The following is a 122198-nucleotide window of genomic DNA, read 5'->3' as shown; positions in this document are numbered from 1 at the left end:
GCCAATTTGCAAGGCCACTTAATATTTGACAAAAAAAAATCCGAACAAATCCTTTTAATAATAAAATTCGTTATATAATAAACAAATACACCTTAATACGTATTATATTGATATAACCCTTGTGACATTATATTTTTTGTTACAAGCAAAATTAAGAGGGCGAGAATCAAAATACTTCCTTCATAAGGACCTTCAAAACGACAGCTAAGAAACATTTATTTGGTCTACCTGCACCTTAGAACCGACCTATGTATCTACTTTTGTAAATATATGTATATAATAAAAAGATAAATATTATATATAAATATAGGCTTTACCGAAATAACGCAAACTTGTATCATAATTTAGGTATCTTTGGAATTATAAAAAATATCGTAGGAACCGGAATAAGTGTCTGCCATTAATTTTTTCTAATATATTCTAAGAAATCAAAACGGCAGACATGCTGCGATCACGTTTTTAAAATTAATTTTTATGGCTTTCGACTCCTTGGCAAACGGTTCAAAGGAACCCTCGATGGGAATAATGAACCTCAGTTTCCCCAACAGCAGGTGAAGCAATATACCTGGTAGTAATATGGAGTTTGCGGTATAGTAGCCGCAAGTATGCCGATCATTGGCTCTCAGTCTATATTATGTATATCCAAAATTAATAAATCTGATGTACTTTATCCGCTATAATAAATAAGTAAATTTCAGTCATCGACTATAATATATAGTTTGTAAGAGAATATAAATTCAATTAATTTTCTTTTTCGTCTAAAATATAAGTCTCGTTCCCTCCATTAGTCATTGGTCCTTCGACATACGTGACCAGTCCACATCAAGCAGCTAATTTTAAAAGCTATGTCGGTGACTTCAGTTCTTCCCCGGATACTCTTATTCTCGCTCGCTCTATAGCAAGCTGGGCATTCTTTCATGTCAGTAGTACAATATAACCATTTTTTAAATATTGACCTGCTCGTCAAAAAGTCAATTAATGTCTTCATCGATGTATCTTGTGATTTGAAATATCGAAAATGCAACAGAAATGGCTAACTCAGGTGTGATTTTGGATTTAATAAAAAAATTACTAATCTGCGACGTGTTTTTATATGTGCCAATAAATGAATGCAATACTTTAGTAGATACCTATGAAAAGTTATTTTAATGACATATTATGCTTCAAACATCAACCAATAACTTTGTTTAATTTTGGGATAAAAAAGAAAAGATAAAGAAATTATATTTTATGGTATTAAAAAGTATATAAACAGTATCATTTTACAGAACAAAATATTTATTATCAGGCAACTTCAACATTTGTCGATGTCAAAAGTAAGCAATCAAAGTCAAACAGACGTCAGAATCATATGTTTACAAAATAAAGCTAAAACATTGTTTCGGATAAATAGAATATGGATAATAACGTTAATTTAGTTGCGTAAGTAAAGTCTATTATTTGCTAAAGATATTATTTTCAATCATGTTTTAACCATGTAAAAAAAAAACAAGTTTTTTCGTTTATATTTAATACATTCTCCTTTTCTAATACATGAAAACAATTGCAAATATTTTGCTCACTATTTGTTAATTATTCAATGTTTGTGGTTAAGTTTACGGGTTAGAGGTTTTCTTCATGAAATTATTTACAAAAAATCATGACACTGAATTTCAGGTCAAGAAAAAAGAAAAATAAACGTAAAAGAAAAAATGCTTTTGCTATGAGACGTCCACAGCCACAACCACCCGCCACAGATCCCGCTGCAACTCTTCGGGGTCTGAAGACTATCGCTAATTTACTTCATATACATCAACAATTAGCTCTAACTGGACCCAGACCCAATTATGTTTCTGACAATCCAAGACCACTAATGTCTGGACCTAGAGTTTCAAAACCAATGTTTTCAGGACATAGAATGCCTGGTTTTTTGAAACCAGGAATGACGACAAACACATTTTCATCTACTGATTCACAAAGTACAGACATAGAAATAAATAAGTATACACCTGATATAGATGACAATAAATTTATTAATTCTCCATCACAAAAAGATACATCTGTGGATATTCAAACCCAATTCTCAAATCCACATGAATCTCAATTTCAAAATGCAACTATGAATGCCAATAACCCAGCATTCAAATCAGATTTAAAAAACACAGGATATAATGAATCACAAAATTTAGAGGCTACTGAAAAACAAAATTCTAAAAATGCTGCTAATGATAAATCTCGTGATTTAAAAAAAGAACAGTCAAAGAATTATTCAAGAACGCAAGATAATCAATTTGATGACTTTGAAATATATAACAATCCATCATTTATGAGTTTTGAAACAACAGATGAAGTGGTTGATTTAAATGATGATGGACTTATTGTAAATCGCACAACTAATGACTCAAAACAAAATGAGAATCAAAACAAAAAGTAAGTATTGGATATCTATTTGAACATCATTGAGATTTTTGCCAATATATTTTTTTAGAATCAAATATTTTGTTTACAATGTCTTATTTTGGAATATTGCACCAAACCTGTAAATATAATAATTCTATTATGTTGGCAAAACTAATTTTGACATTAAGATTTATTGCAAATATATATATCAGTTGTAGGTCTTCAGTAAGTTATGTTTTCTATTTATTAAAAAGGAAAAGTTCATTACTATTTCTTTATTTAAACAATTACCTTTTATATCTACCTTACTAAATTATTCCAAAAATTTTCAGTAATAGTCTCCAGCAAAATGTGAAATCAAATTTTCAAATAAAATTGCAAGAGCAATATGCTAAAAAACTAGAAATGAGAAACCAATCTGAGCCGAGAACTGGTCCAGAACTCGAAAGCCCAATAACAAACAATCCTTTACAGCTACAAGGTAAACATAAACAAATTATATCATAGATAATTGTAATAACAACAGGCTTTATTTAACAGTCTTACACGAAAATAATATTTATTTTAATTATCTGGTATTGTTACACTGGTATGTGAATGTTATCTTGCTTTCCTGCAGAGGCCTCCCTACTGTCTGGTTCGGTACTTGTCTTCTCCAAGTTATACCTGCTATTCTTCTAATGTCACTTTGTCATGTACATAATAATACATACATGTATCATAAAAAAACATCATAGATGGGCCAACTGACGTTAAGTGGTTACCACGGCCCAATAAACATTCTCACCTCACAGAGGTGCCACTAATCTTGGATGGTAATATGTTATGTTGTTTCACTGGCTCACGCGCCCTTCAAACTGGAACACAACAATGCTAGTATTGCTGTTTGACAGTTAAATATCTAAAGAATAAGTAATCTAAAGAATGGTATCTATCAGAGGTCTTGTCTTACCCCACAAAGAAAATAATTTCGATGAATTAATATAATTATTAATATAAAAAAAATCATAACATACATGACTGTATAGTATGACATGTACCAAAATATAGTTATGACGAGAGATAAAGACAAATGGAAGAGTAGAACACAGTACCCCAATAACAAATAAGAATTAAAAATGGAATGAAATAATGTATGTTTTGTGTGGTAAGTGTGTAGAACAGATTTTGATGTGGGGGGAGGGCAAACTCGAACACTTCTGTTTCCTCACTCCGATGGTATCGAAACCCCTTATCACTGGAAAACAATTCGACAAGACTAACGCTGTCGGCGGGTTGGAAGCAGATCCAGACCCGCCGGCAGCCGTATACACTAGCTGACTGATGTTCTTATCAAAAATTTCAAGCCATATAATTGTTCTAAATTTAAAGTTAAAAATATTACCTAGCATATATTACCTAATAGAAACATTTGTACTTATTATAGATGTAGCAAAGAAGAAAGCAAACAAAGAACTACTTGAAGGCCTGTCTTCTGATATTAAGAGAGTTGTGCAAGATAATATAAAGACAAACTTGCAATGGCACATTTTTGGCACAAATCCTACCGCTCCACCAGGTACTAAATATTAATATTGACAATATAAATTTTCACTTTAAATTTAGTTTTTTGTTTTTTTTTTTTTTTTTTTATATTTAGCAACAAAGCAGAATGCCTTACGGTAAATGACATCACCAATAGGGCACAATTAGATAAAGACTATACCCAATATGTGTGTCTGTAAATTAGCACGCAAAATAAAAATGCTTTAATTAGTTGATTATTACAAATTATTTTAGCTTAGTTGGCCTGCACATGTTATAATTTTTTTTTTTTTCATTTATTTCAGTGTCAAAACGATTTCCAGCAGGTAATTCAACTGAATATATTTAACCTATTGCCACACAAATATGAGATAATTATGTAATTTATTTAATTATTAAAAAGTTATAAAAAACTAGATATTTACTCTACTGATTCAAATTAATTTGAGTTCTCAGTTAGGAACTAATACAAAAGTCATAACTGATCCCGTAATTAAACAAGTAAACAACTATTCTAAATATTTCTTCTCTGTTTGGATACATAAGATTGAAAAGATTTCACCTAAATGTTCAATGGTCGTTTGATGTAGATGTTTTTACTTTGATTTTTTTTTTTTTATGACATTGGTTGGCGGACGAGCATATGGGCCACCTGATGGTAAGTGGTCACCACCGCCCATAGGCGCCGTAACAAATATTAACCATTCCTTACATCACCTATGCGCCACCAACCTTGGGACCTAATATGTAATGTCCCTTGTGCCTGTGATTACACTGGCTCACTCACCCTTCCAACCGGAACACAACAATACAGAGTACTGTTATTTGGCGGTAGAATATCTGTTGAGTGGGTAGTACCTACCCAGACGGGCTCGCACAAAGCCCTACCATCAAGTAAATTGATTATCAACTTACCATTACGTTTAAGGTTTCTATAGAGAATAATTGAATTTGAATATAAAACGCAACTAATATTTTAATATATAATATTATGCATTAGTTGCATTTTATATGTAATACATTTTTTTATTTTATTATACGAACAATTTTTTCCCTTTTTTTATTGCAAATAAAATGTAGACTGTAAGATGAGAACGAATATATTTATGGATATAATATTTCTGATAACTCAGCGTTTTAATTTTGTTTTTTTTTTTTGTATCGTAGGTATTCCAAAATCATTTTTACAGCTGGATAAGTATTCAGAGCCACAGCAACAAACTTGTAAGTACTTATAATACAAACTACTTAACTACTTTCAGTTGTCCCAGAAAACTGAGGAGTCTCACCCATAATCGATACAATTGACCTTGAAATACATTGAAGAAATATAAAAAAATGAACATTTTAATTATAGAATTTGTTATGTTAATTTTAATAACTACATTTGACAGATTCCGAAGACCCTAGTACGTCAAATACTCCAAAAGTCGATTGGGTGCCAAATACGAGTTTACATGACCCACAAATGTTGGGTCAAACTGTAAGCCAAACTGTAAGCCAACCTCAAGTATATTCGCCTACCGATATCTATCAGGAAACTAGGAGTCAGGAAGGTATGTGAAATGTCTGAAATGATAGACATTTTATAGAGATAGCAGGAATAATATGACTTTCTACCAGTGAAAAAAATTGTAAAGAATTGGATCATTAGTTCTGAAGATTACACCCTAAGTAGAAACGAATAAATTTTACCTCTTTGTGATATTAGTATACATAATTAAATTTAATTTAATAGCGTTACAACGCTACCGCCGTTTCTGAATGTCAATTGTACTAAAAATAATTCAATTCTTGTTTATCTACACATTAAATCTCGTATAAAAATGCAAGATTGCAACCGAACAAACATAGTTACATACATTTTGAGTTTAATAAAACTTAACGAGAAAACTACTTAAGCTTTAAATCTTGTATTACGTGTATTACAAAAGAAACGTGTATTAAAACATGTGAAAATTTAATTTCCAGATTCTCAAGATGGTTCAGAATCATCTGATGTATTGGATGCAGGTAGTAAACGTGTGAGCGCTTTCCAAAGATTAGGGCCTTTGACTCAACCGAAGAAACAGAAACTAACGATAAACCTATGTTTGAATAAGGAACAAGCTGTCAGGTAATATTTTTATGATTGTTTTTTAAATGTGTGATCATTTAAACACATAAAAGAAAAATAATATTGTATCAAAAATAAAACGAAATTTCAGCTTAGTACACTTTGATATGATTTAATCGATTGTCATGAACGTAAACACTTATGTATTTTTTCTTGGAGAAGGTTTTTATAGTATCCACTTTTATGTTAATTACGTTTAGTAAATTGGTATAAACTCATACAGGACGTCTTCCGTATTTTGCTGGGAATATGTACATAATTTATAGTTCTGTTTGAAGCATTAATGCCCTTCTAGTATTTTGATATATATATATGATTTCCAATGTTATGTTATTTACACAAATTATTAAGATTTCGAATATAAATTTATTTTTTTAAACGCAAAATTATCAAAATTCATGTTTTCGTCTTACGCAGAGAAGTGATAGATGAGACACACAAGGACATCCGCGAACAAGAATACATCACAAATAGTACAGACGATATCGTTTTAAAGTATCTTCCATACTGGCCGTGGAACAAACCTATAGCTATAAAGAAGAGCGTCACTGTGAGACGCTCTAAGGTATGTTTTGATGACAAGCAATATGAATGAAGGAATAAAGAAAAAGGAATATTTCGTAATTGTTGGACGTCGCTCTATATAAATGCATCTCTATTTACGAAAAAGTGTTGAAATTATTTCAAGACGTTGGTAAATTCAAGTGGCACATGCAAATGTCATGTAATATTTGCTTTCATCCTCGAGCACGAAATTTCCGAACGCTCTTTGTAACGTTGGCGAATGTTTACTCAAAATTTCTACTTGTGTAAAAGGTATTACTTTTCTTCAAGGAAAATTATGAGATGAACTGTTAAATTAATTACAGAACTTCTCCAAGAAACTCCCTGTATTTGCCTCAAATCCTTAACTTGGTATATCCATAAATATGTATATCCCTAATTCTAAACTTGGTAAACATCTCTTAATTTCAGACGGTAATGATGATGGAGAAAGAACAAATGGAAGAAATATATGATAAGGATAACTCCTTAATCATGCTATCGGTAGGTAATATATAACTACACAAAGAACTTAACATATAATTTACACAAACACATACAAATCTATAGCCTATTCCAACCACAAGAGGAATAAATAAGAAGAAATCTTTCACGTAGAATTGGCATATTGGTCGAAATAAAGGCGTTATGTATGTCGGCGTGTATCGGATATTTGGAAATAAACTAACGTGGTTATATTGTAGTTAAGTGGAATAGTACATTATTAATATATATATACCAAGAACTGTTTGAAGTGTATAGTATAGAAGACCTATTAGCAAATCGTTTGATTGACTTTTGTTTCTTCGGTTGGAATAGGCAAAGCAATATTAGCATTCTTGCAAACACATTGATTTTTATTACCATATTCATTTTCATTGTGATCTTGTACATATTTCATTTATTTTTTTATCTAACTACCTCGTAGGCTTCAGATCCCAAGATCCTGGGTTGAGACCCCGCATAAACATTGGTTATACTCCTTTTCCTCAAAAAGTTGTGCACTATGATATCCACGATTGATTTTTCAATTGAAAATGTAGAGTCGTAATTTTAAACCTGATGAAACATAAATGCTACACAACAAAGAGTCAGACAAACTAAAATATTAATAAGTTTTATTTTTTTGAATATTGCTTCACTTAATATAGTTTGTTAAATGACGATTCAAAAGTGCTTGTAAAAGCTTACTTGAATAAAGTATTTTTTGATTTCGACCATGTGTGAATTGTACAAACACATTTTTTTTGTTTATGTTATCAACCAATATATAATAATAGCAGTATTTAACAAACTATAGTAATACAGTTATCATTAATATATTTGATATTTCAGGTAACGGGATATCCGCCGTCTTGGACGAAAGAGGACTTATTGGATGTGCTCTTAGATAATTTAAACGAGAAAACTTTCATACCAACTTTTATTGAGGTATTTATTTTGTTGCTTATTTTTTATAAAAAAGTTTACAGTTTACAGAATTTATTTTAAAAAAAACCGTACTTATTTAAAAACAGATATCATCAGTGGAAAGCAAGAAGGGCATAACCGCCAAAATGCTACTTTTTGGAACTGAGTTTTAATGTTAAGTTAGTAAATCTCATTTCCCAAAACTTACATTTGAACTGATTTTTGAAGTAACATTTGAGTTTGACACGAAGTTCCTCTTACTAACAACAATCTTCAACATAACTATCTTGTATTTTCGTTAATACGTCAATAAGAATAAGTTATTAACGTCGCACTGCCTTTTGTTTTATAATCTGAGACTCAACGTGATACTTTTGTTTTACATTTAAATTTGCCTTATTTTTAACTTATATAACGAAATTTACTATAAATAACATAAGTAAATAATACGACAAGGGTAATTCTAATCAACAAATTTCTAGTTCACAGCGAAGGAATGCAAGTTTTTCGTGTTCCGCTGCCGCGGGGCCTTGGTGGCGATACATTGCCTTGGGTTCACGATGAAGAAAGACGACGTCGAATTATCAATTACAATATCGCAAACGCAACTAACAGACAAACAGGTAGACTTCGTACCGCGACTCGTTTTGAGGAAACGACTCGTCGCGTTATACGATGGAGAGAAAGTTGATCTGAGCCAATTTACTCTGAAAAAAGGTAAGTTTACATAATACATTTTTTTTTAGTAAAATAATGATCAGGTCTGACTTTGCAATTATGATAAAAAGGTATTATATCGAGTCATTTTTTATGTCATGTAACCTAAATGACATAAAAAAGCAGACTGGCAAATGGGCCATCTGATGGTTTGTAGTCACCAATGCCTTGAGACATTAGTCCGTTACGAAATAATCATCATTCCTCATATCACCAATGCGCCACCAACCTTGGGAAGATGTTACATGCCTTGGACCTGTAGTTACACTGGCTCACTCACCCATTAAACCTCAACACAACTATTTAGCTAGGTATACAAATCATTCAATAAAAATAATTCATTTTGTATTAGACCGCTGCTCCAGAAATGTTGTGTTTTTAAAATAGAAGTCCCAACAGTAAATAAATTAAAAAGATATAGATCTCCTGAGAAAACGAGAATCTTTACCGGAGATTACTGGTTGAATCCTAATCAAGCTACTTAAAATTTTTGTGTGCTTAGTTTGTGTTCATAGTTCAAGGTCAACAATTTTTATGGCTTGATATGTTATAGTGTATGCAAATTTCTTATTGAGTTTAACTCTTCAATTCATCAGAGGAGAATCCGGTAAACTTAACTTACTTAACTTACTAACTTAACTTAAGGAACTTTCTCCGTTTATAAACAGTCTCATGTCATGTTAATCGTAGTAGCTACATTAATTAAAAATATATAAGTAAAGTAAATAGCAGTGATAATATGCATGCATGATCTTTACTTGGTGGTAGGGCTTTGTGCTAGCCCGTCTGGGTAGGTACCACCCGCTCATCAGATATTCTGCCGCCAAATAACAGTACTCTGTATTATTGTGTTCCGGTTAGAAGGGTGAGTGAGCCAGTGTAATCACAGGCACAAGGGACACAACATCTTAGTTCCCAAGGTTGGTGGCGCATAGGTGATTTAAGGAATGGTTAATATTTCTTACAGCACCTTTGTCTATGGGTGGTGGTGACCACTTACCATCAGGTGGCCCATTAGCTCGTCTGCCAAACAACGCCATTAAAAAAACAAAGTTGAAAGGTGTCAAGGGACACTCGAATGGAACGAAGTTCTTATTATTATAAGAAATTATTATTAATATTATTTATTATGTACAAAAAACCTGTATATACTCAACAAAAATAATCGTCGCGACACCACACTGTTTAATGCGAAATAGAAATGAAAATATCTGGCTTGCTTTCTATAAGAGAGAGAGAGAGAGAGAGAGAGAGAGAGACAGACAGAGAAACATGCGCACGCCGCACAGCTTACAATAGCTTACTAATATGTTTTTACTAAATAAACAATAATTGGTAATTTCAAATCATGCATTTTTATTTAATACATTTTTAATGATGTAACAAATATAACGTTGCTAAGGAACAACATTATAAGAAAGGATATGACACTTACAATAGCAAAAAGTGTCGTTACAACTTTTCGTGAGATTTTTTTCCGTCTAGCCCCCTTTCACAACGCGCGATAAGGAACTTCGTTCCAAAAAAATGATCTATATATTACACAGTACGCTCTTTCTTATCTTTGTGTAAGTATTTATGTCGAATGCCCTTACAATAATAAATGTATACAGAGTGTTAAGACACAATCTAGGCAAGAGACAGTGTGGTAATACAATTATGACCTTTTTTTTAATAACAGTATATTTAGTGTAATTAGAAAGGTATTTTTTTTCTTTTAAGATATAAGTCATTTCATATACTTTCCTTTAAATCGTATATACAATCAGTCGGAGATTATACAGATACAAAGTGACGTGAGATGGGAGTGTTTGACAGAACTCGATCTATCATCCAATAGGCTAACGTAAGTTTTTTTTTTTTTATTATTCACTTTAAATGTGGTTCTGACCAAAACTTACACTGCTCGTATCTATTAAGATACGGCCTGCATTGTACCAACCGATAATATCGATAATGTGGAACAAATTAAAATAATAATTCCATTAAACGAACTTATTAATTCTGTTAGATTTAGTTTCACCAATTTACTGAAATTGTTCTAAATGTTGCCCGATTTTCAAATGTCATAATATAAATTTGACGTCAACGTATATTTTGTAAACAATTGAAATTCAAATGTGAAAGTGAATTGGAGATACTAATTTATTATTGTATTTTTGATAAAAGGTGTTTTTTCCACGACATTAAGTAGAAATTGGACTACGAAATAATATATAATACATAGAGAATAATCAAAAGATTATAGTTTATTTGTTTATGAAATCACATTAGATCAAAATTACACACACTTATTATATTCATTTATGTATGTTACATCAAAATACCATAGAAAAGAAAACCAGAAATTGTTTCCCTTTAAACTGTAGATTCTTTAATGGCTGATATAAAAGAAAAAAATTGTTATAGTAATTTAATACATACTTTCAGCTCAATAAAAGGATTTCACCTGCAAACGACAACGCCGCATTTGAAAGTACTAAATTTATCCCATAATTATTTAGAAAGTGTTCTAGTTCTACTGCCGTGTAAAAATTTGCCTTTGAAAAAACTTATATTGGAAGGGAATCCCCTTTGTATGGATTACATAGAACCAGATCATTATGTGAAGGTTGTGAGGAATATATTCCCCGGCTTAAGAGAATTGGTAAGTTATTAACAGACGCGATTTGAATACAATATAATAAAAATATTGTCATTCTTTAACTGGTCCATCTGATGTAACCAGATGGTAACCATTGCCCATAGAAGTAGTCGCCGTAAGAAATATTAACTATTCCTTACAACGCTAATGTCCTACCAACCTTGGGAACTTAGAAGTTATTGACCTTGAGTTACATTGCCTCACTCATGCTTCAAACCAATAATACTAGACAACAATACTAAGCATTGTATTTTGGGTTTTTTTTTCATGACATTAGTTGGCGGACGAGCATATGGGCCACCTGATGGTAAGTGGTCACCACTGCCCATAGAGAAAGGCGCTGTAAGAAATATTAACCATTCCTTACATCACCTATGCGCCACCAACCTTGGGAACTAAGATGGCATGTCCCTTGTGCCTGTGATTACACTGGCTCACTCACCCTTCTAACCGGAACACAACAATATAGAGTACTGTTATTTGGCCTTAAAATATCTGATGAGTTGGTGATAAAATATATGATGAGATGGTCTTGAACAAAGCCCTGTCGACAAGTATGTTTTCAGGTCTATGTAAAGTTGGTAACTACGTATACAATAATTCATTTTAATTTCTTTCATTCGATTGCACTAGTACTACAAGATTTGAACTCAATTGTACCACATTTCGTATCGTTTTTGCCTAAAATGGGTAAGAGATATATGATCGAAAATATGGTCAGCAAAACGTAAACAATATATGTAGTAAATAGTTGAAAACTTGACATAGCGATTCTTTTGCTTCGTATAACTTAAACATAGTTAAAGTTTGATAAATTTCTTATTCATTTTTCACAGGATGGAGTACAAATTACCTTAAAAGGGGATTTACCGAGATTCTTAAGTAATTATTGCCCTGAAGACGCCCATCCTATCGTGGAAAAGTTTCTAGAGGTATTCTTTCCACTTCTAGACTTAGATAACGATAAAAGACAATGTATCCAGGATATGTACGTGAAAAATGCGGTTATGACAATAACATGTAGAAGCAAACTACGTGAGTATTTTATTCGTAAAAAATTTTGCAGACTAGAAACACCAGACTAAACACTTTATTTCTTAAATTCATATATATATTAATTTTTTTACATAGTCGTACGTAGCGAGTGCATTTAGCATTGAGTTTGCCTTTTGAACAATATTTATTTTGACCGACAATGTATTTTATGTTTTACCTGAGCCCAGAACTGCAGAATCCCCAATTTTATAAGCTGGACACCAACGAGACTGATATAGCAAGCAGTTTGCACTATACATATCAAACATGTATATAGCTTTAAAATATATATATATACATATATATATATATATATATATATAAAGAAAAAATATAAAAGTTTTTTTTTGAAAAAAAAAAACTGTTATGTAACTATCGTCTCAATAACACATACGGTCGAGGGCGTGCCACGCTATATGCCATAAACCATTATCTCGACAAAACAATTACATTGTGTGAGAACAATTAGTTTAGAAGCACGCTACTACGACGCGGTAAGGATATATAAAGTTCAAAATAAATTCAAATTATTAATTTTCTAACAGAAAACTTATACGTTTTGTGAAAACGAAAATGAGGTACTCCTACACTTCCTTGTTACTCTTGGAATACCTACCTAACCTGGAATAATACCTATTACGCTTACTATGTTACGCTTAATTTTTTTACCTAACCCTGTCTTCAGTTAATCATACACAATCTGTCTGTATTGATTGTTGTTTTTTTTTTCGTCTTAAAACTAAAGTTTTGCTATTTTTAGGTTACGAATCAGCCTACAAGCATATGCGCAACTTCTCAATAAAAAGTCAAAACTTTCTTGAAGGGAATATAGACTGTGTGGAGGGCGTCATAAATATTGGAAAACTTATCAGGAAATGGCCGCAAACAAAACACGATCCGACGACTTTCACAACTGACGTTCTATACCACGACGTGAGTTGTGATAGAAAACTAGATGCATATTTTTGAGTGAAATTAATCAATGCGCTTAATTTTTATGTCGTATGAAATTCTCCCACGTATTTTAGTTTGCCCTAAAATAAATACATAATAATTCCATATTATATTTTCGTTGCAATGTAAAAAGTAGTTGATACCAAAACCGCATTCTGTTCGAATCGCATTCCTGTTCTCTGTCATGGAAATTGATTTTAAGTAATAAAGAGTCAATAGTTTACGGGCCTAGCGATATAAAAAGTCGCAGGATCGTTCCTGACCGCTTGGGCTTCTGTCGTGCCCACTCCTGACACAAGTGATAAGCTTAAAAGGAGGGGTAAATAGGAATATTTGTAATTCCTTAATTAATATGGGGCATAGCTAGTATTCGTTAAAAAAAAAGATAATATATTTTTTTTATGATGTTTTATATTAACCAAATATAAAAAAAATATACAGAAAATCTACAAAGCACAGATCGCACTTTTTTGTTCAACTCGAGATTATAGACTGGAGTTCCACCCCTGGAGATCTGAAGTTCTTATCTGATCTTTAATTCTCCCCACTAGACAACGTGGAAATTCAATTCCTTTGTATATTCGTTTTATATTTTATATATGATTACACAGGATAATTCAACCATCTTTAAAGTAGCTGGTATTCTAAAAGTAACCGCAGAATCCTTAGCAGAAGAAGAACCTCTGATGGCATTCTCTCGTACAATAGTTCTAATTACTGGTAATGGTTGTCAATATAAAATAAGGAATGAACTGGTGTATTGGGACGAACCGACTAAGGAATATTCTAGCATCGCCTTCAAAACTGTTATGGTGAGTATTAAATGTATTACATTATCATTAGAAGTATAACCTGACTGATTTAGGCCACTGCACTCACTCTTAAGGGAAATTATCTGCACAGAAGATATTAAAGTGTGTTCTCCCTCATCCTCAAATGGGACGGGAATGCAATTCGACACAACCGGAGAGAGTTGTAGGACCAACGGCTTCACGTGCTTATCGAGTAAGGGTAAACAGTTGACTTCTGCTGAGAATTTTAGATAAACTAAATTATTTTTCCTAACTGATCCTGTGGTTTAAACTCAGGATCTTGGTATTTGCGACTAAATATTATCCAACAATGTTTTCAGGTGATAGTATTAGTGTATAGTCATAACATAATATAACGTTACATGTATAACATAACGTTTCGGTAACCTGAGGTAATAAACAAGTTTTGCTTAGTCGAAATTATAAATAGTTTTTAAATATCATAAGTACTTACATATGACTACGATAGGTCCAGGATATTTTGCCTAGAAATTTATATTGCGATAGTTTAAAAAATGAGTCAAATTTACTAATTGTAATTGATAATGCGATCTCGTGCTATACACACACCCACGCGCATTCGTATACTTTTCTCATCTCTTTGGCTAAAATTAAAAAGATAAATAGAAAATAAGGCATATTATTCAAAATATGCTAATTTTTTTTTATAACTGCAACTTAATTTTGTTTTGAAATATTTATTTACAATTTTGAATAAAAAAAATGTTTACTTATTGTATTAATATAAATTATTAATATTATATTACTTTAAAAATTAACTAAAACAAAAATTTGTCACGCAGAGACCAATAAAACAAAAAAAATGTGTATTTTAATAAAAATATTTTATTTGTCACTGAATTCAAAATGTGCACATTCATAAATGGCTTCATGAGATTACCTACCATCTTTATCACTCTCAAAAATAGTTACAATTATTCGTTCATGAAATATTAAAATAATATATTTGTATCATATGTTTTAACATAACCAAGACACACTTTTCATTTTTATTATCTCATTAACAAATATAAAATTTATGTAAATATTTCTTGAAAGATCGTATATACATACACTTTAAATACAGAAGCACACAAAACAATATGATTATTTACTGAAAACTACAATTATTACTTTGAACTTAAGGCAGTAAAAGACATCAAATACATCAAAGTTTTCTATATTTGACTTGGCACTTTTTTAAACACGCTTAAAGTATGGGACGTGATACAAGTGGAACTTTTAGCTTACTACTGTCGTATTACATTTAACCTAAATATATTTTACACCGTATCCATTGATTCTTCATTAGTCAGTTCAGTCTCCATTTCCATTTCCTTCTCATCAATACCGCCTGCATATTTCAATCTTAGTTTCTCATAATGCAATTGTTCTTTAGAAGATACCGAAGGTTTACATTTTGAAAGGGCAGCTCTGAAGTCTTCGAATGATACGAAAATCTCCCCTTCAAGGGTTCCGTTTGCAATGTGGTTTGTCAAAGAATTCGTTGCCGCAGCTCGCACTAAACCGGATAAGTCTGCTCCTGTGTAGCCTTCTGTCAAGTCTGCAATAACTTGTAAATCGACATCTGGCCCAAGTTGAGGTTTTGTTCCTGATTTTGTTAGTTTTTTTAGAATGTCGAACCTATCTTCAGTTGCAGGCATACCGACGTACATTATCCTGTCTAGACGTCCAGGTCGCAAAACCGCTGGGTCGATAATGTCAGGTCGATTGGATGCAGCTAAAACAAAAACTCCTTCGCGACTTTCTATTCCATCCATTTCTGTCAATAATTGATTAACTACTCTGGCGGCTCCATTATTGTCGTGTGAACTCCTTCTCGGACATAAGGCATCAAATTCGTCGAAAAATATTACGCATGGAGCAGAATTACGGGCTCGCCTGAAACATGTGCGAACTGCACGTTCACTCTCACCTACATACATATTTAATAGCTCTGGACCTTTTACAGAAATGAAGTTGACACCAGCCTCATTTGCAACGGCTTTTGCTAGCAATGTTTTACCACAACCTGGGGGTCCACATAGTAATACACCACTTGGTGCCGATAACCCAAGTTTTTTTAACTGCTCAGGATATTTCACAGGAGCTAATACAGCTAGTTGTAAATCTTTCCGAACTTGATTTAGTGAACCCACATCATCCCATGTAACATCAGGAACTGTAACTATACCCTCTCTAACAGCACAGGGTTTCGTTGTTTTAAGAGCTTTTAAAAAATCATCATATCTAATTGCAAGCCCAATTAACTCTTCTGGAGTATAAGGTATGTTATTTTCAAGAAGGCATAAAACTTCATCAACTGGGTCGAGCTGGGTGGGTTTGCTTGTGGGCTCTTCTACAATATGATTATTTAAGCCACTTCCATTTTCATTAGTTTCCTGTGGAGTTACTTCGGTGGACTCTGTTTGTGGAGGTGGTTCTGTGGTACTCTCAACAGGGTCCTCGGGTTCTTTTACAGATTCTTCACTGCTGCCATCGCCATTGGGGATAACATTGACATCTTCATTATTAATTTTTGTTTCTTCAGTTTTTTTTAATGTCTCTAATTTATTTTTTATACGAATCTCAGCAAATATTCTTTTGACCGCATATGTACTTGCTTTGTTTACAAGAGCTTGCAAATCAGCACCTACAAACCCCGGAGTGATTTGGGCAAGAGCATTCATATCTACATCATCTGCTAAGGCTAAATTTTTACAAAGTATTGATAAAATTTCTTTTCTAGCCTTTAATGATGGGATTCCTAAAGTAATTTCCTGTTCTAATCGACCTGCTCTTCGTAAGGCAGGATCCAAAGCATCTGGATTATTTGTTGCAGCCAGTATCAAGACAGAAGCAATATTTTCATTCAAACTATCTAAACTCGCCAATAACTGTGCAACCATTCTTTTTTCCATGTCTTTTTGAGCATGGATTCTATTTCCACATACTGCATCTATTTCATCAATGAATAGCACACATGGAGCAACTGACACAGCTCTATCAAATAACTCCCTTATTCTTTCCTCTGACTCACCAGATACTCCGCCTACCAATTCAGTACCAGTAACAGCTATAAGGGGTAGTTCAAGTTTACCGGCTATTGCATGAGCTATTAATGTTTTTCCAGTACCTGGAGGGCCATGTAATAAGGCACCTCGAGGTGATTTTATCCCTAACTGAGTGTAAACTTCAGGATGTTTCATGTGTAAGACAAGATCACAGATTTGTGTAATTAAATCTGATATACCACCAACATCTTCAAAACTAACCTTAACATTTTTAACAGAGCCAAATTCGGCCTTTTTCTTTGGTGGGGCATTTTTATTTGAGTCTAATTTTCGCTTTTTATCTGTTATATTTAGTATTTGTTGTGGCCTCACTATACTTTCGACAGCTGTACTGTTTGCATTTCTCGACGGTATATGAGGTGTAATTGTTATTTGATCATTGATTTTCGGTATTTTTGGCGCGGCACTGCCATCCTCATCACTACTGAGTATATCAATAGGTTCACCTGACTTGTCAGTAGCTCTGCGGGAGGCCGGCGCCCGTTTTTTATCCTGCATCTTGTACATTGCTAATAACCGATCATTAAGCGCACTATTGTTTTCGTCTAATAACTCCAAGTCTGATTCTTCTTCTGAACCTTCAGACGTAGATGCACCATCCAGTCCGTAGCTTTGTAACACTACTTTATAAGCACTTTCGACCATTTGACAAAAAGCGTTGTCGCTTCTGTTGCTGTATTCGCGATAGCGCTCTTTCAGAGAACGCGCCATTTGACTAACATCGACAAATGTCTTATCCACGTTTTCAGCTAGATAATTTTTGACCCGTGAAACAATAACCGGGTCATTTAAAGTTTTTTGTCTTGTTTGATGTTTCTTCATGTCTTATGACTGCTTAAAAATTATGTTCAAAAATAATTTTACACTGACTTCGTCGCAGATTGTAATGTTTGACAGCGGCGTCGCCGAATCAATGGTTTTATTGCCATATGAAAAAATAATATGATTTCTTAAGCAAGCTGTTCATTTACAACAAACACTAATATATAGGATAATATTAAATACGCGCTTTCATTGGTAAAAACTTGTTTCAGATTCCAAGAAAAACAATGAATCTTAAATTTGAGTCAATCCCTGATGATTATACTAAAAAGCGACTTGTAGCTGTATTTATGACGGTGACGGAACTTGAAGCAAAACCAAGCGAAAGGTACGATTATAAAACGTGTGAACTAAATATATATTTTTTACTATTAAAACAATATATTCCATGTGTATGAGTACACGCAAATCAAAAAAAAAAAACATCTTTAAAGGAATATTTAATAAGAAAATTGTAACTTTCAAAAAGCTTAGTCCATTTGGTGTTAATTTTAAATAAACCGAAAATTTATTTCAGGTGTTTGGAATTAAAGAATTGGCATTTTCAACATGCATTGGAATACTTCATGACACTATTAAAATTAGACAACATTCAATCATTACAGGTTTAATGTGTAAATTAAAACAAACATAATAAAGAGGCATTATAGAAGGTAGGAGGGTCTAAAAAAAACACTTTTTATTGTACTATTAATAATTTCAATGAAAAATAAATTGTAAGAAATGGAAACCACAGTTTTATTCTTTTTATTTATAAAATCAATATTTAAGCACTAAGATCATGATTTACACAATCATTTCAAGATGTCTAGCATATTCAATAGTTTGTTCTGCAAGTTCAGATGATGGGAATACACCAGCCGCAGCTGCACAGGTTTCTTCAGAAGCATTGAAGTGATAACAATTATCAGCACCAAGTATCCAGTTGCGCTGAAAATTTTAGAAGTTTTTGTGAAATGATAAAATAAAACTCACAATTGAAAAATAATAACAAAAAATATGAAAATTATCATTATAGTGTGAAGAATGTTTATATTATTATGTTCTAATTTAAAAATTATAACTATATGACTGTAATTGGTACTTGTATATTATGTACTTTTGTTTACAATGTATGTAATGTATACATTTTATTTCACCACAAAAATCAAGGTTTTATGAAAACTATCTATAAAGCTATTTTATTTCTGGAGACATATCCAGCCTCCTTAGTTTTCCATTACCTTTTTTCCATATTCCAAAACAGCCTGTTGAGATGGTAAGTTCAAACGTCTTGCTGCCTCTGTGCATGATATACACAGATAAGCTTTTTCAATACAGGCAGCTATTTCCCCTCGGACTGTATCAAGAAGGGTGTCCATGAAAAGTGTGTAACTCTCAGCTGGAACATTGTCCTGTAATTATATCAAAATTTATTAAATATACTTCATTAATGTATAAAAAATATAATATCTGTCCATTATGTAAATATTTAACCATCATGTAAGAATTTAGTAGAACAATTTTACATACCTTAGCCAAAAATATCTTATTATAGCTACCTTCCATCAGATATTGTTCCAAAGCTAATGGGTGTCTCACATAAGGATCTGCTCTAATTACATCAACTGAAAGACGTTCAAGTTCTGTGTGGAACTCAGCTACTCGATTCTGAGATAGTAGGAAGAGCAAGTTCAGACCCAACAATTGATACATAAATGCTGATTCCGGAAGATGGTCTCTGAAATGTATATAATATTTTATTTTATCCAGTAGTCAAAAGGAATGCAATAAATTTTTAATAAAGTGTATTAGTATTTAACACCACATTACGCTCACTTATCAAAAATTGTCACAAACTTGTGCCCTGGATGTAGTGGAAATGCTCAGGGTAGATATATAGACCAAAATATAATATGCTTGTTTTGATTTTGACTATACAATTAGAGTGAGCTTAAAGTTTGTCATAACTAAATATATGGTCTATATGAGGTCGAAAAACTACTTAAAAGTATCTTCACTATTCTAGTGGGAAGCCCATTATTAGCTCAAAAATGCACTTATATTAAATTATATTAATCATAATTTAAACCATCCCAATTGGAATATACTTACTTGTAATCAAAATAGTAGCATTTAAGTTGTGACATATATCTTTCAAAGGCTTTTACATCTTTAGCAGCTACAGCCCATTGGGCACCAATTTCCAAAACATCACGAGCCAAAATTAACTCTTTTTGATTTGCCGCGGTATTGTTGCTAGGTAAGAAAGTAAGTTGTGTTAGCGCTATCTGAAATTATAATAAGATATTAGTAAAAAAAAACAATTAAATATCGATGTATTCATACAATATTTGGCAAGTCACGATTAGTACCTTAATTTTATTTAGTAGTTCGCCGCATTTGTCCAGCTTGCGAGGTTTCTTGGCCCACTCAGTTTTCAGATTTTGATATAAAGAAGCTACGTCTTTTACAGAAGCCATTTCTTTGTGAATATTTCAAGAATCTTTAGAATATCGTTCCTTATTAATTGGTTGCTATTGCCTATTGTATTATCTGACAGTTTAGACATAAAGATACTGCTCAAGCAAGCAAGTCATTGCTTGTCAAAAATGTTTTGATGGATTCTCAGTACAACCGAAGATTTTACATTAGTTACTCATCATAGACAAAATATTTAATTAAACATTTAATTTTGTAACTATAATATATTTATTTTATAACGAAAATAAACTACTATTATAATTATAATATATTATCGATGGGATAAAAGCAAAAACTATTGATTTTGCTTTCAGCTCTAGTACAGGTGGGCCAAAAATTTTTGCAAATAGCAACACTTGATTTCTCAAAAACAATGACATTTACGGGCTCGCGGGTGGCGGTAAATTGAGCAACACTTAATGCAATTTTAGAATTTTTATTGATGGCGGTTACTTATTATATATTATACTTATAATTACGAGGTAGTGGTTGCGAGAGACTAAATGAGTGATTAGAATAATAATCATGCAAAGCTAATGTCATGTCAGATATTCTACCGCCAAATAACAGTACACTGTATTGTTGTGTTCCGGTTAGAAGGGTGAGTGAGCCAGTGTAATTACAGGCACAAGGGACATAACATCTTAGTTCCCAAGGTTGGTGGCGCATAGGTGATGTAAGGAATGGTTAATATTTCTTACAGCGCCTCAGTCTATGGGCGGTGGTGACGTGGTGACCACTTACCATCAAATGGCCCATATGCTCGTCAGCCAACCAATGCCATAAAAAAAAATATGTAAAAACACGAAAAAGTGTGAAAAGTTTTTCAAAAATTCGAAAAATCTACTTATTGTATTTTAAAATACATATCATATCCAAAACCATAACTAAATGATTATGATCATATTATTTTTAAACAGCCTCATTTAGAGTAGAGACAAATTCATTTATTTATTTTTTATCTAATATGGTATTATTTTTCATTACTACATTACATTCATATTTACTTTTTTCAAAATAAGGTTATAAAACAATATAAAAAATAATTAATAATTAAATATAAGTTTGCAAAGTTTGCACTCTTTTTATAGAGCAGGGAATCAACATAAAATTATACACTATACTGGATAAAATGACGCATATTTCCATGGTGTTATTTCGTAATAAGACTGTTTTACGCAGAAACATCATGGGGTTCCTCTCAAAAGTCACGTCGCAACTGGTATAACATCACTATTCAAAATAAATGATATCCAAAATCTACCAATGGTATACTCTTTTTCTGACGCCACACCTGCAAAAATAGTTATACCGAAATGATTTTGAACTGAGTATATAATATGGATCATTTTACGTTGCTTGACTTAATTATCTCTAAATTATAGTATTTTGTCATAATACAGTATCCGTCCAAAGCAGCGATGTGTCAGCGAGTTTTCCAAAATTTACGTAGTCGATTGCAGGAGTGCCAACGACGAGACGGAGCACATCTCGACGATATAAGTCTTAAAAATTAAATTTCAATAAATGTTTTTTACGTTAAATAAATAAAAAAATAATAATAACAGGTGTACTCTTATTGCTACTCATGTTTCAAAAGAGCAAAAATTTATGGCTCACCTGTATAAATTATCATGTACATTTTTTTTTATTTTTATAATTGAAGTTATCTAGATTGAAATCTAAGTTTACTGCGTATAGCCGTAATAATGAACTGTAGCTGCTAAAAATGTTAAAGGTACATGAGTTATTGAGTTGATATAAAAAAGATCATTTACAAGTTGCAAAAAAAATATTTTATACTTGCCAAAATTGTATATAATATTTATTATTTAATAATAGATCCTGACTTCGCACGGATTTAGATTAAATATTTAAGAAAAACATACAAAGATACATATCATATAATTTTTTTTCATTAGGCTAGGCATAGAGGCATAGACAACAAACAAATATTATACATTAATTATAAAATAATAAAAAAAACCGTAAATTCAAAAGTAATTGTAAAAAGTTGTCGGTTAGTTTGATTTTTTTGTTAGTTTACGATTTGGAAATTTTATTTTATCATTCAAATTTACTTATACTTTTGTCAAATTATATCTGTTATAATATAACGTACAGTATAATTTACAAATAGCAACCTTTTTACTTTACTCTTTACTGTCAGACAGTTGTCAAGATTTTCTTCATCAGGCGATGTCTTGTTCGCCGTTGATTATTCAATAATGGATAAAAAGATTTTTAGCGATAAATATGATTTGAATACGTGTGGATTTGTTTTTAAATAAATTAAAATATGATATCTAATTATGAGTTCACCGTCGGCCGTGGTGTGCCGTGAGATATTTGATGAGAACAGTCAGCCATCTGCAGAAGGTTTGTATTGTTTGTATTTTTTATAATATTATATTTTCAGTAGTATGAGATTAGTAAAATATGTGTAATAATATATTTATTCACTTATATTTTTAATACAACAACTTCCATTAAGAGTTTATTACAGTTACCAAAACCAAATTAATAAATAATTGGTAAAATATCGCTAAAACTGTTTCAATTTTTCGTATTTTGAATTTATATTTTTTCACACTATCAATATATACTTAAATGAGGCTCAATTTACTTGTATCTGAAATATAACTTGTTTATTTAATTATAGAAAATGAAAACAAATATATAATTACACATTAGTATGTGCTTAAAAACCACAAAACCTATATTGTTTTATTATTCTACAGAAATATCTGACTATGCCTGTCAGCTGGGCATTGATCCTGACAGTGAGAGCCATCTCTTGCCACTGGCTCGGGATGGCCTCATGCAAGCGTTACCAGCACCATGGAAGGCATAGTAAGTACAAATTTTATATGTCGACTGTCACACCAAAAAGGAAGTTGTTACATTGAAGCTATGTCATTAACTTTAACTTTATGTTTTGGTGTAATTAATCTATAATTTAGAACTGAGAGTACCAAATATCTTTTTGAATGTGTAAAGCAATGATTGAAAAAATCACAGGAAATAATAAATTGCTTTGGCTTCAACAAGTTTTCTCTTGTAGCACACATTGGGTCACTTCATGTCTAACATATTATTTTTGCTTTTTTTTTCTGTTTGGCCCTTAAAAATTGTCCCCTCCAAATTTAATTGTTACGTAATATGAACTATGTAAAATAAAAAATAGCAATTTCTATTAATTTAATTTATGCATAGTTGAGTAGTCCAAGGCTCCTACAGAAAGTGGTTCATAGAATTGTGAGCACTATACTTGGGTTGATTGATCTAAACTTCAAATTGATTTGTATGCATTTCCTCCGAGTCTAGAATAATGGGAACATAGTTGAAATGAAGTTGAGTGAATACTATAGAGAACTTTATATTATCTAGAGACAATTATTTTAATCAAATTAAATATAAATGTTTTATAATCTTTGTTACAAACACTGCTCGAATGGGGAAATGAGAATGGACTACTTCTAGCAACAGAACTTGTAGATAGAATTTATTTTATCTTTAACAAACAAATACTATACAATAAAAACTTTGAAAGAAGTATTTACTTAGTTATGATTTAGCTAGAGGCTATTTAATCTGTTTTGTCAATTGTCAACAGTATAACACAAAAAAAATTGTTACAATCACTTTCTAATGAGGCTATTTCATCTCTTGTCTCCAGATTATAAATTTCTTATTGTTTTTTAAACATTTTCTTAGTTATTGTATATTTAAATCTCTATGTACCTTTGAAAAATTCAATTTTAAAATGGAAAGAGATAGCAAGTATATACTAATACAAAGATACAACATACATAAGGTGTGGTGACCCACTAACATAAAACACACATTAGCCTTGGTTTTAGTAATATAAATGTTATGATGTCAAATGTAATTGAGTTTGTGTTACCCATATGACTTTAATTTATGCCACACATGATATCCACTATGCATGTTACATGTTATGTTTTATATGTGTGAGTAAATAATAAAATATACAATGTTGTGTTGGTAGTAAAAATGATTTGATCCATTAATTATAATATATTTTTATTTTAACTAGAGGTTGTGGATTCAAATCAAAATTAAATTATTCTGTCAGTAAAGTACAATTAAATTTTTATATATCCTGCCTAGAAATCAATAAATACAAAGTCCACGCTTTTATATCTTTTTGTTAACGTGAGTTTTAAATTTTTTAGTAGGCACAGTTAAAATAACTGAAATGCGTATATTCTTTGGTAAAATTTCATTAAAGAAAATATATTCATTAATTCTTATAGAAAGATTGTTACTTGGCTTTGTACACAGATATATGGCTTGGATTATTTTTTTTTTTTTAATTTACATGATATACTTCCAGTGATTCTTCTCGGTAAATTCGATATTCCGAAACAGAGCTTTACTGTAAAGTGACAGCTAAAAAGTGATTACACCTATACAGATACTACATTTTGATTTACAATGCGCCTTAATTAAAGGGCATTTTTTTGTTGATTTCGTTTTTTATAAAAGTAACAGTAAAAAAAAATTGACGGTAACACTGAAATAAAAATAATAATTATTGCGCGTGCAGCGCTATACACGTCTAAGTAGAAATTAAACTTCTTAAAATATAAAGCAGTCTTTTTCTATAGGTCATATCATTCTCCCATTTAACGAAATGTGCCTTGACATCTCGTACTTATAATTTTATTATCAATTCTCGTTCACCAATCGATTATCGAAACGCCACTTCACGAGTTTCACTTAAAAATTAATCAGCTTTATTAAAAATGAACTTGGTCACACTGATCGGCTACGTTGCTTTGTTGATAAGTAGAACCGAGGAAAAATTGCTTGGCAACTCCTTTATAATTATGTACCTATCCTTTCGATGTGAGCTTACTGAATCAATAAATTGTCATAGATTTTTTGTACAAAGTTTTGACCTCTCCATGCAAGTGGCCATGTATTGACATATTATAGAATGTGGGGGTAAAAGCGAATCGGGCAAGACCAGATATTGAAGTTTATTCTATTATTCGTTCCATTACCAAGAATCTCGACGCCATTTTATACTTAACCACAATTCAGTGCCTAAGAAATTATTAAAGTCCTACTTACATTTGTCTCGGAAAAGATTGAATCTAATCTACTGCACTACAAATCTTAAACATACGGTAAGAGTCATGATATAGAAAGCATCTGAACACCGTGACAAATGTCACCGGCGCGCATTTTTAAGCACTAATTTAGGGACTAATTTTCCCGAATTTCTAAACCGTTAAATTTTTCCATGTTACCGAAACAGTATTAATTGCAATTACGATTAATTTCTTAATTTTAGATATAAATTTTATTGCATCGGTTACACTACATACATACATTACATTAGCAGCCTGTAAATTTCCCACTGCTGGGCTAAGGTCTCCTCTCCCTATGAGGAGAAGGTTTCGTGCATATTCCACCACGCTGCTCCAATGCGTGTTGGTGGAATACACATGTGGCAGAATTTCGTGAAATTAGACACATGCAGGTTTCCTCACGATGTTTTCCTTCACCGCTGAGCACGAGATGATTTATGAACAAATTAAGCACATGAAAATTCAGTGGTGCCTGCCTGGGTTTGAACCCGAAATCATCGGTTAGTATGCACGCGTTCTAACCACTGGGGAATCTCTGCTCTCGTTGCATCGGTTATGGGAGATATATTTCATATATTTGTCATTGCACAAATAATGCGAATGTAAAAATTATTAATCTTGATTCACACAACGCTGTATTATTTGCGCTTTTGCGTTCTGAGGATGTCTTCGGACGCTTGCATAGAGCAAGCGTCCGAAGACATCTAATCATCTAATTAAAATGGTTTTACTTGTACCGCGATCGCATGCGGTAGATTCGAACTTTAGTGAAAAATACCAAATATAACATTTAGATCAGTTCTTAAAATACAGTATTTATCGTGCCAGCGATTCTTCTATGAAATAAATCTATGTATATTTTTTAATAATTATTGGTCGTAACTTGTACGCCAATCTTGATCAATAGTTGTCACCCTCTCGGTTTTTTAGGAATTAAATAAAATAACGTTCAGCGAATCCCAATTGGTTGTAGCGTACTATTCTATGAATAGTACCAGTTAAATACGGCTTTAAATTTGAGGCGTTCATCAGTATTAAGAAATAAAATAAAACCCTACCCTCGTACCACGTTTCATTCAAATTTAAAAATAACATTCTAGCATATGAGAAATAATTTGATGTGTTCTTAAACAGTTTCGACGAGAAGCTTCAAACCCATTACTATTACAATGAAGATACGAAGAAGACCCAGTGGGAACATCCCCTAGATCACGTTTACAGGGAACTGGTGAAGAAGGCACGGGATGCGTCCATGCAAGATGACACTTGTGCCTCAGTACAGGTATGAATGAATATATAATAAACCTTTCATTTACGTATTGTATGCGATTTGCCATTATAAAAGCTACGTTGTGTGTTAGTTAGTAACAGTTCTTGATTGATATGTCTTCGTTTCTAATACAACTCTATTCCACTTAATAACGTATATTCATTTTAATTTTACTTCCAAAGATCAGATAACAGCTTCGTCGACATCGACCTTGTCTCCCATAATTAACATCATATATTATTCAAGCTCTCGACCTAAGATATCGCGTCAATTCGACGTGAAATGTTTTTTATTTGGTTTCTGTCCTCTTGTAGTTCGAGTAGAATGCAAGAATGTATTCATTAAAGCAGTTTAATGTATAATCATTTCCAATCAATCAATTAAATTTATTTACAAAATTTTAATTGGCAATGCAAGAAAGAACTTTGTCTTTAAGAGTTATTTATTAGTGATCGGTGTATAAATTATATATTGACGTAAATCAATAAAAAGTATTTCTTACGAAAAAATGATATAATGTATAGTTGTATTAATTATATAGGAACTACTTACATCTGAAGAGAATACTAAAAATCTCGAACGCGTTGAAACCAAAGTGGAAAGTGAAGATGAGGACTTAAGCACAGACAGTGAACAGCACGCCTCGGATGTGAAAGATCATACCACTCTGGTGCACGGAAATAGACGTCTTACGCCATTAGGACGGCCGCCACTTGCGCCCCTTTCTAGACTGGATAAAAAACTAAGTGATCTCCGAATTTCACCCTTAAGACGAAGCGTTGATAGCACAGTATCGCCTAAACCAAGCCTCGTGAGGAATACCTCAGACAGAGATATATTAAGTCGACCAACATTTGAAAGACCTAAAATGTTATTCAAACAGCAATCTGAGATCATTGACCTGAAAATGCACGTTCTGACCAGTCCAGAAGAAGAAAATTTCAGTCCATTGTTAGCTTCTGCCAAAGTTGACAGAGGCTTACCTTTGACTGGTATGAGATTTTTTTGCCATTATTTCTAGAAATTACTTTGGTATTATCGATCTGTTCTCCTGTTCTGTGCTAATAATATATTTTGCCACATTTATGTTCGTCCTGAAATTATCATTGTATTCGAGTTCGTTATCAATCTGATTATTAATTTATTGTAAAACGCAAGTAAATATTGATAATCTCATCGAAAAGCTAAAATCATGAAATCGTTTCTGTTTTTTATTCTTAGATAGATGATAATTTCTGTCATTTAACAGGAAAAGGCAGTATGTTCTTCAAGATATCGCGCTCCAATCTTCCCAGTCCAGATACAGAAAAATCCCTCCAACTTGATTCGGTTACTAAAAGCGATCCACCAAAAGGCATCCTCAGAGAGAAAAGTTCTGATATGTTTCATAGGAAGATTGAGAGCTTGGTGCTGGGCAAATCGAAACAAACTCCAAGCTTTGAAGAGGACAAGAAGAGTGTGCGGTATGTAAAATATTAACATCAAATAATGAAATGTTATTCGACTTAAAGTTATTAACTGTAAAAGTTAAATATGTTTAGTAGATATTTTGTTACATCAGTTGTTTTTATCAGTCAGTGTAAAAGTCGTCGTTTGAAGACGTTATCAAATTAATTTTGGTGAGAACAAACATCTGTTTTTTTAAAAAAGATTGACGAAAAATTAAACCATTAAATTGATTAAAACGAATGATGTTTTGTATGCCAGTGTTTTTAAAGTTACAAACATTTTAAATTACATGGTTAGTGGGTTAGTGGCGCATAAAAGTGGCACAAAATGAGGAATGGATTACATTATAATAGAATATTGCATCGGTTTTTTTCTAAATTTAATAATCAATCATAAGGCTAATATTAAACTTTTTAAAAATTAGAATACATCCTTGCGAAATCTTGGGAAATTTATCCAATGGTTAAATCTATAATAGTTTTTTTGTGCGATGCAATGTCTAAGAGCCAATCCAATATAAGGACAAATTTCTACTTTTTGTTTTCAGATTTAAACTGGAAAACTTGCCAGATCCAACCGTCAGCCCAGGTTCCAACAGTTCATCAGAACAGAACGACGCACAGAGTTCTATTATTAGCGTAGCACCCACAGTTCCATCGCCTATTATCCCATCGTCACCTATCATGGTATCTCCTATCACACCTATGACATTAGCACCGATCACACAAACAGTTAATACCTTATCACCGTTAGTATCTAGGCCCCCTTTACCCCCCCGTGTGATAGAAAGTCCGAGAGAGCCAAAAAGTGTCTCGAATTCAGAGAGAGACTCTCAAGGTATGTTAATAGTATATGTAAAATCATATTAATTTATTATTGCTATTCTACTGTCAAACATTAATACTTTAATAACTTATAAATATGCCCATTGCTTGGTGCCTCCCTCTTTGGGAAGCTGCTCCAATGCCAAACCGTCACTTTTGCAAAAAATGAGTTAAATGTGTAATAAGTGTTCTGAAGCAACCCTTTACTTGGTGCAATAACCGTATCACATAGTTTCCGTAAGATGGTGTGAGTAACATTATGGTTTTGGCACGAATCACGACGCTTGAATGTCAAAGTTTGAGATCCTCTTGATGTTTTGAAGGAGCACTAGCCCATAGTTTTATTTCAGAAACGATTGATGTAATGTTGGCAAAGTTGAATATTGTTGAGAATAAACAGGCTTTGTTCTCATACCTTACGATATTTCTATGTTGATATCTTCGGAGTTAATATTTGTATATGTTTTTTTAGACAGTGAAAGCCTCAACCGTGGTACGTCACCGCGACGGCGACTTGTAAAGCCACCGCCAGGTGACTATATCAAACCAGAACTATTTCAGAAGAATTTCCAAAAGATATCAGAATTAGTGCGTCGGACCGACATTGAACCTACTTCAGTTACCTTAGAGGAACCCGTTTCAGACAAAGAATCAAGACCAAGGTCAGTTTGGAATTAAAATTTCGTTAAATTATTTTTAATTATCCAAAATTATAAACAACGATAATTTCTAAATGTTTTTTATTTTTAATTAGTATGTTCTATGTTTTAAACATTCAACTTGTCTCTTTAGGTCTCCTATGATACCTCTAAAAAGTAAAATTTCTATAAACTTGATGGAGAGCATTGAATCTGAAACATCTATCGATTCACCTGACAGAGAATTTGCTAATTTAGATCTCAATGACTTAGATGATTCGAATGCACAAAACAAACAAGATATTCCAGAAGATATCAAAGAAAAAGAAAAAAGTCCACGTACCGACGAAAGTTCACAAGAAAGGTCACATTCCAAAGCAACTGACTTAGTACAAAGATCACGAGACATTCCAATACCTCAAATAAAAGTTCCTAAATTAGATTTCACTCCAAAACAAGCCAAATTTACACATTCCGATTCAGAAGATTCCAGAAAATCGATTAAAGACGATGAACCTAAAAGCAGCGTTAGATCGAATAGTATAGATATACCCAAAGATATTAAGACTCAACTCAAATTATCTCCTACCCCTAGCTTAGGGTCAGATAGGTCACCTAGATTAGAATTCACTAAAAATTGGTCGAGTCCATTATCAACATTTAAACCATTAACTAAACTTATGCCGGCGCCATTAAAATCATCAGATTCAGCATCTAGCTTAGGTAAAGGTTTGACTAGTCCTAGATTAGATGGCGTGATACTTTCTCAAGGAAAGTCTAGTTCGGATAATGTAGTTGTAGTTTATCAATTCGAAACTCAAGAAGAAAGTCCGAAACCTATAAAGTCTCCGCTAATGCCAGATATGGGAATGAGAGAAATGTTTGAGAGGAATAAGCAAGATGAAAGGAGAAGGCTAGAGTTATCATTGCAGAAAGATTTGGAGATAATACGTATGGAATTTTCGGCGAAAGAAAAGAGGTTAAGAGCAGAATTGCAAGAGGACTTAAAAGAAGCAGAGGAGAAGTTTTTAAATGAGAAGAAAATACGTTTGTCGGAACAGGCGGATCGACATCGACGTGAAATGGAAGATGTAAGAAAACTTATTTTTTAAAACTATTAAAATGTTCGAATTTATCGTATTCAGTTATTAAGAAAACACAAACTATAACTTCACTTTGTTGCAAGTGAGTCAGCTCGTTTCCCTTCACTATATTATATACAAAATGAAAATGTTATTTTGATAGACGTTTAGAGTTTTTCCGAAACTCAAAACGCAACAATGGCCAATACATATGAAATTAAAATGCGTTTCCCTTAATTCTCCAAAAAAAACAAACCCAACGAAATTATAAATATCAAAACATTTATAACACATAAATAATTTTAAAAGCTTTTTTCTGACGTCAGTTTCAATAAGAAGTGTTATAAATGAGTTATAATTTTAAGTTAGAACTACTATAAAATTTTAAAGCTCCTAAATGTGGTACCTTCGGTAGTTTTAGAGGTTTTCTGATTGTAGGCGTTAGCAGAAGCTGAACGTAATCATAAACAGGACTTGCAAAATAAATTGAAAGAACTAGAGAGGAAATACCAAAGCGATGTCGAAGCAGCTGAGAAGCAACACGATAACAGCATGACAAAATTGAAAAATGATTATAAGCTGAAATTCAATGAATTACGTGAACAACTGGAAATAGGTAAGATACTTGGTGTTTAATATTATGTAATTATATTTAGTTATATGTGAGTACATTACAATTAAGTATATTTGTGTATATTTCATAGCGCAATATTTAAGAGGGGGCATAGTGATGTGAAAAGTCACAGGTCGAACCTTAACCCTTCGTCTACTGTCGTCCCAGTCTTAAGTTTAATTAGAGGAGAAAAATGAAATATTTGTAATTACTTAAAAATGGAGACTTGCTACTATTCTTATAAGATATACATACGCTTATATATATGGAAAAAAAAATTAGGAAAAGAAGTTAAAGGTGATAGGTAAAAACTAAACATAGAACTATATATTTTAGTATGTGAATCGTCTATTGATATTACTTTATCCTCATTTATCTTGTAAATTAGTCAAATAATTGTTTCTTTTTTCAGACAAAATATTTTATTTAAAACGGTCAAACTTTCATATTTAGAATATTAATTAACTTGTTTTACTTTTTTTTTTCAGATAACGAACGTGCGCTCACAGAAGTTCACAGCCAACTGCAAATGAATTTAAATAGAGAGAGGTCTCGTATGATAGAAGAAAACAGAGCCACTATAGAGACTTTGAGGGAGGAGCACACGTCTCGGGTTACTGAACTGCGACACGATTACAGAGCCGAGGTAAATTATTAATAATTATATAAACCTTAAAACGGTTTTGATTTGATGGATTTATTATCATCATCATGTCAATGAGAATATACCAATAGTTATATTATAATTTATAATTTGGTAAAAATTAAACAGATAAACAATATCACTTAAATATGGATAATTGAGCATATGTGTCACAATGGCTTTTATTTATCTTTTTCTGTTTGTGTCTGAAATAAGTTATTGGATTCGATAATTGTCGTAATTGTAATGGTATTAAGTAGATTAGATAATCACTATAACAATAGATTTAGAACCTAGAATAAAAAGTAAATCAATCTAATATGTACTTGAAGAAATGACTGACCTTAGAAAATTTTATTGTTCTCTAAGAATAAATATAGTAAAGAGTAAGTGAAATGGCATATCCAGTTGTCTGTCATGCATGTAATTTACGTCAAATAATGTTAACAAGAAAATACGAAATAAATTAGTTACAATAAATAATTTATGAAATAAATAATAATGTCGTTTTATGACCGACTAAACAAAAGATTGCCAAATTTATTAAGAATATAAATAAATTTTACTTTCTTTAACAACTGTCAGTCACTCCTCTTGATCTTGATTGATCGCATACGACTCTCATGACTAAACGAATTGTGGACATTTGACCGTAACTTAGTGCGAAAATTCTCAGTACTGGACAGCGGGTTTAGTAGTTTATATATAAAATACATTTAAACATTCACAACACGTACACGTTGTGACTGCTCATAAAGGTTGTGTCAGAATTTCATACGATTCACACAGGTATGCGTGCATACAATATTTTCCGTCACCTTTGAACACGACCGTTTGCTTTGCGCCGGTGTGTGCCACTGTGAATGTGTGCAAATCTGCGTGCGTAGCGTCGGTGTGTTGTAGTGATGCGTGCACACTGACGCTGCGTCGGCGTGTCAGTGTCGTGAGTGAGAGCGGTGCGCAGGTGGAGCGGCTGCGCGCGCAGCACGCGTGCCACGTGGAGGAGCTGCGCGCGCGGCTGGCGGGCGAGCGCGCGGCGCGCGCGGCCGACGAGCGCGCGCTGGGCGACAAGTACCGCTGCCTCAAGGAGAAGTACGCGCGCCTCAAGCACGACGTCAAGGTCGCACTTTCCCCTCCTAGCCGCCGACGAGCGCTTGCACTTTGTCTCGTTACTGTTATTCGGCCAGAGCCGGATTTAGAGTCCCCGGAGCGACAGCGGAGCGGAGGTCCCTAATTATTACTTTACAGATTCATTTGAACATTTTCATTTCTGTCGGTCAGATTTATCGATAATATATAATCTTTATATGAGTAATAAGTGATATTATTATAATTTGACAATATCTAGATATCTAAACATGAATCTCATTAAATTTTTTCAACTCGTCGGTATCTCCGTTCCGCCCCTAAATCCGGCCCTGTATTTGTGTTCGATTAAATAAAATCTGGAATGTAATAACGCTGTTGCGTTTGGAGAGTTTTTTAACAGAGCTATTGTATGCTAGGCGTTCCTAATATTTACGCTCCAAACCCTCGTGTCTATATGAATATGCGAACATGATTTTTTACGCGGCAGTTTGCTTTACGACTAGTTATTTATTTTTCTATATTTAAATGTAATCGAGCTTGGAAACTGGTCACTCGATTGATTGATTTTTCTAGACGACCCGACCGCAGTGGTCGCCATTAATATCTCTTTACGCCCTACTAGGGAGACGCTCCCCGCTGGTTACGAAGTCGACTACGTGATGTAAATAATACGATACTATTAACTCATTATAACATTACTTACAATTAGTTCAATTATTATTTTCAATTGCAATTGTCATTTTTTTTATTAAAAAGGTTAGGTTCGACTCTCTTATCATTCAGGAATTTAGTATTAATTATAACGCTATTATATTATTGCTTTAATTATCATTTCATTCTTTAATAAATCTTTATACACAATGCCGCCGTACTTTTAAATGTCATGACTCAGAATTTAAGAGTAATTAGAGTATTAGAGAATACTCTTTAAGTAATTGTTTTGAGGCATTACGAATTTGGTACTAATCTCAATACTAGATTTTTCTATGTTTAATTTATTTATTTATTAAAAATCATATAAGCTACGCTCTTAATAATATTTAGTGCATAATTTTTTAGAGATCAGAGATATAACTCTCAAAGATTTTGTTTTTTTTTTTTATTTGTTTGTTTTTTTAAATTTCAAAGGGTTTGTTTATACTTCGTGACATTTGAAAGTGGGGCGAATATACATTAATTTATAATAATTTTGATACATAGTGCCTGCTGGTACATGACTTATAAAGTACTTATCTGTATATTTTTTATTTAGATGTCGATAGAGAGACGTAACAAAAGACGGGAAATGAGCATGACAACGGGTTCTGAAACGGAGAAGTCTAACTCGCACAAAGCCAATCCTTCGTTAGAAAGGTATGATACATTTAACCCCTTATCTGTTTCGTGTATCACATATTTGATATTTGAAATTTAAATATATAGCTTCGAAGTAGAATTAACTGTAAAATGTATCATTATTCACTACATTTTAAATAGCTTTTGTTCCCAGCGCGGTGGCAGGTTAGTTGGGATTAATTTATTTTTCTTGCAATTTTGCGTACCGTCATTATTTGTGTTGCTGTGATTCGGTTTGACGTGCGCGTTGTGTACAGTTACTGGCACAATATATACCATCTGCGATCCAAGTTAGTGGCGCATAGAGGGTGTGAGAAGTGCTTAATGTTTTCTGCCGTGTGATTGGTGAAAGGTCAATACTAATACAGTTAGCCGTTTTGTTTTGTCTGTTTCGTCCGGATTAACCGTTTTTTTTTAATAATCGGGTCTTAAATAGCGGGACTTAACTGGAAATAAATGATGCTAACATTCACGTGTTCTAATAACCGCGCTCGGGTGTAACCTGGGGTCATAATCATTTTCAACATAAAAGAATTTAAGGGACATCCTGGGTCGCTTTACTGATAGACTAGACCATCATCAGTCATCGGCGATATAGCGCCCAGGATTTTTGCACTACCTACACCCTGATTTAAGAACAATACAATACGTGTACAATACAATGCAAATATTGCCACATAATTTTCACTTTTAAATTATAGATGCAAAGAATTAAACGAAACGTCAGTCAGCGTTGTCGTTGAAGCCGAACCTCCGAGGATAAGGAACAACAATCTAACGATAAAATTTAACGACAATGAGACTTCATATTCGGAAAGTAACGCACCGAAATCAGTTGACAATAACAACGACGAGTGGAAAGTTAGAAGAGATAATGTAAGTGTTTTATACTCTATGGTACTATGTGGCTCTATATTTTTTTTTTTTTGTTACATAAAATGGTTTGAACCTTTGTTTAAAAAGTATACGAATGCAATTTCCAAATTTTAGAAATGATTAACTGATAAGTGATTTGGATTAATATAAATCTTATAAATAAAGTTAGCTAGTTAAAATTCAAAATTTAAGTAAATTTGCATTTCGACAGTCATAACATAGAGTTTTACAAGTTTATAAAATATCCAACGAAATATCATGTATGTCATTAGTATTAATTAAGTTAATAAAAAAAAAGATCGGAACAATTTAAAAAAGGAAAAACCATTTCATTTCTTTTCAGACCCTCCAATCGGATACATCACAAATGTCTGCGATTAAAAATCCGCGGACTAAAAGAAATGCAGTCGCCTTCAGAGAACCGCCGAGACGGAGACGAGATAGAGATAAAGATGCTGGTTAGTTTATTTACACACTAGCCTTGCCCGCGACTTCGTGCGCGTTTGAATTCAACAAAAAAGTTATTATTGTATCCTAAGTTACTCCTTATAACATCAGCTACCTGCCAGTGAAAGTCGTTTTAATTTGAATTTATTTTTCTTTTTTATTAATACTTACATGTAATTAGGTTTTCTTCCTATTAAACTAAATAAGTAAATACCTAACATATGTTCGTTGTTTTCTAAAACTGATTATAGAATAGCACTATTTGGTCTGTAAATTTTATATTTGATTCATATTAAATTAATTGAAAAAATGTTTTAATTTCGTTATTCAAATTTCATGTTCTGATTTGTAAAAATCTCAATATATGATTTGTTACCAGGTGCCACGACTGACTGTCAAGATTCATCCGACGCTACCACAGCTGATGAAAAACCAAAAGAGACTATTAACGGTGAGTATGATGAGGCATATTTAGAATGTCTTTAAATTATATATTTTAGCCAAACGTTAAAGAATGCAACAGGGTGAAGATCGTATTTTACATCATACTATATGAAAATAAATCTATGAATAATTGTCTTCCACATCTGTCTAATCCATCCAGTCAGTTAGTCTGTTATAAATAATATATGGACATTTATACAGATGTAACAATGTCGATATCATAAATTTCTTTATTTAATTTAAAGCCATCCTAGATTTTTTTTTGTTGCAGAACACCATTGGGTAAGTGGTCCTTACCGCCCATAGACATTGGCACTATAAAAAATATTAACCATTCCTTGCATCTCCAACGCTAGCTACGATGGCTAGCCTCAGTAGCTGGAGTTATACTACTTACTGCTGTTTGGCACTTGGTTACTTACTAATTATTGCTGTTTGGTGGTAGAATATGTGACAAGTAGGTGTGACCCATCTAGGTTGGCTTTCAAAAAACCAAGTGTCCGCTTCAGGTCATCCATTTACCCATAACAATTAGCACGATTCTTGTAACATGATGTGCCTCGTCAGTATATATTTTGTTAATTTTTCCAGGTCACGGCCGACGCAGGTGCTTCACGAGATTAAAATCTGCATCGACGTCTCGTCTCAATTATTCACCGAAGTAAGCATATTGTTTTGAACAAGAAAAAAAATATATGTCTCAAAATATCTTGCCTATTTATTTTATCCTTGCTTGAATGAACGTAAGAATGATATGACTGGATTGAATGATAAATATATTAATACCGAGCTAAACGGATGCTAATCCTGCTAAGTTTTTGCACTCTGCTCTGCTTGCATTACGATTGTAAATATATTTTTGCACTTGCTTTTTAATAAATCTATACATTATCAAAAAATTCTCTTATGCTGCTAAAATTTAAAAACCATTTCTTAAAGTCTTAGAATTGCAATGAATTGGAATTTTTGAAAACTATCAAAAGCATCTTTTAGATCTTGTAAAAAAATGTTCCAGACGTGGCGAAGGTTGGTCAAGCCCTCTGGAATCCCTCAGACAACAGTTGCGCAAGTTGGACGATCTGGAAGACCAGTTTCCGGATTTGGCTTGTCAGCCTTCCTACAGTTTGAGATATCCTTTTGCTGAAATAGGTATTAAATTGTATTATGACTAAACTACTCAACTAATTCTATTAATAATAATTATTAGTCGATGTCCCATTATACGCCAAACGTCTCCTTTTAAATTGTTCGTCTTGAGTTTATTCCTGCTAAGGCATTATCAACTGGATTCCTCGAATGCCAGTTAGTTAAATATGAAAATGGCAGACGTTCTTGTCATACATGTGGGTTTCCTCACTATGGTTTTATTCAACTCGTGATTTAGCGGTGCTTAAAAGTATAACACTTATCTTTTTTGAGAAAACTTATAAGACCTTTGAAATAATCATGCTTTTATGAATTAAAATGATTCTAATTATTTCCAATGTTTTGGTAATAGTAACATGTCCGATGGAAATTAAGATTAGGAGATAATCAATTGTCGTATTCGGGATCTGTGAGCAGCAATGTACTTCCATTTTAATGGGCCAATAAGCAAAAGTGCTTTAGTAGTGATGGTTAATATTTAAATTAATGATATCTTTTTTCATCAAAGCCTTACAATTTAGAATATATATATAACTACATATTTAAAAAAAAACTTGAATTTGAAATTTGGTGCTATTACGCGTCCAAAGAAGTTTCACGTCAGAGCAAATAACAACTTCATAAATATGACATTATGACAACTTCTATACTCAGTTACTTGTCAGTCAAAAAGTCAAAAGTGCTTTTATGAGCCTACTTGAATAAAGAATATACGATGATACAATTTTAATGAAAATTCAAAATTGTTGATTGAAATTAATTTTTTTCACGATAATATTCACACGCGTTGAATTATTATATTGACGTGTATTATTGCACTGACTCATGAGTGACGCTACAAGATGTATTAGTGTGCGTGAGACGACTAAAAGTAAAAAATTCTAAATAATACAAATTATATGGCCTGTAATTGTAAAGTTTATTAAAAAAACACAGCCTCGAGGCTTCATGAATGAATAAATCTATACTATATATTAGATATTATTAGAGATCATATTAATGAAATAAAAATAAATACATATATCTGAAGCGATAAAACTATCAATTCTAATAAAAAGAAAAGGTTTACAAACTAGCAGTATTACTATGTCACATACACATACACGGTCGTAATTGAGTAAAGACGACGAAGAAAATAATGCTATCTGCCTATGTAAAATGGAAAGTATTTTCGGATTAAAGCTATAAGACAGAATGAATAGATCTATACCATAAATTATTGGGATATCGACTCATTAAATCTGTCTAGTCAGTTTAAAGTCGATTTGTTTATTTATTTTTATTCCTCATCTGGGCGTCGGCATAATAAAATGATAGAGGAATGTACGTCCCAGGCGCAGTGGACGCGGCCGACACGCCGGAGCTGGAGTTCGTGCGGCACCGCGCGCTCGTGGAGAGGGAGGGCATGCGGCGCGCGCGCGCCGTGCTCAAGCGCCGCCGCGCCGCCCTACGGGAGTCCCGCGCCTCCTTGTCTCCGCACAGGGCTCCTTCGGTGAGTAGCGTCGAATTGCTTTTAGAGTTAACTTATTTTTAAATAAAAATTGATGGTATCTTGTCGACTATAGTAGCGGCACGCTATGATGGCCGTTTTGACGTTTGCCCGCTCATGAAGTTTCGTATTTAATAAATAATTACACCAAAGGAGCAAATTGTTGTTCTTTATTGTCAATAGTGACGTGCAGTTAGTCATAAAATTTATCGAATGTGATTTCTAAACTACAAATATTAGGGTACCGCGAAGATAACTTTTAACTATTAAATTAATAAAGGACGATTATGAAATAAATGTGAAAATAGATAATATTTTAGAAAATGAACTTATAATTAATGTGACGATAGCAGTGAGAGTGAAAGCAGCAGTATGGACGACTCCGATTAAATATAGCCACTAGTGTTTTTGGTATCTTTTTTTGTATCAATTTATTTCTTGTATGTAATGTGTTTATAAAGTTATTCATTCTAATTCCAATTTTTGATTTAAATTGATTTCGTTCGAATATATTACTTAAACTTATTTTATATTTTTTTCATTAAACCTTTTTAATCAGATACTACTTGCAACAAAAACTTGAATTAAATTACTTGCAAAAAAACAAAGATTTGAATATATTATATCGATAATAAATTTACATTTCACATCACTTTTTTAATGTGTCAAAACGGCCACCGTATCTTGCCGCTAGTATAGTAAATTTTTTACAGCTAATTAATTATGTTACTTTTATAATACTAATAATAAGTTTAAGTATTAAAGTTCCTAAAGGTTTAATTTTTAAATAAATAACTGTTTTAAAAGTTTAACAAGACGTTTCAAAAGTTGCATTAAGAAATTTTAACAATGACAAGCATAGATCTTCAGTCAGTATACCGAAGAAATTTAAATCACAATACACATTAATTTAGTCTGAAGAACTGAATCCACTCTCTCGAAGTCGCGCACACATTTTAGACTTCAATTATCTGTGTAACGTTAGGAGAAAAACGAAACCACACCAAAATAATTGCTGTGTCGTGTAGGTCAATTTAGTCTTAATTTTATTACCTTTTAGTCGGTCACGTTCGATATACACTCACTATTTTGATTCGCACATTCACGGTCCAATATTTCTGTGCAATTCTCTTTGCCGCGATAGGAGGAACGCGAAGCGACCGAACTAGAGGTGGCGTTACACCGAGCTCGCGCCTTGCTCGGGGAGAAGGAGATTCGGCTGCGACACATCGAGCGCGCGTTGCGTCGTCTCGCGGACGCGCACCCGCCGCTCATACAGGTGTTACGGCCACGCATCGATTCTATATCATGGCGCAATTTTTTCTTTTTTTGTCGATGTCGCTTAATTCTTTTCATTTCACGCGGGACCGTTAGCAAAATTATTTGCCTGCTTTTGAATTATTTTGAATTTCATTAATAAAAGGATTGCATCTGTTTTTTTTTCTTTTCGTTTCAGAGACTTTTACGAACATTGATAAATATCGCTTGTCCAGTTATTAGATTTCGTTGATTTTATTATTATTAGTTTGTTTCATCGTTTCATTTATTGATTGATGTCCTGGAGTCTCGGTTTTAATATAACATCAATTTAGATTATTCCAGTCTTTCAATTTTTTTTGTTTTTTTTTTTTCGCATAGTATTAGAATATTTTTTTCAGGTTGCTGTAATTATTTACCTTTACTTTTTATTATAATATGCTGTATATTTTGCAAATTTTAAATTAAGTTTGTACTAATAAACTTTATATACCTAATGTATTAATTTCCATGGATTTTCTTTCTGTCACTGGAAATTTGACATTAGAAAGTCAGAGGCAAAGCATTGAGTAACTATACAAAAGCTATAGAACGTTTGTAAGTAGTAGAGGGTAAGTGTGCAATTTTGGTTATTGAAAAACGCTTTGTTTTAAATTTCTGCGTAACATGTATTCATTTATTAATTTTTTTATTACATTTATCATAAATTAATATTACAAGTAAAGTAAGGGACAAATTAGTTTTCATTGACCGTGCGGGGCTGAAAGCTGGGGTTGTATAGTTTTGAGTGCGGGATTACTAAAATGTGGTTCGCGTATCCTTATCGAATACCAGAGATCTATCGAGATCTCGACGATGTCGCGGTAATTCAATGTCAAAGACTTTTCTTCGTCCTCCTAAACCCAAAAAACGTTGCGGTAGCATGCTAGTGGTCGCATGCGACACAGCGAGTGACGTGTGCGGTGCGCAGGAGGCGACGACGAGCGAGGCGTCGTCGGCGGAGGAGGTGTCGGCGCGCGGCGGCGCGGCGGGCGGCGCCGTGCTGCGCTCGCTGCGCGCGCTGCACGCCGACGTGCGCGACATCTGGCGCGCCCTCGACGCGCGCCGCCCCACCACCGGTCAGCGCGCGCACACGCACGCACACTTACACACGCTCACACACGCTCGCACGCATCACACACCTGTCCGTGTCAATTTATGATCGACGTTGAAGAGAAACGTCATGAGGGAATCTGCATGTCTTGGATGATATTATCATTATTTAACTACTAATCTACACCGACGCCCGCGGACACCGACATCACTATGACCACTCAGTGAGATATTTGTGGGTTGTTACGGTGTACGGTTCCCTCTACTAGCACCATCTATTAGCACTTTGAATAGTTCTTATACAAGTTTAAATTTTAAATTTATTGTAAAGCTAGCAATCATGTGCAATAAGGATTCCGCCAAAAACGTCCTAGACAATTTTGCATCTGCACTTAAAATAATTTCAAAGTACATACATACATTGATTCCTTTTATCTAAAATGCATCCTCTTATATCTTGTATGAGCAACAAGAATACTATTTGCATAATCATGATAACATGAATGTTATTCAGACTAAATTCGGATTTGACGTTCTAGTGTAACAGAAAATCATAAAAAAAAATTGAATTTACTGAATTATAACTTGTACATTTCTTATTACAGCTTCACCCGAAACGAGCTCATGTAACATGCCAACCACGTCTCAGACAAGAATGACATTGTCAGCAGTGAGTAATATAACAAATAAATCTCTAAAATTATTTGCACTTCAGTGAAATGATCTCTATTGAAGGACGGTTACAAAATATTTATTTACAATAAAAAATTGATAGAAAATAATGAATTGTTTAAAAATAACAATAGTCTATTCCAAACGAAGAAGGAATACAGATTAAAAATAAAAATATGTTTAGTACAGTTATATAGTTCTTATAACAGTTCTAAATTATTTATGTCCTTATTTATACAACACTATTGCACTTGACGACTTATATCCACTTAAATATTTCTTCCAAAGTTTCGTCGATATTGAAAACGCCCTCGACCAATTATATCTCATCAATTCGATGTCAAATGTTGTTTATTTGGCTTTTGTCCTCTTTTGGTTGGAATAGATAAAACAGGCTTAAATTTATACATCTCTTATTTCTATGGAGGCTGCTTTCCGAAACGGTGATAGTATTTAAATATCGACGATTCAAAAACGCTTCATTATGAAGTTTACTTAAATAAAATTGATTTGATTTGATCTTACAGCCGGAACCAGTGGTCCACGACAACTCGGATAGTGTAGCCGAGCGAGCCAAAGGTTTACGCGCCTGGCTACAAACTGCCCCCTAATATTGTTAACGTTCATTGATATATTCTGACCATAGACTATACAATTTCTAGATATTTATCAATTCAATATATTTCATAGTCTGACTGAACTGTTTTTACGATAATATTATTTCATACATGTTACACTAAGATGATTGAGATAGTTACATAATATAATTTATACGGCCTTGGAAATAGTCATCACACTTACCAATTAAACGAATTCAATACCTACAAATATATATATATAATATATATCTACAAATATGTCAATAATAATATTTCTCATCGCATTTTATAGATACAAGTTTTTTGTAATAAATCACACTTATAAATACATTTTCGATGGAAAGTGTTGCATGTTTAAATAATACTTTTAATGTTTCAAATATTTTTGTTTTTTTTTTTTTTTTATTTATATCTAGTCAAAAATCCAAAGATAATATAGTTTATAAAATAAATTAATAAATGATACATTAAGTTCATTTAATCAATTGATTTGAGAATATCGCACAACAAGTGCTAAACACTTATTGTACGCTTTTGAAATATGATTCCTAAGCAAAGTTATGTTTAATTTTGTTACTTTTTTAAGTCATGAGTACAAATTAATTTTTTTATGTCTAATTAATTATTAGGAAATATTTCGTGACAGAAATGTTAAAAGGACGCAGATCGACCATGTCATGATGGACGAATGTAATTTTAGAAGATTAGTGTTAGGTTCTAACGTGGCTTTAAAGCAATAATATCGAAATAACATAAATGTATGGTATGGTACGTACAACAAGAGAGTACCTTAAGGTATGGCTGGAGATTTAGAGATAGAGATAATTGTAGAAGGAAAACATTAACACAAGCAGTTAATAATAACGTGAAATGAAGGAATAAGCGAAAGAAGTTGGTTACTTATAATAAAGCTATGATGTGCAATAAATAAATGAGTTTAGCACGTTGATGGTGACAATTTGAACACATTATTTCTGGTTTTATGAAGTGTTGTAATTTATCTAGTCATATTCCATTAGCAGCTTTAAGCTTGATTGGAGGGGTTAATAGGAATTTTAGTAATTCCTTGCAAAGGGGATATATGTAATTACCATTCATAATAGCTTATATTTTGTTAAACTAAAAATTCATTCAATTTAAAATGAAACTATATTAAAACGAATTTCTTATTAAAACAGTTTATATTTGAAATAGTTTTTTTTTTAAAGTAAATTTGAGAATGTAGGTACTTATACTTAAATGTGAAGTTATATAATAGTGAAAGTTACGGATGCTTCGACAAAAAATATCACTAATTACTACTTGATAGACTTTTTACGGTAGGCTTTTGAGTAAATACCTTTGGGATTATCAACGGCATATGGAATGATGCAAACGATTTTGAACCCTATGATCTATTTCATAAGATTTTTTATTAATATTTCGAGTGACTAAAATTTAGTATGTTTGTAATAGGTTAATATGAACCTTATATGTATGGTATAGAGTTCAATTTAATGTCGATGGTGCGTCTAGTGCATTTCTTTCATCGTCTAACGATAGAGGTAGTTTAATTGTTCAATATTGTGACCAATAATTTCTTCGTTTCGTGTAATTTTACGAGTTTTTTATAAGAATTACTTGCGTTACGTTAGGATTAAGCGATTTACGTTTAATTGTGATTCCTAGTCCCCATTTCGAATAGTTTAAATATTTAATCGACTAGACTGAATTATTATAAAGAGATTGTTTCGGCTAGCAATTTACTATACGTTTTCAATATTTAACACGTGATTTGCAGCTATTTCTATAGAATATATTAAATTTGTCAGCATAAAGTTACAAGAAAGTGGTCTTTTTATGGAAAGAATCGTTCAAAAACATAATTAAATGTATGGGAAAATTGTTAGCGTGAAGGATAGACAAAAGGTACTGTGATAATAATGTAGAGTCGTATTTATTAATTCCCCGTTAGTAATTCATTTTAGTGTTAATAATACACGTATACGTAAAAATATAAGGCCGCAGATCTCAGGTCGGTCTGATAAAAAAATATTGGTTTTACTGTAGAAAAAATCTCAATACCAGCTCGGAATCTCGGAAATTGTAAACCGTACCTCGGAAAGTACGTAAAGCCATTGGTCCTGCGTCTGAACTCTTTCCGTCGGATCTGCCGTCCCATCGGATATTGAGACTAAAGGGCTAGAGAGTTCACCTGTGTTTGTAGTTGGCTGGTCTCCTTTGAGATAGATCGCCGTGCCCAAAATCAGTCAGGAGGAAATCATAGTTATTACACGTAACGATTGCTAGTTAAACGGTGCAGTTTAGTGAAGTAAGCCGTTGATTGAACGGTTGGTTGGCTGCGATACATATATTAATTTGACCCCTTTCAAACAATTTATTTGGATTTCAATGTTTCAGTTCCTATATTTAGTGAATCATTATTGTACAAGGTTAACCGATCGTTTTTGAATTGAGAGCAACGGACGGCTCGACACCGTTGTATGTAATTTCTCGTCGTTATATACATTTGAGAGTTGATAAAACTTTAATATAGAGATAATATAGCTTTTCAATTACGCCTCGTAGACAGGTCTTGCTTCGTCAGCAAAATAAATCGTTTCTTGAGTATCGTAACCGGACAAAAGTAAGTTCCATTTTTTGAATGATATGTTTCAATTAACGTCTACTATTTCTTCCGAATAATCGAAAGCGATCTTAATTAATATAGGAATTCTAGATTAATGCTTGAGATCAGAGATTTCAGAAGGACTTCTCATTACCAGAATTCCCAGCAAAGTAACGTACAGAAACAAGAGTAGTTATTTAAATAAGAACGTCAAGTTGTAATGACAACAGAAAAAAATAATTTCGTATTATATATATGTATATGTTTATGATTCAAACGCACAAGTTAAATAAAAAAAGACGAACGTGATCAATGTACTTTTTATAAACGGTGTAAACTTCAATCTTTCAATAAATCAATCATTAATTGATGATAATTGGATCACAGTGATCCTATACAATGAATTATAGTTTCTATCATAATTAAATATTAGCTAAATATATTCTCATCGTTAAATATATATGGAGCCCTGTGACCTAGTCATTTCATATTCTTTAGTACATAATACTATATTTACATTGTTTAATTTTAATTGTTACATTTCTAATCAATTGTCGAATAACGTCCATAAAATCTTATTATTTACAAATGTACAGACATTACTCTATATTCAATTTTAATAATATATTTAAAAGTAAACTATCGAAACAGTTGCAATGTTTTGAAATATTATTTCGTCATGTCTGGTTATTTGTCAAAGGCAAAAATCATTCTGATATGTAGATATCAATTTTCTACAAAAAAAAAGAAAAAAAAAAGTTGTTTAATAAGTTTTTTTGACAATTAACCTGCTGACGCTACTTTAGTTTTATTTTACAATTATTGAATAAAAATCGATTATTATATAAGTTCTGTTGAATTAAAAAAAAACTAGTATAAATAGTATTATAATGTTCTCTTTGTTGACACATTGTACAAATTCATTGAAAATAATCTTTATATGAATATTTTTAAATATAACGATTCACGCACATTACAATTTTAAACGGTTCTATTATTAATAAGATATTTCTCTTAGTTACATGTAAATTGGATTTTAATAATGTAATCTGAATATAACTTCGAAAGTATAATCTATAGAGACGTAACTTTTTAAGATGCCCTAACCGAATGCCAAAATCACTGTAAGGTAATCTCCACACTGACCTTGACACATGTGGTTGAAAATCCTTATACTATACATTGAAATGAACGGTCTAAAATTCAAATTTCTACATAGAATTATGAGATCTTACAATTAAAAACAATGTAAAAAATTACCTGTAATTATAATTATATCATTGAATCATGATTTGGTATAAAATAGCCTAAAAAAAATAATAACTTTGGTCCACATGTGTCAATAAAATTTTACTTAATCAGTATATTTATTTATCTTTGGTGTCTATAATATGAATGTTGTCCATAGAGTAGCATTTCTACTTAAAAATGAATATTTACCCCCATAGAAATATAAAGCAAACCTATAAAGATATACCAATGTGTTCTATGAAATTTGATGTTTTTTTTTTAATATTTTCGTTTAATAGTGACAAATGTTACCATTATTCGTATTATCTATGTATATCTGTTGTATAACTGGAGAACGTTTTTTCATAGAACATATAGTTATATATTTTAATTATATATGCAGTGTGGAGATTTTATTAACCAATATTTTACTAAGCTAGTGGTTACACTGCGAACAAAATCACATATAAATAATCTAACTATAATAATCAGGACATTATTATATGATAAAAGATTTACTAAAAGTAATTAATGACTATGATTTTATTATCTGTGCTTATTGCTCCAGTGTAACCCCACCTTAATGTTTCTAAGTCAACAACGATATCCTACTGAAATAAAAATACAAAAAAAACATCAATACTCTGTGGTTTCATTTAAGTAAGAGTCCGTAAAAATTTAGTTCACCTTAATAGATATAGAAATAATGTCATAAACATTATAGGTGTTGTACCTGAAAAAAAAAAACATAATTAAAAAGAGATACAATTTCTAATTGGATAAAGATAAAAAATTGATTAAAATGAATCTATTTAAGAAAATTACAAAATATAATTTGGAAGATATATTTAGATCATTTGCAATTCATATTTTATAAAATAATCTTTATTTTATTATTAAAACTAGCTGAGCCCGCGACTACTTGCGCGTTGTTTGAATTTAAGTTATTTGGATATTGTAGCGTGATTTTATTTTTATTCTATATATAATTCTAAAATAAAAATAGCCTGAGTTACTCCTTATTACATCCGCTATCTGCCGGAGAAAGTCCCGTCGAAATCTGTTTGGTATATGTACCGTGTATACATACATATGCATTTAGTAAAAATGGGTTATTTTAATATTACAAACAGACACTCCAATTTTATTATATGTATATAGATATAATAATAGAGGAATTCTACCTGTATCAAGTAAAACGATCTTTTCATGACAAATACATATATTACTCGATTGCTTGAACGATGTGATTTAATTCATACTTTGGGAACGTCAACATTCACTAAATCATGTCTTCATTAATCGGCATCGCACGTGTGCAATTAATTATAGTGAAAATGTAAAATGTACATAGCAAGAAAATATCAACAAGATATTTTACTTTATTTATTTATTAATTTATATAACTATATCATAATTTAATGTTTAGGATTGACAGTCGTCCATTTTGTCCCAGTACGACCATTTTGTACAAAAATATTTACAAATTATATATACAATTTTTCCTCGTGTAGCGCTATTTCTATATGAAAAACGAATCAAAATTCATTGATAAGTTTAGAATAATTTAAAGATAATAATATTTAAGACAAAAAACTACTCTGTTTTATATAATTTTTAAATAAGAAATCTAAATCTAAAAATATGATAAATTCCTACAGTGGAAATTTTAATTTTGCAGACTTGTGAGTAAAAAACGAAACACTTACCAAAATATCTAGATGCCGAATTGAACTCTGCTGGCGTTCCTCTAATAATCTCATTATGTGAATTTATCTCAGGAGTACAAAGAACCTTAGCATCTGTGTTCCGTGTATATGATAGATAAGACCAGACGTTCCAAAGTTTTGACGTTGCATTCCAAACGCGCCCAGTGAAATCTGCTTGTAGCTAAAACAAAAGACTGCTACCAAAATCTGGATCTTGTATGCTATTTCTTAGCATACAAGGTCCGTATTGTTTTTGGTAGGGATTTTTGCAAACCCGTTTAGGTGGTAGTTACAACCCAGTCATCAGATATTCTACCGTCAAACAGCAATACTATATATAGTACCACTATACCTTGGATTGAGAACAGTAACATCAATTTTAATGAAACTAAATTAATTCTGCGGCTTCAGTCTGGGCACATCCCATGCAATAAGTTTGCATTTCTGATGCGGAAAACAACATCTCCGAACTGCACGACTTGTAATGTACCTGGTGAGCTTTTGCACGTATTGATGGAATGTGCTCAGAACGAATCAGTTAGAACTACTCTTCATTTAGATATAAAGTCTGTTGTACAATGCAATGTCATTCTGTCAGATCCAACGTCAAATCTCGCAAAAATGTTTTCCAAATTAAGTCATAGACCTGTGATTAATTAAGATAGTTTTAAGTTTAATATATATTATTTTTGTATTCTCCTAAGAATCCTCAACCAGGGCGGCATGTTCGCTTATGTTAAAAAGCCCTATTTTAGAAAAAAAAGTAGTACTACTATAGTATTGTTATGTTTCGGTTTGAAGGGTGAGTGAGCCAGTGTAACTATAGGCATTAGAGGCAGGGGCAACCTCGTAGCTCGTTGATAACGCATTGATGATGTAAGAAATATTTGATATTTACATTGCAACAATTACACATTAAAAATAAGTAAGAACGTTTTTGTTGTGGTCTGGTTTGAATTATGAATAAGCCTATTGAAATATTATTAGCACAAGTAACGTAATAATAGTTTTGCGTAAGATATCCTAGCAGAAATAAGCTGCTTAGAATCGTAGGCTTAGCTCAGTTCGCATAAAGAATTCGATTATTCAATGAATAATAAAAATGATTATGTTTACCATCACATTGGCTCATTTTGTGTGCTATTTTTATGTAATGACGTAAAATGTCTAACCAAGTTTTGCATTAATGATGTGACAAATTTGGTAGGTTTGTCTAAATAAAATATTGTGACGCAAACAACAAGCATTGATAACAGCAACTTTTCCATTGGCTATGAACATTGGAAACCCTAGAGTATTACACCATATTTAGTGAAAATGATATTCTTGACATGCATTAATTTGATGCATGAACTTGAATTTTTAAAATATGTGATATAATTGTATATTATATTATATATAAAAGGAATATTGTTTTTACTAAAACTGGGCTGGAAAAATAACTACACCACCGTTTACTATAACTAGCTAGAGCATGAATAATTAGCCCTCGAGTTTTTTTTGTTAAATTTAGTATCACATGAAAGATCTTGAACTGAATCTGTACCTTTTAAGAGTTGTATGTAGACTTTGCTTTAGACCTCGAGATTCAAGAACTCTACAGTACTACAAGTTGTATAGTATCAAAAATTGTTGTTAGTCACCTTATCCTGATCGACAGTCCAGTGCAGGTTGGGTGCTGGAAGACCAGTCGAAGAACAGTTGAGCATTACGCGGGTTGGAGATGATCCATCTTGGGTTTTGCTAGTGAGTGATGCATTCGATGGTGGAACTAAAAATTAACAAAGGTGTGATAAACCATGGCAAGTATACAGAAACATGGATGTTGGTGAATCTGTTTAGGATCAATTGAAGTTAGCATTTGGAGTTAGTATCAAAACTATTTATTATATTTTGTCAAAAATAATGTCAAATACCATAAACTTAAAAAATTTTTTTTTGTAATTAATCTCTCGAAACTTGCGTGTCTCACATGATATTCTGCGTGGTGGAAAATCTCCAAAATCTTCTCAAGAGGAGACGTTGCTGAGCAATGGAACATTTTGGGCTGTTACTTTATATTACACAACATACCAAGAATTTTAACGAGGTAGTCCTTTTTTCCAATCCGGAACATCGGTCTCTCGCCAGAAACTTCGCATGAGTATGTGAAATCGTTCACGGAGGGCTGGTAAGGTTCAAGAAACATAACACACCTTCCTTCTTGTCCCCTATCTATGGTTATGGCGCAGTCCACGTGCATCACTGTCTGAGGTGTCTGGAACACTTCGCTTCGTGACAGTCCGTGTCTCTGTAATCAATTTAATGTATGCCCAGTTATGCCTAACAAATGAAGAGTTGAATTGTGTAAAAAAAATATATGAAATTATTTCATTATTAAAATTAATTAATTATAATAAAATAAAACACATAAGTATCTATGCAGATTATAATTTAAATGTTACCAGTATATTTTATATTCATATAAATGAAATAAGATTTATTCTTACCTACCTACTATTAACGCAATTTGTCATCAAGTCAGTTAAATTTCAAAGCGGTATTCATTGAAGCTTGTAAACAAGCGCATAATAGGGAGGAAACAGATTGTTACTTGGTAAAATACTCGGAAGGGGAAGATTACCCACTCGGCTCGGTATGATGAGTCAAATACGTGTATATCCGAAAAAGGACCTTACATTACGTATATACTTGCTACTCGTAAGCATTTTAGACTAATTTACAATACGAGCAATCTAACTTTGCCTGTCTGAAATTAGTCCCGAGTATGTTCATGGATGAAAGATATAATTTTTTACAAACAAAAGTGAGAAGGACTGGTGTTATGTAAGACTAGATGCGTTGTTAAGATTGCCTAAATAATTTATCTTCGTTATTTCTTACTGTTTTAAATGCGCAAATGTGTAAAATACAAAATGCCATGCAAACGAAATGCCAAGTCACAATACTTGCCAGCTTTGCCATGCGGTTCCACCAGCGTTAAAATATACATAACTTTATAGTTTAGAGTGAAGATATTAATTATTAAAATATCTATTAAATCAAGTTTTAATAATAATAAATTGGAGTTCATAATTTAAAAATTCAAAAATAAAAAATCATAATTAGATGCAATGCAATAAAACAAAAATATATAAAAAAAGTTCGTCAGAAGTGGGATTCGAACCCACGCCCTCAGAGAGGACCAAACAAGGGATACCTTGAGTCTGGCGCCTTAGACCGCTCGGCCATCCTGACGAGAAATGATACGGTTGAAAATGTCGTTCATATCCAACAGTAACGTGTAACGATAATTTCATTAACGTAATATGTTTTTTAAGGTAATGTCATAAGATCAGGGAAGATAAAAGTATTTAATGTTTCTACTGAATATCCCGATATGAGCAAGATCTTTAAAAAGCGTGTAAAGGTGGTCTTGCGCCAGACTCTCCTTTGATTCGCCGTCTCATGGAATCATGAAAGGCAACGAATAGAGAGGGATTTTTTTAAATTTATATATTTTATACACTTTCTATGTCGCATTGTATTCCACTAAGAATTGAACAAGCAAATTGAAATTGTGTTTTCATATCTTAAATAAAAATAGTAAGTATTAAACATATCAGTAAAAGATATTCTGCTCAAAAAAACTCTAATCCTTTTTTAAATAATGTAAACCTGGATACAACTTATTCAAATAAAATTAGCTAATTAGTAATTGAATATTGAATACAAATTTACTTCGAACGTTGAAAAAGTCGCTGGAAAAAGTAAAACAAGGTACTGCATATTCATGGAAACGGTTTTCCGTGATTTATAAAAATAATTACTCGCACAAGAGATTATGTGAAGGCTAATTAAGAATTATGGAAATTGTTGTATATCAGTGTTAATATACGCAAAATATGTTTCTACTAGTTTCTGCTCACGGCTTAATCTGTGTAGAGTGGGAATGGGGTGGGGGATTGATAAATCAGGTCTTAGATTCTTTTTTTGTTGTGGTATATATAGGTGGACGAGCAAATGGATCACCAGTGGTCGGAACCATTCCTTACATCGTCATTGTGACTCCAACATTGGACTGATTGAACATTGAGTGGAACTAAGATGTACTAGGAGTAGAAGGATTTAGATAGGAGGTTTGAAAGCCTAGTAAAGAAATAAACAGACAAGTAGGTAGTCTGTACTCATTATTGTCAAAAATATTTTTTTATTTCGTAATATAATATTCTTTATATGTTTTAATTAGTGATAAGTCTATCCAGCATCGATCGTATTCATACATAGTCTTCAAAGGAACTGTCAAGAATCGAAGACGTCAATATTTCCTCATACAACATCACTACTTTTAGTCTATTAAATACTAATATAAGCAAACTTACTTTCGCCTATATGATATTAGATTATAATATATGTTCTAAAATGTCATGTATGCAAACCTCAGGTCGGTAAATCATGAACTGCTGCCCATTGTTAAATAATCTGACTGACTGTAGGGTGTCATTGGACAGAGTTTGCCACCCACACGTAACTTCCCATCCCAGGTCTGGACGCCATTCACCCGTAACGTTCACCTCTATTGCATGTGCTATTGTCGCTGCAAAAATTGTAACAGTTTAATGACCTTTATAAATGAATTTACAAGCAATTTTCACCGCTTAAAAAAAACAATGTAACTGTTTTAAACATAACAAAGATGTTTAGTACCTAACTATATTTATGACATGCATTTTAACTAAATTTACGGCAATACAATACATTAAAAATTATTGTTAAATTATACATCTAATATATTTATATTAATATAGACTAATAAAAATGTATTAATTAATATGTTTAATATTTAGGTATTGAAGAAATTCTTTTACAGAGTACCTAAGAGCATTTGTAAATCAACCATTTATGTACATAAATAACAATCTTAATATAAAAAAAGTAATCATTCTATTATTTTTATTTTGTCATCCTAAAACAATTTTTAGAGTATTGTCATCTGTCATTTGACTTGAAAATTGTAAAACTTATGTAAAGTGATGTAAGGTGAAAATCACGTTGAAAGATACTTATTATGCATTTTAATTATATAGATAAGAGAAAAATCAAATCAAGAACAGTTACACTTATTATGTAATGACGTAAATATCGCATAGAAATTTACAGCCTAATAAGTAAACGTTGTTTAGCGTTTATTTAAATGCTGATTTATCTCTTTCTGTCATCATTGTTTCGCCATTCGAAAGAAGAAGACAAAACTGTTTAACTAATCACACTGTAAGCAACATTTATGAGTTGTATTTTTTTAATTTAAATAAAAAATATCAAGAATTGCATTACGTTCTAGTGTTTTTGTACAGAGTTTTATGTATTTTATTATTGAAGGAGAGGATTGTTAATTTTATAATATGTAAAAATGAAATGACCAATTCTTTTTTTAAATTGACATTTATAATGTGTGAAAAGGAATCTTATAATTAAAACTTGAATTTTATTCATTGAATTTAATTTATAAAATTATATAGATTGTTGCTTATAAAAAATATTGTAATGTTTTATTTATTTTTATGTAAAATAGGCAGATAAGTTTGACTTATCAGTGAACCGAGATGGCCCAGTGGTAAGAACGCGTGCATCTTAACACATGATTACGGGTTCAAATCCAGGAAAGCACCACTGAATTTTCATGTGCTTAATTTGAGTTTATAATTCATCTCGTGAGGAAACCTGCATATGTCTAATTTCAACGAAATTCTGCTACATGTGTATTCCACCAACCCGCATTTTAGCAGCGTGGTATAGCGTGGTATAGTGCGTCTCCTTTGAGGAGAAGATTTGGAGCATATGCTCCAAATCAAAAGGAGAGGAGGCCTTAGCCCAGCATGGGGAAATTTACAGACTGTTAATGTAATGTAATGTATCAGTGGTCACCACCGTCAATAAAGGCACTGTGAGCTTTTAACAATCACGTAATATTAATACGCTACTAACAACCGACCAAGTAAATAACGTACTTATATATTTATATTGTGAAGGATAATCTTATAAAAAATATAATTAATTTTCATTGCAATTAAAAATGAAACGAATCAAATGGAATTCCGAAAGCTTATTTAATAAGACTTTTGTAGAACAAATCGTAACTTCGTTGCATTTTATTTCTTATCAAACGCAATCACTTAAACTGCTAAAGCGGTTTTGCATTTAGAAATAAACAAACGTTGTTTACGGCGCTAAAACTTTTATTTACATAAGTAAATTGTTTTTGTCAGGCGCAAGTGGATTAAACAATTAATTATGCAAATGTGAGGTATGAACCTAAACAAGGGCGGGTCACGCGGATTATTCACGTAATACCTTCGAAATAATTACTCTTTAAGTTTTAATTTTGTAACGTTTTTTTGATAAGATAACACACGAATGCATTTAAGGCTTCTTAAGAATGTTTCTAAATTTTTTTAATAATTTATTACTGGAAATACAGATAATTGCAATAGTATTCATTACATTACAAAATATGTCGGAATTTATGACTAAATGTTTCTCGTACCAATAAAAAAAAAACTACATATAATTATAAAATGTACAAAATGGGAAATGCTGTTTCGCGTTTTTGCCACCATTCCACGTTTTTTTTAACTATTCAATAAATATTGGACAACGTCACATACATTACTCTGATCCCAATGTAAGTAGCTAAAGCACGTGTGTTATGGAAAATCAGAAGTAACGACTAATTAACTTTTTCTACATCGATATGGCCGGTTATCGAACCCGGGACCTCGGAGTGGCGTACCCATGAAGACGGGTGTACACACTACTCGACCACGGAGGTCGTCAATTCCACGTGGTCACGATATTTTTGATCTGTATATAATAAATTATGTTCCATATTTAAATAGTTTTCTTTAATAAAGTATTTTCTACCAATACCACGGTCATGTCTAAAATATGATAAATACTTGAATTTCGCTTGAGAAAAAGAGGGAGAAAGAATGATAGAGGGAGAGAGATAAATGTGTATAATAATTCAAAATAAAACACAAAGATTTTACTAATAAATGGTATATGATAGATAATATTTACATGCATATGACGATATTTATATTTCGTTTGAAAATAGCCTTAATAATTGTGTGCATATAATTTTATTTCAAATACCGATTTATTACAAAATCTCACCTCATTTAAGTGTGTCACAGTATATTTTTTTAAAATAATGATTTATTATATTTATTTATCTGATTGTTTTAATAAGTAGTGTGCAAAACATTTTCAGTTAAATCCCAAAGTCAGTTTGATGCTGACAAAGCGAAGTTTTGAAAAAAAAAAACAATATGGACCCCCCCCCAGTCGGTATTTCATATGGCGAAAGAAAGGCAATATTGAAATTGTGGTAATTATTTTGATACCACATACTCATCTTATTATTGGGTTCTGGTTTGAAAATGAGTGAGCTAATGTAACTCTATAGATAAAAGTGTGCTTGTGTGTGCTCAGTTCCCCTTTTTTACGGCGCTCAATGTAATATAATAACAACTGAATAGATTTTCATATTAATCATCAAAACATAAAAAAGTATTAAACCATTTTAAAAGTAGTTTAAATATGTCACGTAGATTACAGTTTATGAAGCTTAAATAGTCATTCACCCAGTTATGTTTTATTTTTTTAAATTAGACAAATTACCGAACGCATGCGAGGGGAGGCGCTCTTATATCTCGTTAATTTGACAACAATTGTAGACTTCTCTTCTCTGATACAATGTTTTCCTTTGAACTTGGACGTTTTAATTATTGTTTTAGTATTAAATATCACTTATCTTGTATATCTTCTACTGTAGAATTATATACACTACTCCATTGACAGAGTGTTAAAAAAAATGTTTAACCTCGAGTCCTGATAGGACTTCCATAAAATTTCAAGAACACATAATACAATGTGTCTGCTTAAAGTAAAACACATGTGCATTTTCTTTTCCCTGTCTTATAATCAGCTAGAACGGCAATCTAAAACGAATGGGGAAAGAACATAACCTAACCTAACACCGGTAATATGCTTCGGCATTGTGTTAGGGGAGTCGCATGGGAGCGATCACCAAGGGCACCGAATTCGGGAGATCGCCACTCGAAGTCAAAGTCAAAGTCAAAAATCTTTATTCAATATAGAAGTGTTTACACTTGCTTATTAATAGTCAAAAATTTACCACCGGTTCGGAATTTAACACCGCGGACCTGAGAAGAACCGGCGAAAGAAACTCAGCGGTACTCCCACTACATACCCTCAATACTCTACGTCTAGCGTTAGAGTAGATCCTCGAACACAGTGCACGAAAAAATAACAAAAAGGTTATCCGCGATTTCTACTGTCAAAGACCCTAAGACCAGCCTTCCTTGCGGCTCAGTACAACCTTGGTGGGATTTAAAAAAGAGGGGCGCCTAGATGGTTTACGCCAGACCTGTGTAAAACTAAACTCACTAACTTCAGGCTTATATTAAGAATTTACTGAAAAAAACAATGACTTATTCTAGATTTTTAAAAGGATTAACAAAGAAATTGATCGTCTGCTGGTATTGATTTTTACAATTGTCTTAAATCATGCATCGCATGTTAATTTACTTAATCAATATTGTAGTCATGTTTCCAGCTTAAACTGGATATTCTGTGACTATTTTAACTGGGACATAGCATCTATAATGGATCCGACAGTGGACGGATCAAGCTAAATTGGATTATATTATGAATACTTCACGAACGACCTCGTGAATGAATACCAGCATAAATACAAATAGATGACGATATCATTACCCGATGTAACGCACAGACGGACAGTTATAACACATGCAGGGAATGTTCTTATGAATAAATAGCAGAGACATTGTAAACGCATACCTTTGTGGCGTGCTAACGGCTTTTTAAATGCTCGGCTTATGAAGTTATTAATAATTCAATTCGCATTTGACTTTTGTTGATTAAACGGTTTGCAATATATATATATATATATATACATATATTTATTGTAAACAAATATGTATCAATGATGCCGTGAAACGAACGTTACATAAATAATATTTAAATTATTCGCATTCACAACAACACAGCAAGCACAGCAAGGGCCTTTTCCTAGTATCGAGAGAATATTTGGAGCAGGTTCCACCACTTGACTGGTTACTATAGTGCTGCAGTGTGGGTTGGTTATATAGGGGTACATTTAAAGAAAAACTTCGTGGTGAAAGTATGCCTATTTGGTGGTAGAATATCTGATAAGTGGGTGGTACCTACCCAGACGATCCACAAAGCCCTACCACCAAGTAAGATGAAATAGAAACACAATTAATTTTGAATGAAGAAGAATTTGAATCAGTTATCTTCGGTCAACGCAGATGTCTAATCTTTAGGACTATATCGGCTGTAAAAATATTTTATTTGAATACTAGTATTTTTTTTTTTAAATAAACATAAGATATAAATTTGTTAAAATAGCATATAATTGCTCTGTCTAATTGTCCGTTTGTCCTATAAAGAAACTTCCATGTAAATAAATATTCCTAGTCCACGCAAATTTTACTTAAAAGCGTTGTAATTAAATCATTCTTATATCCCACAGGGATAAATTTGTAAAAATTAAATAAACCTTGTTCCATAAGCGCTATATTTATTTACTACATATATTCTATAAAAGCCCATCCATTTATTCTACAATAACAAACTCAGAACACTTCGCAGAAAATTGTGAAATGTCAGAAGTTGATATGCAAAATTGATTGTTATAATTATTAAATTAAAAGCACACACGAATCAAAATAGCGTATCAATTTTATTCGTCTCTAACATCAACGGTCATCAAGACAAATATCTATTTCACATAACAAATTTCAACTAAAATGCATTAATAATGTAGTTTCACTTTTAAATGTTACTATGATCATTAAATAATATTAGTAATATTTAATAATATCGAATTTCATATAAAGTAGTCTTGTTATAGTCAGTTTTCGGTATATAAGAATTCCTTAATATGCTCAATTGGTGCGTCGTGCGCGCCTTGATACTTTAATAAAGCATATTTAGGACTACTTGTGACAATGTGGATACGCGCATGTCGTAATGAGACCCATTAGAAGTCAATAGTTTCATTGCGAAGCGTATCGTTTCTCAAACTTATTTATGCCATAACATCCTAAATAATAAAACAAGTAACAGATTCTTATGACTTTTTTTTTAATAATCATCTTACGTCTTTATACACGAATGAAAAAAATCTAGATCACTAGTGTACGTATTACATAACTCAAATATAAAAACAAACTATATCAGCTTGTTTTTATTCGAAGTGTAACTCCATAGAGTATCAAGATTGGCACTTAGATTTCTGGGGATTCGATTATAATAATATATTCGTTTTTAAAAATAATATTACATAAAATAAAACACACTCAAGATTCTAAATTTAAAAATTACAAAATCGCGCCTAGTCTTTATCGCTCAGTATCGTGTAATAATAATTATAATGATGCCAACTTATGAACTACGAAGATGCGTCTTAAGTGGTCACGCGACTCACGCGTTCAAGCATTCAGCTTCTTTACAGTTTTAATAAAAGCATACGCTTTTCAATCGAATCTTAAATGTGAGTGACATAAGTCCTATTAATAATAAATAAAATAATATTAAAATAAAAGAATGTACATACATATGTATATACCAGTATATATACTATTCCAATCGAAGTAGGAATAAAGATAAACAAAACTTAGATTTACGAATTTTATGCGATTTGCTAATAACTCAGCTATATTGTGCACTACTAAGAGTTTATGATTAATATATTTATTTATAATACAACACTTCTACATCTACTTATTTCCACTTTAATTTTTTAATTTCAATTCCAAAATTCCGATAACTGTTTCGTCGACGTTCAAAACGCCATTTTTTTGCAAATCCATAGTGAATATCACAGATTAATCAAGCTCTCGACCAATGGTATCGCGTCAATTTGCTGTCAAATGTTGTTTATTTGCCTTTTTTCCTCTTATAGTTGGAATAACGTATACGTTGGTATGATTAGTTTTTAAATCTACGTTTAAGTTCAAGGGCTTAAATACCTTCTCGGGTCAAACATTTAAATAGTATGTAACAAACCTGTAGTATGAAATTCTTATAATTAATATTATTAGTATAATTTTATTATTTGCATGTTTTTTTAAGTACAATACCAAAAAGACGTAAGTACATTTTAATTCAGTGATGATTGCCGTTCTTCGCTTGTTCTAATCTCATCTTGTCAAAGGTTTTAAATATTTTTCAAAATACTTTTATAATCTTTTAATCCTAGTTTTATATACTTAGATATAAAGCTATTATGTGAGTGTTATCGTGTACTGAAAGCATATTATATTAACCAAATGTCTTTTTATAGCTGCCATCAAAACTAAGTGCAATTATGTGATCCCTTTATGGATGCTTTGAGTTATTTAGTAATTGGTTCCAATTGAGAATAATTAAAGAGACATCTGCAATGGACGGGTTTGATGTGAAAAATTAAAAATGCAAGACGGGGTGCGGGCACCGCGCATCTGGGTCGCATTTAACTGCATAATTCAAAGGTTTCAGTAAGATGATCTTTTTTTTTGTTTTTTTTATTTGGATAATTTGTATATGTTCGCAAAATCTTTTATTGGTTTTTACGAAAGTTGAATTTGGAAAGTCAGAGAAGGCGAAAGCGTAAGAATCGACTGGGTTTTAAAAGTGAAGTGGAGTTTATGAACTCCTGTATAAATCCAATATTTGTGGGTTCAATGGGAACTTTTTTCGTAATGAAAGTCTTTCAAAGTCGTATAAATAACTTGGTATAAACGTCTTTGCTTTGTATACTTAAAAATTTCTTTCTTCTGTCTATATATTATAAAAAAAAAAATACGTTCACAATCGGTAACGATATTGAGGAATGAACAGAAATATTTCATAATTGCTTTTTTTTTAATTTTGAAATTCAGTAAAACTTTACTTGTTTATTTGAGTAGCTTACGAGTCTGCGGCTACATCATGAGTGAGTTAAAAGTTAATTGGGTTTGTTTTGTCTTGTTGGTTGTGTTTGATTGCCGTTCTATCCAATTATGAGAGCCAGGGTACAAAGAGTGCACCTGTATTTGTGAACAGACTCCGCAACTATAATATCCTACGATAACACATAATGTATAAATACAAATTATACTAAAATTAATGAAGGAAAATAAATTATTTGGCTTTGATTAATTTATTTTAATTATTTACAAACAGAAGTATTTGATAATCATCTAATCATAAACGTATTTGAATAAATAATATATTAACGATATCTTTTTTTGTGATCAATGTCGTTGACTGGCTGACATTTATGTCAAAATATATTTTAAATCATCTATGTTATTATTTCGAGTCAATGAACTTTAATGGACAATCGTTGGCGGGTAGCATGCAAATTCATTATTTGATATTTTTAATACCTACTTTACCTATAAGGGGGAGGGGAGAAAGTTAACGAATACTGAGTCTTATTCTTTCCAATGTTAAATAAACAGAAACGAATTAATAAGTATTTAACTAAATACGCGCCAAAAAACGTTATTTTTGTGACGAAATTCTTTTGCGCGGCTTACAGAGAAGTGAACTGGCAGAAAACGTAAGGAAAAAGTTATTTTCCCTGGCGTCCTTTTCCGACTATTTCTCTCTTTCTCTATCTCTTTCTATTGTCTATGGTTTTATATACCATTAGTTAAAGTATATTACGTTATATTTCGTTAAAGTAATCATTTGTTATCGTTTTAATTCACGCAACATTTATAACCACAATTTTTTTTGTCATTGAATTGTTCTCTTTGTTTATTTATTTCATCGAGTCATTTCATACAAAATATATGGCGAAAGCAAGTATTTTCCAGCTGGGTGCACCACGACAACACTCTTACGTTTACCTTTGGTCGTTTTTAATTAAATTTAGGGTCGATATCCGAACTGGAAATGATCTCTTAAAAATTTTGGCCATCGCTTTTTTTTGTTCATGTTATAAAAAATATGTATATAAGTGAATTTGAATTTGTAACAAGAAGACTCCACGAGAAAAATAAATAAAAATTCCCGCGACTTTCTTGCGACGGTTCTTCTCCTGTCTGAGGTGTTTCTTTCCGAACCGGTGGTAGAATTTTTTAGTGTAATGCTTCATATGTGTAATATTTAATAAATAATTTTGAGTTTGTCATTGTTGCTCACTAAACTACCAATTGAGTGGCAAAGACAATATCACACCTTTTTATTAGTTTTCAATGTTTATTTTATTACAAATTTAAATTGTGAATGAGTGTTATAATAGTAGTGAACAAAGAACAAATTACATTTGTCATAATAATTAATATTATTTTATTATAAATACGTAGATTATTATAACTTTTTTAAATAACAACTACGCCTAAGAAGTAAAACTTCTCACGTATGTACAAGCACCTTTTTATAGTTTTAAGGTATATGCAGATGTTCCGTGTGTGTTTAATGAAATTATTTAGGTAAACATTTTGTTTGTGATGTGAGTATAAATAAAGATTTTATCAATCTATTCAGTGTAACCATTGTATTATCATTGTACTTTGTATAATGCTATTGTTTTGTATAATGTTGTAATTAATTGTATTATATATGTGTAATAATAACTTGTTTATTGTTCGTATTATAAGCGCATCACATCAAATCAAATTCCTTTATTCAATGTAGAGGCAAAGCACTTACTTATTGATTGTAAAGTTAAAAACTACCACCGCGTCGGGAATGAAAATATCCCGACCTGAGAAGAATCGGCGAAACAAATTCAGCGGGATTTATTTTTGACATTTTTTTAATGAATGGTTACATATTTCAATATCATAAAGAAAAAGCCAGGAGGCGACCATTCCTTTCCCAAGATGTGCTATCAACTGCGAATTCACTAATTGTATTATGAGACACAAGCGTGCTCAAACATTTTTTTTTTAATTTGGCAATTTTATGTAATTTGAACGCTTTCTGGGATCCTGTTAAAAAAGTATTATTTGTGTTATTTTTACAATCTTTTTAATATTTACAAAAGTGTTTAAAAAAAAAATCAAAGTTACGCTTTGTTTTTTTTTTCAGACAGCGTCGTATTTTTGTGCAACTTTTTTATTTCCATTGTATCATGTATGAATGTTCAATAGCTCGAATCGTATGGCAATTTTTTTTAAATTGTTCTCATTAAAGTTATGTATTTTTTGTAAATGTATAATATATATCTTTTAACGTGAAATTAAAAGAAGCCTTGTAATGTATACATACCTTTATTACCATTACTTATTGAGTTTGTTATTATTTAAAGTAATCGAACTGATAAGTGTCATAATAATTAATCTTAGTAAAATATTATTATCTAGAAATAGAATACGGTATAAATATGAAATGAATTCTAACACGCGATTCACTAATTCAGAAATTTGTCTCATTCGGAAAGCATTTTTAAGAGATGGTAAAAAAATATGTTTAATGTTAGTGATATTCATGATTTTATGCAATACTTTTTCATAAAATAAAAATTGCAAGCATATTATAATTCAAAAACGACTTTTACATATCTATATTACATAATAACCCTTTGATATTTACCTAACAGTAGCCATGCTATAATCGCTCCACTAATTCCGGAGGTCATCACAATAGTCACAGTTATTAATCAAACTAAATGGAACTGTAAACAAAACAATTATCTGAAATATAAAACACGTCCACTTTATAATACCGTTTTGACTAAACTGTCTGTAGTTTAAAAGCTGCGCGCGCGACGACAATGACAGGACGTTAAAGTACATTCGAATAAAGCATGTGCGTGAACTCTATGACAACGATACTGTACTGGTATATTTTAGTACATTATGATTTTATACTAAATATCTTCTTGTTTATAATTATTATCTACAAATCTTTATGCTACTGTTTAGGACCCCCAATCAAATCAAAATCAAAATATACTTTATTCAAGTAGGCTCTTACAAGCAATTTTGAATCGTCATTTAACAAACTATATTAAGTGAAGCTACCGGTTCGGAATGTAGATTCTACCGAGAAGAATTGGCAAGAAACTCAGTAGTTACTCTTTTTCAACATCTAAAGATACAGTCAAGTTAGTTAAATACAATTACAATGCACAGTAATGCCATCTATTGTTTTGTTGCAACGTTTTTCATGATTTTCACATCACCAGGTCAATAAGATCGTAACCCACTGGGTCAGAATTCAATCACACGGTAGCGGAAGCTACCGTTGAGGAGAACCATGAACCATGAAGAACCATGTATTTCATGATTTTTCAAATGTACTTAATTATATAAATAAAATAAAACGTTAATTGATTACATAATCTCTGAAAATTTGACAAGACTCTAATATTATTACTCTTTCTCATGTGTGAATTTGTTATTTGTTTTATCTACAATCTTCTGCGATTTGAGTTTCTACGTATAAAATCATCTGCCTTGCCAGCAAAGGTACATGGTAAGTTTAAAAAAAAATATGGAATATAATAGGTAAAAGTGATACAGGATAGTATTTGTATGAAAAGTGTGGAGTAAGTAGTTTATAATGAATAAGAGTATGCAATTAAAACCTCACCTATAATGGTGGTGCAAAATTATTTGTGGTCTATAAATTTCGTTTCCATAATTGACAGATAGCCGGCAAGAGAACAAAGAAAAAATATCAGTAAACGCATAATAGCAGTTAATGAAAGTTTAATTTGACCACCATAAATGCAATTTTACACACTATGCCTGATTCCGCATGCATGATAAATTTTGACACAAATGAATTAACGCTTAAAATTCATATCCATCTTTAATGATTTGTCGTATAATTTATATTAGCTCTTATTACAGAGTATTAAAGCTCAATTTCGAGAAACTATTTTTTTTAAAGCGATAATATTTCATAATTCGTGCACATTTATTTAGTGAACGTGGAATAATTTAACTGATCTACGATTTTTTAGGCTTAATAGATATGGTTGGGATGATGATAAAAATTGATTGTTTCGTAATTAAGATCATGAACGGTGTTTGTACCCCATGACTTAATTTCTATGTATCTTTGTTTTAAATACAACTTCGGTATGTATCAACGTCCGATATTAATATTATTATTTTAGGTATAAAAAAAATTAAGTGCGATTTTTTTATTTCGTTTCGCAATTTGTTGTATCATATCGACCAAACATCCAAAATTATATATTTTTATTTTTGTATGAAATATTAAAGGTTCTTTTTTCGGTTACGAGCGAGTCGGACCTTAGCGGGGAGGGTTTTGTAACAAATGGTTCGTTGATGTTTTCCTATAAACAATGAGTAGGGTCCTATATAAAATATATTTTAAAAATGAAGGAAACAGAAAATGAACGAAGAATCCTATTTTCGTAACGTATATTATCTTTTAAGTCATATTAATATCGAAGAAAAACTGTATGTGTTTTCATTACAAGATCTAACATTTGATACAATACAAGATATATATATTTTTTTAAGATATAAATTGCCTTGTTAAGATACGTATATTACATTAGCAGCCCGTAAATGTCCTACTGCTGGGATAAAGACCTCCTCCCCCTTTGAGGAGAAGGTTTGGAGCATATTCCACTACGCTGCTCCAATGCGGTTTGGCGGAATACACATGTGGCAGAATTTCGTTGAAATTAGACACATGCAGGTTTCCTCACGATGTTTTCCTTCATTACCGAGCACGAGATGAATTATAAACACAAATTAAGCACATGAAATTTCAGTGGTGCCTGCCTGGGTTTGAACCCGAAATCATCGGTTAAGATGCACGCGTTCTAGCCACTGGGCCATCCCGGCTCATATAACAATGGGATATATCAAATACTAATTTGAACCCCGCGTAGTCCGCACAGTTAGCTAGTACGAGTAATATAATAAATGAAGTACCCTTTTAAAAGTTTAACAGTAAACAAATTGCTTATAATCCGGATTCATTGACGGATCGCTTAAACTTTTCATATTATGAAACTTTTGTACTTTCTTTTTATAAAACAAAAAAAAAAAACAGTTTTACTTTCATCTGATGCTTAAGTGAACTGAATTAAAAATATTTAACATTAAATAATATCTGAAATAAAATTACTCTTATCTTAAGATACGGCATATATTGCCCTATGCTCCCAAAGTTTTAAACTTTTTCGCTATTGTAAGGTATCCTTATTCTAATTTGCTTACTACAATAAGTATATAGATGGTAAAGTTAGATAGATTAAATATATAGATGTTTTGCACTCAACATTATAGCAGGAATGGAAGATTTCACGTACGAGCTTGATAATATCATTTAATAGAATAAATAGTTTTTACAGAAATATTTCAGGTCTCGTGTTAGGAACCCTACGTCCTTCTCTTTAACCCTGACATGTATATTTAGCCTGTAATTAATTAACTAATGTAGCCATTAATGCCTTATATTTTGTTGATTTTGTTAATTTTATTTCGTTTACATTATGTTTACCTTTATTCATAATTGTTTAAGATTTGCCTTAGTATATGTTTATTGGTCTCATAAATTGTATAATGTAATTTAATAAATAATATAATATAATAAATTGTATAATACCTATTTGATTTTATGTATGTTAGTGTTTCGTTTTAATTTTAATAATTGTGTAATTAGTATCAGTGGAAACTTAGCTGATGTATGTAATATTGTATATTTTTATGCCATAATGTCATATCATTGCTTGTTTCCCTAAAATCAAAAAAAATAAATAAAAAATTTCAAAATGTCACGCGCACAATTTCAATTGATCGAGTAGTCAGAAGATATAGTTCTCCTTTGCAATTAAATATTACATTAACTTTATCCTATTGCAGAAAAATCAAGTATAAACTATTACAAAATAAAATACTGTAGTAATTTTATGAAAACATTTTCACATACATCCTATTAATTACAGTTTGTTGACCCTCATTCCACAATACCAAATACTTTATCTTCAATCTATTTTACGTCTAAGCACTTTGAATGTAATAATTTCAATTTCAGTACTTAGATCACTTGTATTAGACTTATCCATACCATAGAAAAGGATGCGTAGGTCATAAGCTACTTAACTGAGTTCATTCTGAAGTTGTCTGGTCTTTTTATTAAGTACCCAAGTTAAAAGGGCCAATAGCTTCCAATTCAGACTCGTTATAATGGAGACCATTTGTTTAGTTTACTTGCACTAGCTATTCCTGTGATTTCGGTCGCGTTGAATTAAAATAGTTTGTTTAAGATAATTTCCATTAGAAAAAAAAAATATCTCGAATATTCTATGACACCGTATGATACCATGCAAAAATAATCAATGAAATTATGAAGTATATGTTGAACTACCTTCATTTATTGTTTGAATAAATGTTTAATATTATCAATAAAAATGAGAGTTGTTTGTACTTATAATGATGAATGAAAATTATTTAAACTAAGAAATTTATTTTATTGCCTCCAAGTTTCCTTTTCCACGCAATATCACAATCGACATTTTAGGATGAGGTATGTGTTTTTATAGATTTTATAGCCACTTCTCTACTGGTTTCAATTATATTGTTCGCAACCAAACCAAAATATACATAAATAAATAACAATAAAAACCCGCAGTAAACAAATATAACATAAGCTTGAAGATAACCGATGATGGTTACGATCAAGTTAAAATAACCCAAGTGTTGTTATCAGAATAATAAACGAACTCTGATACGGTATCGTGAAAATGCTAGAAATAAAACATTTCTGTAACAAATACTTAATGTTCGTTGCTACAAATATCGTTACCAGTACCAACTTCGCCAACTGATCGTTATCTGCCGTCGTAACTCATTCATTGATTCATTGGCTTTAATAATGCTATTTTCCATTTTCGATTTGTACAAAGCTTTTAAAGAAGCAAAAGAATCGCTCTTGCTATTATGGGGACGCTCAAAGATGCAATTTATCCTCATTAACAGTAATGTCGTCGCCAGCATTAATCACTTCTTGCTCCATTAGTGCCGGAATTACTAGCGGACGTTTTAATTCAACTAGATACAATTAAATTTACGTAGCAAATCTTATATTGTTAGCAATAAGGTTCAGATTGGCGTGAGTTTTTATCAAGATTCGTGGGAGACCGTACTTGTTGAAGTAATGGTCGCCAAATTTTTCGCTTATCTACTCATTATTAAGCTGAAGACCGTTTTTTAAATGCAATTTGTCAAGTTTTCAGTTGAGATTAGAGGGATTTGCATTGAAACTGTTATTTGATTTTTCGGTAAAGTCTTAATGTCCAGAAAGTAGAATTTTCCTTTAACTTCAGGAAATATTTTAGGTAAATTGTATGAAACAATTATTATAATTCATTTATTTTATGTTTTGTATCTCGCAAATGTTTCACTGATATGCGAACACTACCTTTTTCGATAAGGAACAAAAAAATGTTGCTTCTACGGATAATCTCGTCTCGTTTTTTTGTAGTTTTACATAAAGTAATAACTATTAAAACTTTTGTATATTGCAATTTCTGATTCGTACCAACGTCATTAACACTCAAAAATGAAACTAATTTATGTCTTTCAAATGACTAAACTCAGAATCTGTAATAATCTGTTCACGAAATTGTCAATTTTGTTGTTGAAAAATTGACATGGGCTGTACGGCCCCTCTTGTTTTAATATATTATGTACGGAGTACAAACGAATCGGAACGTAATCCGTGATACCTGAAACATGGGAGTTCGTTAGGTTTAATGAACGTTTTTAATCCGCTCCGCCGTCATACCGAACATATTTTTGAACTCTATGAGGATTATAATATTTTTGATTAAACGTTACTCGTATTGCATTTACATGGAGTTTGTAATACATAAGTATACATATACATATTTAAATAAAATAGTTATTTCCTATATGTATTTTTCATAAATAATAATAATAATTAAATAACTTTTTATTTTCGCCCATTTATTTTAGCGGTGGCCTTATTTGTCTTTAATAGTAACTAGTACATATAAAGAAATGGATTATATATAGTTTTGTAACGTCGATTATATATATAATCGACGATATAATTAAAGCAGATCTTGGGCTGCATCACCGGTACTATTCCAGACTATTAACTATAGATATTCTACTAAACAGCGTTACTCAGTATTGTTGTGTTCCGGTTTGAAGGGTGAGTGAGCCAAAGTAAATACATGCAGAAGGGACCTAAAGCCTTAGTTCCCAAGGTTGGTGGCGCATTGGCGACGTCAGAAATGGCCAATATTTCTTACAGCTTACATTGGTGCTCGGCCAACTACCTATACCATAAAAAGACAATAAAATTGTAATAGTACTTTATCGATATAAGGCTATATGTAAGTGGTTGGCCCGGATTTGAAAGATTTTATTTTTCAATAAACCACATCACTTTTTACATTACATACGGAGAAGATTTTGGAGCATATTCCACCACACTACTCCAATGCGCAGTGGAATACACATAACATGTGGCAGAATTTCGTCGTTGAATTTTCTTCACCGCCGAGCACGAGATGAATTATAAACACAAATTAAGCACATGAAAATTCAGTGGTGCTTGCCTGCATTTGAACCCGAAATCATCGGTTAAGATGCACGCGTTCTAACCACTGGGCCAACTTGGCTCGTTTTTGAGTTATGCAAATACACAAGCACGCTGGGTCTAATTATTTGTATACAGGGTTATTTGTAAAACACTAATAACCGTCATAATAAAATAATTACTTACCCCTAGTAAGTAATTATTTTATTATCGTGAGCACAACGCATGGAAGACGTGAACTACTCACTACTAACTACAGATGTGACTCGAAACAGTATCAGAGAAAACAAAAAAAAAATTGAGTGTCTTCTCTACTCTTGAAAATTCTCTACTCTTGAAAAATCTATAAGATATTGAAACAATTAGAGATCAAAAGTTGTTGCTTATGAAATTAAAAATAAGGTCCTGCGAGGTTATTACATATATAGTTCTCATTTCTCTTACTACTTTGAAATTAAAAGATATATTGTAAGGATATTTTTAACTCTTTTTATTTTCTAACTATTATATTACATATATTGTTAAAATAAATATATATATTCTAAATGTATTCAAGTTTGGACACTCCTTGTCTTTATGTTACTTAGTTTTAGATCATTGTACTTTTAGATTAATGACTGTTTGTGTCAAAATAAAGAGAAAAAAAAATATATATATTTTTCCTGATGCACTAAGGCAATAAGCCTTTTTTCAACTACACAATTTATTGTAAAATAAATAATATATCTAATATTATACTTATACTAGCTAATCGTTCCGCCTTCACACGGGTACAATAAGGTATATACAATTTTTAGATTGAAAATCAAACAAAAAAAGATTTTTTTTTCAGCTAGGTAAGTTGAAATTCTCGGCTTTTCTCTACTTCAATATGAACGTATTATACATATAAATCTTCCTCTTGAATTACTCTGTTCATTGCTGTAAACCGCATTCAAATACGTTGCGTAGTTTAAAAGATCTAAGCAGTGGCGTAGCTAGGTGGACAAGGGCCCCGGTGCATAGAAAAAGAAACGGACCCTCACCCCCTCTTTAACTTATATTGCACTTCAAAATTATAGATAGGAATAAAAATTGGATACAGGATACATTGAGATTAACTTATCATTAGTAGGCTAAATCCATATGTCATCTCTATTCAAAGCTTAGGTTAGAGGGCCCCCTGAGCTCCAGCTGGTGCACTGCACCACCTGGCCCTGGCTACGCCATTGGATCTAAGCGTACAGACAGCGGGAAGTAACTTTGTTTTATATAATATAGAGTTTACATTACGAATATTTTTATAGAAAAAAAATTGCAACGGTGATATCTTTTAACGTCATTCATTCGATAATTATAGTGAAAAGGAAAATTTTAATCTATATTAAACGAGTAAGATAGCCATTATTTGTAACTAAATAAGTATGTAATACTGAATAGGTTCGAAAATAATTATTGTATTTTTTTAATATTATTTTTTTATAAATAAATATACTTATTACGAATGTACCTTAGAAGACAGACATGTGCTATCACGTACTTTAATGTAGACCCTTTTAAGGGCTCTCATCTATATATGAAAGCGTACGAAAACAGTTTTTTGGAAAACTCACCATTTAGCCATTTGGTACTAAAATATTTACAAATTATACATACAAAAAAGAAAGACGAGTTGGCCAGGTGGTTAAAACGCGTGCATCTTAATAGATGATTGTGGGTTAATAATTACGCAAGAACCACGCGAAGGAAAACATGGTGAGGATACCTGGAGACCTTGGAGCAGCGTGTTGGTCTTAGTCCAAATGTGAGATATTTATAGGACGTTTCTTTGTTTTGTTTTACGTAAAATCCTCCCTTGTTTATCATTTTTCTATTGAAAACAGTCAGAGACTCTATTGAGAGGCTTAAAAGAAGTTACAGACCGATACAGAGAGCGATATTGTTTTTTTTTTTTTATTGTCCGGGCAGACATATGTTATTGATGTTGTTATATATTCTGATAAATAAAATGATAAAACAAGTAATGAATTCGTTATTTTATTACACGAACACACTGAATCTCGTTTAAATAATAACAGATTTCAACATAGCATACGTTATAATGGAAAGATTGGTAATTTTTTTATCCTTTATTTATTAAATACTTGAATGAAGCTGCGCCGAGTCAACCTCAATTCACTCAAGGTATACGTAATTCGTAAAAATAATATCCCTTGCTATAAAAGTTATCTCGGTAAGCATTTTTTAATTTAAAAATATTTTAGATATTTTGAAAACATATTTCCATGAACCAAACGTGCCTTTGACAGGATTTGAGCTGAAACGTAGCACGTTCTTAGCAAGTACATTTTGTTTGTGAATAACCAAAACATTTGTGTTCTGAAAGAAATATTTGCGTATGATATTATTTATGTTTTGATTTAATAAAGTATTAATTTTTTTATTACTGTAAGTTTTAATAATGGTATATTATTGTCAAATTTTATGAAAATTAATTAAGTCCAATACGTCTAGTATTGGATTATCAAATGGGAAAACTGTCGAATAGTGATTGATTTAATGTAAATTAGTTTTGGGGGGAGGGGAAGGGTGTCTAGGGAGGGCCTAGCATACTTCTACTGAGACTGTCATTGTTTGAAAGGTAATGCCAGAGTGAAATCGGTTGAAGGCTGAATTTGCTCGGTTAAAATGTTTATTTATCTCGGTCCTCCAAACATATACACTCGGATAGTAGGGGCATGTCGTAGAAGCCTTGCACGTCTTTTGAAATAACCGGAATGACCGTATTGTCAAATCTAAAATTTTATTGTTTGTATTACATAACTAGGTATTTTATTAAATTATTAAATTTGGAAATTATATTTCATCAGTAATGTATTAGACGAGGGTATGATAAAGTTTTTACCTTATTTGTACGAGAAATTAATTTGATAACAAATTTAACTTTTTATAAAAGCCTTGAATAAAGTATTGGTACCAGACTGATTTTATTTTAATGTTTCCATTATTTTCGAATTTATAAATTCTTTACTTATCGATATATTTCTAAATATATTTTGTTAACATAAAGTAATAGTTAGTAGATCTTATTTTTGGATATAGGATCTTGAACAGGAGGATTTTTTTATTTATGTTAGAGGTGGCAAACGAGCTGGAGGCTCACCTAATTGAAAGTGACTACCACTGCCCATGAACATCTGCAACACCGGGGGGCTTGCAGGTGCGTTGCCGGCATTTCAGGAAGGAGTACGCTCTTTTCTTGAAGGTTCCCAAATCGGTTCGGAAAAAACTGCCAGCGAAAGCTGGTTCCACAGAGTGGTTGTGCGAGTCAGAAAATGTCTTAAAAATCGCGCTGTTGTGGATTTTCGGATATCTAGGTGGTGCGGGTGATATTTGGAATTTTGGCGAGATGTCCGAAGGTGAAATTCAGCAGCCGGGATCAATACGAACAATTCCTCGGAACATTCCCCGTGAAAATTTCTGTAGAAGATGTAGAGTGATCTAACATCTCTTCGCAAAGCCAAAGAATCAAGCAGATCGGAAAGGGCTTGATCGTAGATAATTCGAGCCGCTCTCCGTTGGATACGATCAAATGGAAGGAGCTGGTACTGGGGAGCATCCGCCCAGAGGTGAGAGCAGTATTCCATGTGAGGCTGAATTTGCGCCTTGTATAGTATTAGACGATGGGTCGACTTGAAATACTGTCTTGCCTTGGTGAGCACACCGAGCTTTTTTGATGCCAATTTGGCTTTGCCTTCCAATTGACCGCGGAACTGAACGAAGCTCGAAATATCGACGCCAAGTATTCCGATACTAGCTGTGGCGGCTAACGGAATGTTCTCGAATCGTGGAGATACGACAAATATTGCTTTTTTAGCAGTCAACGCGCTAACTTGCGTCTTTTTGGGGTTGAAATGGACTAGGTTTAGCCGGTCCCAGTAGCCGTAGCCCAGTTCGAGACTTTGTTCAACGAAGACTCGATTTCAGACACAAGTTTTTTCCGGTTTTGTTCGACGTTTTCCCGAGAAATATTAGCCCGGCCGGTGTCCACGGTGCTGTCGTTTGCATAGCAGTGATATTTCTGATTTGCAACAAGTCATTGATATGCAGAAGAAACAGAGTGGGTGATAGAACGCAGCCTTCTGGAACACCAGCATTGACGAATTTTAAATCGGAGCATGCACCGTCGACAACGTTGGTGGAAAGGCAAAACAGCGAAAGCGACAAAATTCTATCTTTGGAAAATGAAGTTTAACGTTTAGTCAGTAATACAAATTTCCCAAAAGTAATTTTAATTGTTAATCTTTGAATCGAAATGTGTGTGAACAAAATAATAGATTGTAAGGAAAGAAAATAATATTCATAACATTTTACAGAAATTTTTTTATTTAATTACATGTATGTATTTCATAAAAAAAACATACCCATGTTCACATAAATCAATAAAATGTTTGATCTCCTTTCATGCGTACAAACTACAGAGTAGTGTATTACTGTTTCTCTGAAAAGTAGAAAATTGGACAAGAATTGAATATAATCAGTAACTTTTTATGTCTAGCACATAATGCATTTCTTAATAAAAAAAAATATGACTAATTGATCGCGTTTTCATACGATTGTTTTACATTCATTAAAAATTTGTTTTGAATTAATGAGAAAGATGGGACAGAAACTTACATCATAAATTTTATGTAAATACAAACATTAAATTTTACTCTGTGACGCACCAATAAATGAACATTATATATTTATACTCTGTGCGTAAGAGAGAAAGAGAAACCTTAAACATAACTCAAATATGAAGCCTGATTCTCTTCGAGATTTTCAATGTCCTTTCGGAAATTTTCCAAGTCGGCGTTATAAGGGTAAGTATCCAGTGATAATATCGCGAGACTATAAAAGAAGTTCAAGTAATTGATATTTATCAACTAATAATATCCGAATGGTGGTAGTGGAAACTTCTTATTTTCATCTTTTCTGATGCTGTTTGGTGATGTTTTGCAGATTTTGTTGATGAAATTATATGCGATTTCTCGGGTTTTTCTTCTGTACCGCAAGCTAGATAATTTATAAACACAGAATAGGTAGACGAGTGCTCCTTCAGATTGGCACGTTTTTGGGCCATTTACCGCGTATTGTAAATCTCAACTTACTAACATAAACCATCAACATTGCTTTTGAAATTTTTGGTGGGATTCATTATGCGAAAGTAGAAATGACAAATAGAGGATTAAAGACAAATAAAAAATATTATTTTGACAGCAAATTGACGCGATCTCATTGTTCGAGATCTTGATTAATCTATGATATTCACTATATTCACTATCTATTTGCGTTTTGTACGTCGACAAACCTGTATCGGAATTTAGAAAGTGAAATTAAGTGTGAAATAGGCAACATGCGGTACGTACCATAAAAAATGACCAATCCTTACCTCTCCAATACAACACTAATCTTGGGAACTGAGATTTCCCTTGTGCCTGTAGTTACACTTGCTCACTCATCCTTCAAACAACAATATCTAGTATTGTTGCTTGGCAGTAGCAATAGGCTAGTTGACAAAATTTGGAAATTAGTTTAAAACTATAGCTTAGCATCTATTTCACCCCAAAAATATACTATTTTAAGAAAAATAGGTTTTTTATGTTAGTATTTTGAGTTTTTAGAAATGAACTTGAAATTGACCGCGAAAAAGGCCAAGACTGTCATGGCGTCTTGAATGACGTCACACCTCGCGAAACAGCCGTGTTTGTGTATGACAGTCAATTGTGTTTTTTAATAAATAATGAATTCCTCGTATTATAAATACTGTATGGTGCCCTAATGTGAAAGTACAACGATAAAAACGCCAGACAAATTATTCATATACGTACCAAACAATAAATAAATACGAATTAAGTGGTTAAAAATGGCATGGAGGCAAGATGCTCTTATTTTGTCAACTACTAATTCCACAATTTATTTCTGTGAAGATCATTTCGATGTAAGTATTAAATACAACTTGATATATCTATTTATAAATGTATAGTAAAAGAAATGAATTTAGCAAATATAATATACCTATAAAATGTTAGGACTAGAATAGGATTTTATGATTTGTTTGAGTTAAAATATTATTTTCGTTTTATAAAATGTAATAATTCAAACTCTTCTTATTTTTTTAGTTGCCAAATGATATGACTAATTAAACAGAGTATCATATTATGGGTAAAGACACAAGTGCGCATGAAACCAGGTTGTATACCAACGAAGTTCGAATGCCAAGAAGATATATGTTGAAAAAACAAAGTTTGTCAATAATCGCAGAGTGTTTGAAAGATCCAGAACCAAGTAGTACCCCCAGTTTATCTGCCATAATGATAATTGATAGCAACAACGTAGCGTTCCGCGCTTGTTTCGCGAGGTGTGACGTCACGCAACTCTGATTGGTGTTTAATGTCACGTGATTAAATGCCTCATTTTGTCGATTTTATTTTCCAAAAATATAATTAATCTTTTATTATTTTTGTAGAAAAGTTGTTTTTTTATTTACTAATTATCATGGTTAATCATTAGAAACTCAAAGCCATCCGATTTATTATTAGTGGAAACAAGCCTATTATGGTAAGTAGGTAGTAACCAACCTATCCAGATTTGCACAAAGCCCTACTATCTAAATTGACTATAAAAGTATATTTACAATTCCATTTAAAGCATTCTGATTAATTTATTATTATAATAATATATATCGCTTCAAATAGCGTTAATAATAAACCGAGTGGAGAGTTGGTCTTATAAAGCACATCTCTTTGCCACGGTGCCGGCGAATGATAAAATAGAATCTGTGTGCAGGAGTCCGGGGAAATCCGTCGGCGATTGAAAACTCTTTGTGATAATAGAAAAGTTTAGATTTAAAGAAACTGGATATGGTTCTTCCTTTGCGTCAACTTTATACAAGTAATGAATTCTATATCCATATAATTGTCTTTTCGATATCTGTTCTTGGGTATAAAAGGTAATTATCCAATTAGTGAGTTCATGGTTGATAGCACACTTTTGAAATGAAACGATCGCCTCCTGGCTATTTCTTGGTGAAGTTAAATGTATGTAAGCATTCACAAAAATCCGTTTCTTCTCAAGCCAGGGCATTTTCTTTTCAGAACCGGTGGTAGTGTTTAATTTGACAATAACTAAGTAAGTATAATTCTTCTGTATTGAATAAAGGATTTAACTTAAATGACTTAAACTCATATTCTTCATTCAAATAAACTTTTTTAGTTAATTTTTTGAATGCAAAAATGGCCGCTGTTGGTATGTGGTAACGTTCGCCTAAGTCATTGTTTCTATTATTTAAACTTTCATTGTAAGAAATTTTAACCACTTCTAAGCTGTACTGTCCCCTACTACGACATGATAAATTAATTTATGAGGTCTATACTTTTCTTTAAAGAAGAAGCAACTTTTTATTGTGGTAATAATGCGATTGTTTTATGTACAGTTTAAATAGAAATTAAATGTTTCTAATTAAATAGGATTACTCAAATTTTATTTAAGGGAAGTAAAGATGCAAATAGATGAGAAAAGCCAAATAAACAACATCAACAACAATAACAACATTTGACAGCAAATTGACGCGACATTGGTCGAGAGTTTGAAAATTATCTATCTATTCAATATGAATTGGCGAAAAAATACCGTTTTGAAACTGTTATCGGGGTTTTGGAAGTCAAATTAAAGTGGAAATAAGTAGTTAAGTGTGTGTGTGTGTTGTATTATAAATAAACACATATCAATCATAAACTCCTTGTAGTGCACAATATAGCTGAGTTATTAGCAAATCGCATGAAATACGTAAATCTAAGGTTTGTTTATCTTTATTCCTACTTCCATTGGAATAGGCTATAAGTAATTAAACTCTGATAATGCATGACTTATAAAATAGTAGATTTTTGAAATTGAATAAGCAAGTGTTTATAAGTGTAATGCATGTATTAAAGAAGACTTTGTGTTTAACTTTGAATTAATACGACATATTTAAGTTGTACAAACTTATCATCGGTAGTAAAAAAACAATCGCATTAAAAATGACAATAGTGAAAGTTATTGCAACGTTTTTGATATCAAAATTTAAAACAATATAAGAATATAAAAAAGTTTTGTTAGTCATGAAGTGTAAGTGGGGGGTACGTTGGCCTTACCTGCGTCAGCAACACCGGAATCCCACTAAAAAACCAGCGGTACCAACTCTTTTCGGAGGGTGCCACGGGATCGCTTACTTATTTGAGCATACTACCCTGAGACTCCGACAGTTGACCCAGCAGTACGGACTTCCATTCCTAAAGTGTTTCACGGGTCCAGTGTACCCCTAGTACTATTGATATAGTTACTAATAACACAAATTACTTCTATTACGTATATCATTATGCTCACATGTAATTTCTTAATGTTTATGTAATTGCAAATATGAAATAATAACTCAAAGTTTATTGAACTCAGAATAATCATACACGGATTATGATATAGAAAATAAAAACTAAGAGGTAATTACTATATCTATGATCACGAACGAATTCTGATTCAGATAAGATTATACATATTATCTATATTGAATATATCATTCGCACTAATGAATGGTCAATTCCATTGAATCATTGAATCTCCATGGGATTAACCTCAAAGCCACAGGTCTCTCAGCGATGACGTCACAGCTAATAACTATTCAGCGTTCACCTTCGGTCCGTTTTCGGACTATAACTGTTTTAAATTCCCAGAAGGAAATTTATAGAAAAATATATATCAATATTCTTTACTATCCAGTTGAAAGTTATTACACGATTTTCAAATTCAAATATAAAATTAAAAAAAAAAAAATTAAATTAATTTTTTTTTGTTTTTTTTTTTATTTTAAAATTAAATTGACGTTTGCAGAGACTTTGATAGTGTATGTATTTATTTATGTAAGTGTGTTTATTATTTTTCTATTCTCGCGTAAATCTTGAGAATTAATAATATCGACATCTAATTAGATATGACTATTATAATATAATACTAGATGAACCTGCGGCTTTACCCAAAATTTATAAAACACAAACTTTCAACCCCCGTTTTATTCTCTTAGGGGTGGAGTTTCGTATTATCCGGAGATTTTTAGCGGATGTCTATACCCTATACGGAACCTACCTGCAAAATTTAAAGTTTGTAGGTGATTAAGAACCGATATTTCCTGATATTATATTTTTATTTGGTTTTTATTTATTTATAATATATTGATGTCAATGAATTAAGTAAAATGCTACTCAATATATTCAGTACAAAGATCTTTTTCGCTTGGCGTCTTAACCTATTTATTCTATCTTGGCGCCGTCTATATACTTTTTAAGTATAAGTTTAATTAGGTAAAAAGTAGTAAAATTGTTTACGTCTAGATCTTATTGTCTTTGATTGTTATACTTTTATAATTGAACGTGATATAATTAATAAATCCTGAAGTATTGAAAACGTAATCAAAGTTTGATTTACTAATCTGACTAAATGTTGAAGGCTCATTGGCTGCCTATAACGAGTACATCATTGACAGCTATCGATCAATTACTAATGAATTGTCTTTTGATGTATATTAATATCTGTAAATATTTTAACTATGGTAAGGTTTTCTAATATCCTAAATTTGAAGTAGCTTTACGGATATATATTTTTTTTATCAACTGGGCACACTGGTGGCCGCTCGGTGGGGCGCGGCATTCGAATCGCCGGTTGGGGACCTAGCGCGGGAAGCGTGTGGACATTTTGAAGTTATCTAATTGTATTTAAAGAAATATAGTCCTTGTCAGTTTAATAAACCTTCGTGATATAAAGAGAATTTATTTTTACACTAATATTATAAATGGAATGATTAATATTCAAATTAAGTCTGTCTCTCTGTTTGTTACTCATACACTCAAACCACTAAACTGAATTTGATGAAATTTGGTACAACATAGGCTACATTTTTATACCTAAAACCTAACGGCTAACCCCTAGCGTGAGCGAAGTCGTGGGCTACAATTAGTATATTTTGAATGACACCTACATCTGTTTCGGTAAATAATAAGCAATTTAATTCCAAATTTATTTTTTTAACCAATTTTCTTGGTAGAATATAAATGCCGAACCGGTGGTTAATTGAATATAAATTAAATCTTCTAAAATTACTATTCGAAAGTTGAGAGGTTATTTGAATAAAATATATTTTCATTTTGAGTATAATTTCATGTACTTATAATCTGTAGTTCATAAAATTTTGTCCATTAAAACTAATTTAAGTCCGCTATTAATCGATCTTTGCCAAACATCCCAACTTTGTCAACTTTGAAACAAAGCCAATTTGTGGATGTCGTTGGTAAGATACATACATTACGTAATCCAGTTTGTTCATTTCTATTTTGAAGGCTTATATAGTGCCTCAGTAAACACAAGCATATTCAGAAGCACTTACTAAGCTTCAAAAGTCTTTGTATAATATTTAGAATTCGTAACATGTATCCCATTGTTCGATATAAAGGGAATTTTTAGAACGCTTTCAAAATGTAAGGTGTCCTATAAGACTAGCAACGAGGCCATTGTTGCTGAACAGGAAGACGTTATGATTTTTAAATATGTTTGCGTTAGGAATATATATTGATAATAGCTATTTAATAATTAATGTCATAATTGATTATTCAAATGTATTATGTTTTTAAACTAAGAACAATGATTTCTTTTAATTTTAATATTTACTTTTAATTCTAATTGTTATTTTTAAAATAGGTAGCGAAAATAATCTTAATAATAAAAGCTTAGGACCGTTTTTAGCTGTTTCGTTTCTTTTTAGAAAGGACATTAGCGATAAAGATGTCCAAGATCAGGTTGTTATTGAATCCGACTGTCATGCACCACGCTGCAAGAAAATTATACCTATTTTACCTCCACTACACACATTTTTAGATAAAACGGAGGTGACATGCCTACATTATGATTATCAATTTTCCATCCTAATTATCTCGTGTGGCGACGTAAGTTGGGTGATTTTCTGAGTAAATAATATAAGGTACAATATTAACAATCAGTAAATTTAGACTACGTCTAATACTACTAGTAGTCTAAATTTAGTACCGGTACGAGTGGAGTAACGGTACGAGTGATCGTTTCTATGTAATAGGAGGTTTGTCCTCTGTAACCCTTATTGATGACATTTGGATGTCGTTCATTACAAATGTAAATCAATGAATGACTCTATCTTGACAACGAACTAGTGTTAGCTCAGTGGTCAAAAATCAACTATAATCACTGTTGTAAAAACAGGAAAACTGGAGGATTTTGCATGTTTCGAACATACACTTCTACACTCTCTTTCTTTGGATAATTTTTGGGTCAACACTTAAGCTTGTCAATTGTGTTTACTGTTAGCTATCATACAAAAATAAAAAAATCGGTGGATAAACAACGGAAAAAAGTTACTGAACTGTTTTATCTTCCTCTATTTATAGATATTTACAATTAAGTAATTTCGTCCAATATTTACACGGCGTCTTCTGTCTTTATTCATATAAAATACTCCGCAATATTAATTCGAATATTTACTACCACATTTAGTCACGTCGATATTGTCTCGATTCGTTTACCTAATGTGAAATAAATAAGGCATATTATTCAATATAATATATATGAAAGATACAAATACGTGTATTTAGTATTTGTTGATATCCAGGCAGGATATATAAATAAATATTAATTGTACTTTATTGACAAACTCTCTAATTGAAATTTATTGCCGGTTCTCTATTGCAAAAGAAATTGTAGCTTCTTGCTTGTTTCTGTCACATTTTAAAAAATATTAACTTCATTAAAATGAAATAAATTAAAAAGTAAGTTCAAAGATTACAACCCGACTATTGAAAACGTTCTATAAAGCATAAAACATAACAATAATAATTTTATCATATAAGTGTAAATAGTCAAGCAATTCAGTATTTATCGTCTATAATTAAATGATGTGAATGAATCATGAATCGATATATTTTAATGTATTTAATACGTATTCATAGTTACATACATTCAGAACCAGTGTTAGCTTCACTTAATATATTTTGTTAAAATCGCTTGTAAAATCCTATTTGAATAAAGAAAATTTTGATTTTGATGTTTAGAGGATAGCCGTAGTCATATGTCATTTTGTCTTACTAGATATAACTTAGAAACTTTTTAGAGCTTCATTTTTAGTAGTCAGTACTTTTTATTTAAATTATTTGAGGTTATAATTTAGAGGTGCTTTATAAATGATTATTACAGCATTATATTATATTATTTTTGCCGTTAGAATATTCGGACCTTGGAGTAGTAGTGAAAAAACCTTCATTAAAATTATAGCGTCACCTTATTGCTTCCACTGTTAACGGAAGTGTTTGTAGCAGGTTGTGGATTTTATTTTTGTTTGGAGGATCGGAATTGCGATTCAACGGAATTTGCGAAATGCTGCTAAATATCTTGCCACCGTTCCACGCGGTCATGATTTGTACAACTTTTCCTATTTCTTGTTTGTCGATAGTTAAGGCTTAATGTTAATAATTCTTATGTAAATAACGTTTTTTACAGTAAGAGCTAATAATGTATACATTTAGAATTCAGTCGTGTCGGTAATTGGATACGCAACTAATCAACATTTTTTTTTTATATCTGCAGTCGATCGATTTGCTTACAGTGTCTCATTTGCCAAATTGTGATAAGTAGTTTAGAAGCTATGAAGGAACAGATGAACCAAATACATATGTATATCGGTCAAAATGGTAACCCCCCTTTTTGCTTTGTCCGACGGTAAATCAACATTTATTTACTTAAAAGTTGTTCAGTTATTACAACTCAAACCTTTTTTATAAATAACGTAAAGGTTGGCTTTAAAACATTGAAATACATTATCTTATTTTCAATTGCCTATAAGACATTAAAGTGGATAAAGAAAAAAATTAAATTAATATCAAATTGAATGCGTAAAAAGAGAATACTGGCTTTATTGAATTTAATAAAGCCTTTTGTGAAAATAAAAATGTCAACTGATAAATGGAACGTGTTCGAAATTCGAAAAGCGCCAATCGAAGCATCGCAATCTTTCAAATCGGTAGGTGTTCGGATTAATTCGTGTCCGAATTAATTCAGTGGGGCGCGAGTTTCTTTGAGATAATTTTCTCAGTATTCGCACTGTTGTTTTTATAAATATTAAAATTATATAGATTAATTATCTAGATTTAAGAGAAACTTAATATATCTGTTTCAAATAATCAGTATCTTAAATCGACTGTACGGAATTTTTGAGACAAATTTACTGAAAAAATTAAATGTTTTAAATCATTACCAAAAAATGTTTATTGTGTTGTTTTTTATAATAGTATAACTATTATAATTTTTAATCTATGTTCAAAAAGCTATATTGCTTTTTAAATCGTCATATTCAATTTGACTCCAATCGTCTGAGCCGATAGCAAAATATCTTCAATTTGAACGCATATATCACGATCCTACAGTGCGCGTTTAATCCTACCCAGTTCGTCTCCGCGAAAATTTAAATTCACGAGTCCCAATCTCTCTCGCATTCGATTGTCAAAGACTTACCTCCTAAGCAGCTTACGTGAATAAGGAGATTTCGTCCGGATCCAGATGCTGCAACTTTGTAGTCTTAAAAAAATTTATAAAACCCCAAATTCGCTTCGTACTGACCAGGTAATATCGGTGTTTCCGTTGATGTAATACGATGATCAGAAACGGATGGAATACAGTGAGTGAGGATACAACAGTCTTAACATTGATATTGAGACGATTGTATCTTAAAAGAGATTTTCTTTTAGTCATAATATAATATAATGTTTTCATTACCTATATAATCAAAATGTCCCATGACGCTAGAAATATGCATTGTTCTGTTTCAGAGGTTTTTATGGTTTTATTTATAGCTACTCCCATGTGGTTTAACTTGTGATAAACATTACTTTTATAACCTCATCCACTGATAGGCATAAGTCTCTTCTAAGGTGCAAAAGCTTGCGTGAGAGGCAAAGGTCATCCGTATTTGTTTTGCCATGTATTTCTGATCATTGGTCAATCTGAATGGAGGGCGATATAAGGTGCATTTGTCGATCTCTAATTTTCTCTAGAAGACTTTTTTAATCCATCGGTTCTTCAGCACACGACCAGTGCCAATGCCACCTTCCTCGTGCATTGATTTTATTGGAAAAAAAATTAACTTAAATTTAAACAAGTTTAATTTTATATTGTTGCTTAAATAAGAAATTTGAATGTCATACTTGTAAATATAAAAGTATTAGATTGAATTTAAATTACGTTTTGTAAATGTTATTAGTGATTTTAAAACTTCAGAAGAATAATAAAGTTATAATTGTAACGAGAGGGAATATGTTCACAAACTTATCTAACTTCAGCATCCAATTAAAGTCTTAAAAACTTTTAAACATATCAAATATAACATTCCTTTTTGTAATTAACGTAACGGAATCTTCGGAAGTTATTTTTCTATTTTTCTCTCTCATACAGTCTAGAGCTCTCGAGTCTTCCAAGTATTTATAATTACTACTCCAAGTCCTTGAGCACTCCCTGGAGCGTCCTCCGCACAATGGGGCTTCGATAAAAAATATAAGAGACAGAATTTTCGCGGACGGACAGTTTCCAGCGAAACGGATGAAATGAATGAGGCCTTAATTATCCGGTTAGGCTCCTTGATCGAGAAGAAAAAGTGTCTTTTATTCGGGGTTCTGTTTCATGAGATCTGATTTATCTGGGATTGTACTGCGCTCAGAGATTGGAAACTTGGAAGTGGCATGAGACGAGTTTGATTTGTGTATTTTATCTTTACTAATATTATAAATACGAAAATGAGTCTGTCTGTGTGTCTGCCTGTTGCTCTTTCACGGCAAAAGCACTGAACGAATTTGATGAGATTTGTATGAAGCAAGCTTGAACTCCACGGAAGGACATAGGCTACTTTTTATTATTAATAGCAGATGACCAATCCCTTAAACGTGACAACTAGTTTTATTATATACGTATAACGTTCGATGCAGTTTGATCTTATTTTTATTAAACATCGATGTAAACACACACAAACAAACACACTGGGGTAAGACTTCGTGTAAGTCCATCTTGGTAGTTACGAGCACTCATGATTTTTTCCGTCACTGGACAACAAGACTTAGTGTTGCTGTTTTCTGGTTTGGAGGGTGAAGGAGTCACCGTAACTGCAGCACAGGGACATATTGATTGGCGATGTAAGGCGAAGTTAATATTTCTTACAAGGCCAGTGAGCAGTGGTGACCACTTATCAAGTGGACCATTTGCACGTCTATCTTTGTATGTCTTACATCGAACGCGCGTCCTATGACGTCATATTTCTATATAAATATTACAGATATATCACGAGAAATAACTGTTATATTAGTGTATACCACTACTGTTGTGTTTTTGTTCCGAGCTACCAATATAGGTCATCTGATTGTTAGTTCGCAAAAGAGGCGGCTTTGTTTTATGTTCTGATTCTAGCTCTATGGGCTTGAACACATCTCTATGACCAAGCGAAGAATATGCTAGAATATTTATGATGAAGTGCTCACGTGTACGCTCAAATATGAACTGGCTATTACCCAACTTAATCAGATAGGAAGGCAAACCAGCATAGGTGAGACTTCAAGTGCATTACTTTGAAGTACCGCATAGTCAACTGCCAAACTCTAAAACCCTGTTACGCCTTCTAAAAGTACTGCTGTGAATATCACGAAAAAAAACAATACCTTTATATCATCCTTACTCTGGATTATAATTCAGGACTTAATCATATACAGCTTTTTCGGCAATTAAGTTTCTATGCGACCATTCGTAACGCTACACCAGTGCAATCAGTCAAGAATTAAGAGAAAATATTGCTATGCTATACATAAAGTCTATACAGATAGAAGTTAAAAACGCGAAATCTGACTGGTTAGAACGCCTTTAAAGAGTTCGTCGATTTATTATTTTTCCTAAATGTTAAAAAATAATCGACATTGATGGCCAATAATAAATACATATATACAGTAAATAATATATATATATATATATATATATATATATATATATATATATATATATATATCAGAGCGTGGTTACTTTAGTTGTTGATTAGGATAATTAATGAATCGAGTAGTTGGCAATAATGTTTGATGGCTGATTTACTTATAAGAGCGGGTCACCCCGAATGGAGTTGTAAGTGTCATGGCAACGCGAGTCATTATGTTTTGACAAGCTTCTCGAATGCGATGGTTGCTTGCAAACCCATTTGCTCTTAATCGAGATGAATTATTGTAATCCTTTGATATTATTGTGGTGTATGATTATTGAATCAATTAATAGAGTAATCAGACGATATTAAATACGTTTTATTTTGTGAATATCTCCATTGCATGCCCACATAGTCTTACAAATGTCGGATCAATCCCCGAACCCAACTGTTCGGCATCCTGATTCTCCAACATATATATATATATATAAACAGTTATTTCAGAACCTCTTTATATTATTAAGAAAATAAGGAAAATGTTGTCTCCGGCATATTTATACGATATATATATAAATTTAGTATTATTGGAAACGTCCGATCTGAAGTGCCTTTTCCAGTATTTATAAGGTACCTGGCGATAGTTAATTTATCGTGAGATGTTTTTTAGAGTAGTTTTCGTCGGTCACGTAGTATCTGCTGGTTGCTAGAAGAATAATTAAATAATATTCTACTATTAATAATACTTCTTTATTGCATCATTAATTTTACCGTCGTAAAATTGATAACGTATGTAACTTGTACGTTTACTTGTAAATATTTTTCCTAATGATTCTATATTTAGACGTTTACGCTTCGCCAGATCGCGTAGGTGGCTTACGATACGATTATATATGTATAATATTCGGTATCTCTTTCAAGAACAAAATTAAATTGTAATTTTAGATCCTTGTTTATAGCGTCAACAGTCATCGCCATATTATTTCAGTCAATTTATCCAAAACCATTATAAATTACTCGTTACAATCTCTGAAAATCCGTTTTGATTTTTGAGTTCGTAGAAAATTTTTCAATCGTCCGTAAATTGTATCAAAACGATAAAATTGATTTATTGCCAAATTTTCAATCTAAAAACTATTAAAATATCAGACAAATCCTTCGTGTTAAAAGTTAATAAATTATTTATATAAATGGAATATTCGCCCGCATGTGATTTTAATTAACGTATAAGCTGCTTACCTTACTACCTATAAAATATAACAAAGTATAAATATTAGACATAAATAAAACTAAAGAAACAACGTGTACACATATACATAATGTTATATTTATAACAGAATATATATATATATATATATATATATATATATATATATATATCAATATTTGGGATATAATATTTAATAAAAAAAAAAAAAGTTTTATAATACGGTTGTGAAATAGATTCAGATGTCATCAGATCAGAAATGGTTGAGTGTTGAAAACGGGCGGTTGAGCGTATCTTTTTTTAATATGTTTATAATGTAAAGTAACCTACATTATATTATACATCGAATTCATTATGTTAAAAAAACAAAATTGAAATAAATACTTTGTTTACTTATAAATTGTTTTACTATTTATTTTGTCTCTAGCTCTCTTACAAATATAAATAGTGTACAGTTTCGAAAAGACTAAAATAAACTAGAAATATTTCATACGAATTTTAGAATTGGTAGGAACTGTATTAATGTAAGGGTATAAGTGGAGAAAACCATACTGACAATTAAAGAGCTTGCTTGTGTATTTACGAAGGTAATCTGTAAAAATAAACCCGAAACGTATCGAACACACTCGTGAAATGTTAAAAAGTGATATGCGCCATTAAATTCTCCATTAATTATAACATTTAATGCTTGAATGCAGATGTCCATGGGCGCTGGTAATCACATTCCATCAGGTGTGCCTCCTGCTCGTTTGCCCCCTATTTTTAGAATTAGCAGCCTGTAAATTTTCCCACTGCTGGGCTAAGGGCCTCCTCTCCCTTTGAGCATATTCCACCACGCTGCTCCAATGCGGGTTGGCGGAATACACATGTGGCAAAATTTCGTTGTAATTAGACCCATGCAAGTTTCCTCACGATGTTTTCCTTCACCGCCGAGCACGAGATGAATTATAAACATAAATTAAGCACATAAAAATTCAGAGGTGGCTGCCTGGGTTTGAACCCGAAATCATCGGTTAAGATGCACGCGTTTTAACTATCTCGGCTCTTTTGCCCCCTATAACATAAAAAAAAATGAAATATCAGCTCCGTAATGGCGTGTCTAAATTTTATCTCTACTATATTTAGGTAACATTCACTTTATTACTTGACTTCCGCGGCGTCGCTCGTATTTTAGGAGTTGGTTATCATGCCTTAGGCAAAAAAGGAGCCTATGTCCTTCCTTGGAGGTCAATCTTGCCTCATTCCATTTTTTTATGAAATTATATTATAATATTAGCATAGATAAAATCTTTAACTATATTATAATAATTGAGTAATAAAAATGAAACATTCCAAGCTGAACAAGTTCACTGAACAGAAGACGATCTTTATCAAACATGTTTTAAATCCAAAAACGCGCCATTGAGTTTCAAACTGCTGAATTTATTTCTGTAGTCCATGACATTTTCAAATTCGAAAGAAAAAATTGTGACGTAATCTTCAATCAAATGTTATTTTGCAACATATATTATTATTTGCAATTTTTATAATATGTTCAGATTGACTCCGAACTGAAGAAGAGATATTTGCCCAGCAGGAAAATATTAAATAGCTGTTATTATGCTGAACCGAAATAAACCAGAGAACAAATGAATTTCAACCGAAACTTGCGGCTTTAAGCCGGGGCAAGTACCATTGAATTTTCATATGCATATGTGTTTGTCACTCATCTCATCATCAGAACAAGCCTGCATTTGAAGGTTGACATATTGTCATATGTATATAGTGGTATTTTCTCAATAAAGAAGCGTGATGGAATCACCTTAAAATTTACCATAAAAAATTAAGTTCATTCACTTACTACTACAGGCCAAGTGGTGACCACTTATAATTAAGTTGCCAATTTGGCCACCCATCAGTATATGCCGTAAATAAAATAATACAAGGACAATATGATAAATTAAAATAAAAGTATTATTTATAGCTGAGACTTTCCTTTAAAATTCAAGGTCCAAAAACAGTTCAGTGCACTATAGTAATATATGCCTTTTTTATATAAAGAAAAAACAAACTACATGATAATATCAATTGTATTATTTACATGTCCAGAAATGATTTGCATGCGCTGGTGGTAAATAAAACAGTAACAATTTAACGTGACTTTATAGCGTTACCTTTATCCGAGAGCGAGGATTCGGTGCGGACAATAAACAATGCAGTTTAATGGTAGCTTTAGTCGTGTTTAGTTTGGCGACTCGGAATAATCTGGTATAAATATTTGCATCGGTTTCAAACGGAATCTTATCGAGAAATGCTTAGAAATCAATGAGTATTGGCGATGTTTAAATAAATACGTATTTATGTTTCATGTTCGTAAGATCTGCCTGATAATATATTAAAGGATTTCCATAAAGTTTTTAATTATGACGATGATGGTCTGGCCGATTACAGACACGGCTGTCTATCTAAAGGGAGACCAACCAACTACGGACATATTATAATGCACAAGTGTGTGCACAAACACAGCTGCAGTCTCTATTCCCTCACTCTCATAATCCGATGATACAGCAAAAACGACACGACCGAAGAGTTCAGACCCTGCTCCTGCCCACCAACGGCTTTACGTACTTTCACGCAAGTAACTTTAACAGTAACGAGATTGTACTTACTTCCAACTTCCAAGCCCGTGGCTGTTACTGAAAAATGTTTGACATTAAACTCAAGAGTTTTCTCTCAGCCTGACCTGGGGTTTTGACTTCGGACCTCGAGATCAGTGGCCGTGTATTTGAACAGAGTGATTCATGGTAAATTGTTAGGTATATGATTCATTACAATATATATATATATATATATATATATATATATATATATATATTTAAATTTAATTTAGCAACATCCACGGGCTCACAGTTGCCGTGATTATATTATTACTGAACATCAGCAGATCTTCGCTGTTTAATTTAAATGTTTGGTATTTAAGATTTTCTATAAATTTATTGAGATATTATGGTGATAATTATTGAAACCAGAACGAACTACTAAACTATCTTAGGACAAGCAATAACTCACGCAGTTCTAAACTTCAAAGTTATTGTTAGCGTTCAACTTGATTTTAAGACTCTCGAATATTCGTTTCATAAATATTGTTTTATTTCGCTTCTCGAGACTCTTCTACTCTTCAGGACTATTTAAGCTATTTATATTTCTGATTTATTTCAGCTTTCGCTTGTTGTATTGTACCCAATGGTATTAGAAGTATTTGCTTGTAAAGAAACAAGATCGTTATAATTTCTTTATGTCAACTTTTAAAGCCCTTTAATGCAAGATTTTTTTTATTGCATTTTATTATATGTGACTCACTGGCAACGGAATATCCACTAAAATACATCATGGGATAGACACTAAGAATTTCAAATACAAATTACCAAGTCCCATTTTATCAGCCCAACTTGAGGATTGAACCCAAGACCTCGATGTCTGAACTTTTACTTGTGAAGAAGGCAGTAAATTTTTGAGCCATATGCATGATTCCACTATGGTTTAGACTGTTCTATATTTTTTTCCACATACAAAACACACATGCACACAATGCACATTTCTCAATGCATATTTTTTCAACCGTTATTCAAGAAGTTATTAGTTACGTCTACTATTAAATGTTAGAGATTAATCCAGAACGATTTTCAATTGCAGGTTAGACCATCAACCACACCACTTTTCCTTACAATGTAAATTTTATATAATCTACGAGATTAATTATTGTTACAATAATTAAGCTCTTGAAGAACTACGTGGCGTTTTTAAGATTTTAAAATTAAGATTTAAGTTTTAAGATCCTCGTGTCTTATCTATTCAGCGATCTCTGCTTAGCAACATTTTGTAATTTTATGAAGCTTAAATTTTTTTAAACGTTACGAGTATAACTATCTAAGTTATTTTTCGTGGTACAAAAATACAGTTTTTTTTTTGATCGTAATTAATTCCTTGTACTTGTAATTATCACATATAATTTATATTTATTGATTAAATGTCGTGTTCGTAGTTTGAATATGAATGCGATATCAAAATATACGGAATTATAAAATATTCAGTCTACTCATTTTAACCACGTATAAGAGCTGATAAGGGTAATTTTTAATATCACAGAACAAAAAAGCGCCTCAACTATCCGTATGGTGAGGAACCAATTCTATTAGGTATCAGCAGGAGCATTTTAAAAATCTAAATTTGTTTTATTAGAGTAAGCTTTTGTAAGCACTTTTGAATCTACTTGTAACGCGACCTCGGAATGTAGATTCTAAGTAGAAGAACTGGTAATAGACTTAACAGTTACTCTTTTCCAACAATTGAAATACCAAATACATGCCTGAAAATCAACAAGTACTAACTCCATGTGTTTTATCATCTATATAATCTAGTGTTAAGTAACATAATTTATTTATTAATAATTTTTTTTAATATTAGAAGAAAAGGTATCAGACAGACTTCCTAAAATATTATTACAGATCAAGATTAAAAATTATTACGATAACAATAATATGTTAAATGTTAGCAAGAATGCTAGCAGCATTTCTCTATCAATGCATTATTTTATTTACCAGTACTAGTTAAAATCAATGGTTAGTCAACTAAGAGACTCTTGTCTTAAAAATTGTGTACACGATGTAGTATATGAAACATTTGCCTGTTCATAACTAAGCGTAGCGCTGAGTCACGAATCTCTTTGATTGGAATTCCTAAATATTCATATAACCAGGTTACTATAAATTCCTTAACGAGATAGAACTGTAAATTTTTGACGTACCTATTTTATTATTTCGTGTTGAAAGTGAACTCGAATTTCAATACAATTCTTTTGAGAAATAGCGAACTTTTTTTACAACTGTTAATTATCTTGACAATTACGTAGAACAGAATTAAATGTTTCATTGCGTTTAAGCAAAGCTAAGTCAATATTGTAGTTAAAAACATATGTACTTCATTCGAAGTTGAGGAAGTTCATTGTTAACCTTGCCGTAGGGAACACGGATAGGGCATGTACACATTGGGAGTTTTTAAACGATGATTAAAATCTTATGGGATTGTAGATAATGATACTAAATGAGAAATATTAGTCTGTTAAGGTCTTGTTTCTGGGATAAGGCACTCTTAACCTTTGCAGCTTACTCCAGAACGCTTATGTTTATGGCGAAATGTAATCCAACTCATGCACATGTTATTACATGGTTATGTACATGTACAATTCCTCATGTTTTGTTTCAACCCCGAAATGAAAATAATTTTCATATAGAGCGAAATTATGCGACTTTTTATTAATTAACCATAATTGTTTTTATTTTAAATTATTATTTACTCACACTACCGGGAATTTGTATTCGATTTTTATTTTGTATTCGCTTTTATTGCTTCATTTAAATGTTTCATTCGTTCCATCTATCATTTGCTTTATAATTTTCCTGCGCCATCTTAACTCACTCAATTGCATCTATATTAAAAGCATATTTTTATATATAAAACAGGTTAGTATATATGTCTGAACGCGATAATATAAGGGACTATCTCTCAGATTAAAAAATTTCATTATTTTGCATACATTATATTTTGATTACATTCAGTATTATTATATTTCATTTTCAAGAGTAAGACAGCCAGTTACTGGCACTAGGATTAAACAATTTAGAACAGTTTGGTATTTAGAACCGCTACAATATTTCTGCAGTGTCATTATTAATAGGCAAACGTGACAACTAAAAAGTTGCGTAAAAGAAAGGGAAGCCAGACAGGCCGTCACCGTAACGCGTTACGTAACGAAGCGGTTTACCCATAAGAAGTTATCACTTCAATAAAAGCATTTATAAAGATCTTACTTATATATATATATATATATATAGATGTTTGTAACTCACACCAGGACGTCTTAACGCATCTGATTGAAATTTGACACAGAGATAAATAGATTATAGTCTGGAATAGCACATACTTTTTAAACCTAATACGCAAGCAAAGCTGCGAGTGGATAGTAGTTTCATAAAAGATGAATTACTATATGTATGTATTATTACACATACAGATACATTTTGCTTATAAAACATAATAATATATACTCTTTTCCAACTTTAACAGGAAGAAAACCAAATAAACGACATTTAACAGCTAATTGACGCGATATCATTGGTCGAGAGCTTGATTAATCTATGATATTCACTATAGATTTGTGAAAAAATGGCGTTTGAACGTCGACGAAACTGTTATTGGTATTTTGGATGTAAAATTAAAATGGAAATAAGTAGTTAAGTATAACAGTGTTTTTTTAAAAAAAAATGATATATTAATCATAAACTCTTAGTAGTGCACAATATAGATGAGTTATTAGCAAGTCGTATGAAATACGTTAATGTACGGTTTGTTTATCTTTTTATCTTCCCCAGTGGAAGCACTGGAATGGGCTAGAGTACATTATAGTGTAGAAATTTGTCAACTTATATCAACTACTATTTCAAAAATATTAGCCGTAAAAATGACTTACAAAATGTAAGCTTATTAAAAATTCGCCTCTTTTGTATAATAGTGTAATATTTGAGACGTTGTAAAAAACGCACAGTCTGAACATGGCTTAAAGAAGTTAACGAGCTAAGATCTCATTACTAAGCTTTGTTATGTTAGTACACTGCTCAAGTTTGAGTATAGCCGCTACCTTAAGTAGACCCTAAGTTTACGGAGATACGAATCTTAGTAGTTCGTGTAGTCGAGAGGGATTTTAAAAGTAGTTCGAAACCTACATTACTGCTGTAATTTATTGCGTCTAGAAGTTTAACTTTACACGTGATTTTGTTGTAAGCGATACAAGCGCTTTAAAGTAATAGTTTTATTTTGTGCTTACAATGTAGATGAAATCAGCTTAAAAATATACTTTAAAGTTTTAATGTACTCATCTAAACATACTTTATAGCTACAATATATTTTTAAGTTAAAGATAAAGGTTAGCTGTTATATTTTTCTTATAAACATAGGTAAGTGTTTTTAGTATCTAAAAAGTAGACCTAGTGTTTAGAACGTGTGCATCTTAACGGACGATTGCAGGTTCAAACCTTCGCAAACACTTCTGAAATTTCATAGGCTTAATTTGTGTTTAGAATTCATTTCGTGCTCGTTGCCGAGTCTAATATCATTGAAATGACGCCGTATGTGTATCCACTAACCCGCATTGGAATTTGTTCCAAATCTTCTCTTCAAAGGTGTCGCCAAGGGGTTTTATTCAGGTGGTTAATATCCAAACGTAAAAATTACAATAATGGCTATTGTATACTAACGGAAAAATGCTGGGTTCGCTGTACTGTGTAGCAGGTCAAATTATTATATTGTATTATTACTACCATTAGTAAAAAAAACCTCTCATTACTAATATGATAAGACAATGTAAAAAAAAATAACATAAATCTTTCAGATCGAGTGTAATTTATTTTAACAGAAGAAACGAATTACTGAGTTTAGTGTAGATCCGTTTAGGTGAATGCCACTTAATTTCAATGATACTACTGCCACATAACAATACTATGCTTCTTGTTTGATTAGTGAGTGAGCCAAAGTTATTAAAGATGGCGGTAATTAGTCATTCATACTTCCTGCAGTGAGTGTCTATAACTATGAGAGATCTAGGAGGACGGCAGCTAGGATAGGCTCGCGCTACCGTGCCGTAGTAAGGCATGTGGAGGAGATCTCTCTCGCCCCCAGAGGAGAACTCCGTTAAGCTACGAACGGGTAAATGATCTCGAGCGAGTGAAGTGCAACCGGTAAATGATCTCTTAGGGTCTACCTATAGACGTGAACTGAGCTCTGACATTGATTTTGGTACAATTTTTTGTTATTTTTTGACTGACATTATTTTAGACGAGTTTACATTTTTTTTAAAGGATTTACATTTTAGGATCACTGTAATCTAAGTATAGGTATTTAAAAATTTGGTGGCTGAAAGCCTTATTTAGTGTTGTGGTGCTATTTTTATATTTGCAACCGAATGTGGACATTTGGGTAAAATTTTATTAAGTACGTAATCTCCTAACCGGTTAGGTTAAAGTTTTCTGAATAAATTACTTTTGACTAAGTCAGCCTGTTTTTGAATTTTTTAAGATATTAAGTTGGTCTTTTTGTGTAGAATAATATATTTTATTATGGTTTCACTAAAGTATAAATGATATGTTCATACTTTGTGTATATTTTATGAGGTGTAGTTAATAATGTCAACGTAGTCGGAGAAAAATCGCTTACGCTTATACGACGTCGGGGCGGTTCCTTTGTAACTTCGAAATAAAAAGGAAAGATTTGTTTTAATTTTAAATGAATTTTATGTATCCTGTTTTCTCTTTCTATTAAAGAGTTCTACTATTATATTATAATAATAGCTCAGGATGATTGGTGATAGTGGTTCTTGAATCGAATTATGCCGTCAAATCTGCATGTCATGACACTTCAAATAAAGAGTGTATATATAACAATAACAATGAAATAAAAAAAAACTATTTTGTATGTGATTGATAAAATAATATTCATAATAATATTTCTTTACACATACCGAATGTAAATGACAACTGACATTTAATATATGTATGACATGAGTCTGGTCTAGCTTTCTTAGAAAAAGTGTGTTTCTATATTACGTAGACGAAGGGCGTCTCTAATAATAATAATGTTCACATAATATTTGCAAAAGAATTATCCAAAACTTTTGAAACATTATGAAAATATTTATTCGTTAGTCAAATTCTTCACGGATAGTAAACTCTTCTGTAAAATGTCACTTCGCATCTCACTCTTGAAATGACTAAATTCTTTTCTGTAAATAATTTGATAAAATCTAACCTCCCGGCTTCTAATGTACTAGTTATTCCATTCAACAATTAAAGCTATATTCGGATATCAAATCAATGGTGACCGAAAGTGTGAAACCAGTGTTTATATCATTTCAAATTAAAATTTAATAAATGAACATCTTCTGGGTCATATTACACTGGATTTTTTTTGATTAAACGAAAAAAGATTACCTCTATGATTAAAGTTCAAGCGAGCAATGTTGGCAGCATTGTGTCCAAGTTAAAACAAACACCGTTTGTCCGCATACCGCATTCGTGTCAATGAGGCATTAAGGTACAGCGTATTGCTTATTTCAGGGCAGAGAAACCACGAGTAACATTAAATAAAATGTTATTGCGAAAGGCGTGGGTGAGAAATTCGTTAGTGCCACACATTTGAGGACATGACGTGACGAAAATGTTTATTTTATTAGAATGATAAACCTTTTTATTTCTAACTCGTAACGATAGAAACAATTCGATAAGAGTTCGATAATGTTTCTTTATTGAAGAACTTATTTTATGGCGGTAAGAACAAAATGCTATGTTTAGTTTCTATTTAAACGGTTTCATATATTATTAAAACGTTGTACTAAAATATTACTTTGAATCTTGAAATGTGCTGGGGTAAGTCCTTATTTGATCATGCTGTTTCCGATGCTTGGAAGTGCTTTAGGTTGTCGAATATACAAGAGGCAGATTTTCGTCCAGCACATGCAGTTATCCTGACGATGTTTTCCTGAATTGAAACACAAATAAATCACAAAAAAATCCGTGAATTTTGCCAGCTCGATTTTATATAAGTAACTTTTAAAATTGAAATTTTTTGACAAAGTTTTTTATAAAAGGCACATATCAAGCGGTTTGCGGTCCTTAATAATAATTATTTCTTATCGCTTGTTAGCAGGGCTCTGTGCAATACGTCTGAGTTTGTAACATAAGCTGTTCAAAACATTTGGTGAATTAAGAAATTAAGGAATGGCACCGAATAATTGAATTCTGCTTACGACCTTTTTTATTTGAAACGGAACAGATACTCCACTTTAAAGATTTATACTCAATGAAGAATTAAATTTAGAATTGTTAAATTACAATTTCTCAATCGAAGACATAACATAGAGACCAATAATTTAATAGTCAACCAGGACAGTTAATTTTACCTCTAACCATACATTTTTTCTACCTTTAAAATGGTACCCTGGCCTCCTCGGTATGACCGGTTTATTAGGAATTCCTGTCCACTGCGATGGCAGTCCAGCATGGATCGGATAGGCTGCCAGATCGTGTAAATATAACGCTTCCTCCTTTAAAGACTTTATTCAAGTATCAATTTGAATGTTACCTTACTTAGTTGTTAATTTTGAGTGTTTAGTGATTGGTTGATGGACTAAGTATTTCAATAAATAATGGTGCTACACCCGTTGGCTCGTCGGATCTCTCCTCAGGAGGTCAAGTTACTCTACCACTACAGTCCTCGATAGTATGAACGGCAGCACAAATCCAGTCCGACTGCTAACCTTCTCAAGGCCGTCGGAAAAAGGAAACGCGAAGGATACTCTGCCTCTGTTCTCACCTCCCTTAAGTGTGGTGCATGTGCTATATAATTAGTTGCTACACATTATTATAATAAGCTTTGTAATTGTTCTTAAAATTCTTCTCTGTAAAGGAATATCTCGTAAAGAAATACATACGCTTAAAAAACGAGTTAGAAGGAATTTAGCAACGTATCTACAAAACTTTTGTCTAATAGATATAGATAGAGTCCTTTATCCTACTTCTGGGATATTTGCAGGCTTATAGTCATTAGTTATTACTACATGACATAATATTTATTAATCTGTGAAAGAGCACGTGGCACGTACGCATTAGCCCGAAGGCCGAAGTCAAATAATCTGCTATATATCATTGGGCCGTTATCTGATTAAATTTTAATATTCGAACAGTTTTACCATTTTAATATGAAAATATATGCTCGTTAATAGTACAAATTAGCTATTTCGCCTGCCTGTGCGTGTTAGATGCAGCAATTAAACTGTTTCTGGTACAAAAGACTTATATTAACAAAATATAAGCTCATTTTGTACTTGTGTATTACAATAATGGGTCTAAGTTATGGTCCCATGATGTAGTGTTATTGACCTCCATTGACCTCTTACTCGATTAACGAATTTTGTTCTATGAAAACGTAAAATATCAGTCATTGTAAATAATCAAAAATATTTGACATTGAATTGTATTTGTGACCAGATGGGCTTGCACAAAGTTCTACCTCTAAGTGAACTAGGTATAATATATCAACATAATTACCAAAAACTATTATATTTCGGATCGAAATTAATCAAAACAAACGCTGAAACCGTGAAAATAATTAAAGTTAAAAACATGATATGAGTTGAACTCGATTAAAACTAAGGAAAGTTTAAATTAGATTTACTACGGCAGATGACCATTAATTACAGTTGTTTCGCGCAAAGGGACTAAATACCAAAATATACTTCCAAGTACACTGTATGTACTTTCGGTTAAAATAATAGGATAATAAAAGATGATGGTACGTTTAGTCGAGGAGTTAGTCCTCTCATTAAAATAGTAACTTCGTGTGATGGTATAGACGAAGAGTTTTCAAATATTCTTAATTTGTCATTGTCCTCCTCTTTTTATCCTGAACTTCAACATTTTGTATAGGGTCATTCCCTATATTTACATGGAATGGGAGAGGCAAATCCTAGTCTGTGAGGTTCGAAAATACATCTCCCTACCATAAGAAGAGGTAGGCGTCGTCTCGGCCTTGACTCACGGGGCTTAAAACATAGGTGACCCTGGGGCCTTGGCCTCATGGGGCTGAGGATAGGTATACCGATATGCTGAAATTTTTACATTTAGAAATTAAAACATTTTTCTTTTTGTATTTTGAAATAGGAAGATAATATTATGATTAATTAATATTTCACCAAAGGGAATATAATTTTATGATCGTAAAGTATTTTTTGCCTTTCCCTCAAAGGCATGATTTTTATCAAAAACTTTAAACGGTTATTTGTCGTTTTTTTTCTCTATTTTATTTGTTTTAATCAGTAATCTGTGGCTGAATTACCAAGATTAATGATTCGATGAAATGTTGAGGTTTTCTAAAGTTACTTGTTTTGTTCCTTGATATTTTCAATAATTATTCCAAATATAGCAATAGTTATTTCCACATTCCAATTTCAAACACGTTTTCCAGTCCAATTTCATAATAACAAGTTTCAACCCTACTTTCATGGTTTTATTGATGCTACGAATGTAGTTTGCTGAAATTTTATAGTCATTTTTAATGTCAATGGTAATTTGTTTTTTAATTTGTTCCTATGAAAAACAAAATATGATTTTTGGAAGTCGGATCCTAGAGTATTTTAAAACTAAGTCCGTTTTTTAAACAGAAAAGAGACGCTTAGACATTGCATTAAAGAATTTAAAATGTTTTCCAACGGTTTTTAAAGAGCGCTCAATTTTAAGTATAAAAGAGTTTGATCTTAGTGATAGTCATGTCTTTTTATGTTATTGCTAACGGCGAGATTAAACTAAGTATCTAGATATCGTGAAGTGCTAAAGATGAAAAATATCTTACTTTTAAATATAATTTATTCATTTAAATATAAAATAAATAGGACGATGGTTGAACGGCAGTTATATATCTTGTATACATACTTATAAAATAAACATAATGGAAGTAATTAGTATAGGATTGATGAATTTGATTTTATATAATAATCTTTTTAAATTTTAAATTTAATATTTAGATGTATTTTAAGAAATTATTCACTCTATCTTATTTGTCTGGTTATATAACGAGATCTACACAGAGTACTGTGGTAAATAAACTATTTCTTTTTTCTAATTTGAGTACTTTGTATACGAACTTAAGTCTTGCGGATAAACAGGCCAGCACATTTGCTTAATTAACCGTTAAACAACTGGGTCTTGTTTTCTTTTATTTTTTACCAGTATCGTACTGAGGTCAGGTTTTCCAGGACAAATTTGTGTTTTGCATAAAACTTAAAATACTATTTAAACTATTGTTATCATTCGAATAATAAATTAATTAAAATAACATAAAAACTGAAAGCTTACTATTAGGGTTATTTAATCAATATTTCTTAAATAACAATTTTTAAATATTTGTCGTAGAACCGATAGCCGTTGGGGAAAACGTGTTCTAGAGTGGAGACCGCGTCTCGGGGAACGTAGTGTAGGACGTCCTCAGGCACCGCGGAGTGACGATTTGCGCAAGACGGCTGGCAGGAGCTGGATGTTAGTTGCCGAAAAAAGACCAAAGTGGTGTGCATTTGGAGAGGCCTATGTCCAGCAGTGAACAAATATGGGCTGATGATGATGACACGTTAGTAAGAATCTTAGTAATAAATCGATTTTTAGTTGCCAGTGTATATGTGCTATTCAATTACTTTTTCTTTTATCACCATCGACGTCATTGTTTTGATTATCTTACTTGCCTGTCCAACTGTCAAAGCTGAGAACGCGTCACTAAGCACACGCACACTAGTAAAGTAGCATGACGTTTTGGGAGTGTCAAGCGTTGCTGTCACGCACACTTAGATAATGAAGTTCCTTTGCTTTTTTTTCTTTTGTAGTGCGATACTCTATCTAGATACCTTACCTTAAATTATATACAAATAATTTAAGGCCATATATTCAGATACTTCCTTGTACTTGTTTTATAGCTTAGGTCAACGTTTTAGTTGTAATATGAAATCCTTCCTTTCGCATTAAAGTTCAATTATGTGCTTATACTTCGATATCTGGTTATAGCCGTTTTTAATTGAACTACTTCTTAACTTGTTCAGATTTTATTCATTTTCTCTAAAACAGACTTACTGACCTTAACTACTTAACTTACTACTAACTCAACCTCAATTACTTTTAATCTAAGCCTTAATACAATGTTATAAAATAGAATATTCAATAGCAGGTGTAAACTTTTTCTTTCTAACGCATTTCACTCAACGTAAAACATCGCACTCAAATTTCAAATTCAAATTATATAGCCTCAACCCACCCAGGTGTAGGTAACACCTGATATTTTTATCTTTTTTGATTTATCAACCAAGATGGCCTCAATCAATGATTGATGAGTTCAAACCCAGGACGAGTTAAAACCACCAATTTTGTTCTGCTTAATTTGTGTTTATAATTAACTGCTCATCGGTGAAGCCAAATACCGTGAGGAAATCTGCATCTGTATAATTTAAAAAGAGAATTTTATTGTGTGTACCACATGTGTTCGGGTATACCTACTCGCATTGGAGCAGCGTGGTGAAATTTACCAAAAGCCCTTTGAGACGCGAACTCCCCAAGCGAAGTATTAGGATATTAATATAAACTTTAAATATGATCATCATCTTAAAAATTCAAATCCCATAAAACCCGAAGTTTTAATCCGAAATTAACTAAAGTAATAGTAATTCAATAGACATTAGTATTCAAATAATGAGTTTTAAAATTCAAATTACGCGAATAAAAATTCAGTTGGTATCAACCCACAAACTTCGGTTAGTCTCGTTTCATATACAAAATAATGTTAAAAGAAAAATGAAATTTTCATTATTGTCTATATTTATTATGAAGTATATTTTCAAAGGGACAAAAGAATTACGTTTTTATTTTATGCACTAATCAGTCTTTATTGAAAGAATTTATTGAATATTCTATGAAAAATTCCTTGAAGAATATTTATAGTTAGAAATAATATGATCTAGCAAAATGGAAATTGTGTTATAGTTATGATTTTTAAATGAACATTAATGTTTTTCTGTAGTATAGGTAAGCGGATGGGCGGGGCCACCTGATGGTAAGTGGTCATAATCGCCAGAGCCGTGTAGCCGTAACGGAGTGGAGGCCTTATTTTACAAATTAATTTGAATGCATCCTTTCTGTCAGATAGGTTTATCAATAATTTACAAACTCCTTGTATTGGTAAATTAAAACAGTAATTAGTAATATAGATATATTCATTAAAATTGCTAACGAAACATTTTACATATTGTTACGTTTTGTAATTACCCAGGCGATATTTGTAATGTATTTTAACGATTTCAACTTTCAGGGAGAGGACTGATTATCCTTAACACAGGTTATTAATTAGCCTAGCTAGGATAGCCAGTACTTGGTCTGTGTTTCTTTTGATGACCATATTATATTATACGTTAAGACTTATCATAGTGCAATCATGTAATAGTTATATAGATGATTTTTTTGAGAAAAAAAAACTCACCGGAATCTCGGGACCTAAGAAGCTACGTCTCTTGTGCCTGTAAGTACACTGACTCACTTATCTTTCAAACCGGAATACAACAATAGTAAGGTTAACTTTTCTTTTAGTCGTTTTTTCATTTTAAATTATATAATTTAAAATTCGCCATGAAGGTTTGAACTACTAGCATCTGAAATCCCATTCATAGAACGAATCTGTATAAGCCCAGAATCAATAATCCGTACAAGTAATACTTTGAACATTTCTTTCATTGACTACATATAATCCCGGCTATCAGAATTTAAGTTTTACTCAGGAGCAATCGAAATCTAAACTAATATTATAAATACGAAAGTAACTCTGTTACCTATTCACCTTTAAACCGCTGAACCCATTTAGATGAAATTTGGTTTGAACATATTTGAGTCTCAGGAAAGGACATAAGCTAATTTTATACGTCACCCCTCAAGGGGGTAAAATAGGGTGTGACGGTTTGTGTGCTATAGGTAAAGTTTTATAAATTTCGCACGTGCAAAGCTACATGTTCAGCTAGTCTTTGATTAATTTAGTTGTAATGCAAGAAGAGCCTCCTGTTTTAAGTAAGGATGATATCTTTCTGACCGATTTCGACCACAGCAGTCAATGTCTGGAGACTATCTAACTAAATAGGCAATATTAAAGTGCACAAATATGTGCGCATCACAAATAAGCTCTGTTGATTTAATCCGACCCAACCAAGAGTATAAAAAAGTTCTTCAGGCATTAACTGCTAAAGTTCCAATTTGCAAACTCAAGAAAACCTAATGATCTTTTATCAGCTTGACTTGGGGCCTCAGCCCTTAGAATCTGAGTAAGAGAATACAATAAACACAAGAGATAAAACAGCTTCGATCTGTCAGTACAATGATTGGAAAAATAAATTAAATAGAACCTACAATACTAATTTAAGACTCAGACCGTCTTCTGATCTGATTACTTGTAAATTCTGTTCCTAATAAAAAGAGTCGTAATCAAATGTACCGCGTCGTAATATGGCGAATAAATAGATAGGTCATAGGAATGTTATGTGTTTATTTAGTCGAGGTGTTCGCAAAATTACATGTTATTTCCCAAAAGGAAAGTAAAATACGAACGGACCCGAAGCAACGGATACTTCAAGTAATAAAAATGTTTCATTACTGACTGAAGCATTAGTACTAAACATAAATATTGCTATTCACAGAACACGTAGCGCTATGACGTGCGATATGTTTCAAATATAAATAAACCTGTGGTTGTGCTTTGCAAGTTCAAGTGTAAAAATCTATTTAAAAAACAATAAATAATATAAATTTATTATTGCTAAAAAATTAGACAGTTCTTGTCAAAATGGAAAATCTGAAAATGTCGTAGTGGTGTAATTAATTAGCGTGTAATAAACATTATAGTGCTTGTAAGATACTACTAAAACTCTATATTGATTTCTTGAACTAAAAGCGAGTCTAACCAGTTCAAACTTGTTTAGTATTATGCATAATTAATAATACTTTCTTCTTTGCTTGAATTCCAATTCTTTTTTACTTATCTAGGTCCAAAACTTCTTCACTGTCAAATTTCATTCGGATCTATTCAATGACTTTCTTGATGACGTTACTAGCATAGAGACTTTAAATATATTCATATTTTTACTCTGTGGTAAAGGGCATAAATACTCTGTTTATCTTGCAGTTGTTATTTTGCTGCTGGAACGAGTGAATAGGTGCTAAAAGTTCATTTGATATCCGTTTAATGTCATTTGAGCCGAATACGAAGTACAGAAAAAAAAATGTCTGACATTCGAATGTTTAAAAGACCAGGTGAATAATTTATAAGACATGTTTAATTTATTTTAAATTCTATTTTTATTATTTAAATTGTTAAGGTTCTAACTGACAAAGTACACACACACAGTACACACAGCGTTTAAAATACGAGTTTAAATGAATCTAGAAAGTAAAGTAATAGAACGTGAATGCCCCACCGCTGTTCTAAGACTTTATGAGGAGACTATTATTAGCTTATGTTATTTTTTATTTCATTTCAATTAGCAGGGTATATGTGCTTTCTGATGGTAACCATTGTCCACCGACATTGGCGTTGTACAAATAGTAACAATTCCCTACACAAACTGCCACCAATCTTGGGATGTAAGATATGTCTCTTGTACCTGTATTTATACTAAATTACAAATTCTTCAAACTGGAGCACAACAGTGTTGATGTTTACCGCTAAAATATCTGATGAGTGGTTTGTACCTATCCAGGTAGGTTTGCACGAAGCCATACCGCCAAGTTAATGTCATCACATTTTTCCATTGCTATGTGGTTGAATTAGATGTGGCAGAATTTCATCATACAAATGCAGTTTCCTTCAGGATGTTTTCCGTCACCTCGGAGTACATGATCAACTCTATAAGAGTATTTTATTCATAATGTTGAATGTTTAGTAGGATGGACCTACGACAAATATCTATTACATTGTTTTTTATTTATTTATTTTAAAAGGCAGAAAGGTAAATTTACTACCCAATACTGTATGATCACAACTGTATGAACCAAACTGTTATGTCCCTGTCCCCGCAATCATAGTAGCTTACTCATTTTGCCAACTGTACCATAGCAATGGTAAGTGATTCTTTTTGGTGATATAATAAATGATGACTAGGTGGAACCCACTTAGACTCCGGCACAAAGAAAACCAGTAAAATTTACGATAATTTTTTTGGCTATTTGTATTTGAATAATAAACACATATGTCTAATAAGACACTTAAGACAATTTTCTATTTGATTAGCGTCTAAAACTATGCTTAATATTATGTTGTTAAGGTAAGGCAAATATTTACGAAGGCCCTCCTCGGGGAAATAGAGGCTAAATTGTTTGAATGTAGGGTCTATTTGTACAAAACTTGGTCTTTTAGCTACGTTTAAATGGGTTTAAACTTGATGTAATTTTTAGCTGATTTGCAATTCGATTTGTTGTTAAATTAAGTTATAATTTTCTGTTATTTATCGGATATATAATTTATTATAAAAAATCATATTAGTTAAGATTATAATATATTTATAAGGATTTTGTAGTATTATTGTAAGATTATATTACATTCATTAGTGAACAAATAGATAATAACATAACACAGACTAAGCTTATTAAACAATTAATGTATCCCGGAAGTAATATTCCAGTATTTATTTTAATTAACTAAGCAGATGACTACTTATTTTGATATAACTTAAGCGAAGTGGATTTAGAACCCCTGGAGATTTAGAATTCGAATTTCAAATCTCTCCTATTGTAATAAAATAAATTGTAATAATTATAATTGACACTTACTGTGCGGCTTGTTCACAAATATAAAGTCGCTTAGCGGGCTATGCTTGGCGTTTCTATGAAGGAAAGAGTGATCCGACAGAGAATGAAGGAGGTCGAAAAAGTTCAGAGGATTAGCTAGCTGAAGTGAAGTGGTCGGTCACATCTGTCGAAGAACCGATAGCCGTTGGGACAAGAAGGTTCTAGAGTGAAGACGGCGTATCGGCAAGCGTACTGTAGGGCGTTTTGAGGTATAGTGGAGCGATGATGTACGAAAGGTGGCTGGTAGAAAGTGGGTGAGAAGGGCTGAAGATTGGGCTCAGTGACGCGCCTTGGTGGTAGCCTATGTCCAGCAGTGGACTAATACAGGCTGATTATAATGATGAATGAATCAATGAATGAAATAGTATATTGGAATAAGCGTTTGATATACATAAGCATAAAACGAAACGCAATAATACCGAGTGCTGTTGTTTGGCGGTAGAATAGATTTAAATTGAATTAGACGAAAACAAAAGACAGAAAATAGCCAACAAAAAAAAAAACCTAATAAACGAATTAATAAATGTTTAAATAATACATGAAAATGAAAAGAAAAATATTATTCCATTTACAAATTACGAAATATAAAAAAATAATGTTACAATTGAACTCTTTCCGTCAAAAAGGTTAATTTCCGCTTGTGATTTCGCTGTATATTCCTGAACTTAATCTGAAAAACCCTGTTAATAGTCAATTATGAACACAATGCCGTTCGAGTTTTATTTTTCCTCGAGATTTTCTTTATAGTTCTCGTATGTTACCACTAATGCGTGGATCTAAGTCATTGACCCTTAATATTACTAGAGGAATATTATTAATCTGTTCTGATATTTCGTTTACAAATGGCCGTTAAATATGAAACTATAATTAGCTTATCTTTTATTTTTGAATCAGTGTCCATTATTCTGTTTCGATTATAATCTAGAGTTGAAATGTTAAACAGTTTTTATTACTACCAAGCACTTCTCTAAGAGCCGAGATGGCCCAGTGGTTAGAACGCGTGCACCTTAACCGATAATTTCGGGTTCAAACCCAGGCAGGCACCACTGAATTTTCATGTGCTTAATTTATATTTATAATTCATCTCGTGCTCAGCGGTGAAGGAAAACATCGTGAGGAAACCTGCATGTGTCTAATTTCAAAGAAATTCTGCCACATGTGTACTCCTCCAACCCACATTGGAGCAGCGGGGTGGAATATGCTCCAAACCTTCTCCTCAAAGGGAGAGGAGGCCTTTAGCCCAGCAGTGCGAAAATTTACAGGCTGCTAATGCCAAAAAAAAAAGCAATTCTTAAATATTCATGACATCTACGTCACGCATACGTAGGCGAACGGGAAAATGTGCGACCTGATGGTGAGTGGTCCATCAGGTCACCACTCTCCATAGACATCAGCGTCGTTTGCAATTTTAACGATTTCTTATTACAGGCGGGCTTGCACAAACCTCTACCACCAAGTAAGCTATTAAAATTTGTTTATAAGATTTTCGTAGACGTCTCGAAAATTAGTACAGATAAAAAGATTAGAACTGCAATAATTATTACTGTATTCGATAGTATGCATATATTCTTTTGTAGTAAGCAATATGTAATTATAAACGTAAGTATTTGAAAACTCAAGAGTGCTTGCCCAGATTTTAACCTTAGATACTTAAATTCAAATTTCATCTATCGAGCTGCAAAGTTCAATCTAAGTATGAAAAAAAAATTATTTACTTGGAATTAAACTGTGTTTTTGTTATCTTAATTATTATCAACATGTAAATCTGTGGCGTTAATATTATACAGTTTATTTGAACGATAAATTCATTATACTATGTACATAATAATTAGGTACATATATTAAATATTCACATTTACTTTTAGTTTTAATTCCACTAAAATCCATCTAATAATTTTACATTAGAGACTATTTGATATATTGTTTAACATTGAATAAAGTAGCGTGTAATACTAGAAACAGAGGCGAGTTTAACGTGCGATCGTCGTGATAACAAATATAGGATTGTGACTCAGACTTCTAGACTTTTGACTTACATAAATGGGATAAAAACCTCGTTAGACCTTGGAACTCTTTGGTAGTTTCATTCGAGCTCCTTTCAAGCTTCGATTGGCAATGTTTCGTTCACCTTGTTTGGAATATTAAATATTATTTAACTAAAAAGATCGTATCCGCTTATAGCTTTATTTTTAAATGTATGTGAATTTGGTTATTGTAATTACTTGATTGGGTTTTTATGAAAATGCACATATATAGAAATTGGTATTAATCATTTCTATGAAATATTTCTCAAGATGTTATGTGTGTATAGATTTATTATTGGATTTTTAAATTTTATTAAATACTTATGTTAACTAATGTAATTTCAGTAGTTCAGGATGGTAAAATAAAATTATGTTTTGCAATGATGTTCCAATCTCTCTATATTTCTTTACAATCCCTCACAATCATCTAATTGTTTTTCTTATGACAGCTCAATCAATTTCAAAATAAGAAATAGTGTTACATGCCTCATCATTATTAAATGTTATTCCGTATAAAATAATATTAATTAAAGTTATATAAATTATTGATCAATTAATTACAATAATAATTGTATATATTCATAATATGTAATAATAATAATGTGATATTATTAATGATATAACTAATTATGATATCCTATGACGTAGCACCGTATTGGAGACTAGGGCTAGTCTCTAACACTAATTTTGTTACGATAATAACAGAAACGCAAAATTAAATAAAAAAAATAATATTCCAATGTTAAGTATTTTAGAAGAATAAACTTTACTAGAATAGTTGACAAATTAGTAGGTCTATATATTTTTATAGTAATGTTTTGTTCGATTCATTAATTTAAATGAATACTACATAGAATAAAATAAATGTCGCTTGAGGCAGTCTGACTGCCACTGTTTATGCTTAGATCTTTAAAACTACGTAACGGATTTTGATGCATTTTTTAATAGATAGAGTGATTCATGAGGAAGTTTTATATGTATGTGTAATATATCGATTGTATAGTAGAGAAAGTTTGATAATTTTGGAGGTTTCTAATGTGATATCTTAAATAAACACTTCTGCAAATGTACATCTTATAAAAGTCTACAAAAAAGTTTACGGTAGTATATGTCTATCTATTAAGGATAACCCGCAATAGCCATTTTTTATCCTTTACTTTTTATAAGAAATCACGGTTTATTTACGAAGCGATTTTAGGCAATATAGGATTCATGCAGGAATCCTTATTCAATTAAGTATCTTAAATACATTATGAATTTATTATACACCCATACGGCCCTGAACTGACTAAAAAAAGATGTGTACGTATAAAGACATTCTGTAGTATATTTAGTATCAGTAAAGCATCCGTGCGAAGCCGGGGCGGGTCGCTAGTATAACAATTAATTATCGAATTACATTTTGTGTCTCAGTATTTTTTAGATTTAGAGAGTGTAGCATATAAATTCAACTAATTAACATATTTTCACGTGAAAATAAAAAAATATATAAAATTCGTGTAAGATAATTTAAAAAACAACAGCCGTTTCGACTGTACAGCTAAATTGCGGCCAAAATGACTTCATATTTCTTGAGGTGACCTCCCTATTATTACGCCTTCACTCGTGACCTATAATGGACTCCATAACATTTTTCATCTCCAAGAAATTTAGCCGGGGCCGTATGCATATATTACCTACGAAAAAAATTTTTTTTTGTCTATGACTTATTGTGTAGCTTATTAAATCGGTATATTTTTCATAGTTTCTATTATTAAATAAATTTACATGAACGTTACTAATATTTGAAATAAGAACGCTTATGTGACATTCGATTATGTTGATGGGATGGAAAAATTTAGAATATGTTCTTAATTTAAATAAATGCTATTTTTAAAATTAATTAATTAAGATAATAGGTTAATTTATGTTTTATAGCGGATTAAGGTATGCATACATTTTCTTTATTATAATTAATCATTTAAATCAGTTTAATGGTACAAACATAAGGAAGAGATAAGGTATCTTTGCATTTATTATATTAGTATGGATTACTAGTGAGAGTTTTTTTTTTTATATTTGGACATTCCAATTTTTATTATAGCTATATAATATATTTTATTACGTTAGTTATTTGTAACGTTTAGCTTAGATTTACATATGGATACAGAATATTAACATTGACAAATGTGACGTATATATCAAAATGGCCGCTCCAACCCTCTGGTTCACGCAACATGAACGCCATTACCATATTTTATCGAAAAAAATCTAATAATACCGTCCGTAATGATTTACTTTTAAGGAAATGTATGAAATCCGTAACAAAAATAAAGAAAATATGTATTACAAATTAACCTAAGGAGAATATGAATATTATTATAATATTTTTAAAACAATTTACTAACTTTTTATTTATCTCATCTAACCTTTTTTGAGTAGCATTATAAAGCTGCAAATAGATTTAAAATTCGAATATTTAATTCATTGGCAGCAGTGTATATGTACGCCGGATCATGTCGTCGCGACATCTACTCGTGCGTAGTTTCTTTCCACGACAAAACTCGAAGACAGGCGGCATTGCAATCGCTGCCGAAACATTCCAAAGGATACCGAGGCATTCCGAAGGTCGCCGACGCATACCTAAGCATAACGCTGCTTTGTTTTTGCACCAACGGTAATCATCATTGGATTTTATATTGCCATAATATATTTCTATTGGTTATACGACAATCGTTTGCCGTGTTATGCTGTCATTGGGAGCAGTCCGCTTAGGGCTGAGTAAGGCACAGCGTTGCCGCTCTTATAATTATTGCATTTGAACACACGCCTTCATACCAGTACTGTATATTATTTTGTACTCGTTGATCACCGATTTAGAGGTGTTTTTGTGGTGCAGTGTGTTAACAGCCTAAGACAACAGAATATTATGAGATTATTCCAAGCGAGATAAAGGTAAGAGTAAAAAGTATTTAATTTCGTGCAAAGGTTCCAAACGTATTACTGATTTATGAAAAAATGTTTCTAAAATAAGTTTTTATAATTCATATTCATATTAAAGTTAATGAAGTTACCAAAATAATGTCTATGGTCTTCTTAATTTCACAGCTCGTGATCGCAGAAGAGTTTTTTTTATGTATGAAATTAGTAGTTTTGTTGACTTTCCGACGACTTAAAATATAGCGAATTCAATATTAATAAGCTAGTGCCATCTACCAGATATCAATGCTGTCAATCAAATAACTCAGTATCTTCGTGTCTGTTCCAAGTTATATACGGAAAAAATATATATTATTAAGTAATATTTAATTAATTAAACAAAAGTCCACTTAATATTTTTCATGGTCTTCGTAATTTACCAGGATTATAATTATAGTAGTTTATTTAATAAAAGTCAGTACGTTAAAGAAAAAACAAAGATTCTTAATTTATATAATTATTAAAGATATAAACTAAACCAACCATCGAAATAAAACATTCGTGCATTCTAGGAAATACTGAGAAGAATAATGTTGCATTAAATAAAATACATTTAAAGAAAATTAAGCAAATACAGAAAGGAATAAGTAGAAAGATAACGAAGCTAGCCAGCGGAATATTAATGGCCCGTTGCAAATGATCAAACGTTTCTGGACGAGTAGCGGTCTAGGTTTTATTCTTAGCCGGCTGTATTTACATAGCACTTCTTAACTACTTATTTATGTATTAGTTATCCGAACTTTCATTGACGAGCTAATTGCAGAACGATCCACGACGTGACTGAAAATTAATCGGGGTTTAACTTCACAAGAATTGGTTGCAACTTTTTTTTTTGAAGTTTAACTTCTTATGGCAGTGTAAACCGCTTCGTTACGTAACGCGTTACGGCGCCAGTCATTCTGGATTCCCTTTCTCTTACGCATACGACAGCGGTAGGATTTTTTTTTAATGTACATAAAATCTATCTGATAAACTAAGCTTTTCTCCAGTTAAACAATTTCAATATTAAATAATTTAATTTAGATTTGTTATAGTTATCACTTCCGTCGGGGGTCCCGGGGTCCCGGGGGTATTTTTAATGATTAGATTATAAGATGATATTGTGAGGGATACTAGTTAATAATGCAGAGGATAGATAACTGTGCACATGTGTACGAAAATTTCCAAATCAAAATCAAAATATACTTTATTGAAGTAGGCTTTTACAAGCACTTTTGTCATTTAACAAACTATATAAAGTGAAGCTACCATCGGTTCGGCATGTAGATTCTACCAAAAAGAACCGGTAATAAACTCAGTAGTTACTTTGCTTTAACATTTAAAAATACAGACATATTAGTTAAATAAAATTATATATGTATGTAATATATCCTGCCTGGAAGTCAACAAGTATTATCTCCACGCTTTTTTATCACCTGTATAATCTTGTATCGATTAATATGCCTTCTTAAACCAATGTATTTTTTTACAAATGATTTGAATTTATGAAACGGCAAAGTTAAAAATGTCTGCGGAATTTCATTATAGAAACGGATAGCTTACAGACTTTGCGGAGTCGGAAACTTGGCGTTATAAGCTTATCCTTACTTCTTGTGCAAATACAATGATTATCACTGATTTTATCAAAGTGATCAATGTTACTGTGAATATAGGTACAATATATATTCTTAAATTCTCATAAGTTCGATGATACGACAGTGGGACTATTAAAAGGTATCAGTCGCAGGACCAATTGCTTTAGTATTTTGATACTGATTTTACTAACGGACCAATTTCAGGTCAAATATTTTCAATGGAGTCTAAGTTTTTGCGAAATATATATTATATTGCACATTAATGCTCGCTCTCACTTTTCTAATCAGATGTCACGGCAAATCCCATACAATCGCGAATGATTCTTTCGAAGGATCAAAGGCGTGCTTCCCGAGACACGGGTGATAAAAACTCTGGGCTGCTAATGTGAATATCTTGATAAAATAGCCACAAGACCAATTAGTCAGTGAAATATTTTCGAAATATAGTAAAAAATTATAATAAATAATTAAAAAAAGTCCGGGTATGGAAGTTTTCAAAATCCCAAAAATATTAAATTATTGAGAATTAAGTGGACGTTTTTTATATTGAATACAATGATCTTCGCCTCGTGCCTAGTTAGCTTTATCAGTCCATTTTAATTAAAAGGCGCTACCCGCGAACGTTTACATCGGCATTATACATAGTTTTGCTTTTGTTGACTCTGGGAAGCCATTCAATTTCTTTTAAAGATGAAAATTATTAAGTATCGTATCTATGTGTTTATAAGCAACATTCGAAATTGATATTTTAAGGATTTTTGAATTTTTTCTTAAGAGAAAAATCTAATTAGCAAAGAACTCATACATATTTAACAGCGTGTTCTTAAACTCAAATATCCGAACAATATTTTTACCAATAATTTTGTAAGCATTAAAAACTTTTTGGATTGAGTGCAGAAAATATTAAAAATGATTTATTTAAAATTTCGATTACTCTAATTCCTATTAAACTTAATGTCATAGAAGTCAGAGCATACGAAACGACTGTAGTGCGAAAATAGTTAAACAAAGGAAAAGTTATCTGCAAGGATAAGTATCGAATGTAATGTGGTTAAGTATTATACTTTAATTATTCTGAATAATTTAAGGTAATGTTTTTGGGAGAGATATTTTCTCAGCTTTTAATAGTAAAATTCCAACGAAACGGTTCGTAAAATTAACTTTAAGCATGTATGACCCTCATAAAGTTGAAGTATCTTATTTCTAAATACAATTATTCACGTATATTGCTGTAAATGTACATTATTAAGTAAATTATTCCGTTGTGGCGATGACCGTCTCGCCACGGGTACTCAGACAAACTAGATATCCTTTAAATCTTTAATTCAATATTTACATATAAAATTATGAAAAATAAATGTAATGAAAATGAGAAAATTGCTTAGATTTTTCAGTGGATAGTTTACGTAAATCTAGAACAAAATCAAAATTCTGTATTCAAGTATCAAATTTGAAACCATCATAGTTCGAAAAGTAGATTCTACCATGAAGAACCGGCAAGAAAGTCAATAGTTACTCTTTTCCAACATTCCAAGATTACAGATCAATCAGAGGAAGCAACAATGCCTTTGCTTTATTAATAAATCGTCTTGTGCTCGCCGGCAAAGAAAGCATTCTTAGGAAATGTGTATGTAAATTATGGCAAATATGTATCCTGTGGCGCTGAGAAATGGAATGAGCTTCCAACCTGCTTTTTAACAAGAAAGTTGGACTATGCTCAGCGGTGGAACTTATACAGGCTAATTCATACTACGACTACTACAAATACTAATTCACAAGTGCAATATAATATACGTCATAGATTTTGTTATTATTTATATAGATTACTAAAAAAGACCTATCATAAACTCTCTCAGCAAAATACCTTGATTTAAAAAAAAAAATAGATTAGGAAGTCTATGTTTTCTTGCGAATGATTCTATTTTTATATCTGTTCACGCGATTATTAGGCAGCAGTTTACGTAGTAAGTTGGGGTACATTCGCATTTTTACTCTAACTAGACGTAGGATTGACGTGCCGTGTCACCTCTGGCGTATGTCGCGACACCGTTTAGTCGGACATGGGGACATAGAGTAATTATAAAGCAGAGAAATGAAATATCATTATATTTATTTAATTCTACTACGTACATGCAAAATGTGGTATAACTACAAAATCACGAATTATATTCTTTTCTCTTTTATTTAAAGAATGAGTAAGCTAGTGTATTTATGGAAGGAAGATAAAAAATATACGAAAGATATAAATATATAAATCGTTAGTGTTAAACATTTTAACTTACTTATAATATTATATTTAATCGAAGCCCGCCTTTATTTTAGGCTATAACTCGTGCGCAACTATCTCAATCTAATATGTTGATGAGTAAAAACCTTCGATGCACAAAAAATATTTTTTGCAATCGGGTCGGAAAGGGTAGATGTTGAAATCTTTAATGTCAAACTGATATATTAACAATCATTTGCGTATATTTTTATATATATGCCTAAGCGAAATATTACTTTTTCTCCAGATATTGCGGTATCGTTTGATGCTGCGCTTCTATCGAAGACTCAATGGGCGAACTTTATCTTGCCCCCCCCCCCAATCTTTGCTAGTTTGTAAGGTGGCACGAGGCTATCGCAGGAGTCGTTTTTACTGGAGAAGTCAGAAACAGGACACTCGAAGCCACCACCTCAGGCGTCCACGGTCCGACGGGCGACGGGACGTTCGAGATGGCGTCATCTTCGCCTCTGTTTCTTTCTATGTCGTGATGGTCTCAAAGAAGCCTAAAAACCATCAAAATAGAATATTTAAATTTGAATATCATAAATGATTTATAAAACCATTTTGAAAATATAACAAAAAAAAATATATAATAACAAGACAATCCGAAATGTCTTTTTGCATTATGATTTTTATAAAAGTTATAATTGTTGCTGGAACTGTAAATTTAATATTTAAATATAACTGAATCAAAGAAAATTTCCAATGAAATTCGAAAATGACTTCATGCGAATGGATGAGTACCATATTTTATATTGGTAGGGCTTTGTGCAAGCCTTTTGTAGTAGGTACCAATAGCCACTCATCAGAATTACTACCGTCAAACAGCAGTGCTCAGTATTGTTGTGTTCCAGTTTGGAGGTTGAATGAGCACAAGGGATATGATAATTATCTTAGTTTCCAAGGTTTGTGGCATCTTAGCGATGCAAAAAATGGTTAATATTTCTTACAGTATCATTGTTCGTGGGTGGTGGTGACCACTTACAATCAGGTGGCCCATGATATCATCCGTGTATATCATCAATAAAAGTATACATTATATGAATTATTACATTTTAATGTGTACGTTGAATAAACCCCACCCTTAATCGACCTCACCCGTTTTTAATATGTTTCATCCCAATAATATTGTTATTATTAAATTCATATGAGATGAATTTTATCGCTATCTAAATATTAAATTTTCAAAGGAAATGAAAAATACATTAAGACATAAAAAACGGAATGACGTCATAAAGTGTATCTATTAAAATAGGTCGCATGTCTGCAAACAAAATACGAGCGATGTTTGTCTCGAAATACTTTTGTAAATATTTTTATGGTCCGAGTATTTCTGTGACTATTATAACTCTATACTATGTATAAAATAGCTGATGCAATTCATGTCTCTTACCATTTGTTAATAATGTTGGATTGACTTTACTTAGGATGGTTTTAGCTATGTTGATAACAAATTGTGCACACAAACTCAAACTCAAATTCCTTTATTCAATATAGAAGCATTATACTTACTTATTGATAGTTAAATTAAACACTACCACCGGTTTGGAAAAGGAAACACCCTGACCTGAAAAGAACCGGTGAAAGAAACTCAGCGGGTCTTTTTTTATTTTGTCAATCTAATTAAGTACATATATTGAATATGAATATAAATAGCCAGGAGGCGATCGTTTCATTCCCAAACACATTTGTCAACTATAATAATCATGCCGTCCAGACTGATTTTGATCACGTCGACTTTTTCAATGGAGAATATCCAACTGCACAGGAGATAATATAGGGGGTGCGCAGATATAGGATAATAACTTCGTTTAACTGGTGGTAGTGCTTTATGCTGAAGAAAATTAATGAATATTTCTTACGGTACCAATGTCTCTGCGCTGTAATTATCGTTTAACATCACATAGCTCATTTACCAGACCAAATGTATATGCTACAAAAAAAATCAGCACGACCAAAAAAAAAAAATTGTAGCAGGTAACGTTACGTGATTTCCGGTGTACTTGATGGTAAACACGTCCAATTTCGTAGCTTCGGCTGCTAGTATGAATTTCTAAATAAAGGCTTTATAAAAAAAATTGGCTCAACCCAAGACATCGTGATTTGCTCTTATAGACCAGCCACTATACCAACAAGACATCATAACATCGGCTGCGTTGATAAATAGTTTTTGGACAAATTTCGATCGCCATGGACAAAATTCGGTCAGATGGGCATTAAATAACAACTGCTATGTCAACGTGCTTGAACATAAAATATTCGGTATGTTCGGAGAAAATGTTGTTAAAACCAATCAACTATGTTTTAAAATATTTGGTATAAATGAACAAATCAAATGGATTATTGATGCTAATTATAATTAAAACCTTGCTATAATCGTAATCAGAGTAACAAATGATATTCATTTCACCGTAAATGTACATCACTCATATAATGGATAGAATTTCATATTTACTTCGTATCTGTATTTATATTGATTAATTTAACCACTAATTTTTTAAAACGATTGTAATTTTATGGAAAAACAATTGGAATAGATGTTGCGAAAGGTATCTCGATCATTTTTGCAATCTGTAAGTTTTTATGATCAGGAAATAAATAAAACCCGTTGAATTCAACCCATCACCATCAGAATTACAAAGTAGATATCGTTGTATCTCAGCTCTATAGCACTCTAAAGTATTACTAATATTCCTTTGCTGCTTCAATAAGTAACGCTTGCTAGGAATAGGTACGATGATTGCCCTAGGGTCAGGACCCCATTCATAAACTGTAAGTGTATATCCAACCTCATAGCCATATATTCAAAAACCTCTAGAGGCGAGTGATCTGTGATAAAGGACAATATTATATTTTATTTATGGATCCATTTGCTATTGATTTGGGTCGCCGTTATGCGTCAACTGATGTAGACGATTTTTTGTACCAATTCTTAGACCTAAGAATTCGTCTCATTACTTTCGACTGGATTTTAGCAAAAGCATTATGTGATAAACTGTGACGTATTCGGGGTATATATTTTTTATTTATATAGGCTGTCTGCTTTAATTTCGCTCAAATGTTTTTGAAAGTTACGCAAGAACAGGTTTTGACGAAATCGTGAATACGGATTGTTGACCAAATAAAATCGTAATGGCTTGCTTGGAAGGAGGTGATCCCATTTTGGTCAGTATCTATAGCAATGAAGCGTCAAAAGTGCAATAGTTTACGAACAGCCTAGCGATGACAAAATTAGCAGGTTCGATTCTGACTCCTTGGGCTCTCGTCGTCACACTCCTAGCACAAGCTTTAAGCGTAATTCGAGGGGTATGTTTTAATATTAATAATTCCTTAAAAAGCTAAAAGCCATTGCTAATCTATTATTTGAAACAAAAAACAAAAGATTCTACGGGCTTTTTAATTATGATTAGTATATTTATTTTATTATTATTTTTTTGGTATTCATATACATATTTCCTTTCCACTTCTATACATCATTTTTTCTTTCTTATATTATATTGATTTTGTTTTGTTACATTTTTCAAGTCAGTATTATAAATAAAATGTATGCATGTATATAGATATTGATTAGTAATTTTTACCATTTTATATTAAAAAAATATATTTTTCAGAATAACAGTGAGTATCGTGAGTTAGTCAACAACAAAAATGTCGTAACGATTTATTGATAACTGGTTCGAATATAAAAAAAAATCACTAAGAAGATCACTCAATTTAATCACTTTGAACTCTTATACGATAAAAGTTACAATTGTTATATAGTCGAGGCATCTAAAACATGACAACGATCTAAATAAATAAAACAAACCATACCAACTCTTGGTAGAGAATTTGAACAGTAAAGCTCCTCAAGTAGCTTATACTGATATCATATGTACTGACTGAAATGTTCATGTTACTATTAATATTAAATTGCTGTGAGCTATGAAAAGACTATTTATAGAATTAAGTTGTAGTGTAAGGCTTTGTGCAATCAGTCCTTGTAGGTACCACCCATATTCTAGCATTAAACAACAGTAGTCAGTATTGTTGTATAAAGGGCGAGTGAGCCAGTGTAATTGCTGGCACAAGGGACATAACATTTTAGTTCCTAATTTTGTTGAGGTATTGGTGTTAATATTGCTCTCGATGCCATTGTCTATAAGCAATGGTGAACGCTTATATATATACATATATATATTATACATGAGGTGGTATCGTCAACCCACATACTTAAAAAAAGTTAAATATGTGAAGGTATAGGATAACCTAGGAGCCAAGGAATCATTAAGGTATAAATTTAAAGAAATTAAGATATTAACTGTTGCTTATCAATATATATTCTGTAATGTTTTGTATGTACGGAAAAATATTAATGTTTTTATGAGAAAATGTGATTCTCATAACATTGGTACAAGGAACAAACACAATCTTGTTACTCCTGTTACTCGACTGCATAGAGTCAGTAACTCTTTTGTGGGGCAATCTATACGCTTCTACAACAGGATCCCAGAAGGCGTTCAAAATGCTTCTATTGCCAAATATAAAAAAATAGTTAAGGAACGCTTGTGTGCGTAAGGGCACTATACAATTAGTGAGTTTATGTTTGATAGCACACCTTGAGAAAGAAACGATCGCCTTCTGGCTGTTTCTATTCATAAACAATTATGTACCTAATTACTTTGACAAAATAAAAAAAGACCCGCTGTGTTTCTTTCGCCGGTTCTTCTCAGGTCAGGGTGTCCCTTTTTCCGAACAGGTGGTAGTGTTTAATTTGACCATCAATAAGTAAGTGTAATGATTCTATGTTGAATAAAGGAATTTTGAGTTTGAGTTTGAGTTTGAATCGGTGGAGGGGAATAATCAAATAATATGATTTAAGTACAATACGTATCTATTATTTATTACATATAATAAAATTAGAGTGCCTGTTTTTAATATTAAAATAACCGCTTTTTAATAAATGCATATGTATGTATATAGGTTTATATACCAAAATAACATCTCTTACAATTTTTGCCTGTCTGTCTGTTTGTTCTGGTTTATCTTTGGAACGGCTGGACAGATTTTGACGCGACTTTCACTGGCAAATAGATGTAATAAGGAGTAACTTAGGCTTATTTTTATTTTGGAATTATATATAAAATAATAATAAAGTCGTGCTGCAATGTCCAAACACTGTCCAGTACCGCGCGCAACCCTCGCGTCTGCCACCACTCTGCTGTCACGTCGGATGCCTTCTCTCTATTAGGCATTAATAAGTTATAGTAAAATCTGCGAACTGAATAATATTTTTTTTTTAATTTAAACGTACACGAAGGCGCAGGGACTGCTAGTAGAAAATACAATAACAACATTGGTATGTTGATAACCATCACACCACCACGTGTAAGTTTCTTTACGATAACTTTACCGACGAGCACGAGATGAATTATCAACACAAGTTAAGCGTATGAACTTAATGTTGTTTGCCGTGACCCAGAATCAATGGTTAAGATTTACGTCTTGTAACCACTGAGCCATCAAATATACCCTATCAGATATAATATAGCTTCTGCCTATTGGTATATAATCTGTTAGTAACGTAAAACAGCCAAACACTTGGATATCGGTATCAGCTGTATACGATGTGAAGTTTGAAGTTATAGAATAAATATACTGGTTGTAGCTATAATCTGTCGGGATCCTCCTGATCGTCCTCCATAGGATTAGATTATTTTGTGCTGTAGTTAAACATTTCATCTTTACAGATTTTTTTGTTTACTGTTAGCGGCTATACAGATTTTATATAACTACTGTTAGAAACTAGCCATCAATACGGTGCTATGTCATAGGATATAATAATTAATTATATCATTAATAATATCACATTATTATTATTATTACATATTATAAATATATACAATTATTATTGTAATTGATCGATCGATAATTTGTACAACTTTAGTTAATATTATTTTATATGGAATAACATTTAATACTGGCATGTAACATTATTTCTTATTTTAAAAGTGATTGAGCTGTCATAAGGAAAACAATTGGATGATTGTGATCATTGTAAAAATATAGAGAGAGATTGAAACATCATTGTACAACATAATATTATTTTGCCATCCCGAACTACTGAAATTACACTACAGACTTCAACACAGAAAACTAGCGTTAGGGTATCGTTTGTAGATTTTATTTTATATAATTATAGTTAGTGAATTTTTTATTTATTTTGAAACCTTTTCGTTAAAACATTTTATGTACATACACTATCTGAAAAGTTAAAATATATGCATAAAATATTATTGTGAAAACAACCAATACTTGCAGTTATTCGAAACTAAGAAGAGTAATTTGTAACTGAGGGCGAGATTTTCATGTAAGTACAGACAACGAAAAAAAGGTTAACAGAAAAAATATCTCGTAAGTTTTTTAATAGTGAGCTATACATAAAACTAAAGAATTTGTTATATATGTACCTTCGTACGGCATAGGCTTTTGCACTTATTAAAACCAGATTAATTTTAATTAATTTTGTTTAAGTTAATTAAAGTTCACAAAACCAGTACTAGATGGCGTTGAGCGTTAGTTAAATACAAATAAAAGATGTGCAATTAAAAAAGAGAAACGATATCAGGTTGAAACACACTTGCTTTCGCTTTAAAAACCACAGTGACAGACAATTAAATCAATAACGTATGAAAATGATAAGATTAGATTGTTATTTACAATTCCGTGCGAATTAAAATACTAACAAATACATACAGTCAGTCCGGTTACGGACTAGCGATATTTTAGATATTAATAAAACAACTGATTGATTTTTTTAATGTAATTTCTCTACGTGTTTACAAAAAACATCGTCAAACTTTTACAGATATGATGTTTTTGATGATGAGATCGGACACACTGTATATATTGCATTCATCTGATTGAATCTGCTATTTGATTGTAGGACTAGATTCACTTCTTCATTGAATGATGACGTTTAATTGTTAGGTTAGGTTTAAAAAATGAACATAAACAATAGGATAAAAATGAACTGAATTACAATGACTTGAATTTTTGTTCAAAGGGCTATATTACAATTCGCTAACTAGTTGGACGTTGAGTGACGCTTGGTCAATCAACGTTCGGCCCTAGTCATTCAATTAAATGTCGTCATTCAATGAACGCGCTAGTCATACAATCAAATAGCAGATTCAACCAGATGACTGCGACATATATAAATAATATTATAAATATTATGTATGTAATAAAACGAGACAGATATAAAAGAAAGAGAGGGAAAGATGAAAGGGGTATAACGCTTTTTCTTTACAAGACCATTTCTGTCCGTTCACTGTACTGTATATAAGAACTTCGTTACAAAAATATTTAATTCACTTTTTATTACTATTTGTTCATGGATTTAATGATAGAACATAATTTTTTTAATAAACGTAAGTACCACGTTGGTCATAAATTCCTATTTATAAAGATTTAATGGCTTTTATAGTCCACTTTATGATTTCAAGAACCCTTTAACAATCAAATTGGTAGTTATCGACGTAAAACAAGACGAGAGGTAGATATCAAATCTGATACACGTGTATAACGCGTAATCGAGTTATTTACATTATATAAAAAAATATACAAAGAATAAATGTTTTGTTAGCGGTCAACTACAATAGCGGTCATCTCAGACATAAAATCTGTTATCGGCTGATAAATCTCTGCGATAAGATTGCGTCCATTCTCTTTATAAAGAGTGTGTATTTTCTATGTTTGTGATTGTAAAAAAAAATGTAAAGAATATCGTTGATTTTCACGCCGGATACATAATAAATTAACTGTATTTAATTAATCACTTACTTAGTGATTGAAATAAAACTAGTTTTTAACGGATTTAATCGCGTATATTAATTATTTTTAACATCCCGACGTTTCGAGCACTTTGCAGTGTTCGTGGTCACGGGCAGACTGCCCGTTATTTCGATGTGTAATAATCGCGAAAATCTAAGACAACATCACTTACTTAGTGGTTGGCTTTGTGCAAGCCCGTCTGGGTAGGTACCACCTACTCATCAGATATTCTACCGCCAAACAGCAGTACTCAGTATTACTGTGTTCAAGTTAGATGGGTGAGTAAGCAAATATAACTACAGGCACAAGGGACATAATATCTTAGTTCCCAAGGTTGATGGCGCATTGGCGATGTAAGGAATGGTCAATATTTCTTCCAGTGCCATTGTCTATGGGCGGTGGTGACCATTTACCATCAGGTAGCCCATATACTCGTCGACCAACCTATGCTTTAATTTAATTGGTAATACATTTTTGTAACTAGAATTTTTCGCTAGTTTTTCTCTGTAGGATCTACATTCCGAAGCGTTCTAATTTACATTTCATTTAAGTCTGTAAAATTGTTCTTCAAAGTATTTATAAGACTAAAATATGAGAAATATTTTTATATTATTTGAATTAATGCACTATCCTAATAGCAACTGCAATACCAATCGGTCCTGCCCCCCTATGTATGTAACGGATTTCTACTGACTTATGGCAGAACTGGCAGGCCCGTATTTAGCCGCGGGCTTCAAAGGGCTGTAAAATATTATAAATACATAAAAATCTCTATTAGTAGTATCGTTATAAGTTTTCGAAATGTATTTTATGAATCAGTCAAATTAAATATACAAATAAAACTAGTATAACGTTCTATAACATACAAAAGCCGCTTCTGTACTCTGGTAAATCTGATTTGAAGCTTTAATGTGGAAATATATAGGTGTATCATATCCTTCCGGATAATTTTCACCTGTAATTTTTGACCTCACTTGACCTTTTGTTTGTGAAAATTTTTTGCTTACCCGGATTTGAATATTTAATATTCGGTTGTGATTCACGAGTTCTTACCACTGAGCTATCAGGGTTATCTCAAAATTATAATTACGTCTCCTCCTCTATTAAAATCATTAATTTGTTATTAATTTATAAATTATTATTTACAGTATATGTAGTATGAGTAGGGTATATTAGGAAATAAATTTAAAGTTT

General features: G+C 31.9%; 5 protein-coding genes and 1 non-coding gene across 10 annotated transcripts; 2 read left to right on the top strand and 4 right to left on the bottom strand.

The window, feature by feature from the left end:
* Positions 1-1311: 1311 nt before the first annotated feature.
* Positions 1312-18787, top strand: LOC125068932. Of its 2 annotated transcripts, XM_047678320.1 has the most exons (19): positions 1312-1422; positions 1657-2409; positions 2712-2860; positions 3806-3937; positions 4209-4229; positions 5071-5127; positions 5298-5459; positions 5875-6019; positions 6437-6584; positions 6995-7066; positions 7898-7993; positions 8455-8689; positions 10412-10535; positions 11120-11336; positions 12170-12368; positions 13129-13301; positions 13934-14134; positions 18243-18358; positions 18548-18787. In XM_047678320.1, exons 1-19 carry the CDS (start codon positions 1397-1399, stop codon positions 18639-18641), a joined length of 3120 nt encoding a protein of 1039 aa, XP_047534276.1. In that variant the 5' UTR covers positions 1312-1396; the 3' UTR covers positions 18642-18787. The 2 variants fall into 2 exon arrangements, with proteins under 2 accessions (XP_047534276.1, XP_047534277.1); XM_047678321.1 differs by lacking the exon at positions 4209-4229.
* LOC125068933 (nuclear valosin-containing protein-like) lies at positions 14959-18105 on the bottom strand. Its single transcript, XM_047678322.1, has one exon. It carries the CDS (start codon positions 18028-18030, stop codon positions 15418-15420), a length of 2613 nt encoding a protein of 870 aa, XP_047534278.1. The 5' UTR covers positions 18031-18105; the 3' UTR covers positions 14959-15417.
* Positions 18745-20601, bottom strand: LOC125068934 (26S proteasome non-ATPase regulatory subunit 8-like). Its single transcript, XM_047678323.1, has 5 exons — positions 20385-20601; positions 20125-20300; positions 19543-19750; positions 19254-19424; positions 18745-18960 (listed from the first exon to the last, which is right to left on the bottom strand). Exons 1-5 carry the CDS (start codon positions 20490-20492, stop codon positions 18817-18819), a joined length of 807 nt encoding a protein of 268 aa, XP_047534279.1. The 5' UTR covers positions 20493-20601; the 3' UTR covers positions 18745-18816.
* Positions 20602-22683: 2082 nt separating this feature from the next.
* Positions 22684-42911, top strand: LOC125068931 (centrosomal protein of 164 kDa). Of its 3 annotated transcripts, XM_047678317.1 has the most exons (21): positions 22684-22872; positions 23235-23346; positions 26751-26898; positions 27428-27878; positions 28136-28349; positions 28883-29172; positions 29632-29821; positions 29952-30888; positions 31318-31495; positions 31981-32138; positions 33100-33255; positions 34477-34577; positions 35261-35435; positions 35779-35893; positions 36262-36333; positions 36918-36987; positions 37342-37475; positions 38807-38964; positions 41189-41336; positions 41916-41980; positions 42510-42911. In XM_047678317.1, exons 1-21 carry the CDS (start codon positions 22806-22808, stop codon positions 42591-42593), a joined length of 4023 nt encoding a protein of 1340 aa, XP_047534273.1. In that variant the 5' UTR covers positions 22684-22805; the 3' UTR covers positions 42594-42911. The 3 variants fall into 3 exon arrangements, with proteins under 3 accessions (XP_047534273.1, XP_047534274.1, XP_047534275.1); XM_047678318.1 differs by lacking the exon at positions 33100-33255; XM_047678319.1 differs by lacking the exons at positions 22684-22872; positions 23235-23346; positions 27428-27878 and having other exon boundaries at positions 26854-26898.
* Positions 42912-45806: 2895 nt separating this feature from the next.
* LOC125068795 lies at positions 45807-62887 on the bottom strand. 2 transcript variants are annotated; one of them, XR_007119793.1, is made up of 6 exons: positions 62748-62887; positions 52547-52704; positions 50202-50418; positions 49772-49899; positions 48129-48299; positions 45807-47152 (listed from the first exon to the last, which is right to left on the bottom strand). XR_007119793.1 is itself a non-coding variant. In XM_047678111.1 (6 exons), the coding sequence occupies exons 1-6, from the start codon at positions 62791-62793 to the stop codon at positions 47103-47105; spliced, it is 780 nt and encodes a 259-aa protein (XP_047534067.1). In that variant the 5' UTR covers positions 62794-62887; the 3' UTR covers positions 45807-47102. The 2 variants fall into 2 exon arrangements, 1 of the variants encoding a protein (XP_047534067.1); XM_047678111.1 differs by having other exon boundaries at positions 48129-48309.
* On the bottom strand, positions 51274-51365 carry Trnal-caa. The gene is given in 2 exon segments: positions 51274-51308; positions 51328-51365. It is a non-coding gene; the product is annotated as a tRNA-Leu (tRNA).
* Positions 62888-122198: the final 59311 nt, after the last annotated feature.

The sequence above is a fragment of the Vanessa atalanta genome, chromosome 14 (genome assembly GCF_905147765.1).
Source record: "Vanessa atalanta chromosome 14, ilVanAtal1.2, whole genome shotgun sequence".
Taxonomy (NCBI): Eukaryota; Metazoa; Arthropoda; class Insecta; order Lepidoptera; family Nymphalidae; genus Vanessa; species Vanessa atalanta.
The sequence above is the reverse complement of the archived record's forward strand: the minus strand, read 5'-3'. Positions and strand labels throughout refer to the sequence as shown.

Excerpts from the sequence above, each read along its gene's own strand:
- LOC125068934 (XM_047678323.1), bottom strand. The coding sequence starts at position 20,492 with ATGGCTTCTGTAAAAGACGTAGCTTCTTTATATCAAAATCTGAAAACT. Across the intron at positions 19,751-20,124 it reads TGCTACTATTTTGATTACAA|AGACCATCTTCCGGAATCAG; the intron begins GTAAGTATATTC and ends TATACATTTCAG. Across the intron at positions 19,425-19,542 it reads ATAAGATATTTTTGGCTAAG|GACAATGTTCCAGCTGAGAG; the intron begins GTATGTAAAATT and ends ATATAATTACAG.
- LOC125068931 (XM_047678317.1), top strand. The coding sequence starts at position 22,806 with ATGAGTTCACCGTCGGCCGTGGTGTGCCGTGAGATATTTGATGAGAAC. Across the intron at positions 36,334-36,917 it reads ACCAAAAGAGACTATTAACG|GTCACGGCCGACGCAGGTGC; the intron begins GTGAGTATGATG and ends TAATTTTTCCAG. Across the intron at positions 36,988-37,341 it reads CGTCTCAATTATTCACCGAA|ACGTGGCGAAGGTTGGTCAA; the intron begins GTAAGCATATTG and ends AAAATGTTCCAG.
- LOC125068795 (XM_047678111.1), bottom strand. The coding sequence starts at position 62,793 with ATGACCTCCGGAATTAGTGGAGCGATTATAGCATGGCTACTGTTAG. Across the intron at positions 52,705-62,747 it reads TATAGCATGGCTACTGTTAG|CGACAATAGCACATGCAATA; the intron begins GTAAATATCAAA and ends CAATTTTTGCAG. Across the intron at positions 50,419-52,546 it reads TCATGATTTACCGACCTGAG|AGACACGGACTGTCACGAAG; the intron begins GTTTGCATACAT and ends AATTGATTACAG.
- LOC125068933 (XM_047678322.1), bottom strand. The coding sequence starts at position 18,030 with ATGAAGAAACATCAAACAAGACAAAAAACTTTAAATGACCCGGTTATT.
- LOC125068932 (XM_047678320.1), top strand. The coding sequence starts at position 1,397 with ATGGATAATAACGTTAATTTAGTTGC. Across the intron at positions 7,067-7,897 it reads ACTCCTTAATCATGCTATCG|GTAACGGGATATCCGCCGTC; the intron begins GTAGGTAATATA and ends TTGATATTTCAG. Across the intron at positions 14,135-18,242 it reads TCGCCTTCAAAACTGTTATG|ATTCCAAGAAAAACAATGAA; the intron begins GTGAGTATTAAA and ends AACTTGTTTCAG.